This window comes from Pseudoliparis swirei, chromosome 18 (assembly GCF_029220125.1).
Source record: "Pseudoliparis swirei isolate HS2019 ecotype Mariana Trench chromosome 18, NWPU_hadal_v1, whole genome shotgun sequence".
Taxonomy (NCBI): Eukaryota; Metazoa; Chordata; class Actinopteri; order Perciformes; family Liparidae; genus Pseudoliparis; species Pseudoliparis swirei.
Window position 1 is genome coordinate 24,274,186 of NC_079405.1, and position 108,412 is coordinate 24,382,597.

The 108,412-nt window shown below is 47.5% G+C and overlaps 1 protein-coding gene across 4 annotated transcripts; it reads left to right on the forward strand.

Annotated features, from left to right (window-relative positions):
- Positions 1 to 4,304: 4,304 nt before the first annotated feature.
- Positions 4,305 to 95,454, forward strand: pdzrn3b (PDZ domain containing RING finger 3b). 4 transcript variants are annotated; one of them, XM_056438128.1, is made up of 10 exons: positions 4,305 to 5,114; positions 11,474 to 11,560; positions 13,344 to 13,451; positions 87,493 to 87,749; positions 90,034 to 90,118; positions 92,086 to 92,184; positions 92,308 to 92,370; positions 92,608 to 92,709; positions 92,897 to 93,013; positions 93,148 to 95,454. In XM_056438128.1, the coding sequence occupies exons 1-10, from the start codon at positions 4,401 to 4,403 to the stop codon at positions 94,543 to 94,545; spliced, it is 3,030 nt and encodes a 1,009-aa protein (XP_056294103.1). In that variant the 5' UTR covers positions 4,305 to 4,400; the 3' UTR covers positions 94,546 to 95,454. The 4 variants fall into 4 exon arrangements, with proteins under 4 accessions (XP_056294103.1, XP_056294104.1, XP_056294105.1 ...); XM_056438129.1 differs by having other exon boundaries at positions 93,151 to 95,454; XM_056438130.1 differs by lacking the exon at positions 11,474 to 11,560.
- The last annotated feature ends 12,958 nt before the right edge of the window (positions 95,455 to 108,412 follow it).

Genomic DNA, 108,412 nt, shown 5'->3' on the forward strand with positions numbered 1-108,412 from the left:
AGCAACAGCAGCAGTTGTGGCTACATCTATAAAACTTGTAATAATGATAATTCTTATTTCTCTTTGGTCCAGAAGGGCAGTTCAGGCAAAGTGTCTGTGGACATTATACTGTCTGCACGTCTCCTTGCCATGAAGATTTAATTAGCTACTGTGTGTGACTGCAGATTTAGGTCAGCTTTAGTTCTGAGACGTTGACGTAGTTTGTATAAAATGGGGATTTTCTCTACTTGTGCAGCTTCGCTGTTGGATAAATCCAGGTTCCACTGACCCACGACTTGTTCCTGACCTCCCTGAGAGAACTCATAACACTCTGCTGTGAGAAAGAAAGCTAAATATTTATTTGCGTTTCTCCCTGTACACACAGAAGTTTGTGATGAAGATCTTTCTTTTCTTTTGCTTTCTTTTTCCATCAGCTATCTGCTGTGGATCTGGGTTTTTTTCTTCTTCTTTTTTTCTGACGTTTGATGAACAATTGCGCATAGTGAGACTCCTCTTCTGTCTCCACAACTTGTTAAAAATCAACCGTGGGGTCTCGTACCCGTTCACTATGTCGAGTGCGTTTCAAACAACGCTTCCTCTGTGTTGTGCAATCGTGACCAAACATCGCGCGCCTGTGAAGATGTCGGGACGGTTTGAGCCGCCGTTGTCTGTCACAACAGGACGGCAGGGCGCCTCTTGCCGTTGCCTTGCCCGGTTTCCCAGACACAAGCCCGGTCTGTCCATAAGGTCACCCTGAGATCTTAACAGCCTTTAAAGTTACTCATTCACTCGAGGCGATGGAGCCACAAAACTCCAATACCCCCTCGTGAAAGGCCCAATAAGTCACTGATGTTTGCAAGAAAAACAAACCATACTATCGGCGTATAAATCATTCGGGGGCTCAGACTCGGTTTTAACAATATTGCCGACTCCCGAGGGAGTCACAGGCGCATTGGGACGGATCGTGTAGTTCCTTTTGTGTGTACATCGTGTTCCAGCGAGACATGAAAAGCCATTCCCGACTCATCGTTGCGGTTTCCCACACGGCCCTCGTGTCCCTTTGACGTATCTAAAGAAGAGTGCCGATGATTACTAAATGGCCCGACTCCAAAGACGTGAACACCCTCATCGCACATGCTCCAAACTCGATCTCTCTGTTGCCTTGCAACAAAGGCTTCAAGTGAGAGACATCGACGATGAAACCTGAAGGGGCCGCTCGGTTCGTGTCACTCCAAGCACGCTTTACGCTGCGCACTTTTTGCGTGCATCTATTATGGGATGGGTCATTTGTTTGGGAAATGGGCGTACATGCTTTCTTGTCGAGAGTTAGACGACCAGATTGATGACGGTGTTTTGTGAGCTGAATATGAAGCGACTGCTAGCTCGGAAGTTAGTTTAGTATTAATACTGGTTGCTGCAACGAGTTCTTAATCCCAATTCATTCAATATTGTCGATTTGTTCGTGGCCCTGCGCTTCAAATTGTGTGGAGTATTACTATAGCATTACATGCAGCGTCTTTTCAAAATAAGCTTCGGTCTCACAGGAAAAGTAAAGTTTAGGCTTGTTTTAGGCTTGCGGTCTCTTTTCAGATAGACTTCCAACGTAGTTTTACTCAGATTTACTTACGCAACAGACAAAGGTAGTTGTTTTGGCTTGTTAAAATGTTTGTGAGCTGAATATGAAGCGACAGTAAGTTAGTTTAGTATTAATACTGGTTGCTGCAACGAGTCTTTTCAAAATAAACTTCAGTCTCACAGGAAAAGTAAAGTTTAGGCTTGTTTTATGCATCCGGTCTCTTTTCAAAATAGACTTAGTTTTACTCAGATTTACTAATGCAATAAACAAAAGTACTTGGTTTGGCTTGGTAAAATGTTGCAGTTTTTCATAAAATAAGCTTGTGTGTTACGTAAAATACCCATTGGCCGTTATTTAAGTAACATAACATAACTATCATGAAGTCAATTCATGAACACGATGCGTCTTAATCATTTAATCTGTACAAAACATGTTTCCAAAGAATTTTAAACTATTCCTTAAAATCTGAATCAGCTGCAGCCAAAAGCATTGGAAGTATGTAAATGATCTTAAAATACTATTTCAACTGGCATGTCTGGTGGGAGCATTTCAGTCTGGTCTGTCCCGATCCTTCACTCACAGTTTACGTTGGAGGACTGGGATTAACTCTTATCTCCACTGGGAAGCTGTCTGTCTTTTGGCCTGGACCCAACATGGACTCGTCTGAGCCCCCGCTGTTGCCACTTCGCCCAGCCTCACGGAAAACATTCCCAAACAGACCGGTCCGGGAGATAGTCTATCAGTTCCCTCAACACACTGTACCGTGAAAATCCAAAAGCTCCAGCGTCTCATAGCTTCATGCTCGATCTGACTATAAAAACTACTGCTTATTTATTCTCACTCCATTTCGAGAGCAAACATTTCTCTGACCGAGGCACCCTCGCAGTAAACAGCCGTCCGCAGACAGGCAGGTTGTTTGTTCCTGCACTGCGATCATAAATCACAGGCGGCAGGTTGGCCCAGAGGTCGAGAGGCTGGTTGTAGCCGGTGGGCTGCTGGTTTGATTCTGTAGCACCGAACACAATAATCCAAGGATAATACTTCCAAGTTACCCTTAACAAAAGCGCTAGATTTCATATCGGCCTTACGCCGTGAACTGGGATATAATACATGGCCATTTACGGCATGAAATAACTCAAATTACTTTGTGAAAAACTGGCCTGAAGAAACAGGTGTTAAAGTAAAACACAGGCGCTCTCCTTCATTTTTCACCCGTGTTTAAGCATGTCTTATCTCTCCGCTAAGAAAAGTATGTAATCGCACGGTGAGTATAAAAACCAGGCTGTATATACACACAGTACAAGGACCTTTGGCGTGAATGCGAAGGGAGTTTTTCCTCCACTCCATCTAAGACAACCCATAACATCAGTGTAGGATTACCTGGAAGCTCAGACTCTCTCTGTCACACTCTTTCCATAAAGTCTTTGATAAGCCCTTGTTTTTAGTTCTGGATAATTCACATTTGGAAAGGTTTAATTGAGCTTGGCATTGCATAAAGCTGGATTTCCGAAGGAGGGGGCACCCATTAGAGATCAAATCAAAGTCCGGGCTGGGCACATCCAGTTCAATTCACATCTAAAATAAATTCAGAAGGTCCACTTTAGGGCCTCTGAAGCCAAAGTGGTAAAAATGGTGTAGTCCCATGCTGTTATTACATAAGGAGTGCGGTGAGAGCTGTGGTCAAACTTCCCCACAGTGGTGTGTCAAATATTCATTTTCATTGGGATCCAGGTCGATTTCCCCCACTTTTACTGATCACTTCTTCGCTCACAGTGTGTTGTAACTTGAAAGTCTTGCTTGTGGTTGTACTGCCAGTGGCCTTCCAGCATTGCTTGTTTTCACAAGTGTTGTGCATATGCCCGAACGCTCACCCACCGTGTTGTAAATATCTGTCATGTCACCTTTTCTAACATGTATATAGTAACATTTGGCATGTTTATCACTTTAATCACAGACATATTTACGTTGGGGGATAAAGCCAATAAGGCCCCCGTGTTAGACTGTACCTACATTGCCAAATTATATTGTTATCCGATATAGTTGCATAAAATCTCCAGATGATGTATGAAAACAAATAAGGCCCTAATCTCTCAAACACATTTAATCTAGCTGCATTTTAAACTATTTTGTGTTACATAGACAAGTAGATGGTGAAGTAAAACTACCTATATGCTCTGTAAAACATTTATATTTTGACAGCAGAACATTTTTTTATGGCAAAAAAAAGTTCTCACATGCGCAGTTAATAGAGCAGTTACGGTAGAGATGTCCTCCATACTTGTGCCCCTTGTAATGCTGCCTTCACTGACCGTTAGAATCATTGCAGTTTACCTATTTAGGTCAGAGAAACAGCATAGGGGAGTTTGAAAACTCTCTTCATAACAAAAGTCCACGTCTCTGGTGTCATCAGTAGATAATTAAATGTTAGCTTATTGCAGAAAACTGTATCTTAATTTTTATTATTATTATTATATATATAAAAAATCTATATACAAGTTCTAACTTTGTGCCAAGTTCTATAACAACATTCAACTTTATCAAGATTATATCAGTTTCGTGTTGCAGTTTTTCAACAATGTTTTTTTTCTACTTGAAAGGTTAACTAAAAGTAGTTTTATGTTTAACGCGTAAAACTTTTTCTAACTTTAGATTACGAGGCGCTCCTGAACGCACCAAAAGTATCGGTCAATTAGTAGAGTTTAGACAGCGAGGAGAGCTGGTAGTCCGTCTGTGAGCGCTCCACCAATGACCAGCTAAAAAAAAACCGCCCCACTGATCCGACTCAGATCCGCGGGGGTGGGGAGTCAACAAGTTTGGATTCGGGACTTCTGGAAGAAAAAAAACTATGGGATTCGAACTGGACCGCTTCAAGGGCACCGTGGACCCGGACTTCAAATGCAACTTGTGCAATAAAGTCCTGGAGGACCCGCTGACGACTCCGTGCGGCCACGTCTTCTGCTCCGGCTGCGTGCTGCCCTGGGTCGTCCAGCAGAGCAGCTGCCCCGTCAAATGTCAGCGGGTCTCCGCCAAGGAGCTGAACCACGTCCTTCCCTTGAAGAACCTCATCCTGAAGCTGGAGATCAAATGTGACAACCACGCGCGGGGCTGCGATGCCGTGGTGAGGCTGCAGCATCTGGCCGAGCACACCGAGATGTGCGATTACGCGCCGGCGATGTGCAGGAATCGGGGATGCGGCGAGGTGCTCGACCCCCGGGACGTGGACGTCCACATGCGGGAGACGTGCGACTGCCGACCGGTGGGGACCTGCGAGAGCGGCTGCGGCTTGACGCTCACCCACCGGGAGCAGAAGTCCGACGGCCACTGCTGCCTGAGAGCCCTGAAGGCGCACAACGGCGCGCTGCACTGCAAAGTCATCAGCCTGGACCGGGAGTTCAAGAAGCAGATGATTCAAGCCAACAAGAGGGAGAAGTCTCTCCTGGCGCAACTTTCCGCCGTGCACGGAGAGCTGCAGATGACAGCTCTGAAATACCAGAAGAAATTCACCGAGTACAGCGAGAGGATCGACTCCCTCACCAAAACCGTGGCTTTTTCCTGCAAGGTAAGCCCCGTTTCTGCATCCCCCTCCCCTCCAATACTCTTATCCACAGTCACTTTCTCCCCTTCACTGAGGCATTCTCGCAGTGTGAAATAACAATAAAACAGCAACATGGTGCAGGCAGTACATCTTCTTCTCAAATATGTATTTTTAATATATGTGTTGACTCCTGGCATCCGGCTGTTTAACATTTTTAACAAATTGATATTTCACAAACTTTTAAACATCTTTGCTTGTGGGATTCACTACTTCAGTTTGCTTGCAGCTCTCCGTGGATAGATGGAATTTTTTTGTTTGTTTACCTCCACCCCCAGATAGACCATGAACATTTCATTAGGGGATTTATCTGAGGCCTGGATTGTCCTCCGTGGGGAGCTTTCAGGCTCCCGGGAGATAGTCTCTTCCCTGTCTGCCTTGAGACATGGATGTCAGCTGTGCCTCTGGCCAGCTGGCAGTAAATGGGTGGAGGGGGAGGGGGGGGGGGCAAATATTTACTGCAGTTCTGTACACAACAAGAGCCAGGCCCCAGTTATATTGCCTCCTAGCAGCACGCTTGTTTGAGGCTCTCTGTCATTGGATGTTGCCCCCCCCCCCCCCACCCCACCCCACCATAATAAATTACGTTGGATGGGTGTTGTGGAAGACACTGGATTTCGTCAACACTTCTTCTAGTTCTTTAGAATTATATTGTTTTATGGATACTGTGACGTCAACTCGTATATAATATGTTGAATAAAAATAATTAGCAATGGTACCCATGCACTTTTACAATACTTAAGTATGAGTACATGTACATTCTAATATGCGGATGCCTTTTGCAGGACATGTTTTCTAGCAAAGTAAAAACACATTAATATGTCTGCTGGTCACCGGTTGATACTGTATCTAAACCTGTGGGCTAACCGTTTGGGATTACTGCGGAAAGTAATAAATAAAGCAAAAGTTTATGATACCGACACATTTAGTTTGACAAGATAATCATGGACACACCTTTTTTAGGAATTTTGAAGTATGAATGCAATCGTCAGAACAAAACAAAAAAACAACTATTGTTAGACTAAGACCAAAATAAATTCCGGTCACATGACTTCACGTAGCCACCACAAATGTCCTCGTCTCTGGCGTAATAACGCTCTGAAGCCTTGTGTAGCCGACTGTTAGCTACTGCCTTTTTTTTTAAAGAAACGTAAAAGATCCAAAATCCACTCGTGGTGTATTCACTGACTTATTTTCTGTCGTAACCACATACCTTATTCCATTCACCTTTACAAAACAAAAGAAAACATTGACTTCATGACAAGCAAACAGGAAGTGCACACAACTTGCATTCTCTCTCGTGGCCATCAGGGGGCGACTCCTCCGATTGCAAAAATAAGTCCGATTGTATTAAGAAAAATAACTCTACTTCTCTCGACTTCTTACTTCACTAGACATTGTAAACATGAGTTCACGGTCTCGATATCTAGTTTCAAGTCTTCTTCAATGCGGCGTGACGTTCATTTAGTAGGTTGTGGAGTCAAATAGTTAATAAAGCAGGGTACGCTTTAGGGCGGGCTTACTGTGATTTCTCTGTTACTCCTACACTTTCCAAATATGGTCATAAAAAAACGTCCACAAACCAAACGTGCGACGTCACAACGACTTCGTCCGCTTCCTAGAACACAGTCTGTGCCTGTTCCGTGTTTGTTCGCTCTCATTCCTGCAGCTCTCTTGAGGAAAAAGCCCAGGAACCCCCCCACCCACCCTGGTGCAAAGGTGTTTTATGGCTCAAATTAAAAAAGCTAATGCCTCCTGTAATGACCAATTATCAACACCATAAAGGACGCAGGAGTTCACCAGTCACTTAATGAATTGAATTAGTGTGCGCTGGTCTCACTGCTGCTGCTGCCATCAGCGGAGGAGGGAGTGGTCCCACGGTAATCTGGTTATGAACTTGTAAAATGTGTCCCAAGAACAGGAGGAGGAACTTCTGATTGGACGCACACCCACCGCTGGCAGTAATGTGGCTGAATCGGGGGGGGGGGAAACTTCCATGGGTTTCTCCCCTCCTTTTTTTAATTGTACACCTTTTTAACTCCCTATTTCTGTCGCCGGAGCGTCTCGCTCCGTTTCCCGCACTTCTTCTTTAAGTGACATCTGTCAAACACTTTCACTCCCGTGTCTCTCTGTCACTCTCTTTTACTTTATTTGTCTCGCCCGGTGGATTTCATTTCTCCGTCACGGGCTCAGTTCCCAGCAAACTGTGTTCCGGTAGGCTGGTTAAATTGCGCATCAAAAGCACCGACGCGGGGTGGAATGGGGAAATGGCTCGTGCTGGTATACAGAAGCTCCCTGGGCCTGTAGCACAGCTGGTTATCATAGTCCATTTGACAGCGGCATTCCACCGCTGAGATATATACGTTCAGTGTATTGGTTCTGCTTATGTTAACAGGAGTCCCTTGTTTCCGAAAACGCCTTCAACACGCATAAAAGACACAAGGATTGTGCCCAGGAAATCGTTCCCGTAAGAGAAAAGAGAGCAGGTCGGGAGGAGGGGAATCTACATTTTGTGGATGTTTTATTTGGGAAAGCTTTTCTTTTTTGTTGTTGTTTTGTTGCAAGAGCGGCTCATTCACTGGGTTCAATCAAGCGGAGAGCAGGATTGTTCGGCGGGAGAGCCTCAAACATGGCAGTCTGAAACGGAGCGTCACAAGTGGGATTAGCCGACGGGAGACGGGCGACTCGCAGACTGCCGCCGACACTCCCCCTGGAGCGCAGCTTTCTGAGTCCGCGACGTCGCTGATTAAAATGTTCTCCGATTTTGTGACTGTTACATTTTCCCCTGCAGGGGATTGCTTTGACTTGGGGGGGGGGGGGGGGGGGGGCAGGTAAATGACATAAATCCCGGCTCCGTTTTTAATTCTAGTGAGCCAGCGTTCACAACACCGGGAACCTGGAAGGACTAAATGGACAGCATCCGCTAACAAGCTCACAAATCTCCCAAACTCCCGAGGCGAGAGGTGTCTCGTGCAGATTTATTGTGGCGTATTTCTCCCAAGAATCACTGTCAAGGAGGGAAATACTGGCCCCGGTCTGCGTCGCTCCTCTCGGCTGAGGCCTCCAGAGCCAGATGGAGGATTTTCAGTGTCTTCTTTTAACATCCAGGCAGTGACTGTGAGGGAGGTCAGGGATGACCTGGCCGGGTGGAATAACTGACTTGAGTTTCCTAAAATAGGCACCGACAGTTTTTTAAAAACGCCACAGCATAACACACACACACACACACACACAGACAGGAGAACAAGAAGCTCAGATATCCCCTTCTGGTTGACGTTGTGGGCTGTCACACTTTCCATTCAGCCTCAGATCTCTGCTCTTCGAACCGACCCGACAGCGGTTTGCCGCCACGCCACGCCACGAAGAGCGTCTCCAAAAAAAAAAAAAAAAAGGCAAGACATGGAGCGGATTCGGCCTCCGCTAGAATTTGATTTGGGTAATCATGGGCCAGATGCGACGAGGCTAATTGCGTTTCTAATTTTAAAGCCGGAGTCTATGAGATCGTTTAACACGATGATTTACCCGGAAGTCACTGATTTTTTATTTATTTGTAAGGAACCTTTTCAAAGAAGGAAATGGATTACGCCGCTTCATACCTTTTTTAGCTTCCGCCATACTTTTGCTTCCCCCTCATAGTTCCTGCTTTATTATGAGTCTGGAAGTGGGTTTTTCGATGCGAGGCGTTCTCGGAAAGTGTGACCGGGTGCTGATGTGACTGCTCGCCCGTGAGCGCGCCAAAGTCACCAGCGAGCGCCGCTTCACTGCCAGCCTGCTTCACTGCCAGCCTGCTTCCCTTTTCCCTCAGTAACAAGCTGCTCCGTTCTTCTTTTCCCCCATTAAAGTTAATGGTGAACGTTTGTTTACTTGACATAGCTTCCATGTGTTCTCCTCCTCCTCCTCCTCCTTAAAAGTGATGTCAGCGTGATAATGTTTTACCTTGTTCGGCGGTAAGGACATGTCATTATTTGTAAAAAAACAAATGTATCGCCATCGGCATATTTTTCTGTTTAAGTAAATACACAACCTCCTGAAGAGATTCACTTCATCTCTTTGGGATTAAAGCTTTGGAAGAGTGTTCACAGATGTGGGAAGAAAAAAAACTCTCCCTAATTACTCTGAGTTCATTTTTAACGGCTCTCTCGGGCAAAATGTGAAAGCACCTTTTGAAATCCATCCATTTAGAGGCTTGTGGCTGAGTCTGTGTATATACACAAGTGGCTGAAATCACTTTTACTTCTCGGCTCAGTTTTCACTTGATGCCCGACTGTCTACTCGTTGACAGTAACGGTTGCAGTCGGTTTAATGTGTCGGTAATGCTGCCGTGACGCGCTGCATGGGGGCGCGAATTCCCCGAATGGCCTGACATGCACATGACTGTCTTTTTGTACATGCCAAGCTTTTATATTTAGTCTCTCTGTATCCTGGAGTGGCAGCTGAAATGACGTTGCTCCATAATTCCCCTCTTAAGTCCTGCTTGGGGAGAAAAAATAAAAAATAAGAGCTGACTCTGCGTGTTTCCCACAGGTTTTCATGTCACGAGTCAGAGGTCCTTGGGTGTATTGATTTACATAGGACAGCAGTTTGTGAGAGGGATGGGCTGTTGGCTCCTCGGACTGGTAACTTCTGGTATTCGGGCCCGGCTACGCCTCGAAGGGTGAGAGTTGGGGCTGAGCGATTTGAGGAGGAATATTAAATTTTGATTTTCTAAATTAAAGGTATTGCGACTGAAATTGTGTTTTTTCTTTTTAAATCTATATTTTTATAAATTTAACTCCTATGCTATGCTTACAGTGTAAAACAAGATCATTTGTACCAAGCATGAGCCGAAACATATTGTTTCTAGATTAACTTAATCAGAAAATGTAACGCTTTAATATTTTATAGAATAGCCATTTGTTAGGTTATTACTAATTAGTCTAAATTAGTGAACTGGTAGACATAACATTTCTTAGGAATAATAGCAATTCTTGTTGTCCTATGGACAAGCTCACAGTAGGCCGCTCCTGTAACAGTGTTTTGAAATCCAACTAACGACCCCTAATGACACTGTTGACGGCTTAAGCTAACATTAGCTTGACAGACGTAGCCTACCGGGCGAGCTGCTTCATAGCCCGGGGCCCTGGGGGGGTCGAGGCGGTGCAAAGCTTTTTTCCGGGGGACGAGTTTAAAATATATATTACCATGAGATTCCAACAACTGTGTCCGCAAGCTCTCTTTCATCTCAACAACTACGGAGCTCACCGTCGGCTAACTGTCCGTCGATTAGCTTGATCTGTTTATCTCGAGAAATAAGTGTTCTTTTGTGGTCATTTTGAGACTCTTTGTGCACATTTTGTGTCTCTTTGTGGCCATTTTGTGACTCTTTGAGGTTAATTTGTTTCTCTTTGTAGCTGTGTGGTCATTTTGTGTCTCTTTATGGTAATTGTGTTTCTCTTTGTGGTCAATGAGTGTTCCTTTGTGGCCATTCTGAGACTCTTTGTGGGCATTTTGTGTCTATTTGTGGTCAATAAGTGTTCCTTTGTGGTCCTTTTGTCTCTTTGTGGTCATTTTGTGACTGTGTGGTCATTTTGTGTCTCTTTATGAGAATTGAGTTTCTCTTTGTGGTCAATGAGTGTTTCTTTGTGGCCATTTTGAGACTTTGTGGTCAATAAGTGTTCCTTTGAGGTCATTTTCTGCCTCTGTGGTCATTTTCTGTCTCTGTGTGGTTATTTTGTGACTGGTCATTTTGTGTCTCTTTATGGTAATTGTGTTTCTCTTTGTGGTCAATGAGTGTGGTCTTTTTGTATGTTACGCTGAGAGCTGAGAAAAAAAACAGTTCATGTCTCTGTTTTGTAGAGCGAACACGCAACCACCACCAATTAAGCTTCAGCAAAGTTGAGCTTCCCAGCTGTGCGTAAAACTTTAATTTCCCTACACCTTGGAAGAATCTGTTAACGATGTGATGTCATTGAGCGCTTGCGAATTTGAGATGTCAAACTGTGATTTTGAGAGAGAATCTACGAATTGATCCGCCCCGTTGTGAAGATATGAAGCCAGGGTTTTCACTGTTCCACCTTCGCACCACCCCTTAATGTGTAGATGAGGTTATTATTAACTTTCTCTCCCCCCCACCCCTTGCTCCGTTTGCAATTTGATGCGTTTGAGCGCCTCTTGTTATCTTCTAATACATTCAATCGTCGGTTGGTCACGTTTTCGTGCCCCGCTCGTCTTCCTGAAGTACCCAGTTCAATCACCCTGTCGCTCACCTGTAGTTAATAATAGATTATCATGTTATACCCACCTGCCTTCACTTTGTTGCACATGTCTCTCCTCTGTGTTGTCTTTAGGAAGGCGAGACTCAAAGCGCGACTGTCGTCCTTCTTCGTGAGGGCGGATCTCTTGGTTTTAACATCGTAGGAGGAAGGCCATGCGCGGTAGGTTGAAAACCGAGCGCCTCGGAGGTTTCATCTCCCCCTGGTGATCAGCCAAGTGTCGTATGGCAACCCTGGAATGAATAGCATGTACACTCGGAAAGCACCACAGGCTCTCTCTGTGCTGACTGACACAGTCATGCATGTGTGCTCCAGCTTGTGGATAGATGGACCGCACCTATTAAGTTTTATTGTGTTTATATATTGGTATGGTTTGGCGGATTTGGCATTACAGATTAAAAAATATATATAATTACTTTTATGAGAGTTAAATATGAGATTGTGGCTTTCACCGCAGTTGTTTTGTCTCTAATCGAGCGGATTTTGGCGGTGAGTGGAAAGGAAAGGGTCTTTTATCCTGGCATAAACCTTTCACAGCCACTATGTTTGCTACCTCGGGGGGGGGGGCTCTGAAGAAAGAGGCATTAATGATGCCACACGCTCCGCTGACTGAAGGCTTGGAAATATCTCAACACTTGGTTACAGCTCTGTCTTCCATACATGGCGCTCCTTTCTGCTGCCGAGGCCCCATCTAAACGGTGCTCCCCCGTCTCCGTTTCATCGAAGCTGCACTCAACTGTGTTACAAGGCTGTTTTTTCCACTACCGCCGTGACGCACTCTTCTAGATTATCATAAACAAATATTTTATAGCGGGGAAACTATAAAAAAAAGATTCCCACATGAAGAGCGTGTTTTTAAAATGTTGTAATTTTTGTATTTTACCGGACTCCACGGTCTCGTAGATTTGCAACCTTTTCTCGCTCTTGTGACAGAACCATGCATCAAACCCCCGACCATGAGAAAGAGAGCGGAGATAATACTTGGCTTTCCTTTTCCCTCGCTAGCCTCAAATCAGCAGTCTGTGTAAGAAGCTATTCATTAAAATGGAAATAGCTAATATCCCCGTAGCCTTTGACACATGCGTTTCATGTGGCCGTTATTCTGGCATGGCTTGGTAAAAGCAATCAGCAAGCCAGCTTTTGTGGTCTCTGGGAGGAATGGTTGTTCTACAATTTTTGAAGATTGGGGCAAGTTGAAAAGGCAAAAGCAGAGAGCTCGTCAAAGAAATTAGCAGCAAAGCATTCCCGTGTTAACACTGCACGAGACCAGAAATAATGAATTACAGTTGGCGTGCGGTGACTTCTGAGGTTTCTTTAAGTATCCCGTTAAATTGCAGTTGTTGCATCTCGTGTGGTTTTAAAGTGAGCGCTGATAGAGATGCGAGCTCTGGCAGTCATGGCCACAACGGTGTTCAATGGATTCTATACCTCACGTCCATCCAGCATGTCCACATGGCCCTTTTTTTGCAGTCCAGAGCGCCACTTCTGGCCTGGGAAGCATCTGGGTGTAAAGCGAACCCTTACGTCCACACTCAAGGGCCGGGTCAGAGGGTCGCTTTACCCAATTTACAAATAGACTCGATGTGGTATCGAGCCGTCCGGATATTTTTGGTTTTCTTGTGCCCGGATTCTGAGCCGGCAGCCTTTGAAGTTGTTTCCAATGTGTAAAACAGCTGGCGGTGATATCTGAGGATTAATCTGAGTAATTCAGCAACTGCTTCTGGGAAGACCGGCACATAACATTCACCCGTTGTTTTTAAAGGTTTGAGCAGCACAAACTAGATTCAGTTCAACATCCACTTTATTGGGGCGCCAGCAGAAGTTTCAGAGGTACCTTTTGGTGATCCGACCTTTCAACTTGTTTGGTGGCGTAAAACTGCACACCGTCTTCCAGGTTTAGTCATTGAAAGTGTGATATTTACTTTACCTGCAATGTATTCCACAGGACGACAGCGACAGCCCTTCGAATGAGGGCATCTTTGTATCCAAGGTCATCGAGGAAGGTCCGGCGGACAAGGACGAGGGCCTTCAAATCCACGACAGAATAATAGAGGTAAGTGGATTCCACCACACTGTGCACTGAAGATGGGAAAGTCGGAATACGTGTCGTCCGCCCCATAAAGATGACGACAGCGAGGACGCACGAAGCCACAACTCAATGTTTATGTTCCCGCGAAAATTGGAGTGCAGCAAACGTGACGCGTTGAATTGCGCATTGGAGATTTTTATTTCAGCTCAAGGAAGAAAATCCTGCAGACGGTAAACGTTTCGACGCGTACTTTCGGACAATCGAAAGCGGGGCACTGCTGCAGATGGGCCGGTTCTAACCTGAGGCGAGGCCGCCTCGTCTAAAAAAAGGGTCCGGTGTGACAAATCCCACCACGGCAGAGCTGCCGTGTCGCAACCTTCTCCTCCTGGCTGTTAAATGGATTCTTGTGCGGGAAAAGGTCGGCTCGAGGGACGCATTGAAAAAAACTCGACATCGCATAAGTTGCCTATACGCAACAGCTGTCAAACAGAATGCCACACAATGGCTGCATTGAACGAAGAGGTTCTGTGTGGATCGCAAATGTGTGTTACCGTGCGCCGCACAATGACAAATATGGTCCATCGCAAGGCTTTTTATTGTCAGACCTCAGCGAAATTGCTGATGCGACACGTTCGTCCTTGGTTCTCGTCTCTCCCAGAGACGAGTCTCCAAGCTCTCCCGACAAAGGGCAGGTTGGGCCAGCGATTCTCTCGTGCCTCGGTGAGTTGAGGCCAATGAGAGACTCCATAGTGGAGCTAAAGTGTGAGTTTTTCTGCCTGGGCGTGTGAGGAGGTTTGGGGATCATGTCGACGGGCCAAATGTTACTGTATTCGGTTACTTGAGAAGCTATACTGTGTAGGGTTTCGTGTCAAGATAGCTATTCACCCTTTATCGGCAACAAAAAAAGAAAAGGCACAGGCTGCGCTTGTGTGTGTTGTTTATTATGAGCCATTGTGGGTGAAGTCACGGAATCTCTCTGATGAGGAGAACACATATACAGAGAGGACGCAAAGAGCCTTAGGAGGTGGCGAAGCACCCTATTAAGTGACCTTTTCTTTTCAAGAGGTGTGGGCTTAGCGGACAAAAAGCAACACAATAAATCATCCGTTGAAAGAGAATAAGTATAGGCAGTTCCGAACTGCCGTTCTCTTTTTCACCTGATGGGGAAACCCGATACTGAAGGTGGCTTGGATTTCGAAGGCTCCCTCTTTTGTTTGCCGGTTCAAGCAGAAAGTTCCGTGTCATGGTCTTCTTTTCTTTTTTTACGGCCACAATAGGAAGCGCAACGTCAATACGACACATTTTGCAAGCGTGTGTGGGTTGCATCTTTAACCCGTGGGTGATCGGGTCTGTGAACTCTGGTTTACAGTGGTGAATCAAAGGAATTCAAAATCCGGTTTCTTATTCAGCTCGTAACTCCGACCTATTTAGCATCCTGCGTGGGACCCGACGCGATAGATAAGCTGATGCCTTTTTAAATCATCACCTCAGGATGTTCTTCTTTTCTTCTTCAAGCAAATACTGTACGACATGAGTGGCATAGTTTTAGTACGCTTTTGATGATCCGAGATAGTATTCGTATTTACTGAAACCATAGGTACTTATAGGATCGCAAAAAAAGATCCCGTAACCCAAGGATATGTCGTTGAAGTCCAAGAGTTGCATGCCCGATATAAAAGTTTTAGCTTGAATCGGCAGCAACGAGTCAGTTTAACCTTTTTCAGATATAGTGTCTCTTTTTAAAGGTGTTGGCTCCAACATTTCTTCACGTGCTAATCAAACATCTTCTTGTCAGCCTCATAGTTCCTTTATCTTAAAACTTCCTCTGACATTTTACTCGCCACGTGAGGAACTGAAGTTTAGGATTCACTCTCCTTCTCGCTCTCTTCTGGCCATATCTCGCTAGATGTGCCACTATGTTGACTAGCTATGGACTTTGTCTGTTGGTTTGGTGTCGAGCAAGTTGCTCACAGTGGAGTTTAAGGGGATTTTAACTTTGTGACATCTCAGGAACGCCTGGAGGGGAACATCTTCAAATTTGGCACAAGCGTCCACTCGGGACGCAAGGTTGAACCGATAGGAATTTGGTGGTCAAAGGTCACTCCGACCTTCCCGGAGCACACTTGAATGGAGCGACATCCTTCCCTCACATAGTCATTTCTGACCTACTTTGAATGTTAGGATTAGTGCAGCTGTAAAGATACATTTCAGGAAACTGCTAATGTTTCACGACTGACATGGCCACCCTTATGTTTCCATTGCAGTGGAAAGAAAGAAAGAAAGTGTTTTGACAGCCATTCACAAGGCGCAGCCTCTCACCGCTGCGGGGGGGTGGGGGTACCACCATGACACGTTCACCTGAGGAGGCAGAAATGTTTTCCTCTTCCTTTTAGCAGAGGTGTCAGTTCCAGTAAGTCTATATGGACGTCGCATGTACATGGCGATCCACGGCTCGTCCGTCTATAACAGGCTCTTAGCGGGGGAGTGTGATAGCAGATGGCTGTCCTCTTAACTGAGCTACGGGCTGGTATGAATCAGCACATGAATGCCTCCTTGTTCGGACGTTTTATTATTTTTTTTTACTCATAAAAACCCGAAGCTGCTGTGTTTGCTTTTCGCCGACGCCCCCCACCCCCACTCCCTCCTCCGCGAGCCGAAAAGCCTGAGCACTCTGGTCAGGATCTGCCCGTGTTTGCCACCGGGGATTTTCATGAATGCGCTCTGATCTGGTGCGAAGGTGCCCTGCCCGGCTCCTTCTCAAATCATCAATCTCTGCTTGCATGCCACGTTTGGAGGGTGTTATATTTGCCGTATATATAAAAGTTAATCCTTCAAATTTCTTCAATGTCACTTACCATCGAGCAACGCCGTCAACACGTTCTTTCTTTCTTTCTGTTTTTTGGCCTTCCGTGTTCTTCAAGCCTCTTTTGCTTGCGCAACACGATTAAGCCAATGTCGCAATCTCACAGTGATCGTGCCTGAGCTCTCCGTGTGGAGGGGATGTGTGCCCCCCCCCCGCCCCCCTCTTCCCTCGGAGTGTGAAAATAGGACGAGAATGGAGGGCTGCTGTTGTAAATGTCGCCTTGTAAATCTCCCCGGCAAACATTCTCAGGTCGCAGGGGGCGGTCGTACAGCAACAACTACTTTAAAATAAACTGACATTGCGGGAGGGGGGATGCCAATTGTAATATGGAGGAGGAGGTAGGGGGTAGGAATGTGACCCTGCTAAGACGATGTTTGTATACGATTTTATGTCCACTTGACGTCATTTGAATTAAAACATGAGAGAGTTGAAGGCTAAAATTCGACAGAACAACCTCTTCATCAAGAATCGTTGAGAAAACACGGATGAAAGAAAATAGCGGGCACATACGTGCCGGCATAGTTTAGATTATACAAGTACGCAGGCACTTACCTCATCGTTTAGATACGTGGTGTATTATTTTTATTCTTTTTTTTTGTGATTGACTCGAAGAAGTCTGGGGGAGAAATACCAGGGCTCACTATCGTGCGTGTCTGAAATGCCGAACAGACTGCTCTAAACACCGCATTGCATTATTGGTGAAGAGTTTAAAATCGAAACCTTCATCCTGGGACTCGGATCAGCTTTATTGCGTTTGACACAACCTGTTCCCATGACCATTTTTGCTACGGCTTATGTTAATTAGCAAAAAATCAATGGGCTTTTGGCCTTGGAGCTTGAAAGTTAATTCCTTTTTTTTTTTTTTTAAGTTGCACAAAAGTTGAGAGAAATATTTTTATCTCGTTGGTACTGCGGGAAAAACAATTACAAATGCATTTTATTGTCTTAATATGCAATTCGGAGCTGTGACACTTCTCGAGGTAGCACATCTGCATCTCCTTACTTGTCACTTGGCTGTGTGAGTTGCGAGGGTACCCCACGGTGAGCCAATAAACACCTCCAACCGCCACACCGTTACGTTTAATTGTCAAGTCACCAGAGCCAGATAGCACTTAGCGGTGAATGAAATGTGAAGCGAGCCGCGTCGGAGGTAGGGACTGAAAAGCGCGCATTGTCAATGAGCCTTTATTCCGCCTCTGGTGCCATCCGAGGCACGGGAGATATTTGAGAAGGAAATTGGAAGCGAGACCGCTGGCTTTTTGCTGCAAAAGTAGCCACATTTGCTTTTAGCTTTTAGACATTCCAGATGTCTGATCCCTGGAAGTAGAGAACATCGATTTGTATTGTCTATAGTCTGAAGATAATAGACAATACGAATCAAGCTTTTGCCATTTTTTTCCCCTTCAAATTATTGAGATTACAGCTGATTCTTTGGCGTGGGGTCTCAATCGAGTGTTTACGTGCTCTGAATGAAGCTCTCCGGTTGAGGAGTCGATTCCATGTAATTCGCTCTATCTCTTGTATCGTCATTGAATTTGACAGCGGTTTCCATGCTACGACGTATTTACAATGTCAGATTACAACGGAAGCGTCCGGTGGGCTCGACCCCCACCCTCGCTAATAAGTTGTCACGGCACACGGCGTCCTCGGGCACGGAAATGTGCCCAAAAAAAAGGTTCCCCAGGCGCTAGGTCTGACCCCGGAGGACTGCGCTGGAACAGACACAGCAGTTATTTCCCTGCGGGGAATCACATGTTTGGCATTCTCAAGGCAAGAAGCAGGCCTTTGTCAGTCTCTTTATTGGATTCGGGCCCCTGTGCAGGCAGCGTGTTTATTCCCCAGACGGGTGAGCCGAATGTGGCACCGCTCTGTTTCTCCTGTCCGCCCCCCCCCCCCTTTTTAGACAGGGTGAATCCAACCCCTGTGGGGCTGAGCTAGGGCCAATCCAAGCAGCGAGCCGCATTCCTGTGCCCCCGTGGTCCAGCCGAGGCCGGAGCAGGACATTAAATTAAATCTTAACTTTAAAGGGGTTCCATAATCAGCTTCTGGTGGTAGCCGCTGCCCTTCCGCAGAGCCGGGGGTTTTTAAGAAGTGAGGACAAGCACACCTTTGTTTTCCCTAGCCGCTCTGTGTGGGAGGAGGAGGAGGAGGAGGAGGAGGATGGGGGAGTAAGACGCGGAGTCGTCTCAGTCTAGAAATGGTGTGAGGTGAGCTTAATGCCTCGCCGCAGCCAGAAGGGCTCTTTTGTCTCAGTCCCTCCGCTCCACACGGAGAATATTGTATTTTCCACTCTGGTTTTGAGCAGCTTGCGTCCTCAAAGGCAGACCGGCGCGCTTGGTGATTCTTCATATTTTTTCCCCTCTTCTTTTCTTTTTATGGAGACACACAGTCTGGGCCTACTGTAAAATGCGTTCACTCCGCTCCAACACGGTCCCGACCGAGCAACGGCGTGTTCACTGGAGCCAACGGGTTTAATGTATGGCTCGTAAAAGGTTGATAAATGGACAGGTGTAATTAAGGCTACTTTTCTTGCCAGTCAATCACAGGTCTTGAGTAAATGGATCAGTAACAATCATCTCAGGTTGCTCTGCCCAGCTGCTTCTCATGTCGGCCAGACCCCTGAGCATGGACTGCCCACCGACTCCTAATTAACTCCCCTCAATTCAACCCTAATAAGCTGATTAACAGACCCTTAGTTGTCTTGTAATGGCCCGTGGTTTCCTCCCACTGCCCCTCTGAAATGCATCCCGACTGCAGCAAGTTAATCACCGCCCACTCTCTCCTCTCTCTCTCTGTCTGTTCCTACCCATCTCTCTCTCTCTCTCGTTCTCCCCTCCCTCCCTCCTTCCAGACATTGGATTATCGGATAATCGGAGTAAAGTGAGGCGCCTGCCGTTTCCTCTTGTTTGATCAATTTAGGATTTGCATGACATTTCCAGACAAAATCATAAGTGCCTCGGAAAAATTGAAAAAACTGTCGGGGAAACAGTAAATTTAGCTTTGGGTACGAGCAGTCGCAGATTCACGTTAATCACAACAAGATATGCTCAAACATTTTCCGACAGTATCCCAGTGAAGCCACGAGGTTGTTGTTGCTTCTATGGCACATGAAGATAACCTCAAGGTCCATTTAGTCGCTTTTTTTTGCCGCTTTTGATCATATTTGACATGATCTTCATCAGAAGATAGAGTTGTCAAAATTGCAGTGTAAAATCTAAATATACATTTTCATTAAAAAAGTTAAGTACTTTTTAGGACTTGTCTACATTGCGGTCCAATACTGAAAACATTTAAAAGCTCCAGAGCAGCTACTGAATGGACCTAGAGGTGAGATTGTCTGGAATTGTTTATGGGGAGCTACGCCCAGCTTAAAAATTCATATCTGTTGCTCCTATGGCTTTAGAAAAATATTAATAAACATGAACGGCTCTTCTCCAGTGCGAGAACCCATTTCTTCGGCCATGGAAATGACATATTGGTATTCTTTAGGTGGTGTTCCCCTTGAGAAGCCTTTACACACCCGGCAGGAATATTTTGCATTCAAAAATATTTGAGAAAGTTGCGACCCTTTTTAAAAAAGATTTGCGCCGGCAGCGAGCCGACCACTGGGACCCCATTGACCCTGAGCAGCCTCCATTGTTGTTTAGTGGCAGCTATTTTAGTTTCCTATTGGCGAAAGGCTCTGAGTGTATCTGAGTTCCCTCTCTCAAACAGTTCTGCAGCCTTATATAAAGCTTTTATTGTGAAAGGTTAAAGTTATCAAGGTGAAGTAGTAAACTTTGTCCTCTTCCTTGTCGTTGCACTATAGCGTACATTGAGAACATTTCCATTTCACCGAAATCTGCCTCGTTCCGGGTGAAAAGCAATTTTTAAAAAAGCTGCCTTTGTTCGCCCTTCGTAACATTCGTGTTTTGTGCGAATTCACAGAATGTATCCTGTATCCTGTTTCCTTGTGCATTTCAAACAAATACCAATATCTTCCGGGCCAAATTGACACCGCACAGTCTGCATACCAACAGACCAAGAGATGCTCGACAGTCTTCTGCTCGACGACACCAAAAAGAGACGATCACGTCTCTCCGGGGAACCAACCGGTGAAGTAGAAACCGGTGGCACGGTCCTCAAACCGGCAGCATAATGAAAGCGCTGACAGTTTTTTTTCCTGGCGCGTGTAAAAAAAGTTGTAAATCTCCGTCACTGCAGAGGAGCCAGGATTCTCAGATCGGCCTCTCTCGCTCGTCTCTGCGTGAGCTTCAGGGGCAGTCGGACGAATAAAAAAAAATACTTTACCGCGGTGGTGTTGTCAAATAAACCTAAAAGTGCTTGACGTCGGGCCCGCATATATAGAGGTCGTTCTTCGCTCTTCGTGCTGACTGATGGCTGCATTATGGCAAACGTAAAAAACTAAATGGCCGCTGGTGATTTGAGAGAATGCTCCGTGAAGGGGAATCGATTAAGCGGAGCGGAAGAGGCTGCCGAGCCTCGGCCGTAGACTTCAGAGTGAAACACAAGATGTTGACCATTTTGTCGTTGGAGTTGTTACGTTTTATCGGAAAATGTCATTTTCTTTGGGGTGTGCTTTGGCTCCACTGGATTCTCGTGTGTCTTGTTTTCTCACGACATTTTCACGATGCACAAAGCGGACTTTGCTGGGTTTTTTGTATCGCACAGGTCCCAGTGCTCGCTGGCTGTCGGTTAGCCACTGTGACAGAGATTCTGCGGAGATGTCTGTGGGCTGACAGTGATTCAGACATGGTTCGTGAGGGCATTGAAGGATCCAACATTCGGTCCCTCGGCAGATTATAGGCTTTGGATTTTACTCTCATCCATCATCAAAATGCGCTTGTGAGCTTGACTTGTTCCCATGTGGAGTCATCTGTTGCTTCAGTGCATTCGTGTATAGTAGTTTTTACTCTGTCAGAGAAGAGTTCATTATGCTTCCATGGCTCATCTGCCCTTGAAGAGAGACTCGGCTGATTTATTTACCCCCCCCACCCTCAGCAAATTACGCATTTTGGGTCACGCAGGGGTCCTCTGCTAGCTGATGAACTCGAAGCACAGGGTTATGGCAACACTGAGGGAAGCCAAACGTCATTTATTTGCACAAACCCGGGAAATCTTCAATGTTTCACAATGTGTTCAATTCTGAAGCACCGCATCTGATCCAAACTCAAACATAAGGAAACTTAAGGAGACCGCGGATGCGGTTTGTAAACAAAACATTAAAAGGGTTGAGGTCCTCGGCTCAGGGTTGAGGAGTTACGTTTCTCCCTGCAACCATTTATTTTGCAGCTTCCACTTCCAATGAGCGCCTACGATCTCGCACCCGCTTGCCACGGTTTTCTATGAAGTCACACACCGGCATCGTAAGAAAACACACACAGGCCGAGGGCGGGATCACTGGAGAGAGCTTTGGGCGAGGGACGTGTTTCGGGTTTGCTGCTGTCACTGCGATGAATGTCGTGGCGTCTATCTCACTCAAACTCTAACCCAATGCAAACGGGTCCGACCAGCTCTGTTGGTTTGGCTCACGAGTCGGCTTTTGAGATCAAATGACGCCATCGCTTTGCCTACTTATTTATCGCCGCGAATGTTATCAGAAGCATATTTGAAGTGGCTCCGTCGGTGTAGTCGTGTAGGCGTGGATGTTTCTTTGCGGACTCGCCGAGTGGAAATGTCCGACCTCATGCGTTATTACGACGTGTCTTGTTTATCTTGACGGGTGAAATACTTCTCCTGATCTAGAGCTTTGAATAAATAAATACAAATGGTCTCGGCAACGTGGCTTTTTTCCCCGAAATGGATCGCTCCCTTCTCGAGTAAAAGTACCAGTCCGACCTTCAGAACGAGCCTGAAGCCCACGCTGTAACCAGCCTGTGCACAGTGCTGCCAACAGATGTTGGGTTTAATCTTTTGTGAGGCTCCGTTGGGACTTGACAGGTGCGAAACACACAGGGTGACATCACCGTACATAATTGTCCCCTCCTGTACGTGACAGATGTTCAATAATAATTTGAGCTAATTGGGATACATCAACACATTGGGATTTTTTTTTTTTTAGACACATGGGCCTCAACTTGATATGCACACCTGCTCTCGTTCTTAACTTGTTGGGCCTTCAGTTCCTTTTAAGCGAGCTTAACGCAATGAGTTCTGGAAGCGTTTCGGTTGACTGGAGTTCCACAGGGAATTGTGTCGGGGCAACCGGTGTTTCGGTTGAACGAGTGACGTCTCTCTCAGACACGCGCGTATGCAGCCAGCCGCTAAATGTCGGGTTTGCTTGCCGATGTATTCTCCTCCACTCTCGAATGGCACAAAGGATCCAGAAAGTCAATTTGTTTTTGGTTGCATTCCAGAGCGTTGGTGGTTGATGCCCTTGCGCGACTTAACGAGCTCCGGCCGCGTGTCCGTCACCAAACGGTACGTACGTCATCGCTGTTGGCAACACTGATGGGCCACAGGGAAGAAGCGCACTTATTTGATCACTCTAATCCCAGTTCGACACCCCTCTTTAGACGGGGTTTCCCCATCCTCCACCGCCTCTGGAGCTCCCCTCCATTCAACCGCCCAGCAAGTGGAACCGGCGCCCGCTGCGCTGTCCTTTTTTTTCTTTTCTTCTTTCTTCGCCTTCCTCATGCAAATGTGTGCAAATAACACAAAAGACAAAAAGCATTGTTCATCATCAGCGCCCCGTTCTCCGTCTCTCGTTACGCCGCTTTGCCCTCGGCCTTTATTCTCATTCGCCCCCCTGAGAGAGATGTTCCCATTCAAGCGTCGGCTCTCCGTCTCATTCAAGACTTCCTCTTTCCCTTTTTGACTCGCAGCCCGGAGGAATGGCCCGTCGCCGGCTCATTGAGCAAGCTTTTAAGCGTTTCAGTCCTCAGCCAAAGGAGAGAAGAGGAGTGAGAGATATTTCCTCGTGCTCATGTCATATTTTTTTTCTTCTTCTGCCCCTCGGAGGATGACTCACGCTGCAGTGTGGAGTGTGCTCTTCCCCCAACACTCCCCTTCCTCCCAGTATACACAGGTGCACACTTCTCTGTTTTATAATTCCACCTGCAGCGATTTTACCGTGTGCCACATGTTTCATATCGCCAGGGTAATCAGAATAAAAATTTGTCGTTTTTTCTTTCCGCATCACGGAATATTCGGGGGAACACACTGTCGTTTGAAAAGGAGCTGCTATGAATTTGAATATCGCTGTTCGCAGTAACCTGTGAATACCTTGTTTATTTTTTCTGTTTCAGCATGAGTTTGCAGAAGTTTTAAAAAAACAAATTTTTTATTATCAAAAGTATACGTTTCATACTGTAACTTGTCTCCCTCCATTCACTCACTGGCACGCCTTGTACCTGGGGTCGACCAGGTTGTGTCCACACATTTGTGTAGATTGTGACATCTGATAAGTGCTCAGGCAGAGAAAATAAGTGGCAGGCTCTCGGAGAAGCCCAGGGACCACCGGCGGAGAGAGCACGGCGCCGCGTGCCAAGGTCAACGCCGAGGTGTCAATAAAGACGCCCTGTGAGCGGCGCTCACAGAGGGCCGCTTTGATTAACTTTGGCAAACGGCACGTAGCATTTAATCAGCGAGGTACGCCAGAGGACGCTAGCCGCGGCGGCCATTTCGTCGGAATCTAAGGAGAGGGAGATCCAAAGTGATTGCCCCCCCTCCCAGTCTTCCCGCCGCGTGATTGACGTGCGCAGGTGGTAAAGGAGGAAGAGCTCCCGTGCCGGCTCGAAGCAGACGGTCAAGAGAAAGTCAGGGAAAGAAGGAAGAAGTGTCATTTAATGTGTAATGTCTCTCTCGTCGTGCCCATTCCGGCAAGACAATAGGCCATTGTAGGCTTTTTTGAATTTTTATTTTATACCATAAGCCCAGCTGCCTTGGGCTTACTCTAAAATGCAAGAACTTTGTGACTGCAGTTTCCACACTCTGTGACAGTTTTTTACCCCTGAAAATAAAATGAGTCCGCCAAGAGGAAAGATGGAAAATTTACTGCTGGGTAAAGCAGGGAGCCTTCTCTTTTTTTTTTTTTCTCCTGCAGAGTCTGCACAGGCTGAAACGCTGGGATGCAGCTCTGTGTCTGTTAAAAAAAGAAAAAAGAAGAAGTGGGTGTATGCTCTGGCTGTGGTCCAAAATGAGCATGGACTTGGTTGTCTCACAATATATGATGTAATTTATTCTGCAGAGGGCCCTTTTTTGTCTTTGGATGTTAGGGTCAGGGGTCAGGGATGGACTTAACCCATCCTAACCCTCCTTGAATTCTTGACCTATGCTCAGTCTAGCTTTGCCAAACCCCAAGGCCACCATCTTCCCCCGAATGCCACCTAGATTCACACCAGATATATCCATTTCTCTTTTGCGTCCGTATCGTGTTGCTTCATCTCATTCGTATTCCGCCAGGCCGGGACACGCACCCTCGGCGATAACAAGAACAAGAGCACAACATGGAAGGTATGAGAGCTCCAAGAATCCAGCCACCTCAAGCAGGACGGCTAGTAGATAAAAGCAGAATGTGGCTCCACAGTGAAGAAACGGCGTCGCTGTGAGATCCAGTCGACTTTGCTTTAAAAGTTTTTAGTTCTCATCTCCGGAATTTCTATCGTCCTTCTTATGGCCGCATACTAACGAGGCTGTTTTTTAACACTGTGGCCTCTCAGCTCTCTAGCCATGCTATATCCGGCCAGCAGCTGCTGTCTCTCAGCAAAGGCATGCTGACTACCGGGGATTGCCTTCCACACACACACACACACACACACACACATCGGATCTTACACAAGGCCCTTTTATTTTTGGGCTTATGACTTCGAACGTGCACACAAAACAAAACACAACCCCAGCTTTATCTGTGAACGTTTTTTTATGGAAAATAAAAACATTTTATTCCCGTCTGACAGGAAACCTTGAGTGTCTGGATAAGATGTAGTGTGTGTGTGTGTGTGTGTGTGCTGCACAGCTGCTGTCTTACCCGTGCAGTCGAAGATTTACACAAGGCATCGCAGGTACAGGGCGTGCGTTGTGCTCCGACGCTCAAATTCCTTGACACTGAGCCAAAAGAAATGTAAGCCCGCTCGCAGCTGTCCCTCGGTTGGCACATCAAGACGAGACCTTTATCTGATTTGGTTTTTTTTCGGGGGGAGGCGGGAGGGAGAATTTGAGTTGTTGGTGTTGTAACAGGGCTGCTGCGTGTGTTCAGGCAAAGGCCTCAGGCCCGGATCAGACGGAGCGGGAAACACCGCACAGACTTTTAGTTGGCCCATCAGTCCGGATGAAGTGTTTTAAAAAAGCAAGAAAAGTTAGCCGCTTCGTTTTTGTCGCTGTTGCAAGATAATCAGCGTTCATACCACACATTGTCAAAATGTACGCTCGGCACCATCGCACGCAAGAAAGGTCCACATTTTCCTTTTATCTTTTCTTCTGTGTTTATTTCATAAGGGACAGTGCATATTAATACAACAACATTCCTGTTAATGTGCCAGAGTTAGCCAAGAGGCTCTTTTTCATCCGTAGTCCCGAGAGGCAGATGTCATAAAACAAATTCAGATTGTGGTACCAATTACTGAAAGGCTGCTCAGACGGTCTCATCAGACTACAGCTGGGGTCGCGAACCCGGGAAAAAAAACTGCCCTACATAAATTAGACCAGATCAACATTTTGATCTTTTTTTCCTGTATGCGACGACCAGTTTACACTCTTTTTATTTTTAATTTTTAAAAGCCACTCAATTTGATGACATGTTTCAAAATCCCATACCGGTGCGTAAAAAAAAAGAAACTACCGTTAAAATATGAACTCCATGTGTGGTCTGTCTCCTGCGCATTAAAAGGTTATGGAAGTAGAAGAAGAAAGCGTCTCTTCTTCATCTGGACCGCCTCCCCAGTCTCTTACCTCCAAAGTAGCCCAGCCACGGCCCGCAGGCGCATGCATCATGCTCTCCCCACGGCGACCCAGAGAAAAAAAAGTCTTTTTTGCCTCTTTCATGAGAAACATTTCCACTTCCAGAAGTCGCATAATTCAAACAATAATTAGGAAATGTTTCGTGGCACCGACTTTTTTTTTAGCCGCCTGAGTTTCCGTTTTCAGGTAGAGACGGGGTGAGACGGGAGAAGTGGTTCCAGACTGTTAATGTCTGTCACAGCAAGAGACGGAGGCCTGTGATTATTTTTGGTGCAAAAAAAAGGTCCAAATAAACCCTGCGCGGGGTCGCGACCTCACTGATCCGAACCAAATGCGGTGCGCCTTTTGCATCCTTTGTTGGAAGACTCAGCGCGCCGAGTGGCTAAATGTGAGCGACAAGGGATGTTTTTTTGTCTCCCCCCCCCCCCCCCCCCCCTCGTCTCGCCACTTTCCCTGTCCGCCTAAGCTCTTTCTTTTTTTTCCGGGCGTACGACATTCCAACTGTGACTTTATCTGCTCGGCTTGCTTACGCAACCTCATTCGTCAGGGAGTCATCAGGCAGGTTTTTAGACAAATACACAAATCCTCGCTCGAGTCCAACCCGTTTGAAGGCTCCTTAAAAATGTGTCTAGACAAATGCCTTTCTCATCCATCACTCTCGTTCAATGAGTGGACTCGTTCCCCCCCCACGCCCGCCCCCACCGTCATGGTCGCCGGCGGCTGCATTAAACAACTCGGGGGACGCGAGCGCTTACTGTATGCTACGCGTCCACTCGAGGGAGCGGACGCAGTTCATATTTTTTCCTTTGAAGTGTGAGCGATCCATCAAGTGGCCAAAAGTCAACACTTTCAAACATGTTCAAAGCCGAGAGGACTCTTTTTTTTTTTTTCAAGTGCGCTGCAGCTCTCTAACCCCGGCCTTTTCCACCACGGAACAATTTACACGACCCTGCAAATCCGGTCAATATTTATGTAAGCGCGTACATTAGGGGCCGAGGCCGATGGAGCTCCTGATCAAACGGCTCTTTCATCCGCGACCTTCCACCGACTCCACTCGGAAGAAGCACCCCCGACCGGGCTCGGGGTAGTCAGATGTCAGGCTGGGCGCTCGCCAGGGACACGAGCACAGCTTCGTACACGGTGGAGTGTGAACTTTTTCCCCCGCTCCCCCCCTCGACTTCTCACTTCACTCCGACACATTGCAGTGACAAGACGTCGGGATTCCTTTTTCGGTGTGCTCTCTCTGCGCCCGGGAGGAGGACGAGGGGCGGAGGATCGAAGCGTTGAAATCCATTAAGAGGCACACGGCGCACCACCCCAACGTGATTTCAATGCTTCCAAATCAATTATTCCGCCGGATCCCACGCGCCGCCTCGCCTACAACGGCTGTAAAGCGGTACGGCCTTGGACGGTTGGCGGAGCTCTTTTTCCCCCCAGTGCTCCTTTTATTGGAGCATCCATTCGTGTAACCATACGGCGTCTAAGAATAGCTAAAACATGGCTCTGCAGGATAAGAAAAACACATTTGTACCTTCTTTTTTTTTCTTACACAATGAGGTCAGCGGCTGTATAACAGCCACCGCTTGTACCAGTATGGTATGAGCTGACTGCACGATCCCACAATAAGCTTGTATTCTGGCACCCCCGTGTTTTTTTGCAGACAAGCAAAAAAAGGGGGATCAGCTTCGCTGGAACTGTTTTCTCAGATGTTTTTGCGCTCATTTGTCTGGCAGTAAAAAAAAAAGAAGCCCAAAATCGCCGTCATTCATAAATGGCTGCTGCGGTTCCACTACTCTTCGTCCCGTGTTTTCGCGGGGCCATGAATTAAATTACATGATGCAGAAACTCTAGGGGGCCAGACTGGAGACTCCACTCACTCAGCGGTAAAGGGGCGGTGAAATAACTCTCCTGGTTTGCCTTTTTATGATTATTATTATTATTATTTTTTAAGAGGCTTCTGTGCCACCGGTCGCTCCCTAGCCCTCTCGGCCCTTGGTGTCTCTTTCTGTTTTCTCCTCAGTCGGTTCCCTCCTCATCTTGAGCGCACATTTGTTCTCTCTCCCCCCCCCCCCCCCCACCCACTGATTAAGTATGACTCTCCGAGGAAAAAATGCAACTCGGGGGGTTTTAATCCTTCGTTTCACGTCGGTGTGTCCAAATGTGGAACGCTCGGAGCTGATTATGAAGTCTGGACTTGAAGGGGGGTGGGGAGGGAAGAAGAAAGATAGTGTCATCCCGTTGGAACGTCCATCACGGACTAGCGTCATTTGTAATCTCTTAACATTCGAGCCGTTTCTGAATGAATCATCCAGAATTGCGCAGTTTAAAAAAAGGAAAAGCTTTTTATAAGTTGCCACTTCCCACGTACATCTGGGGTCATGAAGTGGAGCGACGTGTGATTTCATACGCGTCTGTGGCCTGGCACCTCAGCACTCCGCCGTAAAGCTCACCGTTCTACATGTTGCGGTGACGAGAAAAAGCTCACTCGCGTGAGAGAGAGGCTCGAGTGCCACGGAGAAAGCGAATCCGCATCGCTTCGGCGGGGGGGGCGGGGCTTCACCTGGTTGCAGCGTCTCCCGAGGAAGCCGTTGCGTTGGCTTTCACAGCTGACTGAGCTGTTTATCCAGTTCCCACAACGAGAGGGGGAGTCAACACAGGAGAGTTAAACTGCACTCCCCCTTGAGCATCACAACAACTAGAATCATCCAGCTGGAACCAGAGCAGGAACGCTCGCCCACAAAACACATGATTCACTTTAGTCAATTAGCGTGTTTCTTTTTTCTGTTTACCTCCTCGGAGATACCTTTCCTTTTTGTGCTGTTGATTCCGAAGTTTGATCTGTAAATCGTTAAAAAAAGCATGTCTTGGACGAGAGGCCCAGGGACATGTCAGGAGAAAGAGATCCGAACCCAAGGACTGAAGTCAAAGAACTCAACGCTTTTTGTCTTTCACACACGTACTCGTATCATTTATATCCTGTAACTGTATTTGTCCATGTCTTAACCCCAATATGGGAATACTGTGGCGAGGCATGCTCGAGTAATGCATCACTCGTAATGCTTGGCTTTGTGAATCCGTAAGGATGTGCGTGGTTTTGGTTTTGTCGAGTTTGTTAGTTTAGAACCAGAAGAACATTGTCGCAGAGTTTGAAATCTGGACTATCTACTGACAGACAGAAATTCACTCATGCTAAGTAAGGAGTGACTCAAAAAACAAAGACAAAAGAAGCTTTTTTTTATCAACATATAATTGGCAAAAAGGTAACAGTAAAAAACGTGGCAAAATCAAATAAATTATTAGGTAAAAGATAATAAACAGAAAAATATATAATTATTAAAATCAATATGCTCCATAAAAAAACCCTGCTGTGTTGTTAGCCTCTAAATGAGTACTGTATAAATAGTGCTCTGGATGTCACAGTCTTCCTCCACCATCTGATCCACAGCAGCCCGATTGTGTAAATAAATCATTTGAGCTGGAAATCACAGGGAAGAAAGGAGGTAAATAGTATAAAGTATAAGAGGTTAAGGCTAGGGAGACAGATATGATGAGCTAGATCTTTTTATCAAAAAAATACAAACGGTCTAATAAAAATAAATTACTGTACTAATCAATCATCAATCAATCTCAGCATGAGGGAAGTTCCATCATCCTGAAATGGCCACGAAAATACATTTTTAAAAATCTGGGGATAATGTGGATATATCTGCATCTCCCCTGTATCTCCCCTCTATCCTCTAAGGTAGTGTGGAAAATGGTGTCAAAAATCACCAAACAAAACTTTAGACCAAGGTTTTGTCCTCTCTTTCAATTTTGGTTTGGTTTTTCACATTTCACTGCACTGTTGGAGACAGCTAACTGTTGTGGAAAAGGTTAATGTATGTTGGACACTGTATGATGTGGACATGTAGTGTATGACTGCTGTAAGCTTTTGACACTGTTGACCACCAAGTGCTCCCTGACAAAGCTGACTTATGACAAAGCTGACTCATTTCAATTTTTTCAGTGGACTTTATCAAACAGAAACAACAAAAATCAAACAGAAACAAAGCAGTTTGGTCAAACTCACAACCCAATACCCCTCCACCCTGTAGGTTCCATATTGTTACCATTACTGTTTCACTGTGTACCAATGTACAACCTAATGTAATGATGTTAATGTTAATGTGTAAATGTGTAAAAAACAATCATAACACTGCCTAATTACAAAAATTCTGTAATGAGAAAAAAATACTGAAATGATCTCACTGGCTGTCCAACAAATGCTAAAACATTGGCTGCACAAATTTCAAAAAACATTCAGTACAAAGGAATGCAATGTCAAACGTTATCAATGAGGATCAAACATGTTCCAGGAAATGATCTTGCCAACATAAGTATCTCAAAAATGAATTTTAAAACAACTATATAAAAAAACCAAGTAAAAATCATACAAAAATTTAAAATGAATATTAAAAAAAATTAAAAAAATTCAAATAAAATAAAAATTACCTTGCAAAATTTCACCACAAAGTAAACTTTTCTAACCATCAATGCTGCAAAGTCATACCCACACTGTATGAACTTTTTCCCACATAAACCTGTACACAAATTGGTAACAGCCTCACAGTCACCACCCACTATCTACAAGCAAACAGCAAGTCAAGAGGGCTATCAAGGTGTTCCTGACAAAGAAAAATTAAAACCACACCAAATTACCATCCCTTGAGAAACAACAGTTAAAGTTTTTTAAAGTGGGCTTAAAAGTCTGGTGAAAAGTATAGGACTTTAAGTTTACATGGTACTCCTCCCTTTCCACCCTTTCTCAGTTCAGAGGGACTCCCCTCAATTAAGAGGACAGCAGGATAACTAAAGGACTTTTGGCCAAAGAGACTCCATTGTGGAAAGCTTCCCAACTCAGAGCTCATCTTTGCCACCAGGACTTTACCAGGCTTTCCAAGCGTTCGCGAAACAGCTTTTTATTTTGGGCTTTTGCCTTTTTTAACGGCTTTGGTTTTTTTTTTTTTTATACGGTTTTTTGTTTTGGTTTATTTCTGTTTCTTCTTTTTTCTGCCTTTTTCTTTGCTTTCTTCTTTTTCTTTCTTCTTTTTTTTCGTGAGCTTGCGTTAGTTCACTGGATCGGTTGGTTTTTTTCTACTATTAGTGGAGCGGCTGTGCAGGCTGTGAGTCGCCTGACGGGGTCTTCTGTGATCGCATGGGAGGCTCAAGCCCGCAGCCGACCTTCTGCCGCTAGGCGATCAGTGAGATCCCTTGAGCTTCTACAGCGGCTAAGCGGTGAGGGGGGGAGGAGCGCGGAGGGGAGCGGATGAGCCTTTGGCGGCCGGGAGCGCGAGGGGTCCGGCGGATGGGGCCGGATGGGCTATAACCTCCTCGAGCTGTGGTTTCACGGGTGAGCAGTCTCGGACTGCGGCGCGCTGGGACGTGTTTCACTGAGACGCGTGAGAGACTGAGCTGGTCTGGACTGTAGATTTGGCGCCTTGCGCGCATGGACGCTGAGGCAGACTGACCTGTATGTGTGACAGAGAAGAGGGCACTGACGACCATGTTGTTGAATGGGATAGCCTGGCCACAACATAACTATGGCCGTGGGGGGCTTGTACTATTTGCCCCGAACACTGAACTGTGGGGTCGCGAACTTGTGAATTGCTGATTGGCCTGGCAGAGGCTGCCGCTATTTACCTGGTCACCATGTCTGCCGCCATCAGCTGGTCGCCACTGATGGTATTCATACCTCATTCTGAGGACACCAACCACACCACATTGCTGCCAGCTGTCCATAAGAGCACACCAACATGGACACTGGAACAATAACGGACTGGGAATTGCTGTGACTCTATACTCACCATGGGACTTTCCGCACCACTTCTTCCCCCTGAACAGGTGTCCCCTACTTGACTAGCTGCACTCACGACAGCGTTGCTCTGGACTGAAGCTGCTTGTCCCACCCACCTGGATGAGGAGGCTGCCCATGAATGCTCTGGTGGTGAAGAGGGGATGACCTGAGTCATCAGACGGAAGAGGGAGTTCTGTGAACACAGACACCAACAGGAGGACTCGACTGCAAGGAGGACTACATCACCGTGGGTGGAGGACACCCACAATCTGAGAGGACACCTTTCTAGAGACAGACAGGTGTGAACTGGATCACCCAGGGACCTGACAGCAAAGTTCTCTGCATCACAGACTGTTGATTCACTGACCTGAAGCTGCCTGCCTGAAGGCCTCAAGTGATATCAAGAAAGCTCAGGGGCCCTGGAGGAAAAGGGAGCTGCAACCCCAGAGACAGTGCTCTGCCTGAGGGGAAGCTCAGGAGGAAGAGCTGTAAGAAGCTCAGGCTGAGGAGGCCAGGAGCCCTCACACCACACAAGGACAACACAGGCTCCACAACTGGGGCCTCTGGTACCCAGGTGGAGGGAGACATCCTGCCCCTCAAACTCAGCTGGGCCTGATGCCTCTCTCCCAAGGTTCACAGACACCATGTCCCCTCTTGACCTCCCACCTCTCTCCTCCTGCCTCCCTCTGTCCCCCCCTGAGAGCCTGCACATGGACCCGCACCCCCCCAATGACCTCCCTGCCCTCACCCCTGCTGTGGTGGGAGTGTGTAGATGGCTGTCTGGCCTCGCTGCGCTCAGTGCTGTCCAGCTGGATGTGGGAACCCCTGCTCCTGTGAACCTCCTCCCCTGCTCCTTCAGCCAACCTACCATCCAGCGCCAGCCAGCTGTCGATTGCGTCAGCCCATGACTGCTCCATGCTGGAGGCTGTTGAGTTCCCGGTCGGGGCCCCACTGGTCTGTCGCAAGTCCACACCTCTCCGAAGTGGTCGTGATGGTCTGGCCCCAGCCTGGTGCGTGGACCTGGAGCTCGATGACCACCGTGGAACCCCTCTGCCTGCCACTTCATGGAGTGACGACGAGATTGGACCCATCATCTGAGTTCAGTGTGGGTGGGATCATCATGGCATGACTGCGGCCCTCTTACCACTGGTGAGTGTGCTGCAACACTTGGATGGAGCTCCTCTTGGAGTCTCCAGTTAGACTGAGCAGACAACAGAGTGACCATCTCCCTCCTGGACACCACTCACCTCAGGAGCAGTTGCTCGGACGCCATTGGCTGGAAGGTCACCTGTGAGACTTCGCGGACAGTCGACTGAACTGACAGCACTCCATCATGGGTGTAGCTGGAGCAGGGATGAGTGTCCCTTTCTTCGAGCTATGGTGAGTGAGGAACTACTGAGGGCGTATGCAGGAGACCACAGTGTGGTGGACGGAGCAGGAGCGAACCCAGTGCACCTGGGAGCAGTGATACAGGTGGACAACAGTCAGTCAGGCCAGTTAAAGGCGACAGCTTGAGGCCATGGCCAGCAGGAACCACTGGAATGGACACATGGCCTGAGGTCGAGGGAAGGTGGTGGGTCCATTGAGAGCATGGAGACCAGCGCACCACCTCCTTGATGGAGCGAAACAGCAGCAAGAACGCCTCTGCCTCGGGAGGAAGGGAGAGATACAGGAGAACATGAAAGCTTCCCTATTGAATGTTACTGGGCTTCAGCTTGGATACTCTTACCACCATTTCTTATATTTCGAGCTGTGTTTTGTTCTTGTCGCCAGCCTGCTATATGGAGGACACACCTGGGGGGATGTGAGTATAGTTCTGAAGCTCTACCTGTGTAAAAAGAGCTGAGACACCCAGAACCTCATGGAGAGTCATACAATCATGCAGGGAGTACCCATGAAGAGCTGCCAAGCAGCTGACTCCCAGACACTCTACACTGGAAAGCTATAAGGATAGAACAGGGCTTTGTAGCATTGTTGCTCTGAGGATAACACCCTCCTGCACCTCTTGAGATTTGTTTTGCCTTATTTATTAATTTTGTATATTCATTATCGATATACTCTCCCTAACCATCTATCTAATTAGAGAATTACTATTAATCTTTATGTACTCATATCAATGCTTGAAAGTAAGTTAGGTAAATGTAATTCATTCCTCTCTTATCTTAAATTTTACTTTATTTTCCTCTGGGTTTTTACTAAGTATCCATCTTTATTATTTGTCAAAATTCTTTATTTATGTGTTTGCAATATCTTACTTCTTTGTATTTTTTTTTATTGTATGCTTGCTATATCAATCTATTAACATGGGCGATTTGGACTTGTGAACGGAAACTGCCCCATTAAAAGTTGTTAAGATGTTCTTCTTTTGGAAAGGGGCTTCACGGATGCTGATGTTTCTGCTGCCCAGTCACCCAGCAACACATGTGTGCATTGTACATTTCCACAGACCACGGCTAAACAGTTCGTTTTCCAAACTTTAACCATGTGGCATTGAACGTGATCCAATAGGAGTTTTTATCAACTGAATTGTTGGGTTCAGAAACGTCCACGCTTGACGTACCCCGTGGTCTTCTGGGTTTTTGAAGAGGAAACCAAGGCAAGAAGGTGACATCTGACCAAATGGGCCGCAATCCTGCCTCAAGATGTTGGCGGTTCCACCGTTTCTTCTTTTCTTTTGAAGGCGCAACATTTCCGCTGCGAAGGACTTTGCTAAATGGCCAAGTCGTACGCTGATTAGCAAGTGTGACATCATGAGCTTGTCAAGTCTGTACAAAAAGGTTGTGTTGAGGTACTGAAAGGGGCTTTGAGTACTTTAAAACACAAAAGGACAAAAAAGGGAATGGTGTATGTCCGGTCAGTATAGAGAAGGCTTGAGAAAATATTCCTGTACAGCTTCCCATCAGGACCACAAGGGGGGTAAAGAAAAAGTTGAACATGTAAGCGACTCAAAGCAGGAAGTGGAATTAAAACAGGATCCTCTCTATTCCTGCTGGTAAATTCGAAAGTGGCTGTGCCTGGAGGCGGTCTGCTGGCTTTCTGTGTGCTGTATTGCTCTAAGGGGCAGATGCCCCCACCCACCCACCCCCCCTGGTTCTGCTTATCCAAGCACATCCAGCCTGGTCCATTTCTTTTTTTTGACCCACTGCTCACTTTCAGCCCCGATGTTTTCTCCTTTTGAGCTGGATGTGTGGTCCAATGTGAGTGTAGTAAAAAGGCTTTCAGCACGGGGACCACCAAAGAGTAGGGGAAGGTCTCGTGGCCTCTATCAGCAGGGGAGTCCAGTCCGACCCGGGGACCGGGAACCAAATGGAAATATATAAAACCCAATCCATCCATCTGCCGGCTTTGAAAAGTGAATTTCCATTCGTATCAGTTTTTCATTATATATATATATATAAATTGAAGAAGTCTAAAACTCCATAGGTACCTTTATTTATATATATATATATAAAGGTACCTATGGAGTTTTAGACTTCTTCAATCCGCGTTTTTCACCAACACATCATCCGCCATCTTCGAAAGATGGGATGCAACCACAAAGCATTAGACTTGCACACACTTAGCTCAAACCACCTCCCATGGGTCTATCTAGCCCAGGAAAACCAAGACGGATGCAATGAGATAAGCAATCTTGCCAACGGAAAATATATGTATTTGTGTCAAAGCATGTCAAATCGCATGTAGCCACATAGCTTGGGCATGTGCAGCCGACTGTCACACCAGTCACATAGTGTGAAACTGAGAGATGTCGCCTCACTAGTGCCGTCTCCTTTTCAGTCGATAGACACGGCCAATCTTTGCGGTAAATGCTCTTTCCCATTACACGGGCGATTTGATGCGCTCGTGGCTAATGAGATGTTACCACCTGAGGTAAGGCTGGGATCAGACTACCTAATCTCTGCCTGTCGAGAGGGATACTGTGATCGTACAGTCGTGAATTATTGTTGCGTCTCCACCGGAGTCATGGCTCCCTGCATCTTGGATCCGACTAATCACAGCTGGCCATCTTTCATGGCTGCCATGTCTAGGTGATTGGAAAGAGATGCTCGGAGCTGACGTCGATGTTCTGTCGCAACAGCAATGTATTTCTTTATGTTTACCCCCCCCCCCCCTGTGAGACATTGTGAGGCATCCATGGAGCTGCAATCGTTGTCTCCCACTGTGACTCACTGACGTGGGATGAAAGGAGCACCGGCAGTCCGTTTGGAAGGTCTCACGTCTGTCGGGTCGGGCCAACATCGGACTGATGTCGTTTGGCCTTAGTCTGGCTTCAAATATCTTTTTTTTCCTTATTTTCTATAAACATTTGCATCAGTTTGATGTCAGTGTTCTCTCGTGTGATTTTACAATCTGGTTGCTTTTTTCTTTTCTTTTGGCAGAGAGTAAAAAGGAATAATGTTTCCCTTCAGGCCACCTTCCAAGGCCACTCCCCCTACAATGATCATTATGAACCTCAACAATGAGCACAGCTTTTTTTTCTTTCTTTTTTTCTTCTTCTTGCTGTCGGGATATAATGAGAATTTTAACAAAATACACCAAAACGTTTTTTAAAGAACATTACCAACCCCAGCTTTAAGGGTCTTTGTTTCCTGTTGATTTTTGTATTCACATTTCAAGGCAATTATGCATCACAGGGATATGGTCTTGTTTTTCTTCGCGTGTGTAGTCGCCCTCGTGCGTAAGCTTAGTTGAGCATCGGAGACAAAGAAAAACATACCGCGCCCTTTGTGGTCAAACTCCACTTCCTTTTAAGCTGCACTACCGGAAACCAAAAAATAATTAACATAGACTCAAGTCTTATCTTCCTAAATCAAACGTGGGTCTGCTGAGAAAATGTCTCATCGCTGCTGATGGAAACATCGTAAATGCACATAACATGTGCACTCCCCGAGCTTCCATGATAATGCCCGTACATGTGCATATTGGTGACTATCGGATCTTAATATGTCGGCGGCCTGAGCTTGGCACGGTTACTCTCATGCTGTATGACAGATCTGCAGCCATATTCATATTTCCTCCAGCTCACATGCTGACTCATCCAGCCTTTTCGCAGCTCCGGGTTGGGAGCAGCTGGGAGGCTCGCATGTCGCAAGCGCATTATTAATGTCTGTGTGCAGAGCAAGACTAACACTGCCAACGGAGAGCTCAGTTACCACGATGTGCACATCTTTTGATGCGTCAGTTGGATCTCTTTATCGCTCTGAATAATGAGGCTAATGGATGTTTGTGGTGGGGGATGGGGCGGCAAAAGTCCTGTTCTGTTGCCTATCCAAACATCGCATATCAAACCAGATAAGTGTTCCATATTTCATCAGTTGGATGTCAGTGTTCTCTCATGTGAAATCGCAATCTGGTGTTCCTTTTTTTGTGTGTTTTTTTTCTTCTTCTTCTGGAAAACGACGCACTTTGGCAGAGACTTAAAAAGGAGTGGCATTTATTTAACTTTCTTCAAGAGATCCGTTGTCGGAACTGTCGCCTCATTTTTCACTCCAATCTTATTTACCAGTTTTTGCCCTGGCTGCGTTTTTTGTTGTTGTAGCTTTAGTGCTTTTGGTTTGCATGAACAGCTGCACGCAAGGCGCAGCATTGGGATTTATTTTGGTTTTTCAGATTGATGCGTCTGCCAACATCGTAGAATTTAATCTCAAACTTCTTTTCACTTTTGACTGGTTCACATAATAATGGAGAATAATCTGAGAAAATCGGGCTTGTGTCTTCTATCTGCGAGCTCTCCCAAATCAAGTCATTTGGGGGGGGGGGGTCACGTATCGACGACTGTGATGACACCGAGCCCGTTCAACGCCATATACCAGCCTCTTGATATGCCTTTCGGTCCGCAGAGCACGAGTGTTATTCCACACATTCCTGAGCGCAGCCTCTGTTCTCCCAGGATGACCTTCAACTTATCTCTCCATCAGTGCATGTCTGGGAGGCAGAGGAGTGGCGGGACGAGAGAGCGGGAGCCGGGGTGAGGGGTGCAATAACACAGACACACTCCCCCCCACCCCCACCACCACTCTCACCATCGCAGGGCCGGCTACGTGTATTTATTCTCCATTTAAATCCGTTGCTGTAAGGAATTAAATCTTTTTTTTGCGTGCGGTTTATGTCCGCGTGTGTCGGTCTTTGGCGACGGCCAGTTTGGGACCTTTTTAATTGGAGTCTTGCGAAGTGAAGTCATTTTGGCATATCTAAGGACTTAGCGTTGGGCTCGAGAGCCTAACATTAAGGTTTCCAATTCCGAGGAAGGAAAACATTGTTTTCCTGTGACGCGATAATGGGGGCCCCCTAAAAAAAAAAAAAAAACGGTGGAGTTGGCATTCATTCTGGTCTCTCTGGTTGCTTTCAGGCAATCTCCACACAGGAAGCCAACTTGAAAAACTTGGTCGTGGTTGCCAAGGCCCCCCCCTACCACCGCGGTTACTGTGTGGCGCTGTGGATCGGGTCGGGGAGGTTTTCGGCGGACCTGAGCACTCACGCACACGTCCGACTGGAGAGGAAACAGTCCTCGAGTCCCCACTCCACCCTCCTTCGTGGCTTCCACTTCTGTACTCAAAATGTCAGCTCCACTTTATTAAGTCATTTCAACGCAGTAGGATCCGAGAACGGCACTAAATCTCCCCGGGCGGCCGCACGGGGGCCAAGAGGAATAGTACCTCTCTTAAAAGGGAGGGTATCAAGGTGGGGAAGCCGGCTCCTGGCCGCGGCGGCTCCTCTTCCCAATCTGATCTGGTGTCTGTGTCCCCCCCCCCCCCCCCCCCCCCCCGAATGCTCTCGGAACAGATAATGCGATGAGATTTACTGTTGTCGCGTTATCTCTGCGCAGCCAGAACAAAAGAGGAGAAGAAGAAAAAACACATTGAATATAACCTACGGGGCCTGCGTGTTTGAATTTCACGTGGTCGCAATTATGCGAGCGCGCGACGATCGTTATCGTCGCCGCCGCCGTCATTCCCCCGTCTCCAAAGTCAACTTGAGCCGCCCCGTGATCCTTGGAGTTTGGCCATGCAGTTCTATGCGCCTGCATCACGGGGAAGAAAACGTTTTTTAAATTATTTTTATGTGCGAGGGGAGAGTTTTTACCGTACGTGTGTCGTGGTGCTCGGAACTTACACAAAAGAATCCATTTAGCTTTGAGCGTGTTCCAAAAATAAAGCGGCCTAGCTGATTTGTTATTTATTTTTTAAAGCAAAAAGTCTGCTAAGGGAGGGACAGAGTTGGGACTGACTGAACCAAAGTCCTTTAACCCTTGTGTTGCCTTAGGGTCATTTTGACCCGAATCAATATTACACCCTCCCCCCGCCTTAGGATTAATTTGACCCCATTCAATGTTTAATGTCGGTGTTCTTTCGGTAGTCAACAAACAAACATAAAGTGCCTCACACTTAAACTTGGAAAACAATATTAATTCTAATAATTTTCTGGAGGTTTTAATTGCTGGCGTCAAATTGAACTCAAAGGGTAAAATATGTTAGTAAATATAAAGGTAACAGGAGGGTGAAACATTGAATCGGGTCAAAATGACCCAAAGGCGGGGGGAGGGTGTAATATTGATTCGGGTCAAAATGACCCTAAGGCAACACAAGGGTTAAAGAATACCAGTAAAAGGGGTGTGGCCAAATCATGTTCTGGTGCCATCAACTGATGAAGTTTTACCGGTGGAGAAATAAGTCTGGAGGTCTTACCACGACCTACTTTATTTACAGATGCTGTTTATGGTGTACTTGCCACTAGTACACCAAAAAAAAAAAAAAAAAAGGTAAGAATCAGCCGCATCAGGTGGTGCTGAGCCTCGTGTTGCTGTCGTTTCACACCACTGCGCCATCTGACAGATTGAATTACTTCACACTCAGACACAACAGTGTGTGCCGGGGTGAAAAACTGAGTTCCCCGAGAACAGTTTTGCTGTGATTGAGTTTATGAGTTTATATAAGGGGGATAACAGCAGTTCAGCGGGGGAGTTGTGAAACTTGTAATGAAAACATTAAAAAAAACAAAAAAAACAACACAAAGCACAGTGTGGCGTACACATCATTAGCTGCCTGGAAGTTCATTGGCAAGTTAAAGTGCAGCAGCTGCTCCGATGCAATGTAAATAACCAGAGTACGACGCAGTAAAACCTCCCCCAAAAAATTATTCCAAGCATCAATTTCCATGTGCGTTTTGTGTGCCACCGTGTGTGTGTCTGTGTGTGTGTGAGGCTCCAGCTGAATCCCTGCAGACTTCTCACATGGGTCCCTCTTTTGGGCCCCGTAAAGCCTGATGGCCCGAGCGCCAAAGGGGCTAATTGGAGAATGTGTGTCTATGTGCTCGGCTAGGGCCGAGGTCGCAGGGTGTCATAACCCAGCTAATTAACATCAACTGCTGGCAAATTACCAACACATGCCGCCTAGTGAGGTGAGGGTGTGGGCCTCGGGGAGCTCGGCGTGCGAGAGGCGGGGGCGTGAAGGGCGGGCGAGATGTGTTCGGAACCTTTTATTGTTCCCGTGGCAGGAAATGAAGAAGAGTGAAGTGCGACTGATTGATTGACGGATTTCAGTATATATGAAAGACTTTTTTGATTAGTTTTTTATTTTAGGTTGTTATTTGTCAAGATCCGCCGCAGTGCAGATGAAAGCGGTTCTTCTACTGCTCTCCGGGAAGTAGCTGAGCTAAGTCGAAGCTTTAAAAAAAAGATTCTGCAGGGGATGAGTCCCGGAGCGCGTTGCCCATTTGTTAAAACCCATGAGCAGCCAGCTCCTCAGCTCTCTGGGTAGAGCTCCGCCTCCTGAAAAGCTGCTGCCCCAACCCCAAGGAAATCCTGACTCGGAGGTGACGCCGGCGCTCGAGAGCGCTTCCAAAAGCTGGGTTTTGTTTGGAACTTGAACCCCCGCCGCCAGCGACCGATCGACCACGCGGGGTGAAGAGAGGCCTTTTTGTGTGGAGCACAATGCTCACTGGTGGCGGAGTAAGTAGCTCCTCGTAGTTTCAGTCGCGATTCAGGTCTATGAATCCCCGAAAATCCCCCCCCCCTTCCACCACCGGAGACCATAAATCAGCGTAAAGCCGGGGAGCGGGCAGCTCGCCGAGGTCCCTGTGTTGGTTTCACGTCCACACAGTTTCTAATTTCATTAGCAGAATATGTATACGGCCTCTGTTTCTCTCGCCCCTCCCACCTCCTACCACAGCCCCACCATCGCCACCGCCACCGCCACCAGTCTGGTGGGTGACAACACGCTCATGGAATAATGCGTCTGCTGGGGAGCAGATTGATTTAGAGCAGTGGGCCGGAGGAGTGGCGGACTGACGTAAAAGCTGGCCTCAGCATCCAGCTGGAGCTGAGCTCATCTCCCTGGCCTGAGCGGAGAAGCAGATGACGTGTGTGTGTGTGTGTGTGCGTGCGTGCGTTTGGACTCTGGAGAGGTGTATTTACAGACATCATTAATATCTCCCTGGTCTGGGCGGTCACATTGTTGGACATCATCAGTCAGATCGGCGAGAGCGATGTCTCCTGGCCTTCACAATGACCTTAAATCTCTTTAAGCGTCTTTAAAACGGTCCCTTCCAATCGGGATCACCTCTACGAAGGAAACGTCAACGCACTGTTGCCTGCTGGCTTCCTTCTTGTTTTCTGTTTTTTTTTATTATCTCTAAGGCTAAGAGGAACCTATTTTCTTCATCTACATCAAACTTCAAGACAAAAAGTTCTGCCAAAGTTTTAAAAAGTTGGTCATTTCTGTATTTTGTGTTTCAGCCAATGACCGTAACTTCATAATCGGAAGCCGACTTTTTTTCAAACCTTTTAAAACGGGCGTTTATGACATTTGTGACCTTTTATGCGCCACGTCGGCGGGGCGTCTGGTTTTGGTCCCGGTCTGGTTTTGGTCCAGGCCCCCTCGCAATTGGAGGCAACCCAGGAGCAGGTGGCACTACAACGCACCGGCATGACTAGCTGTGTGTGTGTGTGTGTGTGTGAGACTAGGTGGTATCTTCCATGGAACGCACATCAAGCTAGGATGAGACTCTGGTGTAGGAATATCTCTCTCTCTCTCTCTCTCCCTGTGTCTGTGTCTGTCTGTGTGTGTGTGTGTGTGTTAGATTTTGTCTGGGGGTTATCTCCCACTGATCCTGCAGTTACAAGCCTGTGGCTGGCGGGGGGGGAGGGGCGGGCCTGGCAGTGACACTGAGCCGTTTTTCTAAATTGGAGCTCTATCAGGCGTTAATTTGGCGCGAGCGGGAATTTTAAAAAAACGCTTCGTCTCACCTCGCCGTCGCCGCGCTCCGAGGGCACAGGAGCGCCGGAGCAATTAACGCGAGGCGGAAACCAATAACCCCGATGAGCACACGCACCGCAGTGAAACTCCATCTCCGGCCTGCACATGACTTCATGTGTGTGTATATATTTATATATATATATACGTGTGTGTGTATATATACAGGACTGTCTCAGAAAATTAGAATATTGTGATAAAGTTCTTTATTTTCTGTAATGCAATTAAAAAAACAAAAATGTCATGCATTCTGGATTCATTACAAATCAACTGAAATATTGCAAGCCTTTTATTCTTTTAATATTGCTGATTATGGCTTACAGCTTAAGAAAACTCAAATATCCTATTTCTAAATATTAGAATATCATGAAAAAGTATACTAGTAGGGTATTAAACAAATCACTTGAATCGTCTAATTAACTCGAAACACCTGGAAACACATTTTCAAATGTTTGATTTTGTTTTGCTGTTATAAATCTTTTTTTTTACTTGGTCTGAGGAAATATTCAAATTTTATGAGATAGGATTTTAGAGTTTTCTTAAGCTGTAAGCCATAATCAGCAATATTAAAAGAATAAAAGGCTTGCAATATTTCAGTTGATTTGTAATGAATCCAGAATGCATGACATTTTTGTTTTTTTAATTGCATTACAGAAAATAAAGAACTTTATCACAATATTCTAATTTTCTGAGACAGTCCTGTATATATGTATTTATGTATGTATATATATATATATATATTTTCGCTGATAACCACCTGCATAAACTAGTGCTGAGTTTAAAAAAACACACACACACCACATATCCAGGAGGCTCATAAACGGCCATTTATTAATAGCCGGCGCTTTGAGATGTCGGTATTCCATTTGCACGGGACGCAACCGGGAGGTACGCTGGGGAGCGTGCGCTCCTAAAACACTGGCACGCTGTTCACTCGGCAGACGTATAAACCTCCTCCTACCTATATATTTATCCTGCATGAGGTCATTTGTATCCCTACACCTCGGAGGCCTGCTTTTAGCGGAGAGTGAGAGAAGGCCCTGTCTAAACGTGTGTGTGTGTGTGTGGGGTTTGTTTACGTGACAGTCGCTCACATCCCCGCGGGTGACATGGGGTTTAAATTATTATTTTTGTGTATGTGGCGCACACCGTTTTTTTTTCCAACTGCCTCCATGGCTTCGGTGTGTGTGTGTGTGTGTGTGTGTGTGTGTGTGCATGTGCGCACATGTGTGGTTTACTCTTAAAAGGTCCACATTCATCCTGTGAGGCTCAGTGGCGGCCGGGAGCCGGCCAAGCGCACAACAGAGCGCCTGTTGTGTGATCGGTCCGAGGCTGTCGGCTCTTTTCGGGAGAAAAAGAGAAGAAGAAATGTTTTTGAAGGGTTGCCGTGTGGCCGGAGATGGCCTCGGACAACAATCCAGTTCCTGTGTGCGACAGTTAGTCAGCCCACCGGATTCTGATGGTACCGATTCTGTGGCGAGCACGTATCAGTCACCGTTTCCACCTTTTTTTATTTAAATATTGAATCGGGTCAAAATGACCCGAAGGCAACACAAGGGTTAAAATGACTTCGGGTGTCTTGAGAAGCGCTATATAAAATAAATGATTATTATTATTATTATTATAAAATGGCCCTCGTGAGGCTTTTATTCTGTAAACCTGTCCCTGCGGGGGGGGGGAATTAACACAGCGTCGTCGCTGATTGAATCTGCGAGGCCACCCTCCGCCTCTCATTGCCTCGATTGATTGGATTAGGACGACGTCTCGTGCACGTGAGGCGGCTGCAAATACCCGGCGTTCACATTCTATTTAATTAACCTCTCCGCTCGCTTGAAGAAGAAGAAGAAAATGACGTATGTTATTGCGGCCGAGTTGTCGCCACGTGTTAGGATGACGATCTGCATAAATTAGGTACACGTCCTTAAAGGAACATCAAAGGATTCGGCGGGAAGCGAGGCGTTTTGTAATCAGCTCGTGTTTACACTGGCGATGACCTCGCGTCGAATAAAAGCACCGACGTGACAATCACAGTAATTGGCCTGAAGATGCAGAATTACTCCTTTTTTTGGGGCTGGGGGGAGGCGGGGGGGGGGGGGGTCACCAGGTCACTGAATGTCTCACACCTTCATCGTTTTACAGCTGGCAAGCGAGTTCCTTTTTTTAAGTTTATAGAGTGTGTCATCCGTCTAAAACGGATAACGCGGGTTTTTGTTTCTGTTTTTAAAAAAAAATTTACTCTGAGGGAAAAAAAACATCGCACATCACTTTATCTTTAAAAAGAGAGAGAGAGAGAGAGAGAGACGGGCCTGGCAGCCGGCTGCAGCTCGATCTTAATTTGGTCAGATTGTCTACAAGATGGCTGAGCTTGGAGAGAGGGGGGGAGGGGGAGGGAGGGGGGGGGGGGAGACTGATGGACACCGGCAAGAGGAAAATAAACAAAGCCTGGGCTGCTTTTCCTTTTTTTTCTCCTTTTTTTTTTTTTTAAAGGGCGAGGAGGCACGACGGCGTGAGCGCCGCGCAGGGACACATCGAGCCGCGTCGGCTGCATTTCTCTCACGAAACGAGTCAAACGGACTGAACATGAAAAAGATTCATTCATAAATAATAAATCATCGCCACAGGGCGTATATCTAGCGCACGCGTATTTTCCCACAGACGTACGCATCGTTCACGTCGCCTCCGTCTTTTTTTTTTTTCATTCGAAATTATCCAAATTCTCTCGAAACTCGGTAGCTCATCCGGTTTGCCGTTTAATTTGTCGTCCCCCCCCCCCCCCCCCCCGCCGGTCCCTCTGGGTTACACTCGTATTATGTCTCCCAAATCCGCAGCTCGCTACCATGGCATAACTCTCCATGATGGCTGGATTTGGGCTGAAGCTGCTGTCAGAACAGGATATCTTGCTAATGTGTTGAGCAGGCCCTGTGCCGGCACACAGGGGAGGGGAGGAAGGAGGGAGGGAGGGAGGAGAAGGAGGAACAGAGGAACAGAGGAACAGAGGACCAGAGAGAGGAGACATTTTGGAAACGCAGCGACGAGGTCTGGGTTCAAAGTGATGGATCTGTCAGAGATGTCGATCCTCTGATCTGAGGAGGGATTATTTTGGGACAACACGGCTGTTTCTCCTCCCTCGCTCTACTTTCTCCCTCTCTCTCTCTCTCTCTCTCCCTCTCGCCCCTGACGACGAAGCACAGCTGCGCCCCACAGCTGTGCTCCCTCCGGCCCAGAGCGGACCCTGCTCTTTATCAGCTCGATTGGTCACATGGGCTGTCATTACTTCCACCTTGGTGTTGTGGGGGATGGGGGCGGGGTCAGGGGACCTGGTGCTGGGCCCTGTTTGTGTTTGCTGGCCGGGGGCCCCCCCATCGCCATCAAAGAAACAAGACTGGTACCAATATTGACATGAGTGAGTTAAAAGGGAAGAAGTCGAACCCTCTGAGAACTGAGGGGTTCTTTGTAACAGACACATTTCAGATGTTTGGCCTCGCGGGCGATTTATCGGTTGAGCTCCGATTTCTCCTCCCGCAAACTTCTCGGACCTCCTGAAAAATCTCTGGTTGAAATTTTCCGATGAGATATGGTGCAAGAATAACTAAAAAAAGCGCTCGCTTTTGTTTATGTGGAACATACCTCTGACAACCCCCCAAACCGCTCTTCGTCGCACAGAGGTTTCTTCAAGCCTCGGCTCACCCGTACCGACACAGAACCGTCCTTTTTCATCATCTCCACTTATTTCCCATCCCTTCCTCCTCGTCGCGTAGAAAAATCTGCTTCCCGTTTACACACCGGCACCCACATGCCCAGTGTACGCGACAGGTCACGTGATTTGTTCTTCTTTTTTTTAACGGGTTGCCGTGCGGACGGAGATCATTTCCAAATCGTGGCCGGAGATGGTCGTGTCGCAAAAAAAAAAAAAAAGGGCTGCGTTGCCGGCGCTAATTCTCTGCACATGTGCCGTGCCACGACTCAGATGCAGATATACAAGGGGGGGGGGGCTCTCTGGACTGAGCTGACCTCTCGGTGGAACACTGCGTGGACCCTCCTCGCGGCTGCCGTGCACACCACGGCTATTCCGTCTCTAAATCTCTGTCTCTCCTTCTTCTTCTTCTTCTGGGAGGAGATCAACTGTCGCACCCCCCCCCCCTCCTCTTCCTCCCCCTCCCTCCTCTCTCTGTACCCCAACCCCTCCGCCCAGAGGAACCAGTTTCCTGCGCCATGCCTCCGTGCTGAAATCAGATCCCAGCGCCTCTCAGGTCTTGTTTTTCTTGGCAAGGGCCGGACACAGACACTCACACAGAACCATTTCCACCCAGCCACCCACCACCGCCCGCCTCTCTTTGCTTTCTCTCCCCCCCCCCCCCTTCCCACTCTGCTCTCGTCTTCATGAATTTACAAAGAGAAACAAGATGTTTATCCGTTTTCTCCAACTCCCCGACCCTTCGAACACGTTTTCACACTCGAATGTTTGTCACGGTTTTTGTGGCGTGGAAGGAGTCGCCGGCGTCTTGAGGACCGACGGCCGTAGACGAGCGCGCATGTTTTCGCCACACGTTTTTTATTTTTTTTGGGCCGCGCGCTGTAATTTGAGCCCGACTCCCGTTCGAGCCGGCACATATTTTAATGACATTTAAACATCTCCAGATGTAATTTAGGAGGAAGAGGAGAAGAAGAAGAAGAAGGGAGAAAAAAAGGGTCCAAACAAAAAGAAAATGCCTCATGAGGGATTTTAAAGATGATATTTCTTCTCTCCCCCAGCTTGTTTTAGCGATAACCTTTTTTTGCAGGAAAAGTCACTGGGAAAAGAAAAAACACTCCCCAAAAAAACCTCCTCAAAGGCTCGTCTTTGTCAGCAGGGCAGCATTCCACCGAGTTCATGCACAGGTTTTTTTTCTCTTTCTTTTTTCTTTTTGATTTCCTCCAGTCCTACATCCCTCCGCCCGACTACGGCGCATTGTTTTCCGGCGTCGGCTCTGCGGCTTGTGGGAACGGGGCTGTAAAGAGGGCTTGAAGCGTGCCCTCTGGTCAGCCCGCGTCATTGTCGTCTTTACACGCCACTGGCCCTCACACCGCTGCCCCGACCCCCCCCCCCCCACACACACACCCCCCACCCCCACCCACCGAGGCAGTTTAACTGCGGCACCCATGAGTTAGTGCTGCGCCGCTCGGTTGAAAAGGTGCTCTGTCTCCGGGGGACCCGTCGGTGTGGAGGAGCGCAGAGTATGTGTGTGTGTGTGCTTTTTCACGGATGGGTACACAAGGCTCGCCCCCCCCCCCCACCCTCACTCGCCTGTCTGCTAGTGTTTGTGTGGTTATGTGTGTGTACTCACACATGTAGGGAAAGTGGGTGGAGAGGAGAGAGGGAGGGAGGGAGGGAGGGGTCCAGAAACAACAAACTGGGCTCATCAGTGATGTTAAACAGTCCCATATTTTTTTGGGGGGGCGGGGGGGGAGAAAGCAAACGGAGCTGGCTCTTCTGGCTCCTGCGTCGGCACGTATTTTCAAGAGCACGCGAGTCTGAGGAGTCGACGGGAGTAGCAGTTTTCTCTTCGGCTCGTCTTCGTCTTCTTCTCCTCCCTCCTCACCTGCAGTCGAGCCGTGGGCCAATCGCGGAGGCCTCGCGAGGTGTCCGGAAAAAGTGAAACCCGTTGGGTGATGGTGGGGGGATGGGGGGGGGGGGCTATAGGCGTGACACGGTTGCACCGCTTCACGCAACCAGCCGTCAGAGCTGTATCACATCTGTTCAAACAGATAGACGTGCCTTGTAGTGTAGCTGACATACACTGGCCACAGCTACACACACACACACACACACACACACACACACACACTCACACTCACACTCACTCACTCACTCACACTCACTCCCCCCTGCCCGCCGTCGTGGAGCCAATCATGTGTCCGTCCCGCTGCTCATTACGCAAGGATACAGCCGAGTCCTCCTTTTTTTGTTCTCCTCTTCTCCTTCTCTTTCTTCTCCCCGCCCCCCCCCCCCCCTCTCTGCTTTTCTTTTCTTTCTTTCTTTTTTTTTGGTCCACACTCCTTCAATTAATTCCGGGCACAGCGGATGTTGCAGCTTGATCTTTGCACATCACAATGTCTCGTCGTTGTAAAATGTTGTTGTTTTCCCACGGCTGGTAATTAGTGTGTGTGTGTGTGTGTGTGTGGGCTGTCTTTTCCCTTAACTCTGCCTCCATGCACACATCAGAGTTTAGATGTGTGTGTGTGTGATAGTGGGGATGAGAAAGGAGCTGTCCTCCCCTCAACTCTCTCACATGCACGCACACATGCACACATGTACACACGCACACACCAGGATTGAGATGTGTGTGTGTGTCTCCAGGCCAAATTAAAAGCCTGTTCAACTTGCATTCACAGTAAATTAAACGCTCCCCCTCTGCGGCCGCGGAGCAACAGCTGCACGGCCTCCACTCTGTCTGTTCTCCTCAGCCGCTGTCGAGAAGGTCGCGGCTCGTCTCCCGTCGGAGGTTTACACACACACACACACACACACACACACACACACACACAGACACACACGGACAAACACACTGACACAGAACGGCAAAGAAAGCGCGAGCTGAAATCACATCCAAATGTTTACACGGGAGGCGGCGGCGCTCCCGTATCGCCGCGGCATAATAAGCCTTAATTACAGCGACGGGAGCATCGTGTGGCCAACGAGGGGGTGGAGAGGGGGGGTGGGGGCGGTGCTTGTAAACAGATACTTGTATTGTTGGATGAAAAGAGATGCGTGTACCTGAACGAGCCTGTCAACAAATTAGGCCGGTCGGAGGCTCCGACGAGACGCGTCACTAATATCATTATCGTAACAGTTTACACACCGCAGTTGTTTTTAAATATAAATGGCGTCGGTCGTCTTATAGTTTAGAAAAAAAGTATACAACGCGTCCGGTGAGGTATGTAACCGGCGTCGTGACTCGAAACAAGTTAAACATCTCTCATGTCCCGATCACCACATTCATCGGCCTTCTGCGGTCGGATCCGAACAGGGTTCTCGATTCACAACGAGTTCCGCCGAGAGGTGAGGAGGAATGATAATGCGGTCAGCGGTGGCTTCCGCGAGTGACTCGGCCGGCTGGCCGCGAGGGCCGCCTGACGCGGCCTAAATTTAAACCTGTGGACAGACGAGTCTAGCCAGCGGCCGGCCTCATTCCAGCCGCTGATCATCATCCACGGCATGGGGGGAGGGGGGGGGGAGGGAGTGGGAGAGTGAGTCGGCCTCAGGCCTTTTATGTCTGTCCTCCACTCCTCCTCACTCCCTCCTCCTGCTCTCCCTCACTTCCCTCATCTGTTTTTCTTCCAGCTTTGAAATTATACTTTATAACTTTGGCGATGTTCTCCGGCCTTCCAGTGGGCGGAAAAAAAAGAAGAAGAAAAAAAAGAAACCGTGTCCACATTAGAGGACAGATTAAAGCATTGTTGAGGTGAAATATATATCCACTTTCCATTCAAGCCTTTTTGGCTTTCTTTCACTAATTATCCGGCGCGTTTTCCAGCGGATACATTTTGGCTTTCTTTCTTGTGTTGGATCTGGCGCGGCGATGATTCAATTTGAACAAAATCTTGTTTTCATTTGCTTTTTATGAACACCTGAGACACTGAACCCCCCCCCCCCCCCCCAATCCCCTGACGGAAAAAAACTAAAAATAGAAATTGGTTTGTTTTGAATGAAGCGGTGAATACAAAATGTGAAGCCAGAGCCGGTGATTGTCACCGCGCCTGGAGGAAAGAAGCGGCCCGCACCACGAGACGAGCCAAGGAAACAGACATTGATTGGATGTGCCGACAACGACAAAAAAGAACAAACGGAGAAGAAAAAATAACGCACGTGAAAGATGAAAGTGGCTATTAGCATATACGCGGCAGCTCGTTTCTACGTATATGGACTTTTTGAGTCAAACGAAAGCCCCTCGAACGAGGGGGACACAGACACATTGAAGGGGACATACTTCATGCACAGGGTTATGATGATAATACCCCCCCCCCCCGCCCCGATGCACTCTTACGGCCTCACCTTATCTCTCCCCGGGATGCTTCGGCTCCTCCGAGTCACGTAATGGACGGACGACTCGGTCTCAGTGGAAGATTGGAAAACACACACAGATGTTCACAGAACAGTGCCGATATTATGCTATATTTGTCTACTTTTTTTTCTTTCTTCTTCTTATTGCGCAATTATCAGTCTGCCAGGTTTTTTGGTTGTTTTTATTTGACAATGGAAAGAAAAGAATAAAGAGAGAGAGAGAGAGGGGCCTGAAGTTCAGCAGATCGCTAGACGGACCTCACAAAGGCAGACGGACAGATATATGTGTGTGTTCTCCATTCTGGCTCCGTCCACCTTCCTTCCCTCCTTTTCCTCCATCCTTCCTTCATCTCTCTCACCTCATTCCTCTCCTCCCTGTAATCAGGGCCCTTTGAAGTGGGCAGAGGAGCCGGATTAGAGTGGGACCTGCAGGGTCTTTGACCTGCGGAGAGGAGCTGGGGAAGAGAATTAGACAGGGAATTACGAGAAGGACCCCCCCTCCTCCTCCTCCTCTCTCTATCTCTCTCTCATCTCTGCCAGTGGCATTGTGTGACGTCAAAGCGATTGGTGATTATGTACCGGGATAACGTACATTTAGAAATTCCGAAAATATCCGAAAAGTACCGCGTACTAAATTAAACTATAAAATAGGACCTAGGATTATATTTCATGTAACATTCGTCTCCGTGTGTTTTACCCACACAATGAAATGGATCATATTCTTTTTTTTTTCTTTTTTTTCGAGGATTTATGATGGATTTAATAATCAAGCTCCCAAAGCCGAATGTTGTCTTTGGGCGACCGGCCGGCGGCAACGCGACGAGCTGTCGTCACATCTCATATCTTCTTCACAGCGCTCTAGAGGACATGTCATCGAGTCGTTGCTTATCGTCTACCGGACGGGAGCACTGGCTTCCATTTGAAGTACTCTCTTTCCTTTTTTGCTCTGTTTTTGGTCCCTACCGAGGGAAATATCTGGATCTTTATCGGCTGAAGTGAACCAACGCAGTAAAGCTGCGGGGCCTTGAAAGCAAGAGAATGAGAGAGAGAGAGAGAGGGATCGAGAGAGAGTGATATATGTTATGCCCAACCAGCTGAGACCAGGCACTTTGTTATTAAACAGACGGTCTAGAGGAGCGCCCACGTGGCCAAATATGGACATCCAGTCGCCCTCTCGCTCTCCCCGAGGGCGAACACAAAGCAACTGGCCGACAAGTGACACGAACACTCTTGCGCTAAAGAAACACACTTAACATTCTCCTTCTCTTGTGTCTCTCTCTCTCTCTCACTCTCTCTCTCTTTCTCTGCAGGTAAGAAAGATTTCCCTGTGCTACAAACGCCTTTGTGATCCACCCTGTAAGTAAAAGTGTCACAATTTTAGGCTCTCTCTCCTGTCGTCCTCCTCCCCTTGACATCAGCTCCTATCTGTGTGTGTGTGTGTGTGTTTTATTTGGTGTGTGAGAGTGCGATCCCCAAGGTACCGGTTGTTGTGACAGGCTCTCGACTTGAGTTCGACGATAGCGTGTAAATTGTAATCTGGGAGCTCCCGTTTCCTTAGCCTGTGTCATGCTAAGAACGCCGCGCGTCAGTCCAAACCCGGGCCACTGATTGCATGCGCAACCCCCACCCACCCACCTCACCCCACTCCTTTTTCCTATTGTGCAGGTGCACACAAACGGGTGCCAGGAGGCGAGTATTGGCCGCGCGATAATAGAGACTTGACCTGTATTGACTCCTTTGCATAATCCCTAAGCCAGTGCTAAAGAGTGGCTTCCAGTCGAGAGCGTGTGATTGCATTACAGGTTAATAGCGCAGAGGTAAACAGATGAATGACGCTGGCTGTAATCCTCCCGAAGGGGCCCCGGGGGGTTGGGGGGGGGGGGGGGCTCAAAGAGGTTCAGAGAGGAAATACAACTTGGTCTCTAGGAGTGATTCCAGACTTCCTTTTGTCTTTTTTTTTTCTCCCCCGTAGCTCTTATTTCACTCTTTTTTTCTTTTCTTTTTTTTGCCCAAGCTCTTTTTTGTTATCTGAAAATGTAACGCTTTTTATGCCACGCGTAAAAGTGACGGCTGTAAGTGTCTCCATTTTGAAGAGAGATCTAAAGGATTTGAGAGTGTGGGGGGGGGGGGGGGGGGTGGTATGTGTGTGGGGTGGGTGTTGTAGGAGGAGAAAGACTAGTAAGAATCTCAGACTGAAACGCACCTCCCATCAGCACCTACACACACACACACACTTGCCAGTAAACCCATGACTCTTGCTTACATAACCCACCTGCCTCTCCCCCCCCGACCTCCACACACATCCCGGGAGCAACAGGGAGCGGGGGAGGGGCGGGGGAGGGGCGGATGACAAGGGGCCTGTTCAAGATAAGCGTGTTTACTCTGACATTGTGGGCAAGCTGAAAAGACGACGTCCTTATCGTCAACGGCGAACAAAGTCAACAATGGGAAGAGTTTGTGAGTCTGCGGTGTCGGCAAGACGGTCGGAGGAATCTGAAAAAGCACAAATGAGTCCAAAGGAGAAATGGACCTTTAGGAAAAAATGGGAAGCAAATGAAATAAGTTTCGGCTCACCCTTGTTTGTTCTTTTACAGAAGTCAAACTGAACTGGCAGGTTAAGTTGTTGCGGCTTAGCGACGTGGCGGGGTAAAGACGTAGCGACGTTGCGGGGTAGCGACATTGCGGGTTAAAGACATTGCGGCGTGGCGAAGTTGCGGGGTAAAGACATTGCGGCGTTGCGGGGTAAAGACGTAGCAACGTTGTGGCGTTGCGACGTTGCGGGGTAAAGACGTAGCGATGTTGCGGCGTAGCGATGTTGCGACGTTGCGGGGTAAAGACGTAGCGACGTTGCGGCGTTGTGGGGTAAAGACATTGCGACGTTGCGGGGGGAAAAAAGACGTAGCAACGTTGCGGCGTAGCAACGTTGCGGTGTAAAGACTGAGTGACTGTGCGGTGTAAAGACGTAGCGGCGCATCGCTGTCTGGGGGCGCGAATTCCTGCAGTGAGCTGATGTCGGCGTACGCAACGTCTTTCCATTCAGGAACCCGGCACTCGAGCTGTAAACTTGTCGATATCCTACATTTTGACCTCTGATCTCGCCACATTTCAAACCCCGGGACATTCCCCTTCTCCGCCTGTTGACTGACATCATCGCCGCCCCATTAGGTTTGCGTTTATTGAGAAGAAACAGCTGCGTCGCCCCCCCTGAAAAAAACCACGTCGAGGGGTGTATTCCTGGCGCCTCCGGTTGAATAGAAACATTTTAACTGGGTTCCCCTCGAGGGCCAGCCAACGCCGCCGGTCGGGAGCGGGCGAACGGGAGCGCGTTGTGCAGTCTCTTATTCACAAACTCCTTTCCCTTCCAAAAAAAAGAAGCCGTCATCCACTCCGGCCAGACCACACATCCTTAACCGTCGATAGTTCTGCCGGCTTGCACTCGCTCTCCGTTACACACAACCGCGCAGTCGCGACCTCAGATAGAGATCACATTCAGCCACGCTTGGCTGCTAACTACTCTCAATTGCATCTTGGTTTTGTTTTTTTTACAACCGAGCAGGGCTTGAGGTACCCCTCAGTATTCCGAACCGATTACGATCGCATTTGCTCGATGAAAATTATCTGACATTTTTTAAATTTTCCGGGGAGGTCAAAAAGCAACACGGCTGTCATGTCGACCGAAACGCACGCCGCTCAACCCAGCGGCGGGCCGCTGGTTGCGGTCCGGTGTCGGCCGGTTCACGGGCGGTTGATGGGTTGAGCAGGAGGTTACAGAAAGGGCTGCGGCATCACGCGGCCAGCTTGTAAAAAGACCTTCAAATCCAGACGTCCGGATTGTGATCGGCCAAGAAGGTTGCGGCGGAGGCCGAGATCCTGGCGTGCAAAGTTTTTAGCTTTTTCCTCATTGTAGTTGCGCCGTGTGAGTAGGAAGTGCAGTGGCACCGCGAAAAAAAGAAGACAAAAAAAAAAGGCCCGTCGCGTGAAGACCGACAGATGGCTGAATTAATTTCCCGGAGAACATTTTTTGAAGAAGAATGCGCCGCCCCGCAACGCCGAGACGTCGGAAAAAGAATTCTCGGCGTGGCGAACGGGGGTTGGAGGTAACTTTTTTTCAAAGAGTTGTCGTGTTTGATTTCGGATCTTCCCGTTTCCCTTTTTCTAATTGGCCCGTGCAAAAAAAAGCCTGAGAGGCCGTGCTGGGAGAGTAATGCACCGTGATCAGGCGAGGTGCGGATGGCGATGGAAAGTGTGTGTGTGTGTGTGTGGGGGGGGGATGTGACGCAGGGGGAAGTGATAATGAGCCTTGTCTTAGCCCCCCGCGTCCCACCCAGACTCTTCCACGCTCCCAGTGCCATCTGCCGCTCCGATTGTGCTCCGTCTACAGTACCAATGACAAACAGGCTGGCGGCCCTCTCCTCCGGGTTGTAAATAAAGCATGTGTTCTTCATCAACCTCTCTCTCTCTCTCTCTCAGTTTCTCCTCCAATACTCTCTCTTTCCAAATCCCCTCAACAAACCAAATCAAGCTTCTCCAGAGTCAGAGGGGGTCACTGACATTTATCTAGGAGGAGGATCATTTGACTGGATTGTAACGGATCCCAGAGTTCACAAGGAGAGCCGACTGTGCGTAGTCTGCCTTTTTAAATTTAACCCCGCTGGACTGCGGCACAGCTGGAGGCCGCCCTGTTTCGCTGGTTACAAATCCTCTGCCGGTACATTGTGTAAACCCCCTCGCCCCCCCCAGGGCGGCTCACACACACACACACACAAGGGTGCATTCCTCTCACTCAGGGCAGCGATTGGTCAGAGGATCCTTCACACTGTTTAAAACCCTCCGTGTAGCAACGGAGCCCGGCGTTCGGATCAGGCGGGAGTTGCTCCGAGAGAAAAATGCCGTTTTGCCGTCTGTCGTTTTCCGTCTTTACGAGGGGCCGCGAGTCGTTGAACAAATGTGAGCGGACTGAGGACCTTTCCTTGTCCTCGTGGCTGTCGGTAATTATTGGGTTATGCCGTCGCGTCGAGCATGTTAGAGTTGTGGTTTGTTTACGGTTGCACGGGGTTGGAATTTGTAAAAATGTCAATTTAGCAATAAGTCCTGTTTTTTTTCTGTTGGAGGCTCTACCTGTGGTTAGTTATCGTACTTCCATGAGGTTCATGGAATATTAAAGAAGAAATTGTCAAAATTGATGCAGCGGAGGCCTCCATTTCTTGACTTTTAGCCCCTGTAGGTAAAGCTCCAATAACTTCCAAAGGGCCTGCTTCTAGAAATATCAGATCTCCAAAACCGAGATGACCTCGAAGCCGTCGTCTGAATTATTTATGAACTTCATACGTCCAAAAGCCTCCCTCAGAGACAATTGGTCCAGCTTGAGTAGTACTCCCCATGACGGGTAGCCTGATATTTATTTGTTTTAATTGGTAGATGGAATAACAAATAAAGGTTAACAATACATTCTTTAAGATTTGAGGTCTGGTTGAGATGGCGTCATTCAGGGTTACTGGTGGGAATGGCAACCCGGGCGGACTCCGCCAGTTAATACTTTATAGAGAAGCGCCGGTTAAAGGCAAATATGCCGAGTGGCTATTTCTTATGAAATTCTATCCCTGAATGGTGTAAAAAGAAAATGGGATTTTGATGTGAAATTCTTGAGGATTGTAAATGAAACATTGACATACCGAGTGATGCCGGGGGAGATGATTGTGGTCAATTGAGGGTTTTTACCGGGAATCGCAGGACCATAATGTGTCTGTGGTTCAGTGTGCTGCTTGTTAGTGCAATGACAGACACGTCCATCAGTGACTTCCCTCGCCGCCCCGTCTCAGAGTTTTCCCAAACCCTTATTTAATGTGTAGGAGGCGGGCGGTGGGAGAATCTATCCCGACCTTCTCCTCCTGTCCACTTCGGTGTGCCTTGCTCGAAGGGGAGAAAAACACAGATCAACCCAGACTTTGTATCACACTCTCTCGCTCTCTCTCTCTCTCTCTCTCTCTGTCTCTCTCTCTCTCTCTCTGTCTCTCTCTCTCTCTCTCTGTCTCTCTCTGTCTCTCTCTCTCTCTCCTTTCTCTGTCTCTCTGTCTCTCCTCTGTCTCTGTCTCTCTCTCTCTCTCTCTCTGTCTCTGTCTCTCTCTGTCTCTTTCTCTCTCTCTCCTTTCTCTTTCTCTGTCTCTCTGTCTCTTTCTCTCTCTCCCTCTCTGTCTCCAGTAGCAGCACTAGAGGCTGACCTTTCTGTGACTGTTCATTTTAATCAGCAGTCAGCCTCGTCATCTTTTTTTGGCTCTTTTGCTCCTAAGATGTGGAAAATCAAATTCAATTAGCGGGGGTGCGACGGCAAGAAGACTGTACGGTGGGGGGGGGATGGAGAGAGAGAGAGAGAGAACTCTAAGCCAGGTGGGTCTCATCCCGCTCGACCTCAACAGCGCCGATCCTGATCCTCTGAGGGCTCCGTTTTTTTGGGGGGGGGGCTTTTTTATTCCAGCCAGTCTGATCGGACTTCAAAGGCGACGCGGGTGAGCGGTGGCCATCGTTTCTTTCATTACTGGGAGCTTTACCCTAATCCACCAGGGGGCACACCTGAGGCCCCTCCACCTCTTCTTTTCCGACTCGACAGCAAAACGTACACCATCTCCGCCCCCTTTCTTCTGTGTGGGGGGGGGGGGCAGGGGGCTCTAAATGCTGTGTAATCCGGGTATAAAAGAGCACTAATCCTCCGCATACTCCTGCCCCCGCTACCTGAGGCCCGGATGAATACCAGAGGTCGTTCATTTGTTAATCGGAGCTCGAGGTTCGGGGGAAAGGCCTAGCGGGGATCAGAGGAAATGTCGTCAGTCGGGGGGGGGGGAGGGAGAACCTCTGAACGATGTGTGAGGGCATGTGTGACACATAGTGGTGGATTAATGATTTTTTTAAAAACATGTAAAACAGTCTTAGTCCTATATTTGGCTGCCTGATTGAGTTTTGGACTGAAAAATATTGTTGGGCATCGTTCACTGCAGTCTTGATTCATAAATCAAACGAATGAAACACCCCCCCCCCCCCCCCCGCTGGGCTCCAGAGGAATGTTTGCCAAAGGGTCTCTCGTGTCACTCAACACACGAGTTGTAACGTGTTACCCAGCGTTAAAGAATAACCCGTAACAACACCCCCCCCACTTGTTTTTCCACTTCGGATTAATGTTTGCATGCTGCAACAACAACAAAAAGGAGAAGAAGAAGAAAAGCCAGGCGCTAATTGGCTCGCACCGTGTGGTTTGGTAACGGGCCTTTGGCATCGGGAGCGATTCCTTCAAGGAATATTCCCCGATTTTTAGGGGATCTCCGTGTGATTCTGTCCCTGGGAATCTTTCATTGATAAAGATCGACGTGTGGGCCGGGCGGGAACCCCACCCCGCGTTATTCCTCCTCCACTTCTTCTTCTCCTCCTCCTCCCTTTTCTCTGAATCTCTTATCCATCTTCTCATGACCGGCGGTAATTACAGAGGTCCTCTTCCTCAGCTGCTCGCCAGCCACAATGAGCTGTTTACACAGCGAGCCTCTGGCTGCTGTGGCCGGCCTCTCGTTCCCCCCATCGAGCCCAGCGGGAGCAGCCGCACAGTCACCCCCCCCACCCCCCAAAAAAAGAAAGGAAAAACAACCCACATGAGCTCCATCAGTCTTCACACAGCCCTTTTTGTTTTGTTTCTCCTCCTCCTTCAAGTGGCAGCTCCTCCGCCATTTGGATATCGAGCACGGGGAAGAGCGTTTAGTTCGTCGACGGTTTTTTAGTTGTAAGGAAGCCGAATTTTCTGAGGGTGGAAGTCGAATAAAAAGCAAACGCTCCCCGCCCGATGTGCCGCCTGCAGAGGAGGCACGTTTTGTTTACGCTCAGCCGGCCAGGGAGGGCTGCTTAGCGCTGCGGCGCCGGCGCAGGATCCCTCAAGTGGAGCTGATGATGTGTCACGTCGGATGGGGCCGCAGTGGGAGAGCCCCCACACACACACACACACACACACACGCAGCGCCACTCTCGGGCCCTTGGACCCAGGTGCTTCCTGTCTGCCTGCTGGAAAACTCCGATTGAGCCCGCGATGGACCGAGTCAACCATGAGCTGTGCGCCGTTGCTTCTCCTGCAGTGCCCCGTGGGAGCAGCAACGAAAAAAAGAACTTTATACATCAAACTGTTTTTTTTACATTTTATTATTTAATACTATTTCTCTCTCTGGCTCAGTTTCTCTACTTTTGCACCTCCCACGCTCTCGCTCTCTCTCTCTCTCTCTCGCTGCTGTTCTCTTGGACTCTAAAAAGAGATACATTTGTCACTGACATCTGCAGAGAGAGTTAGATGTGAAGCAGGGAGCGCTGCTGTGTGTGTGTGTGTGTCTCTCTTCTTAGGTGTGGCCTGTTGCATAACCCACCCAGAGCCCCCCCCCCCTGACAGTGTGTTCTTCTCCCTTTTTTGCTGTATTTCTGGTGTCGTTCCCCCAAAGGAGCCCTTGAGTTCAGGAATAATCCCCAAGACAAAGGCATATTTCTGGCAGATGTTTTTTCACAAATGAGAGGGGATTTACAAGTGTCTGTGCCAGCTGGGGCTGCTTCTATAAAGCATTTATATGCTCCCTTAAAAAAAATGCATTTTATGTGCGTCTGTCAAAAAGAGCGAGCGCAGGTCGGACCCGGCCGGGTCTTTGCATCTAGATTGAGGCTCCATTCCGGAAAAGATCACTCTTGACTCCTGTCCAGCTGGCCCTGCCCCTCATCTCATCGGCAGTGGAGGGGCTGAGCGACCCCTGGTGGCCACGGTGCGCACATACAGCTTCGGAGCCTCGCCGCTGTCAGAAACGATGAGTCCTTCGTACGGTGGAAAGCGGAGCGTGCCGCTCCATCGTGAAGTTCTTTTTTTCCTTCTTCTTCTTCCTCTCGCGCAGTTCCACTCCATCCCCTTCGTGTCACCCGCTGACTATCTCTTCCGCCACTTGTCACGCTCCTGTTTTATGTCTCGACACAAAAGCATTTAACCAACGAGCTCTGATTTACGACTCGTCTGAAAGGTGCAATTTGAGGTTGCTGGTGAAAGCTCCGGGGTGGGGGAGGAGGGGGGGGGATGGGGGGGGGGGGCTCTTTGCTGTCAACTCGAGCAGAGGCCAGTGATCGTTTGCATCCTCTCACTCTCTTGACGACCAAAGGTTCGGGATTTTACACCTGCCGTGAGGCGACAGAATACATGAACAGCACCTCTCCTCTTCCTCCTCCTCCTGCATGAGTCTTCCTGAAGGGGCTCAGTGGACGGCTGGACGACAGTCGCTCCAGTCGCTCGTAAATCGAGCCCCCCCCCCCACCATTTTCAGGTGTTTCATTAGCCCCCCCCCCCCCCCCCCCGCGGGTATCTCCGTGGCGATGGGTGCAGCTAAGGTGGTGTTTGTTCGCAGGCGCCTCCGTCTGCCCCCCTCCGACCGACGCCAGCAGTCTGCGTCTGCTGATAAGGCCGAGACTCGAGGCGGAGACGTTGGGTTTTCGCCTCGGGGTGGGTGGGGGGGGGGGGAGTTGTGCAACAGGCACTGTATAACGAGTACATGACGAGTGTTTCTCAGACCCGTGAAGTGGTTTATGGCAAAGACGGGAGCACTTAATACATCTTTTGTGTGTATGTAAAGTGTATTTTTTGCCATCTTCTTAGAATAATAATGCCGCTGTACACATTAGTGCTGCGTTCTGCACACCACTTTGCGGTCAGAAGGGTCGTAAACCCAGAGGGGCCTCGCGGTGAGCCGAGACCCGAGCGACGCCCGGTTTCACGTTGCTCCCGTGACCCAACGTGACCCACTGAAAATGGCGACGTAGAAGGCGATTGATTTCCTATAGCTGAATGAGTTACGGGATTTTAAAAAATAGAATCTTTTACGCTTCTGTGCCGGGTCTAGCCGGTGCGTATTATGCAGAGAAAAGAGACGGTCCTGGAGCCAGCTGTGGAAACAGAAGATAGCGAGTGAGCCAGGGAGGAAGTTGAAGGGATTTAACGCACGGGGATCTGCAGAGATGGACCTTTTCATTTCCTCTGGACCGCTCTGGCTGTTTGAACAGGTGGGGCCCCCTCCCCCCCCCCCCCAGGCTGTAAAAAGGCTCTTGAGTTGTCCAGTTCGTGCACTCTCCCCTCACTCTTTCGGGCCGTCGGCCGAAGCGGAGTCTTTTTATTGTTTCTCTCCCCAAAAAACAGACTTAATGCTTTTCCAGTCGCCCTCCTGTCATTGCCGTTATTACCCCTCCGAGCAGCTGGGCTACGAGACGTGGAAATGCTTGTTAAAAGGGAGAGAATCGGAACACACTGATTACAGAGGGGGTGTGTGTGTGTTTTTTTCTTTTCGCTACGTGTTTTTGTGCGTTTCCCCTTCGGGGCATGGATGCACCCGGCCTGAGTCACGCTAGACTGGAGCCATGGCTCCGGCTCCTCGAGCTCCCTTTCCCTCTTTTTTCCTTCCCACCGCCCGACATAACCAGCTGGGCTCCTGAAAACATCCAAGCCCACACACACACACACACACACACACACACACGCAGACAGGCAGACAGGCAGACATGTCGGAGAGGCACTTGATGGGAGGACAGAAGGAGTGATGAAATGCCAGAAGGAGTAAGGGGCGGGCGGTGGCAGGCCCACATTGAGATTGATGGCCTGCTGTAGAATCTAGCAGGTAAACATCACTGCCCCCCCCCCCCCACACACACACACACACACACACACACACATCTCTCTACACCCCCCTCCCCCACAGATTAGGCCACTTGTTGAGATTGCTTCCACAAATTCCCATGTTCTCATACGCTCGCCTTTTCTTTTCTTTTTTTTTGTCCGCCCAATTTTTCTCTGTTTGTGTTTCCCCTCCACTTCCCCTTAATTGTGCTCCTCTGCCGCTCCCCCCCCGCCCCCCTGGCGTTATAACTGTAACCAGTAGGTGGCGATGTGACTCTTCGGAAGCGGAAAAAAAGCCTCTCTCTTCCTTGCCCTTATTTGATCCCACCTCCCCTTCAGCGAAAACAGTCTCCGTACTGCTTTGTGTGATTATGTTTAATTTTTTTTTAAAGAAAAGAAAACCTGGATGTCTAAGAAAGTTTCCCAACTGCTTGATTTTATTTTATTTTTATTTTTTTGCTCTTAACGAGCTCGATGTGTATTTGAAAGCGGAGCGCAGACGATCTGCAAAAGTTGGTCGTCGGTGAGGATGAAAGCTGATTTGCTGCTCGTCATCAGGGAAGATATCTCGCACCGTATCATCACGCACACACACACACACACACACACACACACACACACACACACTGCATTGTAGCGTTTTGTTACCCAGCATGCCTTGTGAGGATTGCACTTGCCATATACGAGAGCCAGCGGGCCCAGTGACCTCACTCTGAACAAGCTCGCCATGGCAACCCTCCACACGCATTCTCTTTCTTGCTGTCCGTGAAAGGTCTGACCTTGTTGATGTAACCCACCCCCCCCTCCCCGAGCTGGACATCTCCTCCCATCTCCTCAAGTGACACGACCGCCCCGACCGAGTAGAGGTCAAGGGATCGGGGTTGTTTAGTCTGGACGGCAGCTGAACTCTCCGTGGCCTCTCGCCGCCCCTTTCTCCTGCGTGAGGCTTTCACTTGTGTTTGTATATTTTTGCATGAGCAAACGCGCTCGCGCGTGTGTGTGTGTGTGTGTGTGTGCGCGTGTGTGCGTGCGTGCGTGTGTGTGTGTGTGACTAGGTGCGTCTTCCATTGAACGCACATCAAGCTTGGATGATACTGGTGTCGGAATCTCTCTCTCTCTCTGTGTGTCTACAATCCAAATCTCCGTGCTGCATGTATTGAGGTAGATTTGTGATGTAATCTCAGCCCCCCCCACCTCCCCCCCCCCCCCATAAATCTGCAGCTCACTCATCCTTCAGCTCCCCTCCGAACCAATAATCTCGTTACCGGGAGGGAACGAAAGCTCCAGTTAACCTGAACCCTCGCACTCATTACGCATCCCGAGCGCCATTGGTGCCCGCCGCATGCTGGTAATCGCATCCCGTTGGTTGCGCAACCTGCCTTTGTGCGCCGCCGGGCCGGTTCCGAGCGGCCGCTGCAGCCGAGCATGCCCAATGAGTCGGCTTTCATCGAATTCTCTTTTTTTTTTTTACGTCTGAATTAGCATTTCTTGGCACATTTAGTGATATTTCAGCATCCAAATTCCTTTCCTGCCCATTTGAGAAGGATTATCTCGAGTTATTATACGGTGACCTCGGAGGGGTCCTTGAATTTGCACAATCCGGAATTGTTTTCGATTTGGAAAAAAATGTCTCTGACGGCCGTGAGCTGCTGCCGAATGGCTCGTTTTCAATTATAATCTGTTTGTCACAAACGTCTGATGAAGACGGACAACTCCCCGAGAGCGAAATCTGTAAATCTGTCCCTTGACGAGAGCCCTCGATGCTTTTGGGATGCAGGTTTCCGTGGCGACGGTCAGAAGCAAGGTTGTGTTTCCTTGGCGACGGAGGTCCTGCCCGGCATGTGCATTAGCTTCATTGTTGTTGCCTGACAGTATCATCATCCCATCGACACACACACACACACACAGATGGAAAGAAAAATAACTTTCACCAAGGTCAATACGGCTGAATCTAATAGTAAATTCCTTCTCCGTGTCCCGCGGTTCCATCCTTTCTTATTTCTCTAATTTGTGAAAAAGTCCTGTCCAGCTCAAACGACCTCCAGCCGTCCTCCGCCGTTTGGCTCGGAGGCAGAATGAGCCGGTGTGCGGCGAGGAAGAGGAGGATGGACGGCAGACGAGCAGAGGGGCTATGAGACATGTCAACCTCTCAATTAGGAACAGGGCCAGATGTTACCCTGGGACGGCTAATGGAAGCCCACTGAGACCTGGGGGGGGGGGGGTCCTAAATCAAATAATCTCTTTTTATCTAGTTTAGTGGGATTTGGGTTCTTCGTCAAAGTTATTGATGACTTCTTATTCAAGTTGCACATTCAGTCTTCTTCTTCTTCTTCTTCTTCTTCTTCTTCTTCTTCTTCTTCTTCTTCTTCTTCTTCCACTCTGCTGAATTCCGAGCAGTCGACACGCAAGCGTTCCTATTTTTTAGTCTCCGAAAGTTTGAAAGCATTTCAGGACGTTCCTCTGTTATGAACTCAATCTTCAAAGAGGGGTTACGTTTACACTAGCGTTCAAACGTTTGGGGTCTCTTAGAAATGTCCTTATTTCTCAAAGAAAAGCACTGGGTTTTTTCACTGAAGATAACATTAAATTAATCAGAAATACACTCTATTCATTGTTAATGTGGTAAATGGTATTCCACGTGGAAAGGTCTATTTTTTTATGAAGTCTTTACATAAGTGTATATTTCCAGTGTTCTAATGGTGCATTGTGTTTGCTAATCGCCTTAGAAGACTAATTCAGGGTTAGAAAACCCCTTGTGCAATTATGTTAGCGCAGCTGAAAACAGTTATGCTGGTCTAATTTACCAGCAAATGCACTTTTAAGATCACATGTTGGTCTTTTTTTTTTCTCGGCCTCCATCCTCAGTCTTAACACTCCCGGGCGTCATCACTTCTCGTGGCTGGTTTCTCCCACTCAGTTCTAACAGGCTTTGCCGGCAGAAAGTCCTCCAGCGTTTCCAGTCGTCTTCTCTATAATTTGCTTTTGTATTCAGCTTTTTTAAAATTTATTTTTATCCACGGTTGTTAGTGTTATTTCCGAGGCCTCTCTCCCTCCTCCTCCTCCCCCGTGTGATGTGCTGTCCGCAGCCGTTTCCCTCCAGCCGGCTGCCCGGCCAGCCGTGACTGGCACATAATACCTCCGTACCTCGGCGGCAAAAAAAGGAAGAAGAAAAAATCAATCTTTTTGCCCTCGGCTCAGGGACGTCCAGTGGCTCGGAAGCAGTCTGAATAATGGTGTGTTGGCTGAAAGCGGTAGATAAGGAAGTAGTCAGCGGTGGACCGGGGGAAGGAGTACTTTGTAGTGAGAAGCTTTGACAGAGATAGATGGGGGCCAGGAGGAGCTCGCAGTCGAGAGGAAATCCGTCTTTCTCCTGGCAGAGTGGTGCTCTTGGATCCGGCAAATTAGAGATGGTTTTTTAGCAGAACTCCATCCAGCGGTGACAAATTAAGGATCGTTCTTTTGCTTCAGAGTTGGACCGCACTGCGCCGTCATTTGCCTGTGAGCTATTCACCACGCGGCCAAAAGTATGTGGACATTTGGCCTTTTTTCGTCCCCAAAGCAATCTCCTTTCATTCATTACTCACGTAGGAGGGCTTGAGAACTACGAGAGGGACCCTCCTTTGTTGCTCTCCTTAACGTTTCTTCCCTTTTTTCCCCCGTGAAAGTTTTGTTCTGATATTTTGGGAGTTTTTCCTGATCCGGTGTGAGGGCAAAGGTCAGGGATGTCGCATGTGCACAGATTTCTAGTCAAATTTGTAATTTCTGATATTGGGCTGTACGAAATAAACTAAATTAAAATTGTCATGATGTCTGGTGACATGGCGTTCCCATGTCTGTACATATGGCATTACCAGCATGTCTCTTATTCAGCTTGGTGGATTGGCCAGTTCTGAACTGTTCCAAGTACATTTGTTTATGACCAAAATACCTGCAGAACTAATGACAAACATAGGCTAAAAATTGCGATATCAACCCCGAAAATCGACCATCTGTCTCCCTCTGCTTTCTTATACCATTTTTTATTTATTTTTTCTCGATGACTGGTCATGTGGTGGAAAGACGGTTTTTAATGGTTGTTTTTTTATTTTTTTATTCAGCCACTTCCTGTCTGCTCTAGAAAGCGTCACTGAAGGAGTCGCGGTGCACGTCGGCGCCCGACTCGCTCGACTGCCGTCTCGACTGCCCTCCGCCAGCTGCTCGGCCCGACTTATTGTTGTGTGAAGTTTTTTTTAAATTTCATTTCTTTTTTTCAACCTGGAGGCTGCTGAGTGTAGGGGGGGGGGGGCTGCCCTGTGGCGGAAGACCTCTCACCTCGCTCGTCTCTGGAGGCCCCTCCCCCACCCCGAGTCCCCTGACAGCTTGACTGACCGGTACAAAGTAACCCGCTGTATGCTCTGAGGTCTCTCCCCCCCCCCTCCCCCTTCCACTCGGCTGTCCCGGGACAATGTCCGACTGTCACCCTTCCCCACCCTCCTCTTTGTGCTCTCGTTGAACTACAGCACGAGTCGGTTCTCTGCACTCCCGGAGTAATTGAAAACATGTGATTACATTTTTTTTTTTTGAAAGAACAGCCGGGGATGTGCACCGCTGAACGTGACTCCATGCAGCGGGGAGCGCCGGTCAGATGGCGCCTGTGAAAGGTGATATCGGCATGTGGCGTCCTCATTACGAGGACTCAAAGCGTCCCCCTCGTGAACGTGTAAAGGCCGGAGACGGGATCTTTTTAGGTTGTTGAAAGGATTGTGCCGACCTCGGAATGAAGTCACGTTCCACCGGTCGGCCTCAGACAGAGCGTAGCCTTTTAAGCTGCCTCCTCTCCCCTCGTCTCCTAGGACAACAGACGGGCTGTTAGACGTTTCCTTGCGCCTGTCCAGTGACTCTCTTTTTGTAATATCCTGATTTATGTTGGATTTTTTGGGGGTTATTTCTTATTTCTTATTACATTGTATCCTCGTTTCCAAAACTAAACCAAACTACAGCTGCTGGTCCGGTTTTAAGTGCCAAAACAATGTTTTCAGGATGTCCCCAACACCGAGTCGGTTCATTCCGGTCCATAAGGCTTATCACTCGATTTTCACAAAGATTGAGATTGTTCTCACATTCAGCATTGCGATGCCAGCTTGTGATTGGCCGGGATTAATTGTGGCCATAAAGCACCTCATCAGGAGAAATATTTAACATGCAGAACTTCTGAAAGGCAGAATCCCTTGTTATTAATTATGAATCATTAAAAGAGTGGTTTCTAACATTAGTCCACCACCTTTTGAATGAAGGCAAACACACCAAACTTTTCCTTGTCATATCATGGCAACGTCTCTACCATCTTTTTTTTCTTTTCGACTGTCCCTCACCTCAGGCTCGAGAACATTTATGATTTGTATAACTTTTTTTTCCCTCGTATTTAATAGACCAAATGATTGCCCTTAATTATTGGTTGAAAAAATAATCGTGAACCTAAATATTCCATACTTTGCTTTACGTTGCTTCCCTGAATTTATTTGCAAAGGCATGGCAACAGCTAATAGATATATTTGTCGGCAATTGATTTTTTCTTTTTGGTCCATGAAATTTCATAAAATAGTGAATCAAATAAAGACATCAGTTGTCGCAATTTGAATTTCCTCTGATGAATTAACTTTCTTGTCCCAGCGCCATGGCGCTGTATCGCCCCCCCCCCCCTCAAAGGCGACCATGTTCCAACCTCAAATATCCCTTTTTTTAACAACTCATTGCTGTCTTGTTGGATTGAGGTGTCATCTGCAGGCTGCCAGCTAAAAGACACGTGTCCTTGGAAAGTGGGACAAAGGCTAGGTGTCCCATTATTGTGGGGGGGGTTCCATGGGCATTGTTTCGCACATCTATATCCGTCTGCGGCAGCCCCCTTCTGTCACGAAGAAAAAAACACCACAGGCAACGATGATGTCTTGGTACTCACACACACACACTCGGCAGAGAGGCGAGTAAGGTGCATAATTGTTGCTCTCGGGGAGTCTCCGGGCTCATGAATGTGCGCTCTGTTCTCATTACTGGCCTTGATTACCTTAATCCTCCGTCTGAACTCCAGGCCTGTCACACGCACCGAGGGATCCGAGAGGTCAAAGATCAAGCCCCCACCCACCTACCCACCCCCCATCTCTCTGCTCACTCCCTAAAAAAAAAACCACTGTCTCCTCATTAAACCACAGCCATCTTTCCCTTCTCTCCCCTCCTTTTCCCTGCATTAGCACCCCCCCCCCCCCGCACCCCCTGCTCTTTTGTGTTTCCCCCCACCCCCTCCCCTTGCTTCCCCTGCTCCTCTCCAAAGGGAGGATGGTTCTCCCTCCTGCTCTTTAATGGACTGGGTGTACTCTGGCGCTCTGTGGAGGCACTTCAGCGCAAATGAAGTCGTAACGAGATGAAAATTACAGGCTTCAATTTATTTTCGCTCGTTCCATTTTGGATGTGGACGGGGGGGGGGGGGGGGGGCTGAGTTCTGCAAGTTGTGATTTTCAATGAAATGCACTGCTTCTGAAAGCGCGTCGGTGGGACCAGTTCTCAAGAAATGATGTGTTGGGTTAATGACGATCAGAGCGTCAAAAGAGAATCCTGGACTTTTGGGCCCATTTGACCAATTCCCGGTTTTGATATGAAGACGCACCGAGAGCCCACCGGCTGCGTCCGAAAGGAAAAGCTTTCAGGCACATTGACACTCGTGTTTTCTTCTCGTCTCCGGCAGCCGAGCGGGTCTCCGTAACTGAAGCATATAATGTATTTCATTCATTCGAGCCCTGCATCCTTAAAAGGAAACATAAAGACTCTATTGTGATCCACTGAGTTGTTTGGTAAAAGCTCTTAAGACTTTTTGTCTATTTGGAAAATAAACAAACAAATAACAGCGTGAGCATCTTTTTTTGCAGTTGCGTTCACGTTTTTTTTTCACGTTAATTCCTAACTCCCTGCATGCTTTGCATAGCGTCGTGACACATCGGCCAACTGAAAGCTTCTATTTGCATTCTAAGAGCCACTTTGCACGCACCAAAAATGTCAATACGTCTATTGACGTACGTCGCGAATTAATTTTCCATTCTGGATAACGGCATTAGCAATTTGTCCGTTAATGCCCCCCCCCCCCCCCCCCCACCACCACCACCCTCTCTGTTCGGGGTAATCACCGGGTGAGGAGTGGAGAATGAGGACATTGCACACACTTAGATTTCCTGGGAGTTGGCAATTAAAATGGACTTTTTGGACGAATGTGGTTTGTATTTCCATGACTGTTGGCATAATTGTCGACGTAAAATCCCGCCACATTTAAACTTGCTTTTTTAATGGCAATCGTGCATTTTTCTCAGTCGCAAATCCGCGACACCGCAAGTGTTGCCAGTTTTCACGTAATCGGAAAAACGTATCGCCCAAATGCGTTTTAGGAATTTTGACAGATTTCCTTCTTTTTTTTAATATACAGTATATATATTTTTGTTTACACCAGTTGCAGCTTTGACCTTTCCCGATGAGAGCAATGCAATCTTCCGTGATGTAATCTTTTAAACACCCCCCCACCCCCCGTGGCTACTACATGTGAAGGGTAAAGCATGACGAGGGAGGGCAGATAAGCTGGAGCCACCGCGTCGGGGCTAAATGTGTTGCTCAAAGACGATTTAACTTCCAACGTGCCGCCGGCGTGAGAAAATGAATTTGTCTGCTTGGTCTAATCTGAAAGGTCAGCTGTCATCCTCAAACCAGATTGTCTCGGGCTATCCTGTGGGACTTCTTTGATAATTATTATATCCAGTGTATTTTACACATTGCACATCTTTTTTTTAAAGTCCTAGAATAGTTAAAGACAGTGTTCCCAATATGTGGATGTTAAAAAGGCCATGAATCAAAGTGTAATGGTTAAAAACTCTTCCATGTGTGTTGAGAGCTTCATTGACGTATGAAGTCAACCGGCCATCCAGTGGAGCCTTTTGAACATCTCGTTTTCAAATTACTGGCCCGGCTGAGCAAAAAAAAACAACAACAGGGGGGCTGTGAATCCCCCCCCTCCCCTCCCACTGCCCATGAGGCCTCTGAGGTCACTGCCTCGGCCCGTCTAATGCAGGGGGGGGTCACGTTGAAAAAAAAGAGATTTACTGAGCGGTCAAGACATCCAGTTAGCAGCGCACGCAATTTCATCAAAATCTCGACATTGTGTGTAAAAAAAATAAAAAAACATTGCCCCCCCCCCACCACCACCGCCGCCACACACCCCGTGCCCCCGCCTCCTCTCCAGGGTGCCGGGTCCCATTCATCAACCGCTGACTTTGTGCCGCTGAACCCGGCCGTCCGTCTGGGTATTGAGACGCTTGAGTGATGTCAGCCGAACACGTCAGTCAGGTTACCTCTCGGTGACCTCCGCTCTCCCACTCGAGAGCTTTTCATTTGGAGGAGCGCCGTAATGTAATGAGTGTGTGTGTGTGTGGGGTGGGGGGGAGGGGGGGTCTTAACATGGACTACTTTTGGCTATAGCTCACTCTTCGGAACCTCTCCTTCCAAACAGGCTTACACCCCCCCCATCCCTCCCTTCAACGACAAGAATGGAGCTAAATGTACCGTAACGTGTGGACGCTGTCGAGTCGCTCTGCTTTTGATTTTTCCATTTCCAGTCACTTCCTCGCTTTAGGGAGAACCTCCGGAGGTCATAATACGTTACAGGTTCCTTCTGCAGCTGCCGGTGGCGGTGGAAAATGTGAACACACTGCCCACGTTCGTGCTGCAAGTAAACTCGTACGGTCTCGGTGTGTGTGTGTGTGTGTGGGGGGGGGGGGGGGGGATCTTCACCTTAACCCACTGGGCTCGTCTCGGTTTCACCCCACATCCTGTTTGAGATGTGGCTGTGTGGATTCGTGGTCTCCTCTGGCTTTGTCCAGCTCGCAGCGCTGGTTGTGTTGGATCACGGGTGTCCAACTCATTTTTCACTGTGGGCCACATCAGCACCACGACCGCCTCTTAAAGGGCCGGTTGCACCTGAAACTCTGTGTGAGCTACTCCCGGATGTATTAAAGAACTCTCTTTTGCATGTGATTATTGTCTATGGAGTGTAGAAATATTGTACATAAGAACATTTCTCTAATATTATCACATGAATCCAATTCATTTAAAACCTTCAAAATAAAAGCACAGGATATTTTTTCTTAGGTTTCTTGAAGAAAAGGTGATCATGTGTCTTTCAAGCCGTCAGGGGCCACATAAAATGACGTGGTGGGGCCGATTTTGGCCCGCGGGCCTTCTGTTTGACACCTGTGTATTAGATGGTTAAAAAAAGAAAAAAGATTGGATTGGAACGATTCCAAATAGTTAAAAGACCCCAGGCATCACCCGGGTGTTCTGGTGTTCTGCACATGTGGCTCGTCTCACCCAGTGTCCTCCGTGGGACTTTATTCTTTGGGGGGAAATGTACAGTAGTCAATGACGAGAGAGAAATAACTTTTTTTTTTATCACGTTTATTTTAATGGACGACCAGCTCTACCTGCTGAACCATAGAAGAAAGCAAAGATCTTCAAACACTGTCAACCCTCTACTCTAAAATACTCTCGTGCCTCCATGTCGTCTCAGTTTCTCGCTCTAGCTTTCCTGATATTTATTTTTGAAAGGCCTGGAGGAATTAGCTGTTGACGGGAACTCTGCGCCGACTCCGGAGTTGACGGAGAGGCCTTCAGGGACCATCACAGGGGAGTCGCGTCATCAAGCCCCCCCCCCCCCCCCCTGCTCTCGGGCACAGCGGAGGGGGATGAAATATGAACTCCTTTTATAATATCTCGCCTAATAACTGTGTTGACAAGCTCCATGAGTTACACCTTCTGCAGGGAACGGCGTGGCATTTGGATGATTAGCTGTAAATGGTATTTTATTCTACCTCGCCATCACAGCGTTTTATTGTGTCGCAGAGGTTAGATGGTGATTTTCACTCGGCTTATCGTGGAACTAAATGCCAATTTCTTTCTTACTTGTGATGGTGGGGGGGGGGGGGGGGGGTTTACAGGGGTCCCGACCAAGAGAAGCCCAATTAATTTACACTTCTAGTCCTCCCCGCCCGCATGCCTGAGTCCACTCGGCGCCGACACTCGGCTCATCTAGAAAGCCGGGAAGCTCTCCTCGATACACTCCGTCGCCAGTGATGCTTTTTTATTCTTTATTTTAAGAAGCTTTCTAGGGGGTGGGGGAGGGGTCTAAAGTGGGGTAAATGTTCCCGCGAGGTGGCGGAGGGGCCGAGGTCCCGGTCTGATCTGAACACACACACACACACACTCAAACTGGCACCCACGTGCATACACTGATCCTCATGCCGCTCAGGCCCCAGCGGTACAGTCGAAGGATGCTGGAGACTCATTAAACTCCCCCACACTTCTGGCTTCCGACTCGGTTACCGCGCGTCTCGTCCGTGTCCGTCGTCTTCTTCATCTTCTTTCTTCCTCCTATTCGCACCTTCTTTTTAACATCCCGTGTGTTCGCTCTCGCTCCCTCTTGACGTCCCCGTTCGCTCATCTGGTGCCTCCATTAACACGCCGGCATTGCAGCTCCTCTCTCCTCTCATGTCCCCCTGCAGATTAGAGGGCTGATAGGAGGGCTCAAACCAAACCATATATTTATATATATATTTTTTTTAAATATATATATATACATATTTAGATATATATATGTACTACTTTTGTTCTGCACTGAAGCAAACTTATAAACTATTAAGGCAGTAAAGTGAACCTTATAAAGGTTCCACAAGTTGTAACTGATGGCTTTATTCAAGTTTGAAGTATAATTACATGCTTATAGGTTCATTATAAAGCATTATTAATAACTTTTGGTTCGCCATGTCGACTGGCGGTGTCCTACTCCTGCATGACACCTGATCTCTCTTTTTGAGTCTTGTGAAATATTTCATTAAATGGGGGAATTCTTCGAGTTTATCATCCTGAACTTTCATAAAGTTCAGGAACTTGCGAGAGATGGATAAAAAAAGTGTCCGGTTAAAGTCTAGATAGTTTGACTCGCGATCGCTCGTATGAAACACGCTGGATCCCACGTTCTGCAGTGTACCACGACCCACTCGCGTGCCATCGTGACGTCTCGATGGAGGCCGACGTCTTTTAGATTCACAACGCACACAACGTCATACGTCTGTTTTCACCAGTCGAACGCTATTCGTGACGGCGAAGCTAATCGCCGTGGGCACGACATTATTTTTCTGGTCAACAGGGGGCAGCAGTGAGCCGGGAACGAGGCCGCTCGCGAGAAGAGTTTCAGAGGCGAAGAAGAAGAAAGAAATATTGTCTTTGCATAATAATTTATTAAAAAAGGAAATATATTCAACGTCTCGAGGATACACACACTGCGTTTTGGTGAGTGACACTTGATGTAAACAGTAGCGTCGTCTGTAACTCGTGACGCCTTCTAGAGAGTGGTCCTCTTGGCTCATGCAGTCATGTCGGAAAAAGGGAACATTTCATCATTTCAGCTGTTTGTGTGACTCGGCGCTTGTGGTTTCACCCCACAAAGATATTAAAATAACATTTAAAAAAGGAAAAATTGACAGCAGAAAGTCCGTATTTTTTGCTTTTCTTCTTCTGACCTCAAGTAATACGACGTGAAGTTCATCCCGCCTTTTGCTGATGCACAGAAAACAAAGAATCTCTCCACGAGTGAGGAGCCACACTCGGGCATTCTCTTCATGGATTCACAATATGTGGCTAATTTAGTCCCCCCCCCCCCATCACTCTGTCGTTCCTCGTCCTCCCCTCCTTCCTTCCCTCCTTCCTTCCCTCCTTCCTGCCGTCTGGATCGCGCATTAGAGTCGTGCGAGAGGGTCTGGACATCAGGCTTTTCCCCCCTCGTGTTATCACAATCAGCCATCGGTGTCCTGTTTCTTCACATGTTGCCACGTTGTCACCTTCTGCAGACTTTTGGCTCCACACCCTGTTAAGTCCACCCTTTTTTTTTAAACGAAAAGAAGTATCGTAATAATTCTCTCTCCGTTCGCATCACCGAGATCTCACTTCCCACGATGTCGAGATACACGGCATTTTGCCACGACGGCAGGGTGAAACGTCGAGGTCAGTTTAAGTTCAGTTCAGTGGACTCGAGACATTGAGGGTTATGGATATGCAATTACTCAGTCGCGCACTGTAAAACGTTAGGTGATCATGAAAGGTTGAGTTCACCACTTTGGGAAATGGGCTTTCTCTATGAAGGTAGATTTGTGTCTTTATTACGCAAACGAATCCAAAAAAGGTTTTGAGACCAAATTTCTTGTTTGTCAGTAAATTAATTGTTATTTTCGCTGATTTTTTTAAACCAAAATCTTTGTTCTCAAATTCAAACCCTGCGCTCTCTAAACAAAAATCTACGATTTGAGTTTTGACATAGTGGGCGGGGCTAACGCTGCTGAATGAGCGAGGAGTTTCTATTGGTGGGTTTGACTTGCTCTTTGCTCTCGAAACCTTTTGTGTAGTTTGCGTAATAAAGACACAAATCTACCTTCATATTTCTCACCATTTCTTGCGTTTGGAGTCGCGTGGAAAAGTGGAAACCGATTTCACTGTTGGGGGGGGAAAATGCCGCGTTGGCTAATTACGACCCAGACGAGCCCGCTCTGTACGAACCGGCCCCAAGGGAACCGGAGAGACGTCCGTCGCTCTGCTGCCGCTCGCTCTTTCGTGCACTTCCTCCGCGCCAAGCGTGAGGTATGGGATCAGGTGGACGTCTCTCGGGGTCCGCGCAGGACACACAGGCAGCCAGACGGCGATTTACTGGCTTTGTGGTTGGATGTGAGATGTTGGAGAGTTCTGGGCCACCTGATCCCCGCTGTGGGCTCGAGTTAAAGCCGCGACTCTTAAACGTGGGCGGAGGGGGGGGCCCTGCGGGACGCCGAAACAACACCAGGCCCTTCTCTATGAATATCAATGATCCAGCCGAGCGTAGATCAAATGCACAGGAGCCAAGCTAATTGGTCGGGTACGCGGTGACCTCTCACCCTCCTGTCTCTGTGGAAGAAAAAAAAGACATAAGAATTTATATATTTTTATGTTTATGATAACAAACCGCATGACATTATTGTCGTTTTGGTCTCGCTCCCGCCGAGACGGGAAACCTCCGACACGGCGTCACCGTCTGGCCCGGTAATGAATGAAAGCTGGAGATCAAACCCCCGGGGGGGACGGGAGGAGAACGGTGCCGTCACCAAGCGAAAGGGCAAGGCATTTCATCGGCAACTGCTCAATTAAAATCTCCGAAAAACACAACGAGGGGCCGGCGCGTGCACTCGGGGTCCCCGGTTGACTTCTCGGCTCCGATGTATTCATTAATACGCACGTTTTTTTCTTCTTCTTTCTTTTCTTTCTGCCGAAACAGCTGCCGTAAACCTTTTACCACAAAGCGGGCCCGTTCATATCGGAGCTCCATCTTGCATTTCTTTGTTCTGGTTTTTTTCTGACTTTGTGAATGGGATAATCTCGGCGTGAGAGCGAGATTAGCTGCGGCTAAAACTCTCCGCAGATTCCCCTAGCAGCCCCGGGCCAGGATGGAGAGCGTGAGCCGGACTAGCACGGCCCGCGCAGTAATTATGATTCATATTGTTGCGTTCACACGGATCCCTTCACTGTGTTTTGCCCCGAGGCAACTTCCTGTCACCAGGCGCTTCTGCCGAAAGGATCAGATTTATCTCCTTTTTTAAAATATATTTCCAGTACTCTGTGTGTTCACGGTTGGGGAGCAGGGAGGGGTGAAGGGCGAGGATTTATTTGAAGCCAGTCTTTGGGTAATAGCTGTCGGACTGAATACAAATATGGAGATCAAATGGGAAATCTCATCAGCCAAAATCCCTAAAAAGTATTTTTTATGTCAATTGAGGTGAGAAGTGAATAGAAATGGTGAGAAAGTGAGAACAAATTTTATTTAGCCAGTACACACATTCTGCCCTCCCAATCTGTGGCCGTCACTATATGAGAACCGCTTCTCTTGAGCCCCCGCGATGTGAAGAGCACGTCTTTGTTGGCATTTGAAAAAGATTTACATCCAATTTGCTTGACATTTGACTGGAGACCTTCGAGCCTCACTAACAACGCGACGGTCCTGGAGTGAGACGCAGGAAGTGCTGGCAGATGGGGATCAGTGGACACATCTGGCATGGAAGAAATCTCCAGCCGTCGGGGGTTCTTCCCACGCGACCGTCTGTCCTGAATGAATCCTAACCTTAACCTGCCAAGACGTTCCTAGAGATGTTAGTACCCAGGTACTAGTTTTTAAGGGAGCCAAAAAGTTCCCTCGGCTCACTGTTTGAGTCCTTCAGAAGCATCGCTCTCCCTCTTTTTGAAATGAGTCGGGAATCCGACAGCAAATATTTCATGTTTGTGTTCTCCACTTGTCCTAAAATGGTCCTAAATCTGGAAGTTCAACTGGAAGTTCTTTCAGGAAGTGGCGACGCCTGAACAGTCTGTTTTTGAGGCGGGGGGGTAAAACGGGGATAAAACTTGATTTTGACCCTGGTCGCTGTGGTCGAAAATGCACTTCTTTATAAAAGGTTTCCAGTCATTATTTTTTGGGGGGGAGGTCTTGCGGTCCAGACGGGGGCTGTTGCCACTGTATCGCATCCTCCGCCCGTAGAAATGTCACGTTTTCCATCTCTGACCCTCACAGAACCGAGGCCAGGAGCCTGGTGTATGTTGTTTCCCCTGGCTTTGGGCCTGTGTATTTGAAAAGAGAGGAAAGAATTCTCTCTCTCTCTCTCTTGCTCTCTCTCTCTCTCTCTCTCTCTCTCTCTCTCACAAATATCCTCTGGTCACATTTTGTATTTCCAACTAAAAGGCTCGGACCGCCGCTAATAAGGAGGACTCCGTCTTGTTCGTGAGTTGCCCCGCCCCCTTATGAATAATCGATGAGCGTCCACTTAATAAACATGAGCAGGGGGGGCCGTGCCAGGCCGAGCGCTAGTCGCTGGGCCCCAGTGAAGCTCAGGCAGAGAGCCGGAGGGACGTCGGTTGGAGAGGTAGGGAGGGAGGGAGCGTGTGAGGCGAGGAAGGGTGAGGCGGGGGGCAAGAAGAGTGTGAGAGAGAGAGAGAGGGAGAGAAGCGAGGCAGAGCGGAGAGGTACAGCCACAAGCCGGGGGTGAGAAGTCAATCCCGCCGGGCCCCCTCAGAGTTGTCGTGTGTCTGCGAGCGGGCGGAGGCAGCCAGCTGAGAGTGGGAGAAGGAGAAGAGAAGAGGAAGAGAAGGAGAAGAGAAGAGAAGGAGAAGAGATCCGCTTCCACTGTCCTGAGTGGCCGGAGGGAGAGCCTGGATGGTGTGATCTCCTCCACCATGGGATGCAGCCTCTGTACCCTGCAGAAGCCCGAGGAGCAGTACAAACTACTCTATGAAGTCTGCCAGGTACTGTGGGGGGGGGGGGGGGGGGGGGGGTATTGTGTTGTACTTGTTCTATATTTCTGTTTTCGGCAAAAGCCACAGGCAAATTTTGGGGAACATTTTTTTTATTTTATTGTGACTTCATTGGGGGGGGGGTGGGGTCACCGGCTGAGTGGGGAGTGGAGTTGTTGCCGTCGGTTGAGCTCTCGCAGCTGAGCAGCCTGAACTCTGGCCGCAGGGGTCAGCGAGAGGTGGTGGCGCGTTGCGTTTAAAGGAGGAGGAGGAGGAAGGGGGGTGATGAATACTTCCTGTATTCTTGTTGTTCTTAGTTTGTACTCTAGGTTGAAATGCACTTATTGTGCTTCGCTTTTGGATAAAGCGTCTATAATGTAACAATGTAATGTAATGAAGAGGTGACAGCTCTCTCAATGTGTCTGCTGGTGTGTGTGCCGATTGGCTGCCCACCTCCTAATTGTCGACTGACTGCTGACTCTGAGCTTTCCTGCTTTAACCTCTGTGTGTGACACACACACACACACACACACACACTGAGAGGAAAAAAAAGTTTATATTAACAGCGCCATGCTTGTGTTGCACTTTTTTTTCTCCCCTTTTTTCCGCCAAAGAAAGAAACGGAGCAGAGCGGTTGTTGTAGACGCAGCGTTGCCACAGAGGGAGGATGTTGAAGACGGAGATCTGCTCGGTGGATTCCAATAAACTACGCGTCTTTGTTTTATCTGTCGTCGGTTATGTAATGTCGGCCAGACAATACTCCGAGCCTCGAGACTTCACCGTGGACTTCAGTTCTTTTAGAATAATATCGGATAAATGGACGATTTAATTGACCCCAATCCGGTTATTCCAAATACTTTTATTTAAAGAAGATGAGTTAAAAACAATGAAGCGTTTTTGTATTTCTTTTGTTGATGGACTCTAGTTGAAAAGGATGAAACGCTCTGTGTTATTTTTAGTTATTTTATCCTATTTAAAGCCTTTCCGTCTGGATTTTCCGTCTGGAAAGAAAGTCACAAAGAGACTCGTGACCGACTGAATTATTGTGTGTAAAGTGTGCGTGTGCTCCCGAAACTAAACAACCTTACGGCACGCCGCCGCTCTCGGACCGCCGGTTTATTCATCTTGTTTGGGTTCAAGCGGCGGTCCGGTCTAATGACTGAAAACATCTGACGGCAGACGGGTCTGACAGACGGCGTTGCTCATCTTTTGATGTTTTTTCTTCTTCTTCTTTTTTCATCCATAATGGACTCCGGGCAAGTGTCATCCTCTCGTCACGCCCGAGCGACGTCTCCATTGGCGCCGCTCGGCCCAGTCGCCGGTTTAAATGAACGTAATGATGGAGCTCTCCACTGCGGATCGAGCTCATTATTCTCACCCCCCGTCGCGGGGTAAGATAACGGGGAAGGGGTCCGCGGGGGGGGGGGGGGGAGAGAGACATGGTGTGTCTTGCAAATAGTTTGGCTTTGATCAGGTCTGTTCACGAGACAACAACAACAACAAAAGACTGAGAGGAGTTGTGTGTCTCGAGGAAAAGATGTTGTGCAGTGGTATAATAAATGGATCGTGGCCGGTGATTGATATTGGGGTGAGAAAGACACGCCCCCCCACACACACACACACACACACACACACACAAACGGGCCTCTAATAACGGCTAAAAACATGGCTAATGGAAGAGGGCTGTCACTTCTTTTGTTCCTCCTCGTGTCCTCGGCCACTGAGTCATCTCGCCTGTCAGTCGTCTCCCCCCCCCCCTCCTCCTCCTCCTCCTCCTCCTGTCGGTCTCTCAGCTGTCTCCTCCTTTTCGTCGTCGTGCTGGGTCTGACACGTGCTCCGTTGTGATGATGGCGATGCTGTCAGAAGAGGAAGGAGTCAGTGACTTACTTCCTTTTCACGTCGTGAACCCTTTTATTTTTGTTCTTCTTTAGGGCTGCGACTGTTTTCGTCGTCCATCAATCTGCCCGTCGTGTTCTGGAGTCCTCGTTTAATCATTTAGTCTGTGAAATGTAAAAAAAACAACAACAAAAACAATTTGAACAGTGAGTTGAATGTCAAAGTAGTCGGGATGTCTAGTGGAGGATTAATTGATTAATTAATACCTTAAAAGCCTTCGACAGCACAGCCTTTTATTTCTCTTTTTTTCCTCCCAACAAAACTGCATCGATGTTTATATAAGAGCGCAAAACACTTCGACGAGTGAAACGTTCAAAGTCGACTTGATTTCGCCGATCGGCTGCAGGAACGAGGCTCCGTGTGACGTGACCACTAGACTAACCCCAACTTGGATTCTGGGAGGTCTTATTTTTCTCCCTCCTGAAAGAATACAGGCGGATCCTCTTGTTCGTTGAGCCTGGCACGGTGCCCACCTCACTCCCCCCCCCCCCCCCCATCTCTCTGAGGATTTAATAATCCGCCGACAATCGAAATCTCTCCAGTTGATTTAACACCTATGTGTCTGCAGCGTGGATAAAATATGCTCTACACACAGTTTTTATGAAAGTCAACAGACGGCACCTGAATATTACCAGGATTATAAATGCTCGCTTGAGTTTTAATATTTATATATATATATTTATTTATATATATATTTATGTATATATTTTTATTTTATTTTATTTATATATATATATATATATAACGTGAGCAGTCTGTTTGGATAGAACAAATTAAGAGCTTTGGTGTACGTTAATTCCTCAAAGAATCCCTCCTATCAATTATCTGAGCGTCGCTCGAGCCACGCTGGAGATCAAGTGTTGTTCGAGTCTATTAAAAGCAGCCAACGTGGCGTTCAAGATAAGCGTCCTCCCCTCCCTTTTTTTTGGTTTTTGTTCTGATCATTAAAGACCTGAGCTGCGACGGGGTTCAGCCGCTCCCTCTCAAACTTGACCCCTCTGACAGCGGCGGACTCCTCGCTCCTCTTCTTCGAAGCGGAAGGTGAAGCGCCATGTGGAGACGTAAGCCTCGGACACTTTTGTCAGGGTCTTGTCAGGCGGAGGCCGTGGAGACTCTGTTTGACAGTCCCGGGGCTCTTAATCTCTCCACAAGCGCTTAATTAGAGCCTCGGCGCAAGCCGGGGGGGGGGGGGCGCACGGCGAATTGATCCCGAGACTGTTGTTTGTCTAAGTCGGTTGCTTTCCTAGAGGCGTCTTGCAGAGGAACAACATCTTTTTTTTTAAAATGAAATAAATGATTATTATCTAGAACCCGAAAAAAAAAAAAAAAAAGATTGATCTGCCGGGCGATAGAAGTTTTTAAAAATGAGCCCCGTGGAACCGAGAGCCGCGGCCTCGTCCGCTCGATTCCTGGTTGAAGATGTCCCGCCAGATGGTCTCGGGATGACCGACAGGGAAAATAAGACGGAGATATGTGTACAAGACAAACCCGCCAACCCTTCAATCCTATGGCCCCTCCCCCTGCCCCGCTGTCAGAGCCCCTCCCCCCCGTCATCAAAAGGAACTGGGCAAAGATGTAGCGTGTCCCCGCTCGACCCCCTCGGTAATGAGGCTCGACACAGACGGCGTACGGAGACTCGGAGCGCGCCCACCGGAGCCTGACATTGTGTGTTTTTAATAACCGCTCATCCCCCCCCCACCCCCTGACGGTTGGCCCCCGGCCACATCTGTTAAACTCTGGAGCAGGTGGCCCGGCGGCCCCAGGGGAGCACCGGTGTCCTTACCAGTCGGTCCAAAAGCAAATGACTGAAGGGGATCAAGCCTTTGAGGGAGCACGTCGAAACCAATCGGATCGAGCAATGCACGCCGCTTAAAGACGTCATCGCCAACGGCCCCGGGTCTCTAAACGCACAGGGGTCAGTCCGAACTGATTGGTAGAGATCGTTTCCGATGCATCAGGTTCCTGTTCACTTGTTTGTTTGTTTGTTTGTATTTTTTATTCAGTCAATCAAATCAAATACAATACAATATTATCCTATAAAATATACAAAAGAGAAAGACTGAAAAGGTATAGGTAGAAGCAAAAAAATGCTTATAAATTCCTATCCTAAATTGAAATCAAAATAAATCAGAAAATGTATATAAAATAAAGAAGACAATAAAACAACAAAAAACAAAATATTTATATATACTACCACATACATCTTCCATATTAATACGTTTTTAATTACATTTATAACTCATGAATTTTTTTAGAAATAATTCCCTGAAAAACCGAAAAGGAGTTCACCATTCTTACATCCATTTCACAATTATTCCAAAATTGGACTCCTACAACAGAAATACATCTTCTTTTAATCCTTTTTTTTTTTGCATCAAGGAGCAGCATGTTGTCACGTTGGAGCCTCAACGCGCACCTTGTTGGCGCTTTTTATTCGTGTGCGTGGTACACGCCCCCCGTGAGGAATAACACAGACGTGGTCCATCACATTTGACTGGTTCCGATGTCCCCCCGGTATCGGGCTGTGAGACGAGCGGACGCTTTAAACCGAGCGACGTCTCCATCTATATCATCCAATCACGCTTGCTCTTAAAGATTATAAAGAGTCATGTTCTCCTGGAGAACTTTAGTCTGTTATCGGACGATGCTTTCGGCTGACTTCATCCAGGCCCGTGCTGCACGTTAAATATTTCGTGTCTTCGGAATTTTTGTTCTACCACACTTGATTAAATCCACATTGTTTGGATTTTACTTTGCCGTCCTGGTCAGCTTTTCCCAACCTTCGACAGTTATCGGGGGCCGACACGGAGTCGAGCAGCCGGTTGTCGGGGTTTCGTGGTATTGTAATCGGCGAGGGGCGGGGCCTGTTTTGCCGATGAACTCCGGCCTTCATTCAACTCCAGACCGAGGGGCAGAGCGAAGTCCTCCGGCTCGAGAGGCCACAAGTTGGCCTCCTCTCAGGAGGCAAAGCAGACTAGTGACTGTGGTTAGTGATCGCTGGTGAACTGCAACACAGCGCGTTGGTTTCATTTTTTATTTCCACTGCAGTAGTTTGTGTTGAGAGTATTTTACGGTCCGCTCGCGACTCGAGGGTCTTTTCTTCTGTCGGCGGTCACGGAGCGATGGCGGTGTCACTGCTGCCGTGTTTCACCAAGAAATCCCTCCTCTTTGTAAGAGAAAAAAAGTGGGTAGAAGAGGTTATCGTTAAAGAGCTTAAAAAGTGACAGATAATGTATTCCAATGTCGAGTGAAGTTCAGCCGACTCGCTTCTGAACTTTGATAAGGCTCCAATTAGAAGAGAGAGGGGGGGAAGAGAGAGAGGAAGAGAGAGAGAGAGAGAGACTCACTGGAAGTGATTTGGGTTCTTCATTGATCAATAACAATGCCCCCCCCCCCCCCCCCGGGGTTTAATCCCATCAGTCATGAACAGCCGTGTCTCTTTTCTTTGCTGCTCGCTCCGTAATCCTCACTAAACTCTCACTGAGTCAAAGAACGGCCGCTGTGTTCGAGCCGAGAGACTTTCTGTCCACTCGGTTTGGTGGTTAGAAAAAACATGTTGCCGATTTCAAGACACACTTGAAAGTGCGCGCACACACACACACACACACACACACACACAGGTCCTTGAATCGTCTTTCTTTCAAATAAAAATGGTTACAAGTGAAATAAAAGGGGGATTAACTGTTTTTTAGGCAGAACGACCCACATTCAGACTGCCACTCACACGTTATATAGCACGAGCCCCACCCCTCTTCCTCCTCATAAAGCCTTCGAGTGTTGGCGCTCCATCAAGTCGGCGCTCCCGTCCGATCTCAAAATACAGACTTTGAAGAATCAGGAACGTTCTCCTGTATTAGGAACATTCTCCTGTATCAGGAATGTTCTCCTGTATCAGGAAAGTTATCCTGTATCAGGAACGTTCTCCTGTACAGGGCTCCAGACTAACTTTTTTTACTAGGAGCACAGTGGCCCCTAACTTAAAATTTTAGGGGCGCAAGCAGAAAATTTAGGCGCTTACAGGGTTTTCCTGGGTCAAATGGGTCTCGTGCTCCCCAAAAAAAGTGCGCTATGCGCACCGTCTATTCATGCAGGTCGAGCTGTTGAGTGAGTGATCAGCAGCTGGCCGATCTGTCCATTCACGCACCTCAGTTATGTATTGATCAGACAAGAAGACACGCTTATCAACTCCAGTGTTTCCCCTACCATTAGAACAGGGTGAAATCTCCACCCGCCACTCTGTAATTTTCGCAGACTTTTTTTTGCCTTAGGCACTCGGATCATGTCATAGGCTCAGGAAAACAGCTTAGGCGCGGCCCAAATTTTCTCTGCAGGAAAACCTGACACACTATAAATCGACTTGCTAAGTTTTCCCATCATTTTTACTGTATTACTGATAAATAATTTGACAATATACAATCGTATGCCTGTTTGCCTTCATGAACTGCAAAACATTCACAACAGAGAACTCTTCAGAAGTTACTGTATTGAGTTTAAACATATTTTAAGAGAAAACATACCTTGAGCATGTGCATGTTGCACTTCGATGTGGCCAATCAAAACATTTGTTGGTTTCTAGAGATGCACCGATCAGGTTTTTGGTGCCGATCACCGATCACTGAAATCAGTATCTGCCGATCACCGATCACCGATCACTGAAATCAGTATCTGCCGATCCGATAATACCGATCACGGTGTTGATTGAAGCATTCTATTTATTGTGTAGCATTATTGCTATGAGGACTATGAGGAAATACATATATAAAGCAACTCAAACATTAAAGAAATTACCGACTTCTTTAAACATTTAGGACTTTTACTTTGAAAAATATCCTAATTGATACATTAAAATTGTTTGATTGCTATTGTAGGGGATTTGAGATATGTATGGAACACATCTGCATCATTCATTTCCTGGAACTCTTGGGGAAATCTATATACAGGACTTTTCTTAACATACAAAAGACTGACTAATTTTTATAAACTCTTCCTTGGTCCAGTACAAATGTTTGAATGTTAGCATAATTTAAGCTAAATCTCAGAAACGATTTATAAAGATACAACATCAGTTCATTGTTTACTTTTATATGTTCGTGTATGATTTGTCGACATCTTATTTTGATAAACGGATGTTGTTTCACGTGGTTCTTTCCGCTAACTTTGCAAAACCGGATGCTGTCACTTAAATCCTTCAGCTAACTTTATCAAAATCCTCGCGCGCTCCTGATGGAATGTGTTTACCGTGAGCATCTCTAGGGGCTCAGACATGTGAGAGTCGGCTGAGTCGACACAGAGATTCAACTCGGGGGACGGGACGCTCGGTGGTGAGGATCCCCTCGTGGACCTCTCACTCTGCGGCCCTCGCCCTCGTTGCGTCTCCGTTGAGGTGCGCCTCTTTTCACACATTAGCCCCCCCCCTCTCACACACAGGCCAGCCTTCTTCGGTTTTCGTCTCCTTTCTTCTTCTTCTGGAGTTAATGTCGGTTAGCAAACCAGTCATTCAGGCATTACCGCTAACTATAGTGGGCTGAAGTGTAGAACAAGTTTGTAAGCAACAAAAATATTTAATAACAAAAAAAAGAAATCAGCTAATTTACTGGTCGCGCATGCGCGAGTTGATGAAAAATTTACTCGCACTGTGTCTAATTTTAGGCGCAAAATGCGACCATTTGGTCGCAGTCTGGAGCCCTGCTGTATCAGGAATGTTCTCCTGTATTAGGAACATTCTCCTGTATCAGGAATGTTCTCCTGTATCAGGAACGTTCTCCTGTATCAGGAACGTTCTCCTGTATCAGGAAAGTTCTCCTGTATCAGGAACGTTCTCCTGTATTAGGAACGTTCTCCTGTATCTGGAATGTTCTCCTGTATCAGGAATGTTCTCCTGTATCAGGAAAGTTCTCCTGTATCAGGAACGTTCTCCTGTATTAGGAACGTTCTCCTGTATTAGGAACGTTCTCCTGTATCTGGAATGTTCTCCTGTATCAGGAAAGTTCTCCTGTATCAGGAACATTCTCCTGTATCTGGAACGTTCTCCTGTATCTGGAACATTCTCCTGTATCAGGAAAGTTCTCCTGTATCTGGAATGTTCTCCTGTATCAGGAATGTTCTCCTGTATCAGGAATGTTCTCCTGTATCTGGAATGTTCTCCTGTATCAGGAACATTCTCCTGTATCAGGAACGTTCTCCTGTATCAGGAACGTTCTCCTGTATCTGGAACGTTCTCCTGTATCAGGAATATTCTCCTGTATCAGGAACATTCTCCTGTATCTGGGGGCAGGACTCGGCAAACGAATTGAGTGCTGTATTTATTACTTCTTTTTTTTATACCCGGGTCCTCGTGAATATGGAGCTCGATTTCAATAAAACTGCCTGATTTAAATCCAGAATAAATGGAAAAAACGGTGTGAGGCCCGTCTGCCGTACTACAAAGACAATAATGAAAGACGGCGCTCGCCGCCTGGCTGATAAGCATCATTGGCAGCAGGTTAGCAGTCGCTGATCACACACACACACACACATATTGATATTCCCACATTAGCGGCTCATCCCAGCTTGATGTGCGTTCCATGGAAGAGACCCCTGCTGCCTCTAATTATTCCCCAGCGGGCTGTAAACTGGCGTAGATATCTCACGGAAAACAACTAAATCCTAATTTTTTTTCTTGTATAATTTGCTCCAAAAGCGGCTTAAACCAAATCCCGTGCAGGAACACGGGTCCGCTGTTCGCATTCCAGGTCAGATGTGATATTTTTAATGACGGAAGGAGAAGAGAAATAGGCCGTGAGCAACAAAGCCACAGCTGTGTGAATTCCTCACCAAACAGCGACACAGCAGACGTGTGATTTAGACCTAATCAGTATTCCTTTAAGCCCGCTTGTCATTAAAACGGGTTAAGCAGAGACACCCCCCCCCCCCCCTCCGGAGTCATTCCCGCCGTTTTTTTTATTATTTCTTTCTTTGTCGACGCAGACGGGAGCTCGAGTGATCGCTACTCGCAAAGGTAAATGTGACCTTCAGGTCCAGTTGGGGGGGGGGGGCACTCAAGAGTCTGGTTTCTGGCAGCATCAGCTCGAGGTCCCCCCCCCCCGCCGCAAAGGGCCGCTCCGTGAAAGAGGTGAGTGTAATGAATGGAGGTCGTGGACCCCCCTCTTCCACAGCTGGGAGGAGACCCCCCCCCCTCCCCCCAACATTGAGAGCACTGAGGCAGAATACTCGGGGCTCAACCAGACATGGTGTGTGTGTGTGTGTGGGGGGGGGGGGCGCTAAAGGCTTTTGTCTCTGGTTCACTGCCTCCAAGTAGCCCCCGGGATTCCTGGCAACCAGGTTTGATTGCCGGAGGGGGACACACACACACACACACACACACACACACACACAAAGGCGCTTGTATTCCTCAGCTGATGTACAACGTCGCGGGGCTTTGCTGTGGGAAACAAAGATGGCTCGTTGCCGACACCAGCAGCAACACACGGCGGCGCAGGAATCCCGACGGCTCCTTTCATGTGCCGCCGCCACTCGGCTCGGTTGTTGTTTTCAAGGCCAGTCCGGTCTTAAATCTCAAGGTCGCTTTGTGCTCCCCCCCCCCCCCCGCCAGGTTTTTCTGACATTAGCATTCTGTGCTATGATAACGAGCTCTCCTCGATTTCACTCGGCGCAAACCGCCAACAGATGAGCTGTTACGTTTTGATGCATAGGAGGTAGAAGCTCTAAGTCGGCTGAGACGATCCGATTATCCTGCAGACTCGGGATTAATCGGCTCTGGTTAATAGAAATTATTATAATAATAATAAATGTATTTTATAAGGCGCCCTTCAAGGCACTCACGGTCGCAACAAGTTAAGACAACCGGAGAGTTGTCTGGGGACATCTCCGTCCTTCCTCCTAACACACACACACACACATACATGCTTCCTCTATGTACTCCTTTATAGGAATCTGTCCTCCGCTTCTACATCGTCTGGGTCAAAGGCAGGTTGCGTGTCTATATACAAAGCAAGCATTCATCCCCCCCCCCCCCCCTCCCCGGAGGAGATTTAACATCGCTGCCGGGTTTTTTTTAAGCGCGGTGCCGCATGTTAAGTCTGCAAAGTGTGCCGCTGAATGCGAATGAGACGCACTCGTGGCCGGAAGGCACGCCGAGCCAAACCGGGGGCCCTTTTCTTTTCTTTTTTGCGTTTATCAGAAAATGAATCCTCCGACGCCGACTCGCGCGTGTGTCGGATGTCGGGGAGGAGCGGCGAGGATCTATATGACCTGCGACTCCTCATGCCAGAAAAGTAACTGGATTCCAAGGGCGTGATGGAGGCGAGATGAAGGGGAGATGAGATGAGCGCCTCGGGCCTGAGATCCTATCGAAGCTTTCGACACATCCAGGAATCACAACGCCACAAAGTCTGCATGATGTGTGGAGATTGACGGTGGAACCGCGGCTCAGTGTGCGTCCTAAGATCACCGGGTTGATGCTTTATTATTTATTTATTTATTTATTTTAGATTCAGCATCTTTCTGAAGGTCATGTATTATGGGGCATCGGCTGGTTGTGTGTGTTCCTCGTAGTGTGTGTGTTCTTGTCTGTTGTGCTCTGTGGACTGTGTCTGTTGATTTCCGAGTCAAATTAATAACAAGGCATGTTAATGTGTGATGAGCCTCCGGGTGAAGCTTCAATGTATCTGATTCAAGAGTGACTTCGACGTTGAGTTTGTCTTTCTTCGTCTCCTTCTCATTACATTTGTTTGTTTGTTTTAAATCTGGGGGCAACATTTTATCAGGATTGGTATATATGTGGTGTTCGTTTTTAAATTTTTTTGGTGGCAAATGAGTTTCTCCACTGGGGATTAATAACGTGTTGTAATCTAATCTAAATGTACAGCGGCACTCGGGGCCCAATCAAAATGTAGCAGGTCGCATTCATCTCCTTCTGAGAAATGACCCGGCTAAATGAGGGGCTCCTCTCGGGCTGATGACCTCGATTCATGAACGACAGACTCGTCCTAATTACGTTCTTATTCTGCCGACTTATTCTGCACCGACCGCGTAAAACCGGCCGAGGCGGCGGCGAGTCATTTCTCCTCCGGAATAGCGCTGTTGGCTTCGTGTGGGCGTCTCGGGTAATTATGACATCATCTTCAGGCTAAAGGGACCACAATAGCAAATGGAGAAAAAAACGCTGACGCATATTCCTTCCCGTTTCTTCATCACGTAAAAGAAACGTACATCTCAATGAAAAATTGCTGATTCCTCATTTCTTTTCTTCTTCTTCCTCTTCTTCCAGGTCAATGGCAAGGACCTCTCCAAGGCCACCCACGACCAGGCGGTGGAGGCCTTCCGCACCGCCAAGGAGCCCATCGTGGTCCAGGTCCTGCGCCGGGCCCCGCATCCCAAAGCGGTCGGGGGCCCCGCCGGTGACGCCCGGGTCTCGGACATCAGCACGCAGACCGACATCACCCTCCAGCACATCATGGCCCTGACGAAGCTCGCCCCCGCTTCACCCCCCATGACGGAGCTGGAGGAGTATCTGCTGCCAGAGGAGTAAGTGCCGACTCATTAGGAAGCCGTCCGCATAACGCAGACAACGAACCGCTTTGGTCACATGGACGCATTCCTGCCCCGACGCGCCGTATATTCCCTCGTAGAAAGCCATACACGGCACATTAAAGCCAACCGGGTATTTTTTATTAGTGGCCTGATTCTCACCCGCCCGGGTTGCTGGATTCCCCGAACCCATTGTTAACCGATGTGAGAGTAGCGGTACACTGTTTCACGGGTCCTGGTGTCGCTCCACGGATGTCTGAATAACAAATATCAAGGCGGAGACTATTTTCCTTCCGAGCACCGAGTCATTGTTTACATTGTTTACGGGCCGATCGGCACCGTGGCGACGCGAGGATGGATTTGGCGATGAGAGACAATGTCGACTCGGTTAGCTGTTTTTTTTTTCTTCCCCCCCCCCCCCGTTTTTCTTCTTCTTTTTTTACTAATAAAAAGCGACATCGTCGTCAAACCGCGGGAGACTGCATTGAGGCTGATGCGTTTGGCTCCTTTTGCTTTCCACAGCCCGCAAACACGTGACGGGTCCAGTACGACTCGGTCCGCAAGCGGAAATCAGAAATATACCGAACCCCCCCCCACCCCCCCGCACTAGAATTCTTAGCCCGTTGCCTACAGATTCTGCCCTCGTGTCCAGACATCTTATCTTGGAGATCAGACCATTCATCAATCAATCATGAAAAAAAAAGATTTAAAAACAGGCCCCTCGATCATTAGAATGTGGCCTTGAGACGATGCAGGACAGTTTTATCCGGCTCAACGTTGGTCCAGATGCCCCCCCCCCACCACCTTCACGCTGATCAATTACGCAAACCAGCACCTCTGGATGGTTTGCCATCACCTTTTCGGTACCTGAAGCGATACCTCCTCCACAAACTTCAGCCTACCCCAGTGCCAGGATGCGGCCCGCTCGGTGGAAAATAAATAATGTTTCATATATACCGTCCAGGAAAACAGAATTCTTAACAACCTGGAACTGAGTTGGTTTTTTTAAATCCAGCGTTTACTTGCAGTATCGCCGCGCTGGAAACAGAAAGATTATTCCGTGGGCTTCCAGAGAGCCCACTGTGCTTTCACTGTGAAGGTACGGGGGGGGGGGGGGGGGGGGGACGCTTTGGTTCCAGATAAAAGGTCACCTCCCTCTCGGAGACCTTTTCTCTACGGCGGTTAATTAAGAAGAGCGACGCGTTATCTCCCGCTCCGGACCACACGGCCGTGAACACCTGGGACGCGTCTGAAAGTCTGAAAAGGGAAACGTCCCCTTCACTCACGGGAGAGGACGGCTCCCCCGAGGGCCACGCAGACGCATTAAAACGATGGCTCAGTTTGTGTGTATTTGCATATTCACAAATTGCATCTTGTATATGTGTGTGTGTGTGTGTGTGTGTGTGTGTGTGTGTGTGTGTGTGTGTGTGTGTGTGTGTGTGTGTGTGTGTGTGTGTGTGTGTGTGTGTGTGTGTGTGTGTGTGTGCATTTCAAACCCCCGTGGCTTTAATGAATGATTGTGATTCCTATAATTGTTTTCCCGAGTCAAATTAATAACAAGACTTGTTAATTTGTGATTAGCCTCCGGGTGAAGCTTCAATTAATCTGATTCAAGAGTGATTTCTACATTGAGTTTGTCTTTCTTCGTCTCCTTCTCATTACATTGTTACCTTCGCATTGAAAATGCCGGAAGGTTATGTTTTGATCGCCGTGTATTTATTTATTTATTTGTTTATTTGTTTGTATGCGTGTTATTCGCAAAACTCAAAAAGTATTGAACCGAATCGCATGAAATTTGGTGGGATGATTGTTTATTATCCGGGGACCAGTTGATTAGATTTTGGGATCGATCGGGTCAAAGGTCAAGGTCAAAGGTCATGAACAGGTCAAATCTTCTTGAATCACATGGAATTTGGTGAGATGATTGGTTATTATCCGGGGACCATTTGATTAGATTTTGGGATCAATCGGGTCAAAGGTCAAGGTCAAGGTCATGGAAAGGTCAACATCTTATTTTTACCATAGCACGATACATTTTTGTCCAATTGGCATGCAACTAATGCCAAAATGTTCAAAATTCAATGCCCAATCTTGTGATATGCGAAGGTATGCGCTCTACCGAGTGCCCGTTCTAGTTGTTGTTTTTTAATCTGGGGGCAAAATTTAATCCGGATTGGTACAAATGTGATGTTTCTTTTTTTAAATGTTTTGTATCCGTCTCTGTCAAACGAGCATTTCACTCGTTCCCAGTGGATCTGACGTTCCCTTTTTCCTCTCTCAGGCATCCTCCACATGCATACTTTGACCCCAACGACTTTCTGGAGGTCATGCAGCAGGACATAGAGCGCGAGGAGCTGGAATATGAGGTAAACACCGACTCCCCCACCCGTCTCCGTCTCCGCTCAGACCGCCGCGCATCATTTGCTCCACAAGCAGACCCGAGGTCGCCGCCGCGTCTCTAGTCCAATGGAGGACTGACGTGTCCCGGGTTATAGATGGGCCACTCTCCCTCCGTACAGACACCGAGATGTAGGCCAGACGGGGATCGAGTTGCCGGTGCGCGCCGACAGATGGACAGCGGTGACATCATTACTTATTCGTGACAAGGCCTAATATGTCTTCCCCGGGCTGGAGGATAATTAGATGGCACGGATGATAGTTCTGCGGGGAGGAGAATCTGATAATGCTCGCTAAACAACAACGGCGGAATGAGGCCACGATCAGGACGCCGCTGTGCTCCTTCAGCGACCTCCGCCGACTCCTGACTCCGCCTCCCATTAAGAACCCCAGCCACCCACTGCTGGGTATTAATAATAATCATGGAGGCTCCGGGTGGCTTTAAGGCAGACTTTAACATAGAGTGACCAATTTGCACAGGAATAGATGAGGTAATAGATTATAAATAACTGGATGTCTGTACAGTGAGTTAGTCTTATTAAAATATTTAGCCATGTTAGCCTAACTCGGTAATTTGGTAATTGGGTTTATTTGCGTTCTAGTCTGGCATCTTGTCAAAGCCGACACGCCAGGAACTATTTCAATCAATTTGAAAAATGGAAAAAATATATAATGCCCAGTCGGGGAGGATTGCTCACTAAGCATTAGCATTCTATTTTCAAATAGATTTCATGACCCAGATATGCATTACACATTGTATTCATACATTTTAGATTGTATACATCCAGGAAAGGAACATAAAGAGCAGCATTAATTGGTTTTATCATGGCATAGTTCATTAATATTGTACTCGCATTGTAAGTAGTGTACTGAGAGCAGGACATCAACCTTCATTTTTCAACTGAACCATAAACCTATAAATAGATATGACGGCGTTAGAGACTCCTCAAATCAATAAACACAACATGGAAAATAAAAAATGCTCTCGGGTTTTATATATGCGAATAATATGAGGCCGATAAACTATAAACTCCCGACACGGCATGATCTGATAAAACTCCCGATAGGAATATTACAGTCCTGTATTAAATGTACAACATTGGTAGATAAAAAGAGAAGATGCCCTAAAGTACAGCGAGGTCATATAAGAGTTACTGAGTGCCATAAATATACAATATATGGTGATAAAACATGTAATAGAGACACTGTGGTTACGGCAGCCACTCTAAACACGTCCGCCCACGGCACAGTTTACACTTTATAAAACAATTTTCTATCGTAAAAACAAGTTATCATCCGACTCGTGTTGGAGGGGAGGAAGCAGTAAAGTTATTTAAGAAAATGTCAAACTATTCCTGCGAGATGGTCTTCAGCATTCAGCCGAGGCTCCGTTTTTTGGGGCGGGGGGGGGGGGGGTCTGACCCTCTCGGCGTCCGCCCTCTGCCCTCGGAGAACAGCGGCGCTCGTATCTTTATCTGCATCCGTGAGATTACAGGCGCTGACAAGTGACAAACGGCTCTCTGCCCGTCTGCTGCCCGCTGCGTCGTCTCTCATCCCGTCGGTGAACGCCGATGGCGTCCCGGCGTCCAGCCGAAAGATTCATTACAGTGATTGATGGAGCGCTGTTGCTCCAACGAACCCGTCTCGTAGTCGGTATCTTGAGTCCGTTTAGAAGAAGAAGAAGAAAAAAACATGAGGGAATACATGTTTTTATTTTTTAAAAATATTTAATTTTATTATTTACTTTTATTTAATTTTATTATTTTATTTATTTGTATTTATTTATTTTCTTCCTTGTCTGATTGTTTGTATAATTGGTTGTTATGTAATTTTTATTTATTCGTTGTTTTTGATTGTCTGCTTTCTACTCGATCCGAGAGAAAAAAAGTATTTATTATCCTTTAATGATGATATTAGTGTGTGTGTGTCTCACCAGGAAGTGGATTTATACCGAGCCCACATCCAAGACAAGCTCGGCCTGACGATCTGTTACAGGACCGATGATGAAGACGAGGCCGGGATCTACATTAGTGAGGTATGTGGCGCGGGGGCGGCTCTCCAGTCAACCGCAGCTCTGGAGAGAGATGGTCTTCCTGGAGTCGGAAGCGCCGAGTGGACGGAGTTAGTCGGTAATTCTTTCTTCTCCTTCCTTTCTTAGATTGATCCAAACAGCATCGCCGCGAGGGACGGCCGAATCAGAGAAGGGGACAAAATCATTCAGGTGAGATCCCTGAGAGCGTCAGCGTGTTGTACGCGTTTCCTCAATACACAGTTTATGGATATTTCTCGTGAAGTAATCACAAATATGGAAAACAAAACTATATTTTAGCTGTGTTAAGCTCTTTAAGAAGTGGTATGGGAGTTTTTAAAGGAGCATAAATGTAATTTAAAAAAATGTCATGGGCATCATTTTATTTTGAAAAGATCAGGTATTGAACGTTTTCTTCCCCTCCAAAAGATCAACGGCATCGAGATCCAGAACCGGGAGGATGCCGTCTCACTGCTGACCAGCGAGGGGAACCAGAATGTCTCGCTGCTGGTGGCCCGACCCGAGATCCAGGTACTGTCATCAGGGGTGTAGATGCAGTAAACAACAACAACAACAACAGCAAAGAGGCGTGTTAAAACCTCGTATGGAACCAAATATAGTTCGACAGCAAGACGTTCGACAGCAGAGGTTCATATTCTTCTGAAATGCTCGCATCTAACGAGACCTCTCCCCCCCCCCCACCCCCACCGCGTCTCAGATGGACGAGGGCTGGATGGATGATGACCGGAACGACTTCCTGGATGACCTCCACATGGACATGCTGGAGCAGCAGCACCATCAGGCCATGCAGTTCACCGCCAGCATGCTGCAGCAGGTACATTTTGGTATACACGGCGATCAAAACATTACCTTCCGCATTTTCAATGCGACGGTGACGAAGACGTAACCATCTCGGCGCCTTCCCCGTTCCGTAATCATTTCATCCGTTTATTTTATTTTTTTAACCAGAAGAAGCGCGAGGAGGACAGCGGCACCACGGACACGGCCACGCTGCTGTCCAACCACCACGAGAAGGACAGCGGCGTCGGCCGCACGGACGAGAGCACGCGGAACGACGAGAGCTCCGAGCAGGAGAACCTCGGCGACGACCACACCACGGCCTCCAACACGCTGGGCAGCTGCCGGAAGCTCGCCTACAGCCAGGACACGCTGGGCAGCGGCGACCTGCCCTACGCCGACGCCGACTTCCTCGGCATCCCGGCCGACGAGTGCGAGCGCTTCCGGGAACTCCTGGAGCTGAAGTGCCAGATGCGCAACAGCGGAGCGCAGGGCCTCTCCGACCAGGGCGGCCCGGACCAAGAGGGCGCGGACAAGGAGCTGGAGATGCTCAACGAGGAGCTGCGCACCATCGAGCTGGAGTGCCTGAACATCGTGCGCGCGCACAAGATGCAGCAGCTGCGCGAGCAGTGCCGCGAGGCGTGGTCGCTGCACGACGACGGCGCCGGCGGCGGCGGCCGCGAGCTCTCCGACATCACGGAGCTGCCGGAGAAATCGGACAAAGACAGCTCCAGCGCGTACAACACCGGCGAGAGCTGCCGCAGCACGCCGCTCACGCTGGAGCTGTCTCCGGACAACTCGCTGCAGCGGGGCGCCGAGAGCCGGGGAGCGGCGGGCTCCGACGGCCGGCTCCCCGAGCCTCCGCCGACCCCCGGCCGAGACGCCGGCGGTCCCGGCCGGAGCGGTCGAGGCCCCGCCAAGGATTCCGAGGGGCCGCCGCCGTCACCGTCGCCGCCGCCGGCAGAGGACAAGGAGCGGAAGCCGCATTCGCCGTACAAGCACGCCCACATCCCGGCGCACGCGCAGCACTACCAGAGCTACATGCAGCTGATCCAGCAGAGGTCGGCCGTGGAGTACGCCCAGAGCCAGATGAGCCTGGCGAGCATGTGCCGCGACGGCGGCCTGGAGCCCAAGATGGAGTGGAAGGTGAAGATCCGCAGCGACGGCACGCGCTACATCACCAAGCGGCCGGTGCGCGACAAGCTGCTGCGGGAGCGCGCGCTGCGCATCCACGCCGAGCGCAGCGGCGTGACCACGGACGACGACGCCGTCAGCGAGCTGAAGATGGGCCGCTACTGGAGCAAGGAGGAGCGCAAGCAGCACGCCGTGCGCTCCAAGGAGCAGCGGCAGCGGCGCGAGTTCATGAAGCAGAGCCGGGCGGACTGCCTGAAGGAGGACGACCGGAGGGAGCCCAACATCATCGAGCTCAGCCACAAGAAGATGATGAAGAGGAGGAGTAAGAAGATATTCGACAACTGGATGACCATCCAGGAACTGTTGACCCACGGGGCCAAGTCGCCGGACGGCTCGAGGGTGTACAACTCGCTCCTGTCCGTGACCACAGTGTGAGGGGCGTGCTCTGGGTCCGGGTGGGCGGGGCCAAGCCAGAGGAGGTCGGACTTGGGGGGGGGGTGACGGACTGTACATAGGACGCTACCAGTTGGGGGTAGAGATTCCTGCCTCGTTCAATGTGGCAACATTTTTGTAAATAGGAAATGAGGAGAGCTTTTCTGTGACCGCCGCGGCGAAGAGAAGGTTGAATCACGACGGTCGGAGGATGATTTTTTCGAAAGAAGCTTGTTTCTTGTTTATCAAATTCTTTCGATGACATTTTCTACTTTTTTTTTTTGTGCTTGCTATTTTTGAAGATTGTTTTGGAATCAGAAACACAATATGAGAGTTTTTGAAAGTGTTTTTTTTTTCTTTTTCTAAAGGTGTGTGAAGACCGCGCATGCCATACATTAAAAAAAAGCCAGCATTTACACTATTTTACATTGTTTTGTTCGTACTATATATCTCTTATCAGTATTGTACTGTTATGCATACTTAATGCTTTTTATGGAAACAATGCTTCTTTTTTCCCCCCTGCACGGTAGAACACAAACTCCTTTTCAAAAGGGCTTTTTGTAAATTAAAAAATATATATAATACAATTTTTGTAACAAATCCACTTTTTTTCTTAAAATTTCTCTCGAATGGTGCTGATTTCCCAAAGTTAAATACCACCCGCGATGTACCATCTGTTACATAATGTAGAGGACGTCATATTGTGCATGTACCCGCCTTTTTTAGACAAAGATGTTTCCTCGCATTGGAATGACATCGTCCGTGTTTTTGTTCACACACGTCGGAGTCGCTTTTGCTTTCTTAGGGTTTCATGTAGCGGACGGAATAACAGCTTAACAAATCCTTAGTTAGCCTCACAATTTGATGTCTTTGTAAAATGAGAGAAATAATAAATTATTGTTTTATATATGATGAGCTTTCAAATGGTGTTTGAATTTGTCATTTGTGCGAGCTGATGCAATGCAAACACACACGGGGGCATAAAGAATATAGCCACGGTATTTATGAATGGGCGACCCTCATAAAAAAAAGAAAATCGATCCAGTTTTATTGAGCCGTATTATAATAATAACTTTATTTATATAGCACCTTTTAAAAACGAAGTTTACAAAGTGCTCAACAGATAATCAAGGCAAAACAAATATAATAGTAAGATACCAATATAAAACTAGAATGGGCACTTGGTAGAGCGCATACCTTCGCATGTCACAAGATTGGGCATTGAATTATGAACATAAAAGTTGACCGTGCTATGGTAAAGAAGATTTTGACCTTTTCATGACCTTGACCTTTGACCCGATCAATTGCAAAATCTAATCAAATGGTCCCCGGATAATAACCAATCATCCCACCAAATTGCATGCGATTCGGTTCAATACTTTTTGACTTATGCGAATAACACGCACGCATACAAATACACGGCGATCAAAACATTACCTTCTGCATTTTCAATGCGAAAGTCATTATAAAATTAAATTAAAAACAGGCAAACTAAATTAGGGGAACCAAAGAACTGCATGAAAGGACGTCGTCACTTAAAAGCTGTTTTAAGAAGTGATTTAAACAAAGTTACTGATTCTGCGAGCCGTATCCCCTCCGGTGGGTCATTCCAAAGTCGAGGGGCTCAAACGGCGAAAGCACCGTCACCGTTTGATTTAAGCCTCGACTTTGGAACGGCCAGAAGGCCCACCGGAGGGTCGAAGGCCGCGAGCCGGCTCATACGGAGGTAACATTTCTATGACATTAAACGGTCCAATCACAGATCCCCGCTGTCCAGATCTAAATGGCTGACGGTTAATAACTTTTTTAGTTTTCTCGTGTCGTGGCGGTCATTACCTCTCACTTTTATGCTTTTACGAAAAACGTGTCCATCGGTTCTGAAGGAGCATGTTGTTTTGTGTTGGCAACATTAAAATGGATTTAGTGTGTTTCATAATATTCAAGTGCATTTTGCTAATCTTTTTTGACAGTTTTGACACTGATCATAACATAATGTCTTAATTAAGGTTCGATTGAGCTTCAAGCTGCACGACTCAATATTTTCATATCAACGATGGACTGTGTGACAAGCCGGCGTAGATCTGCCACCTGTCTCAGTGTTTCCCAGCTCTAAGGAGCGTTTTAGTGACGTTCAGCTCATTATTTTGGATTTGCAGACCTCGTCTTCAATGTTTTGGTTCTCACTGTTCTTGTCGAGCTTGTAACAGCATCCGTGCAGCTGTTAGCGCTGATGCACCCACTATATGCCACCTGGCCAGCACCCACTGTGAAGGAAGTGAGGCGTTGTAATGCTAAAGGATAGATGTGTTTTTCGTGTTGTTGGAGACCAAAAAGATAATCAATATGAGACGGGCAGGAACACCAAATGAATGCTTATGTTGCTCAGTGTCTGCAGGATCTATACATAGGTAGCTGTTCGCGATGCTCCATATGGATGTTCTGGTTACAGCGTGTTCTGCTGCCTCCAAAGGCCCGAAAGAAATCAATGAATACTGCTTTAAATAGTTTCACCACATTAGATTTTGAGTATGCTTTTCAAAGGGGGACACATTTGTAGTTTGAAGCAGCGGAGTTTGACGTATCCCTAAAAACCAATAACTCAGTTTTCCAAAAAACTGTAAATCCCTCAGTACACTTCCCATGAAGGCTCCTGCCCGGCACTTTCAAACTCCAAACCTGTAATGCTGGTTTAAATCAGAAGTATAAACAATGAGTAACTTTGTCAGACGTTCCTGCTTCCAGATGAGACGTCAGTATACATGGCCCTAACTGGTAAAGTGAGTCTGACATGTGATGTGAGTGGAGTGGCCCTTTACATTTGTATTGGGATTGATTTATTATCATCAGGTTAACAGTTAACTGTAGACATAATAAATACATTCATCATCTCACCCTCATGGCCACTGACATTACAGCTTCCTCACTACACCCTCACCACAAAATGTCCCTCCCTCGTACAACTCTTATGGTTGAATTTAATTATGTAAAACAAAGTATTATTATTATTATTATTATTACTATTACTACAGTAATTCTGCAAATCCAAGGTGCTTTTTACAGTTTATAATAATTGTCAGAGCTGGTTCATGCATGTGTCTATTCCCTACATTTTTCACACAGCATCACTAAAAGTGTGTGTGTGTGTGTGTTTTTGTGTGTGTGTGTGTGGGGGGGGGGGGGGGGGTAATGATGATGAGAGCAGCCCTGGGTTCAGGTCGAGTCTCCTCCCCTTTGCCTGCTAGAAGGTAATTGATTACTCCTCCTTAAGCCTGACCAAATCCACGCCTTGTGATTTATAGCTGGGTGCAAGCCTCTGAACACACTCTTTTATTAATGGGAGATAACAATATGGCATGCAAGGCAAGCATAATGCTCTGGCTATCCACCCCCTCCACCCCCCCCCCCCCCACCCAACCACCTCAGAAAGCCGGGGGATTAGTCCGCTCACATATTTGACTTCACCGCCCCCATGTATTTTTTTTTATGTTGATTGATCTTGATACCTTTATTCCTATAAATCATGACAGGTTCCAAAGAGGCGCTCCAGTGTACTCGTCCATTCACTGATAAGGAGGCGGGCCCCTCTGCAGATTCTGGTGCCGTGGGGGACCGGAGGCACTGAAGGGGGCTGCTCGACAAGCCCAGATATTATCCCTCGACATATTTACAAGACGTTCTTACAACGTTCACTCTGACGGAGCGACTCAATTCAAGGGGACTTTTGTGCCACAGGCAGCTCGGGAAAGAAAAAGCTTCTTTTTTTTTTTTTTTGCATGACCTAAATTACAGAACACTTATGAGGTAAAAGCATCGCTGCAGCAAGTAGAGAAATATACAAATGTATATTAAAAAGAAAGCGTTGAGAAAGATTGCTCTTACATGTGCGGCCGTGTTCTGGGAGCTCTTCGGTCTCTGGCCTCTGAATATTCACAAAGAGTTTGATTTTCACAATAAAATGTAAAGCCAGAGGAATATCGCTGAAGTTAAACTGCAGCTGTGCATGGAAAATGGAAATATCGCAAAATGTTAGTCGAACTTGAGGCCAGATGTTTAGTTATTTTTCCACAATTGTAATTTGTTTTGAGCAATCATTCTGACCTTGACCTTCTTCAAAGATCGGTGGTTTAGATCCATTGTACCGAGACTACTGTGATAACCTTATTAACATTTTGACCTGTGGATACAAATACAACAATAACATAGCTATTTAATGTACAATAGAAAATTACCTCAAATATGTTATTTTTCAACACACAATTTGACTTTAGAAAGAAGACGTAGAGGAATAAAACAGGCCCTGGTACCACGAACAACGCTTTATACAAGGGAAAAGGTGAGTAATGTTCTCAGCTGCCCTGAAATTAATTGATAAATTTATGACCACCCTATTAATTTACTATATATTTTCTACTTATATCTGTCTTTTCTTTAATTGTATGTTTTTTATTTGGAATTTTCATTTTTTAATCTATTCTTTTCAGTTTTTCTTTTTGTCATCTACAATGTTTTGTCGCTTTTTTGTTCAGTGAAACTACCAAAAAATCAATATTTAAAAAGTAATCAAAAACAAAAAAACAGGGCATTCTTCTAAGAGAGCTATGCACCGGGGGCAATGCATTCGCTGCGTATTAATACACAACTCTGCGAAGAACCGTAAATTGCCTTTATCTGTATCTCGGCCGGCCTCATCCGTCAGGTCGCCCGCATTAATGTCAAACACGGCAACGATGAAATACAAGCCTTTGATCTGCTGGGGATTGTTTTATCAAGAAGTGACAACTTCATTGTATTTTACAGCATTTTTTATCACTCCTCTTTCACTCCACATTCGCTGTGAAGTTGCATGTGACGGGCGGGATGGACGAAATATATCACAGGATGAATAATAAAACGCGGGAGCCGGCCCTCTTTATCACGAGCACGAGATGGAACGACACCGAGACGTTACGATGATGGATGAACACGAGGGGAACACAAAGGGACATGTGAGCTGAGACACAATATTGATTATGTGATCATTTTGATGATATTGATTCTCAGTTGGCCAAAGTCAAAATAAATCAGAATGCAGGATATGGGAAACAAGGATGCACAGTTTCTTTTTACTGATATTACCCACTGAAACAAAACAACATGCACTTTGTTTGTTGATGCACGTCGTGTGTCATTTTAATTTGAAAGATGTCATAAACGAGTTGATCGGAGGCTGACGGGATCGTCGGTCTCTTTGCAGGTCGTCGAGCATATCTTATCCCCAATATGTGAGTTCCTTGAGGCAATATTGGTATGTATGCTGACTTTATGCCGTTCCATCAGTCAGTTACATCACACTGATTAAGAAACCTATAGCAAACCTGCCCAAATCGCTCTGATAGACTTTCATGTAAAGGCTTTTTTATTTATTTATGCAAGCACTGCAATACATCTAAATCCAGCCCACCTGATCTCTAGGGATTCCAGATAGGCTAGTTATATGTAACGTATGTGCTCCTCCCTTCTTCATATACTGTACATCAATATGTATATTTATGAATGCATTTATTATACATCCCAAAGTTGAATTGTAAAGAGTATACATGCAGTGTAATAATCCTTCCACATATTCAGCCACAGTGCCACTGCTCTATATTTTGCTCTATAAAGTAGTTACCTTTACATCCAACGGTGTATTCTATACAAATACATGTTTATTTTTGTATGAAGGGTTTGCAAATCATGTGTTGTACACGGATAACAAAAATCCATCTCGTGGTTATGGGATGTGCACTGTGACTTTAAGAAGTCGTTTCTGCTTGCGTTCGTTTCTTTTGTTCATATCGGAAGCTACCGAATACATTTTCTGGATTTGCTGCAACTGAAATGAAATGTTATCTGATGAAGACTGAATCTGATTATCGTGAGAGTGAATACCGTCCTCAACTTCATTTGATTTAGAGCCGGTCTCTTATTCACATTCAAAAGCCACCGCAGTGGCTTATTCGTCTTATTCAAGACTTTTACTCCTGGATGTAGCTGCCCACAGAAGGACAGTCCAACATGGCGCCTCCAGCAGGCCGAGGATCAATAAGTCATGTAGCTAATATCGCTATGATCCCCTACTCCCTCCCTCCCCCTCTGAGGAATTTGGCATATTTATAAATGTATAAATAGTTTAATAATCGAATCACAGATATCGATGGTGATTAGTGATCAGCCCTATGAGGACTTTTTTTAAAAATACTGTTAGTTTTAGGACAGGCTGTACCGCCTGTCCTGAAAGTCAAAGAAGAAAAGCCTGATTGGAGATCTGAGTGACCTTCAGTGGGCCGAAACATGTGCGCGGTGACACCGTGATTGTCGGTTGCCGGGCCGGTGGGTTGCCGCTACTTCCTTATTGCTGCTCTTAAAAGGTCAGGAGAGGCAATAAGGCAGCGAGTGTGAAGGTCAGCTCGAGGAATGCACGTGTGGCGTAAACCTTCGCCTGAACCGGACAGGAAGGACTTAAAAAAGAGAGAGAAGAAAAAACATCAGCGGTTGCAAATAAATCCAGACACGTCATTTCTCTTTTCTAATGTTTTTTGTATGAACGAATGAAGCTCGACATTCTTGAATTTGGCTTTTTCCCAGCTTCATTTAAAGATGGTTTTTTCTGTCTAATCTCCTCCCACATTTTCCACCACGTGCAAGCCGAGGCTTTGAATCCCAAAGACACGTAAATGTCTCCGGCGACGTCTCTGACCCTCGCATTGTCCCGTTAGCTTCAAAGGCCGCCGGCGCCGCCGCCGCTTGTGCTTTTTATGGCCCCGCGGAGCCGTAACTCACCGCGGTCCGTCCTCCCACAGCTCTCCGCTCAACTATTCTCACGGCGCGGTTTCCCCGGGTCAGATCGCATGAACCTCTGTGTCCCTCCCGCTCTGCAGATTTATTGGTTTGACAGCTAATTTATCCATTATTCCAAATTATAGGCTGCAGTCAGCAGGATGGCGGCAACTGGAACAAGGAAAGGGAGAAGGAGAGAGAGAGAAAGGGGCGTGCCGTCATTCCTCTGTGCCGCCACATTTCCCACTGGATCCACATGATTTAGCTCGCCGAGGTTGTTGTTTTTTTGGCGCTCGCGTTCAAAGAGGCTCGTCGTTGAGCGTTCGGCACAGAACTGTTACAACGGGCCGACTGCAGGAATCCGACGGAACCACAGCCTCCGAGAAATGAGCAGATTGGAGTTTTTGTTCACAGAGGTTGAACACAAATAATGGGCTGTGATAAATAAATAAAAGACTCGGAGGCTCTGCCCAGCAAACTACACAACAGAGGTTTAGTTTTTGTTACTGTTCTTTCACTTTTGAGTGAGATCTTGTTAAAACCCAACCACGGGATGTTGATGTTGCATCTTCGAATAAAGATGACACACATTATCGCTGATGCGGTCCTCACTCGGGATCCCGTTAGTCCTTGTTTTGTAATGGGCACTTGAACTTCCCGGCATCTTTCTTGTATCCAGGGGTGACCTGCACAATGCTGGACAAGTGGGCGTGACTAAAAAAGGGCCGCCACAAGACACATTTCAAACCGAACAAGCGGATTGCCGTGAAATGAGTAATGCTACCCCGGATCGTGAAAACCTGCCCGTTATGCGTTCCATCAAACTTCTGGCAAACTTTCTGCACAAGATAACAACATCTAGACCAAAGTATTGGAGCTGATGCTTCTAATAGGATCAATGTTGTGAGACTGATTAAGAAGACTGAGTCAATATGGAGGGTACAACTTCATCTTGGCTTTCCTATTTGTAAGATGTCCACATGATATCTTACGAAAAGGGATTTGAGATATATGAATATCCAGCAAGAACGACTTACAATCACGTTAGGTTCATACACCGTAGAGCTACAGTGAGCAACACAGGGTTAAGTGTCTTGCTCAAGGACACATCGACTAGGGCGGGGATTGAACCACCAACACCCTGATTGAAAGACAGACCTGCTAACCACTGACCCACAGTTGTTTTGTTGGGTTTAGGAAAAGATTGTGGTTTGGGTCAAAATAACTACAACGGTGGTCGTTACTCAAGTGCGGATGTTACGTAACAAATAAGTCACAGTTGACCTCTGGTTTCACGAGGGTCACAAACAGCGGTCTCCCGGGTGAAAGTCGGGTGTTTTAATATCCGCCCAATCCGACTAGAGGGGGGGGGGGGAGAACTACTCTGTGTGAGGGCTCCAACAGAGGATCGCTGGTTCCATCCCCCGGCTCCGGTCGTCCATGTCGGTGTTGTTGGCTTGACCCCAAATGGTTCCGTCGGTGTGTGAATGATTAGGTAGCCCTGATGGGCAGCTTGCATTGGCCACCAGTGAATGAATGGGTGTGGATGTGTAATGATGACGTGTTGTGTCAACTTGACCCCATTCAATGTTTAATGTCGGTGTTCATAGAGATTTATGACAAAAGACGGATATATACATTTATACATTCTTCTATACAATGGTGCTGCAACTCAGCAGTTATTTAGCAGTTTTCTTCCATATGGAACATTAATACATCTTCATCCTAAACAGAATGTTTAACCCTCCTGTTACCTTTCGGGTCAATTTGACCCCATTCAATGTTTAATGTCGGTGTTCTTTGGGGTCAATTTGACCCCAGGCTGTTTTTCACTGTGTCAAACATATAAGAAATATCAACTTTTTTATATATTTAAATGGCTATTTAGGTCGTCAACAAACAAACATAAAGTACCTCACACTTAAACTTGGGAAACAATATTAATTCTAATAATTTTCTGGAGGTTTTAATTGCTGGGGTAAAATTGACCCCGAGGATAAAATATGTCAGTAAATGCGAAGGTAACAGGAGGGTTAAAAGCGTTTTGAGTGGTCGACAGAATAGGAAAGCACTTGTCTACGCTTTGTCTCTTGATAGTAGCTCACCTGTCCTGGCTCTCAATCACATGGAATATATTCAGTTGGATTACGTGGGTTAAATATAACAATGATAGTGCATTACATGTGTTGTCGGTATAGCTTTCTTCATGGCTGGGCTGTGTTGCTCCGGGTCGCCTGCTTTTCCATTGTTGCAAATGTGTATTCTCTTTGCTTTCCAATACCCACACTACCATACTATTTAGGATGCTAGAAAAAAAAGATGTTGGATGTCCCGATACATAGTACGGCAAATGCGGTATGGCAAAAATACCCAAATGGTTTCTGACATGCGGTCGTATTTTGCAGTGTGCCTAAGTCTTCTGACCCACAATCCTCTGCGTAGCATATATATTTAACCAAAGGTTAAAAGTTCAAGATGAGGAAGTAGAATGTCCCAGTTGAATGCATACTCCATGAAACTGTACTTGTATGGACTAATGTACAAAAGAAAGAAGAAGTGTGGGGTTTTAGAGAGTATATTTGAACTTTTCTGGACTGTTTTCTCCGCCATCCCCATGCTGCCAGTAAAAGCCCAAATCCACTACTCCAACTCAACCGAGTGGGACGACTGGTATTTTTGCCGCACCCGCATGATCTGGTGGGAACATGAATTTGGATGTAGTACATTGGCCTTTGATAACATGTAGTTGTACTCTTGGGTACCTTTTACTTCTGAGCCCAAGGTTAGGTTTAAAATCCACAGAAATACAAAGTGTAGCCTTTCAGAGCTCGACATGATTAGTCTGACCATGTCCAACAATTTTAGTTAAATTTTAGGATTATATGGACTTTTTGACTTTCTGTCTGCCCCTCTGAGAGTCCTACGAGCTAACGATGTAATCGCCCAAATTAAACTGCTCCTCGTTTTCAAAGTATCTCCGCCAAGGGCTCCACTTTGAGAGCCGCTGGAGTAAAGAATTACAATCTCAGCGTGATACTGGCCGTAATTGAGAGACTTCTCAAGGACATAATTGTTTCAGTTGCTGAAAGAAAAACGTGTGTTCAAACTGAACCTTTTATTTAAAAGACAGAGGACATCGTGGGTTCAGCGTGTATTTGTATAGTTATTGTGTATGTGTGTAGTTCGCTTGGGCTTTTATTGGCCATGAGCACTTATTAATATCCCTTGAGAGCATGAGGTAAGGCGGAAGTTCAAATATTTAGCAACGCTTGATTCTAACAATTTAGAGCCTTTTAATATTTACTATCCCCCTTTCTCAGTTCATTTATAATGCATGTGCCATGACGTATCGGACGTTAATTCAAGTGCCGTGCACATAAAACGCTGGTGTCCCTAGAACCCTCGGCTGTGTGACGGCCTCCGTGAGTAAGTCTTACTTCCTGCCTTTTCGATTTTACGTCTCAAGCGGCTCTAAATGTGACAACGGTCTATTTTTTTCGGAGGCCCGGCAGCAGTTACTCTATAACTGCCACGGCCAAGCTACATTTTTTACTTTATGTTCTTCCAGCTGAAAGTCAAATCAGTACAGAGTCCACCCCCCACCCCAAAAAAAAATCCACTTATATTCAGCTGCTTTAGAGAAGTTGACATAAATATTTGCGTGGCGTGTAAAGGAGTATGCATAAGTCAATTTCTTATTTATTTACTGTGAGACATATTAGTCGGTCTTTGCTCGGAAAGGCAGCGGCTCCGACAGCCTCTCTCCGGTGTGGCCTAACGAGCCATTATCATCTTCATAAAGCATCCAAACAACCCGCCTCCTCGGCTGCTGGATGCATTCATACCAGCCTGCCACACACACAGACACTCACACACACACACACTCAATTGCTGTAATTGCACCTTTATTAGTCTCCCATTCACACATTTTACAACCCGGCGCAAAGAGCAGTTTGCATCTGTGAAAATGGCCTCTAAAAGCATGGGGGCTGTTATGAACAAGACCCTTCAGTGCCATTAGACAGAGTGTGTGTGTGTGTGTGTGAGTGTGTGTGCGTGTGTCTCTGTGTGTGTGGGCCCTATGCAGCCATCATGTCGAGTAAAGTCAATTAGTGTACTTCATTAGGGTGTTGTAAAAGAAAGGCTATAACCGGAGGAGTACATGTAATATTTCTTATTTCTAGATGGATATTTAAGCATGAAATGAACTGCATTTACGGAAACATAGAAAACATAGAGAGATTTAGCATTTTTTCGATTCTGTGGGACACATTTACGCTTACAAAGAGCTGAAGGTGGCTGAGATGTGGCAGAAAAAGGCGGAACCTACCATGATTTACCTTCGGCTGAATGCATTAGAGACATGAATGGAACACACGTTCCTGCATCTCGACAAAGACAAAACGGAAATGTTGTTATCGCGCTCCTCTCCCGTGACAGGAAATAAGTTCTCATCAGAATTCCACGACAACGGCCGAGACGTCATCCAGGGACGACGAATATCTTTAATACGTTTTGTGGCAATCAATGGATGTGATGTGGAGATATCTCTCTGTATAGTTAGTGAGGTTGTTGTTATTGTTGTTTTATCATCTCGTGTTTCACAGTCTCAGTTGATTTCTGTGGAGCCCCAACAAAGAAAAAAGGCAAATTGTTGTTATTGTGTACAATATTCATCCGCCCAATAGAAGCTTTTATATCATTTAACTGAGATCCACTGTTCTACGTATGCATTCGCCGGATGTCTTTCAAGATGTATATTTTGTATACGACTCAATCTTTAGAAAATTAAACCAATATCTTGTGCAAAATATCCACAAATACTAAATTACATTGTGTTATTCTTATATATATATATCACTTTATCTAGCGGCTTATTCAAAATGAGACGTCTAAGGTCACGTCAGGCTTCAGGCCTTGTGGTTTTTCCCGTGAACTGCAAAGTGTTTTCATGTGTCTGCGATACCACGACGTGTGTCTTCTGAAACATAAAAGCGCTTCCGTAGGAGTCGTCGCTCTTTTGCTTACAGTTCTTTTTACACCGCCGTCTCCCCCCCCCCCCCGGCTACACCACCCACCTTGTACATCCTGTGATGTCTTTGAGTTGTTTTTTTCATCTCGGCATTTCTGACGGGACTCGAAGCCGATCTGAGAGAGGACGCCGATAGGCAGAGGAAACACACGAGAGAGAAAAAATATGCCCCCGCTGCTGAATCAAAGCAGTCTGTCTCTCTCCGTGTGATGATGCCATTCTGACAGAGAAGCAGACATTCAAACCGCAGCCACCTGAGGTTCAGCCTGCCGCTGAGTGCGCCCCCCCCCCCCCCCCCCACACACACACACACACACTGAACCACATTAAGCCTCAACGTCAGAACCACTGAATGTCTCCCTTTTTTTCCTCCTCTGACCACTTCAGAACATTATAGTATTTCTCACAGCCCCACTTTGGCTAAGCGGTGTGTGTGAAGTCTGTCTGGAGGCCTTCTGATGTGAAGCCTCCCCATGCTGCATCCAGTGTTAGGGTTGACTTGGTATTCTTCAAGTGGAGGGTAAATAAGTGTTTATCCCCCTCACGCCTCTGGACTTTTCTTGTTGGCCAACAAACTGATCAAAGTCCCACCCACGGCTGGTGTTTGCCATTTTTGTCAGACTGGTTCAGAATGTTTGACCCCTCTGCGTGCCAAATAATGCAACTTGACGTTGGCTCCAAAGCCACCCCGTCTGACCCGGGATCGGCTCGTGGCCGACACTCAACGAGAACGAAGCAATGCAGAGAAAAAGCCAGCTTGTTTACGGTTCTATGAAATATAAACGTGACCACGCGATTCACCGCGAGGAAAGAAACCGGTGTCTATCAGAAGCTTTTGAGGAGGAGTGATAAATATCTCGCAGGTTCAGCCAAAAGGCAACAGAAACTAATAAAAAATGTTTTTAAAAAGATGGCCATGCCGCCTCGCGTTTCATTCACAGGCAGCGCAGCTCTCCCGGAGCACGCGGGGCTCCAGGGTTCGTCGAGCGGGCAGCGACTCGAGGCCAGTGTGTGAGGAGGGAGGGCATATGTGAGCGTGTCACAGCATTCAGGAGCAGCAGGAGGACTCGGAGTGCATTCTGAATTGCATGGAGGGGGGGGGGGGGCTTTGGCTTGGCTCGGCTCGGCAAACTAAACAGCACCCTCTATCGGATGACACGGGGATTGCCCTCGGTCTGAGATCCAGCTATGAACTTTTTCCAATACTCTTCGATACGCATGCGTGAAGAAAATTAAACTTTCGACTTGGATTAAAAGAGAATCTCCTGCCTGATAATAACTTTCTGAAGGATTTTGTGTATATCTCCTTTTTAATCCCGTCAGTGTCACCAAGGGTGTCCGACCCTGAACCCCCCCCCCCCCCCCCACACACCACAATTAGTTGGATGTGGTACGCACTAACGCTAACCACGGATCCATTTAAAGGTGGATCTTGAGGCGGTGAAGCGTGAGACACGAGAATAACTACATTCGCCACGCAGTGGTTTTTTAAAAGTTGAATTGCATAGTTACTTTACTGACTAGTTTGATCACAGGCTTCACTTTGCTCACTGCTATCGCTGTACACGCATAGATAATAACTCCTAAACACCAACAACCATTTTTTAAATTTAATTTTATTTAAAAAATAATTCTGGAGAAACATTTGGATTGCACAGAAAAGCGATGCTGCCGCCGCACTTTCTAGGAAATGTCATGCAGGTTGTTTTCTTTCACTTTTAATTGGATTGGATTTGTGTCGCTCTCTCTGGGAGGCAGCGGGCGACGAGCTGACTGTCGTGTATTTACCTTTCCTCAACTATTGCACCCTGCTAATAAATAGTCCCGTTCCCCCGGGGCCGGAGTCGCAGAAGGCGGTGAAGATATAATGTGTGGCCCGGAGGAAGAAAACAAAAACAAATCTGTAAGTGCAGTAATGACGTTGTAAAGCGAGGACTAACTCTTTTTTTTTTGGGCAGGCGTCCGACGTCTCTTCAAACGTATGTTGACCCTTCCGGGCCACCGTCCTCCGCCGCCCATTCATCATCCGCCGCTCATTGC

Bases quoted from the DNA above. Each gene is read 5' to 3' on its own strand.
- pdzrn3b (XM_056438128.1), top strand. From the start codon at position 4,401: ATGGGATTCGAACTGGACCGCTTCAAGGGCACCGTGGACCCGGACTTC. The intron at 90,119-92,085 runs GTAAACACCGAC...GTGTCTCACCAG, and splicing joins GCGAGGAGCTGGAATATGAG to GAAGTGGATTTATACCGAGC. The intron at 92,371-92,607 runs GTGAGATCCCTG...CCCCTCCAAAAG, and splicing joins AAGGGGACAAAATCATTCAG to ATCAACGGCATCGAGATCCA.